The sequence below is a fragment of the Mya arenaria genome, chromosome 7 (assembly GCF_026914265.1).
Source record: "Mya arenaria isolate MELC-2E11 chromosome 7, ASM2691426v1".
Taxonomy (NCBI): Eukaryota; Metazoa; Mollusca; class Bivalvia; order Myida; family Myidae; genus Mya; species Mya arenaria.
The window spans coordinates 46,829,160-46,951,055 of NC_069128.1; the positions used below are offsets into that span (position 1 = coordinate 46,829,160).

The 121,896-nt window shown below is 34.1% G+C and overlaps 4 protein-coding genes across 4 annotated transcripts; 3 read left to right on the forward strand and 1 right to left on the reverse strand.

Annotated features, from left to right (window-relative positions):
- The first annotated feature begins 4,121 nt into the window (after window positions 1-4,121).
- Window positions 4,122-44,945, forward strand: LOC128241191 (nephrin-like). Its single transcript, XM_052958151.1, has 16 exons — window positions 4,122-4,448; window positions 19,384-19,497; window positions 20,815-21,132; window positions 22,870-23,163; window positions 25,134-25,427; window positions 25,607-25,906; window positions 26,386-26,676; window positions 28,663-28,941; window positions 32,536-32,844; window positions 34,254-34,553; window positions 36,490-36,606; window positions 37,393-37,423; window positions 40,318-40,406; window positions 40,782-40,797; window positions 41,404-41,483; window positions 41,777-44,945. The coding sequence occupies exons 1-16, from the start codon at window positions 4,388-4,390 to the stop codon at window positions 41,830-41,832; spliced, it is 2,949 nt and encodes a 982-aa protein (XP_052814111.1). The 5' UTR covers window positions 4,122-4,387; the 3' UTR covers window positions 41,833-44,945.
- A 9,839-nt stretch (window positions 44,946-54,784) lies between these two features.
- On the forward strand, window positions 54,785-56,779 carry LOC128241193 (heat shock 70 kDa protein 12A-like). The gene has a single exon (XM_052958152.1). The coding sequence runs from the start codon at window positions 54,785-54,787 to the stop codon at window positions 56,777-56,779; it is 1,995 nt and encodes a 664-aa protein (XP_052814112.1).
- Window positions 56,780-63,365: 6,586 nt separating this feature from the next.
- Window positions 63,366-78,616, reverse strand: LOC128240592 (DNA primase small subunit-like). Its single transcript, XM_052957291.1, has 13 exons — window positions 78,466-78,616; window positions 77,141-77,298; window positions 76,485-76,591; window positions 75,733-75,806; window positions 75,045-75,181; window positions 72,142-72,200; window positions 69,198-69,311; window positions 67,607-67,706; window positions 66,918-67,050; window positions 66,368-66,437; window positions 65,517-65,578; window positions 64,807-64,905; window positions 63,366-64,364 (listed from the first exon to the last, which is right to left on the reverse strand). Exons 1-13 carry the CDS (start codon window positions 78,578-78,580, stop codon window positions 64,345-64,347), a joined length of 1,248 nt encoding a protein of 415 aa, XP_052813251.1. The 5' UTR covers window positions 78,581-78,616; the 3' UTR covers window positions 63,366-64,344.
- A 6,666-nt stretch (window positions 78,617-85,282) lies between these two features.
- On the forward strand, window positions 85,283-119,899 carry LOC128240591 (inositol-trisphosphate 3-kinase homolog). The gene is made up of 10 exons (XM_052957290.1): window positions 85,283-85,399; window positions 93,514-94,514; window positions 101,741-101,825; window positions 102,676-102,825; window positions 104,826-104,898; window positions 108,196-108,331; window positions 110,076-110,132; window positions 111,351-111,524; window positions 111,897-112,073; window positions 112,751-119,899. Exons 2-10 carry the CDS (start codon window positions 93,993-93,995, stop codon window positions 112,829-112,831), a joined length of 1,455 nt encoding a protein of 484 aa, XP_052813250.1. The 5' UTR covers window positions 85,283-85,399; window positions 93,514-93,992; the 3' UTR covers window positions 112,832-119,899.
- The last annotated feature ends 1,997 nt before the right edge of the window (window positions 119,900-121,896 follow it).

The window sequence follows — 121,896 nt, forward strand, 5'->3', positions numbered from 1 at the left end:
CGAAGTGTATGCATACAAATACTTCTTTTAAACTTTGTTTGTATTTGCTAACCCCCAATATGATGGAAATACATTTATTGCAATTACAAACACGCAGCAATACCAAAAGTATATTATAAATTTAGAGCGCAAAACGTCACTACAAAATGTGCATATCACGTGCCTTTTATAAATGCCCATAATATAAAATACTGAATGATGCAACTTAGGCCACACCAAAATAATGTTTCGTTCCGCGGATTGACCGCTCCTATTTGTTTGAAAAGGTAAAACAGTAATTAAAAAATAGATAAATAAACAGTATGTATTCGGACCTTTCCCAATGTCCATAAGAGGTTAAGTTTAAGATTGCATTCAAATGGGTTTAAGGACAATTGAATTGAACAATCATTCTCATTTATATTGATTATAAGAAAAAAATGAACTTCTCTCGCTTCGGGTTTAATGAAAACTATCAAAACTGTAATGTTATTTTTTTCGCGCGCTCGCTTCATTGTTTTGGCAAAAATCCGAAGAACAAAGCATAAATTTGGTGTGGCCTTATCAAAGTGTAAAAATATCCAAATAACTTCACTTAATTTTGGCATTGTTTAACCCGAGGACGTTAATTAATGAATCTATCGCAATTACAAGCATGCAAAAATACCGAAAGTATGTTCTAACTTTAGCGCCTATGTATCTTTCCCTACAGTAAAGAGCGACTGTGTAGTCCAGTTAGTGACATTTCCACACATTTCTGTTCAATAAAGTATCGTATGGAGCTCAGTACTTAATCAGACAATATCTTAGACTCAATCATAATTACATATACAATTTTATTTTGTATTGTTCTCTGATTAATTTGTCTTATTATTTAATTCTAAAACAAACTTGGAATCTTACTGGTGAAGTGTATTCACAAAACGAAGAAAACGTCACTACGGAATTTGCATATCACGTGACTTTCTTAAATGCCCGGCCCCAATATCACGAAAATACTTATGTCAAATCTTAAACTCAGTCTCAACTCATTTTATCATATAAAGGCATAATATTCTTCAAAATCTTGCATGTTTTATGGTTTTTGAAAAGGTATTTTTTTATAGAATGTGTTAATAAAAAGATTTTGTCAATATTTCAAAGAAAACTATTTTTAGAGCAAAAACTTCACTTGAGTATTTTATAAAGAATACAGAATTGAAATACATTTTTGGCTGTAGAATAAATTTGCCTTGAAAATCGTGTTAAATCAGCATATTGAATGCGCCTTTCAAACTGTAAAAACATGTATGATTTTATAATAAATGTTGATGCTATGTGGTAAAATGTGCTAAAACTGAGTTAGAGATTTCACTTAAGTGTTTTCGTGATAATAGGGCCCGGTGTGTTTTACGAATTAAAACTATTTGTATATCCAAATGACTTTTTAACCTATTTGTTTAATACTAAGGATGATAACAAATGCATTAACCGCATTTATTACCATGCAACAAAACAAAGTTTATACAAAAATTTTGCGCCAACGTTTTTACTTTGATTATTAAACGCTAAAAATACTAGGACATTAAGTGTTGAAGTGGTATTTATTTATTTATTATGACACTGATGGAAAAGGGAGTGCTAATATCGTCTTTTTCTGATGTCTGGTAGACATTAGTTTGAGCAAATAATGATAGTTTCTGTCTTGCTTTTCATTAACATCATTTACTATGCAAAGGTTGACGAAAACCACAACTACACGGTACATGAATACGAACTAATGTATAGTATACCATTTTGGTCCGAAATCATTTGTTAGTTTTGACATATTAAAGAGTGTTGCACCTATTTGTTCAAAGTGACAACGGTGAAGTGCTATATTGAATGTGGCACCAGTGCACCTATATGTTCAAAGTGGATCCGTAGCAACTCTATGTTTAAAGTGGCACCGGTGCACCTCTTAAGTCAAAGATGCACCGGTGCACCTCTTAAGTCAAAGATGCACCGGTGCACCTCTATGTTATGTGATGTAACGGTGCACCTCTATATTAAAAGTGGCATTGTTGTAACATCATTGTTCATAGTGTTAACGGTGCACCTCTATATTCAAAGGGGTACCTGTGCCCCTTTGTATTCAAAGTATCATCGGTGCATCTCTGTGTTTAAAGTGGTACCGGTGTAACTCTATATTTAAAGTAAAAATGGTGCATCTCTATATTTAACGTGTTACCGTTGCACCTATTTATTATAAGTGGAACCATTTCACCTTTATGTTTAAAGTGACACCGGTGCATCCCTGTATTCAAAGTGCCAACTATGCATCTCTATATTCAGAGCTGCCCACTTGCTTCGCTATATTCAATGTGGCACCAGTGCACATCACTTTTTCTTAGTGAAAACGGGGAACCTCTATATTTAGAGTGGCACCTGTATACACCTCTATCTTCAATGTGGCACCGTCGCACCTCTTTGTTCTTAGTGACACCAATGCCAAGAAGCACCGTTGCACCACTATATTTTAAGTGGCACCGCTGTACCTCTATACCAGTGCACCTCTTTGTTCTCAGTGACACCAGTGCACCTTTATATGCCAAGTCACACCGTAGTACCTCTATATGCCAAGTAGCACCAGTGCACCTCTATATGCCAAGTCGCACCGGTGCAACTCTATGTTACGTGAGGCAACGGTGCATTTCTATACAACAAGTGACACCTCTATGTTCAAACTGGCAACGGAGCACATCAATGTTCAAAGTGGCACCGGAGCACCTCTATGTTCATAGTGGTAACGGTGCACCACTATTTTTGCCCCTATGTATTTAAAGTGAAAACGGTGCATCTCTATGTTTAACGTGGTACCGATGCAACTCTATATTCAAAGTGACACCATTTCGCCTTTATGTTTAAAGTGGCACCGGTTCATCCCTGTATTCAAAGTGTCAACTGTGCATTTCTATATTCAGAGCTGTGCCGTTGCATCGCTATATTGAATGTGGCACCGTCGCACATCACTTTTCTAAGTGAAAACGGGGAACCAGTATATTTAGAGTGGCACCTGTATACACCTCTATATTCAATGTGGCATCGTCGCACCTCTTTGTTCTCAGTGACACCAGTGCACCTCTATATGCCAAGTCGCACCGTTGCACCTCTATATTTTAAGTGGCACCGTTGCACCTTTATATTTTAAGTGGCACCGTTGCACCTCTATATTTTAAATGACACCGTTGCACCTCTTTATGCCAAGTCGCACAGTTACACCTCTATATTTTAAGTGGCACTAATGCACCTTTATATTTTTAACGGCACCGTTGCACCTCTATTTCGGCAATACTATCATCTTTATGCCACCTGGCTCACACACCATCTGTACCGTAGCGCTTACTCGTGTTGTTATGTTTGAGACAATATCAACAATAGCGGGTACCTGGTATGCATTCCAGATGTTGGATTTAGTTATAGTTGTCTGGTTGGCATTCCACTATTTAGAGCTAGTCACGGGTAATTATTTCTCAAAATGCAGTTTCCATAAGGCACAACACAGCAATTTTTTTTTCCAAACGGGTAATAAACATGCCCGTACATAAAATCGTTACTTAGTACTTACTCCGGATAAAAAGTTGATTACTATTATTTTCTGCGTGGCGCGTATTTATAAACAAGACATGATGCTTTATCGAGGCCATGACTTATGATAAAATGTTTAAGTATTGTATTTTTAAAACTCATTTTGAATTTAACAATTATTAGATCATTTCCAACACTGAAAAATATGGAATAAGATTATTTACTTACTGCAAAATCGTTAGGCATATTTTTCATTTTTCAGATGCAATAACACTAAACGGGTTATTTCGCCGTAACTTCAATACTCAATCCCGATAAAAATTCTCCTTTTGTAAACAAACATTTTTATATAAAACATTTCGGGATCACGAAAGGTTACTCCATCCATGTATGGCAAACTATTTTATTTCAATGCTGAAATTTACAATTAATAAACACTTGATCTTGGATTACATTTTAACCATAAACTATCATGTTTGAGGTAAATCGGATTTCGTTACAATTCATCACTTAACTCGATTATTTAAACGCAATATACCCTTTTCACACACATTTTTAAAAATGAAGTCGTGAAAGAAAAGCTCGGTTTTCTTTATTTTAAATTTTATTTTTACATCATTTTCATCAGACATCAGGACACGACATTATACGATCAGATAAATAGTATGTGAAAGTGATTTAAAAGAAAACAGGACGTATAATTATCGCAAACGTAATCAGAGACCGTTTTGTTGATAGCTACCATGCGAACTGCCTTTCTGTATCATGATTTTTTTTGCGTTTTTAAACTTCCTGATTCATCGAAACATTTGAAAGTTAAAACATACAGATGTGTGGTTAATAAAAATATTGTTCAACAGTCATGGTTTTAGTAAACTTCATAGTGAACTTTGTGATAATATTAGTGCATAGGATAACTTCAGGTTAGTAAAATTCAATATATATTAATACATAGTACTATAAGTTTGTCCTTCAAAGTAAACCTCTATAAATAGCTATCCATCGGTGGTGGTATTCCAAATAGGGCTGAATTTCGACCTTTATGAAACATTACGTAAGATCCAAGTTTTCTTTTGATTAAACTTAAGCTATCAGGACTTACTTGAATCGTTCTTAAATAAGGTTTTGATCTTAGATTTTACCTTACCATGTAAGGAAGCAGAGACCCTTCCATTAGAACGAATGTATATTAGATTTGGCAGTTCTTCACAGGTTTTATCAATTTTTATGAAACGAAAACCAGGGCAAGCTTGAATGTAGCTGTGCATACATATGTATCTAATAGGAATGTTTCCAGCACAGTAACGACCACACGTGTCAGCATTTAAATGCTCAGGCCCCAACTTCTCGAAACTTCTTAAGCTAAATAGGCTTAAGTAGGCTATTTTAATTAGCCAAAATACAAACTTACATTGAATTTTGATTAATTAAATAAAATTGTTGTGATTATCATAAAGATAATTTCTATATAAAGTTTGAAAACTATTGAAGAAGTAAAAATTACGCAAAATATTGAACACCAAAAATAGTGAGCTTAACTTAATCCTGTTATAAGGGACTTAAGAAGTTTCGAGAAATTGGAGCCCGCTTTTTTGTTAAATTTGTATTTCAGGGGTGGCATTCAATATTCTAACTTAATTGGATCTAAAAACGGTGTAGCTTATCGGATTACTCGAAATAAATAACGGACCTATACAGTGAATGAAGTCAATGGTGTATGATCATAAGATTGACTTAAGTCGTATACTAAATACCACCCCTGTAACTTTCTGTTTTATCGTTATAATAGTATTTATAGTAAACGTTATATTTGAAAATGTATTGTTCCATTAAGACTGTTGATGTTGTTCAAGTATGTCCAGTGTATCCGCAAAAAGTGTAAATCAATTTCAAAGTGGTTAAAACGTATGCACAAATAGTGCATGGTCCATGAACGCTCTGGGATGGTATAATACGCCAAAGACATATAACAAAACAAATCACAAACAAGAACCACGGACCACGGAACAACAAACTCCACAAACAACTCAGTGCATATATACTTTATAAAAATCTTATACAACTATACCCCCAGCAGAGCTCTTGAAAAGGTGTCTTCTTACGGTTGTAAGAGGACCGTGCACGAAAATTTCGAGTGATCCCACTAGCCGATTCATTGCATTTAGAAAGGCCATGATAATAATCTAATGTTTATCTTTCGTAAAAATGTTTCTATTTATCAATCTGTATTTATATATTTATCAATGCATTTATTTGCTCACTTATTTATGCAATACACTTATCGTCGTATAAGTCAGATAAAGTTTCTCCTTTTTTTCTTTCAAAGTGTACTCTTACAGACGTAAGAAACCGTCCAACAAAAATAATATGAAAACATTTTTTTCTTTTAAAGCTTTGTAACTGTTTTATAGCGCATTTTAGCACAGGATAGACATTCAAGTATTATATGTAGGCTGTCGCATATCATGTCGTAAATGTATCGGTTAAGTATATATAGAAAGGTAATTTAACAAATTTTGAGAAAATTTAATAATTATCAAGGGAAGGAACTCTTTCCCAGCGCCGAATGTTTAATTGTCCGCCCTTCTTTATTTTGGCGCCTTTCTCACTTGTTCTCTAGTTTTAATCCTGTTGGGACGTGTGTTTTCTAGATCGTTCTTACGCAGAATTATTTCCACACGAGTCACTTACTGGTTATTTGGTGAATATCCATTGACATGTTTCGCGATCGAATAAGATGTGAATTTATCTGATGAGTTTCATTATATTGATTTTTAATAAGTTATGTTTAAGAAAATATATCAAATAAACGAATATTTGGCGTTAAGAAAAAGTCTCTTACACGGAGTAAACAAATCAAATACAGTGACTCTATCAAGTTTGCTGACCCTAAAACACTGATTTTTAGTGTCGCTTATTTTTAAACTTTCTTGTGATTTAAAGAGATTTATTAGTGCAATAAAAATGATAGTTCACTGTTTCACTGTTTAAACAGTGAAATACCATTTTGTGATATTGTTTTTCGACAATCTAAGATGGAGTTCAAAATGATCGCGATAAAATTTGAATTCAGTACAATTGTTATGTTTAAATATGGCTTTTTTATTTTTACTAAGATAAGGACGAATAGGATGGATATTATTATATTAATCTCTTAAATTGTACTTCAAATTTACCTACAACATTGACCACTTCAAGGTACATTTCTTTGTCAGAATATAAATAATACCCACTATCTTTTAACCCTTTGCATGCTGGGTAAATTGTCGTCTGCTCAAAAATGTCGTCTGGTTTATTCTAAATTTCTTTCAATTTACTTAAAACTTTGGGCATTTATTGACTGAGTGGCAAACAGCTTGGAACCTGACCAGGCGCCGAGTTACTCGGTGTCTGGTCTGGTTCCAAGCTGTTTGCAAAGCCTTTAAAATCGCCATCAGCAGCCTAAGGGTTAATATCCTTTTCTTCATTTTAAGTTTATATTATGTGTTTGGTCTTCCTTTGAGATTTATATGCTATCAAAACAGACTGCTAAAATTTCAAATACATTTAATCCTAAAAGCCATCTCACTCCTATTTCATCTGATATATTTGAAGTTATCAAATTTAAACACATCTTGATTTTTATTTGTTTAGAATGAAAGAAACGTGAATACGTGCAGTTAAATATTTTTCTGACAGGATGACATTTTTGGGGAGGTCACCGATGTCTTTACGGTTTGCCTTAAATATCTGCAACATAATACGGCTTATTGAATAGGAGTTGTATTAAGTACAGAAATTTAAGTATAACGTGGACTATATTAGCTTCCTCATTATGTATAATACCATATAAACGTGTCTAAAATAAACCTTAGGTGTAAATTTACCCACGCGGCGTTATGTTCATAAATGATTTGTATAACTGTTTCATAATGTGAATTAAATGACATTCACAGCTACGTATTTTAAAAGCAATGTGTAAATCCTTTGAATCTCAAAATGTAAATATGAAAATTATCGACAGCGCTATTACCTATCTATTCGTATTTAAGCCATACCATAAATGAAATAAAATCACATTTTTTTAAATTATATTTCATCTCTTTTCCCATATTTAAAGTCAAGTCAACAATACAATGTCCATACTTCAGCACACCCAGTGCTAACACGCTATATATAAACTATTTTTGTGAGTTTCATCTTTATGCCCATTCAGCCGGAAGTATCACCTTTTAAGTCCATCTTGTTTTTTGTTTTGTTTTTGTTGTTGTTTTATAAACTAATGTATTAATATTGCTTTACTATTTTAGTACCAAACAACCCAATGAAAGTTATGCCAAGGGTCGAAACAGTATTAAAAAAGTCTCAACGTGTTTTGTTAAGTGGGTGCCTCAATATGTATATGAAATACTACAGAAACAAGCTCAGTAGCCAAAAGTTTACAGTGACACTCTTATTCAAAATCAATACAAACACATGTAAAACAAATATCAATTTTGACTTATATACCATTAACAACTTACTAAATAATGCATTTATGGAAAATATTAATTACTGATAACAAGATTGTAACCGTGTATTTAATAGCAGAAATCGCAAAAATATTAAATGATTGGTGAATGCTAAAAGATTAACTCAGGTTTACTGTAGTCTAATACTGTGTTTTATGCACATTTCTTTCAAATTAAACTCGGTATTCTTCATACGCACCATGGTTTTTGACATGTATTCTTACCTTTTTAAACATTAAAACAATATATTTAATTGTGGTAAATTTGGGAGTGCATCTTTAAACACAACTCCCATAGGGGCGCTATTTCAAATTGCCTCTTGTTGGCACAATAGGTCACCAGCAGCCCTCTGTTTTCTAAGTGTGGTTACAATCAAAGCAATTTATTCGAACAAGCCTGGGACGGGCTCTACAAAAGTCAAGCCAGAGCTAAATCAACCTTTGGTGTCAAACATACAGTGAAGGGGTTCTATAAAACTCTTTTAAGTGCCCTGTAGACAATAGTTTTGCTATACCTGAGACCATTTAGTGCAAATAAACCAATGCGGTGACATATAAATCCAAATTCTGCTTCAATAAAGTTAAGCTAGTGTTAAACAAACCATAATGAAAAGGCCATTTACATCTAAATATAATTACAAATGCAGCTACATTTAAAGCTGCACTCTAACAGATATATCATTTTTACAACTTTTTTTATTTCCTGTCTTTGAAAGAGCAAATTATTGCGTAAATGTCTGTAAACCAATAATAAAAGGTTGCTGACATGAAATCAGATCGCAGATTTTCATATTTTCGATCAAAAATTAAAGCTTTATGGCTTAAACCGTTACTAACGGTTTAACAAAAATGCATAAAACATCATTTTTTGAAATTAAAAATAGAAATCTGCGATCTAATTTTTGTCAGCAGTCTTATATAACGTGTTTCCATGGATTTTCGCATAACTTGGCTCGTTCCAAGACAAATCAAAGTGCTGAAAGCACTGATGGACTAGGGCTTCATTTAGGAGAATGTTGACAACCATGTTCTAAGCATTGACAAAATCGGCTCACATCACAAGGGGTCACTGTTTGATGGGCTAGCTTAAATTTTAGACTAAAACTGCTTGCAAGCTGCAAAGGAAATTTGAAAAATCTAGTTAAGTGTGCGTAGAGTGAGGGGTGTGTGTGTGTGGGGGGGGGGGTGTAAAGCGTTAAATCAGATAAAGTTATAGTTCTTTTGAATTTCTCAAAGTCGTTACAAACTTGTACAAATTAATTCACGTGGTTGGCACACATACAGCTTTAATTTGATCAAATCCTTTTATATCAAAGGTCTGTTATTTGCAGTTTCAGAGACGATTTTCAATGATGTAATAATATAATATATAAAAAACCTGTCACCTATTTTTCAGGGCAGCTTTAAACCACAGGGTCATACTTTGAACAATCTTTGTAAAAAACATCTACATTGTACACCTATGTCAGACTGCATACACAATGCTATTATGAAGTAGTTTTTATTTAAAAAGTGAAGAATTATTTTCTCCTTCTTAATTTGTGCTTGGTATTCAATTCATATAACATGTAACCATGATAACTTAGTGCAGTTGATGAATACTAAGCACTGCCTTCTGTCTAATGCTATTCATATTACTGCTGCAGACTTTTGTACATAGCAAAGCAAGTTGAGTAGACTAAGATGAGATGAATATCGTTTTTAAAGTATGAAATATTGAAATGTCTTTTAAATACTTTGACAATCAAATTTTATAACATGGTGTCAGCATTTCATCACACTGCTAGTGAGAATGGAATACCAAACATAATTTTATTCTTTATTATATACCCATCATCAATCCACATGCAATACATATCACAAACTACTTTAACCCATATTCCGCTCCAGTGCAATACGGCCATATACCACTCTTGTGACGTCACGTCATAAAAAGAATGTTGCGCAATATTAAATTGACGTCATTAAAGCAATGAGTGCATCCTTAAAATGAAATTTATTATGCAAAGATGTGGCTTTTAAGTGATCTAATCAGTAATGTATATAATAAAAGGGTTATTAGTACTGCGTTTTGATCCGGATATGGCCGAATGTCATATTTGATTCTGGTAGTTTTTTGTAGATTTTGATTTTACTCGGCTTGTGCCTTATGAAATCCGAATCTGCAAAACAATCTACTTAAGTCGAATACAACCTCCTGGATCAAAACGCAGTACTTATAACCCTATTATGTACAAAACCTGTTACCCCTTGGACAGAGCATCTTTAACCCACAGGGCCATTGTAACTTTGAACAATCAGTAAAAGACAATTACATACAAGATGCTTAAGGAAGTAGTTTGGAAAAATTAAGAATTATTTTCTCCGTCTTAATTTGTATGCATTAGATAACTCAATAAATGCAGCAGTTGGTCATTCTTGTATTGTCCTCTGTCACTGTCATGATAGCTCCCTATCTCAATAGATGCAAAAGGTTGTAGGTTCATGATTCTCCTGGTCCAATATGTCATACAGAAAGAAGATGTTGAATGTAGAATCAAGAAGCTTTCGTTTCAGGCACTCCAAATTGAATAGTACTATAACATTTGAAGTGCCAAGCATTTGTTGGATTCCTAGGCAACAGGTATCAGGTGTTGCAGTACATTTGGCAAATACTTTTCACCCGTCCTTGTAAATCTAAAAAAGCTTTCATTTCGCAAAAGTAGTTCTTATAACTATATTAAGGTTGCTAAATCAGAGTTTGGATAATTCTTAAAACTAGATGTGCCTTTAATTGCAGCAATTTGTACTTCAACTTATAATGTCAATTAAGCTGGTTAAGCAATACTGCAGTTCCTTGGTGTGGGAATTGCTTTATTTACTTGAATAAACAAACAGCTCTTGCGTTGGAAAGTGCAATGTATTAACATGCATTTTTCTTGCCCTGACTCCACCCAAGCCTTAAATCTTAGATCAACATATACTTGGGGCTATGTGTAATATGAATGAGAACTATAAATTATGTTCAATTTAGTGCCACTTATGATATTTCATTCCACATACAAAAACACTAACATGTTCTTTAAAACCAATATCCTATGTTATGATAAAACCATTGCCAAGTTGGTAATTTGAAAAGACATGAAATTATATCTGGTCAGGGTTTGACATAGTCTTTCTAGAATTGAAGAAGCTGGAATTGTTTTGCAGTTACTTTGAAAATCTTCAAAAGCTAAACTAAACAAGACTGGAGCAAAAAACTCACAATACCAAAAGGGTTTTTCAAGACTTACGAGATCATTCTCACATCACCTATACCATTAGTTCTTATCATCAAACTTAAGTCAACATAATAATTAATGTTTTACATAAATATTGCAATGAATAAAACATATTGCAATAAGTGTCAATAATATAGCAATCAAGTATGATCATTATAGGCTTAAACATGAGATTTCAACATTTTCCTAATAATTTTACTTAACAATTTTCTCATTATTTACACAAGCTGAAGAAATGGTCTCTTTTTGAATACTTCACATATTTCATGGCTTTCATCATTCATACTAACATTTTGCTTGTTATTTCAATATTCAATGATTTTGTAAACATTCATAAATGATGGTTAAAATGAACATTCATGCTAATCATGCTTACCATAAGCACCTGACTGACCAATCAGTATCCAATTTTGGCAGGGCTTATTGGTGGTTCATTGAAATCAACCATGACCTCCCACAATCTACACTGATCAACAGTAGTTAATGAACTGTTTCAATTGATCTTATTTTCATTAACTTAGAAAACAACTGCAGTGAATAAAATTTATTCCTCATCACTGAGAGAAAGTTTCGAAAAATAAACGAAGCCGAGTTACATCTAGTATGATATCAAATCCTACAAATGTATTCATCATTTTATATAATCGTTTTTAGTAAATGGTAATTTTTTTAAAGTCTAAGTTTCATTTTTGTGTATATCAAAGAACATTTGTGTGTATAATTTTGATGATATTTTGTGATTCATTAAATTTCATTCTTGTTTCATTTAGTGTTCAATCCCAAGTTTTCTTGTTCACATTTAAGTGCAAGAAAAATCACTTAATTATGATCTGAATAAATTCATTTTAATGTAAGGTCACATAAAGGATATATTGTGCTTTTTAAAAATAACATTTTTTCATCTGTTTAAAATTATGTCAAATGCAGTGCATTGAAATTTTATTATGAGTTTAAAGCTGCACTCTCACACATTGAACGTTTTGACAACTTTTTTATTTTTTGTCTTGGAACGAGCCAATTTTTGCGAAAATCCATGGAAACCAGTTATATAAGACTGCTGAACAAAATTTAGATGGCAGATTTTTATATTAAAGTCAAAAAATTGATGTTTTAAGCATTATTCTTAAACTGTTAGTAACGGTTTAAGCCATATAACATTAATTTTCGAACGGAAATATGACAAACTATAAGCTGATCTGATATCATTGTTTGAAGATGTTAACGCAAAAATTTGCTCTTTCCAAGACAAAAAAAAATTGTAAACACGGTAAATCTGTGAGAGTGCAGCTTTAAGCTATGACAGGAATAATTCAAGGGAATTATTTTTTGTGATTTCTAGCATTAAAATTGTCAATTTTCTACAATTTTCTTTATTTTTTTGCTTTTTCATAATTAACTGAGTACAGCCCCTTTAAACTGTACCTTATAATGTCTGTGACTTATCAAATATTTAATAGTAATGGTCTACAACCAAGATTTGTTTTAATTATCCAGGTTTCAAACTGCATTGTGTATGCGATTGGAAAGGTAATTTTGAAAGCTCACTTAGTATAATTTTTACAAATAGCATTCACCCTGCAAGGTACTCATATTTGGATGATACATAAAGATTTGCACAGTCATTTATGTATACTTGCATTTATTAATACAGGATACCTTTTTCAAATCTTTGATTTAGATCGCAAAGTATAACTTATATGAATAAATATATATTCTTAACTTTATCTGAATACACAAGCTAATGCATCAGTCAATTGTAACCATGCCCCCCCCCCCCGGTCCCGGAATAGCGGGGACTTTTACTTTCGGTCCAGCCAACCCCAGCTAAAATCCCCGCCCTGCGGAGATAATCTGATGGTAAAGTCCCCACCAAATGCCCCCGCACCCAAGGGACATTAGGTTAAGCCCCATCCACACTGTATTTTTCGGGAAGACCCGGCACTGCGGGGCAACCTGAAAGGTAAAAACATGGCCCATTTCGCTGGCTATCCCCGGTATACCCCCGGATGTGGGAGCCGTGGTTACAATTGACTGGTGCATAATGATCCATAGTGATCCAATCTCATGCCAAGATGATTTCTGGTCTGACATCACGAGGTTAGTTATTCTTAAGCATAAAAAATCCTGGACAGCATTTGAGAAAGACTATTGTGAGGTTAAATCTTCATTTAATTAATCAGTTGACTTGTGGCGTTTAGGGAACAAAATTAAAATCAAAATATTCAATAAGTCAACAAGTCAACTGATTAATTAATACAAATTCAATTCTATCTCCACAATATTCGGCACTGCATTGTTAAATAAAACTCAAAAGTTACACTTGTAAATTATTTAACCAAATACCTTTCCCTCAAATATTTCACAAATTTATATTGATCTATCAACAACAATGCATCACCATACTGTATCTCTGACTGATTTTTGATTTTCATTCTTGGCTAGAAAACAAAAAAATGAGCACAAAGCGTCTTCAGAAAAAGAACTTGTAAAGTATGCACCAGTTTGTAACCACGCCCCCCTAAGGGAATAGCAGGTACTTTGACTTTCGGTCCAGCCAATCCCCGGTAAAATCCCTGCCCTGCGAGATCAAACGGGTGGTAAAATTCCATGAATAACGTCCCCGCATCCCGGGGATCTAAGGTAAGAGCAATTCCCTGATATATTTTGAGGGAAGACAAAACCACCGCAATCATCCGGCATTGCGAGGACACTAGCTCTGGCTTCCATAACTTTAATATTGATATGTATGTTTTTGATGTTTACAACACGTCCAAAATGGTAATATATAATGTGTTCGCTGAAGTTCTTTAGCTACGACAGCACCAGAAAGGTAAAAACACAGCCCTTTTCCCCGGTATATCCCCGAGGGGGCCGTGGTAACAATTGACTGGTGCATTATAAGAGAGGAAATCAAAATTGAGCATGCAAGATTGTTTTATCAATGGCCATGGCTTATCACCATATCATTGAACAAAATGTATAAAGTAATTATGTACTTACACTGAGAGTGGCTCCAAGACTTTTCTATGCACATAGGTAAACAATCATCTTATTCACAGATGCTGTGCACATATTCATATATTTGGCTTCATTTAGAATGAAACTTCATAAATAAGTATGCGCATATTTGATATTTTTTATCTCCATTTTGCAATTGAAATCACATGATTTTTTTCAAACGAACTTGTATTGCTTGAAAATTTACGTGTCAGGGACCGACTTCGGAATACCAACATTCTATACAAAGGATAACAATACTTTTTTAAACCAACTTTTCTGGTTGTTTTCTTCTTAGACCGCACGCTTTATTCCCTTTACGTATGAATTCACAAGACATTTCGAATGCGCAACGGGCACCGCGGTTAGCTGATACTGGTTTCATTTCGGATAAAAGAGAAAGAGGGTACCAGTCTATCAATACAGAGCATTGAACGGAAAAATTTCGATGCGTACTTTTCCAATATGTTCATATTCTTATTGCATATAATCTGACCGTATGCAAGAACATTCATGTAGTTAACCCGATTAACTCACTCGCTACGTATGAATTTCTTGTGCTTCATTAAAAGAACATACAGTTAGCTTGAATTGTAAGGAGATCTATTTTTATTGAATGTTTTCATTGTAATCAGTTCTGGTACTACTTTGATTATTCGAATTTGCTAACCGAAATCCAATTAAAATACAGCGTATGAATACATTACGTCAGTGAACCCCCAGATGTGGCTTGAGAATGCAGATAGCGTGTTTATGGCTATGAACTAGGCCCCAAGTGCCCTAGTCCAAAAATGAAAAGGCTTTCAAAACGTTCAATCTGTGAGAGTGCAGCTTTAAATTCATCATTTGTCAAGCAAACACCAAAGCAGTATAACAATCGGCATTCTTAACCACAGCAAGCTTCAACACAAATCATTCTAAACAGTGTGTCTGAACTCAAGTCAGTCCAGTTCTCCCCATTGTTTTATGACTACAATAAAGCACATTTAGAGCAAGTGTATCTCCAATAAAGCCTCTTCAGTGCCAAATCGACCACATTTTGGCAACAATGAAGCCAATTCAGAGCAAAACAAACTATATATTTCTAATATAGCTTTTTCAGTGCCCAAAAGACTATATTTGGCAGCCATATGCCCGAGTTGAAGCCAAACAAACCCATGTGAAGCATTCTCAGTACCACAATAGATCACATCGTGGCAACCATATAGCCATTACAGAGACAAAAACAACACATTTCATATCACACTTAAATTATTCCTACACAGTACCAAACAGACCGTATTTTGGCAACCATCAAGCCCATTTAGAGCCAGAACGAATTAATGAATAGCTCTTATTAAGCCTAATTTGTGCTAAAACAGTTTGGCAATATCATGTTCAATTAAGTTAAAATTTCTGCAATACTGCAACAAAATAAAAGGAGGTGATTTTTCATACAATTCTTTGCGATAAGCATTAACTTATGGAAATAAAGGGGTTTTGACTTAAAATCGATAAATTATTCATTTTTTTAGGGAAATTATGTTTGCCAGGGCAACATATATTTTGTTTTTGAGGATTTTTGTTATGAAATTTGAAATTGGTGACTCACTCAACATCTTATTAATCATAAAACCGCACTAAACAAGGCATTTAATAAGGTCACAGTACGTACTACAACTATATATTAACATGGTTATGGTATTGGCGGCCATATTGGATAATGTCAGAGTTTTGAGTCTTGAGTTTTTTTTCTCAATTATATTCATCTTCTCTGCAAGTGTAACAAGTTTCAAAGTTTAAACCCAATTTGCACACTTTCTACAATGTCATTCGACTAAAAGTAGTGGACACATTAATGCTAAAAAGATGAATATATTTTAATTGAAAACCGATGTGCGATTTTAAGAGCTTATTCTCTGCTTTTCAATAGAAACTCTTTCGGTTCCGTTTTCTCGACTAGCTGTAGTATGCATAACAAGACCTTAAGCTGCAAAATTACCCTGCCCCCCCCCCCCCCATGGGGAATTTTGAACGTTATGATTTTTCTTAAGCTTTAGCAAAACGCCACAAAATGAGATAGGTTTACGCTTTGAGGGAGGGGGCATAAAGGAGTAACGGACCTTTATACTATTTTACCCTAAGTAGCTACTTTAAGGTTTCATCTGTACTATTTCTTCTATGTATGATTATTGTTTATGAGATAAAAGTTCATATATCATCGGTTTTAAGCTTTATGGATGTTTTTCTAATATTTCACACCGCGCAAATTGTTGTAAATTACGTAACTGTAAATACGTAACATATAAAAGTTTATATAGAAATATTTTGTTACACAGAGATGTAATAAAACATAAAGTCATGTAATTTTGCTTGATAAAAGAGGTATGTCATATCTTAAATATGTTTTAGTCGATTTCATCAATACATCCCTAACTTGCTAATGATTGTACAGATAACGCATGTGTAAATTACGTTACTTTTAGCTCTAATTTGAAAATAACGATTGATGCTGGTAAATTATTAATAATCTTTACACAATGAATCAATTTAGTTATATACACATTCTATTCTGGTTATTTCTACCCAGTGATAAACGGTAACCATGAATACGTTCCTTGGTCAAAAGATTTGAATGTTATTGTTAGGTTTCATGTATAAATTGGGTAAGATCAAATAGAGTTGCAATCAATTAAATGTTAAAACACAATAATATAAAAACAGTTGTAGTTGTTCAATAGAAAAGGTAAAAAGGCATATAATTTAATTCATACTCAATACAGCATGATAATTCATTTATATGCAGTTTACAAACATAAACATAAATTGATAAATTAGTGAAAAACTAAATTCTGTAAGATAATCAGATTTAAAATTGTACTCATGGAATGAGCCAGGCAACTATGGAAGAGTGCATTTACAATCCAATTGTGAACAACAAAACTGCCCTTTTCCTATGTCAAGTTTCATAGTCCTTAGAAACTGCTGATAGAATGCCTTTTGAAACCATGTGAGGATGTTGCACATATTTTGTCGGCAATGCAACACATCAAAGCCTTCCATAAATACCTGATACATTTGGAAAGCTCGTTGATTATCCTGATATATTCAAGTAAGTTGAATGCAAGAAGGACTGCGCAAACATTATTTATATCTTGTCCCGTAACAAGAACTCCTACGGACTAGATGGCTTTTATGGGCCACAATGACATACTAGTAACCTAAATATCATGTTTACTTTTCAACCAAACGTTTTGAGACCCTGCTGTTCTAAGAGAAATCTGTAAAAATGTTACAAGTCTTGAAGGTGCCAATGTTAAAATATTTCACAAGAAGGCATTGTTTTCATCCTTACCAATTCCAATGGGTTCACTGTCTAAATTTGGTCACCTTCTCGAATGAATCGACTGTTTTGTCTGCTGAATGATAAACCAACACACACAGGTAAACAGATTGTGATATTACACAGTCTGCAAAAACAGAAATTAGGTTCTCAAGGTTTCTCTCTAGACTCGTATAACAGTATCAACATGTGTTGTAGAACACCCCTTAAAATGCATGATCATCAGGTCAACTACCAATTTTACGTCTTGCAATACTTCCATGAAAATTACCCACTATGACTTTGAGATTCAAAATTAAGTGCTTGTATAAAAGTGCCAAGTAGTATAGAAAACGTGTGGACATGTGTTAATTATTAAAAGTTTGTGTACTAGAGAAGAAGAAAATTACAGGGAAAAGGACGATGAGGAAGTGGAGCTTGATAATATGACAGGCATCGTATTTGAAGTTGAGTCTGATACAAACTAGAGCAGGATGTTTCTATATTACGAGTATATCGGTTATAGTGACACTTGTTTTCAAAATTAATACACAAACATGTATAGCAAACATAGATTTTGAATGAAAATCCATTTACTGTTGTAACTTACGCAATAATGTATTTTTTGGAAGATATTATTTACTGATAACAAGATTGTAACAGTGCATTTAATATCTTAACACGCAGTTTTCAGAGATTGGTGAGTTAACTAAAGATTTACTGTGATTTATTTTCATCTCATGAGATAGAAATACCGTGTTGTCTGCACCTTTCTTTTAAATTACACTCGGTATCCTTCATAATATCAATAGTTTTCGACATGTATTCATCCTTTTTGGTTTATCAAAACATTTGTATTAGTTGTGTTAAATCATATTAGGGAGTAAGAGTACAACTTTAAAAGTATTACGAACATTATCTGAGGTTATTTGACTTCATTGACTTTTCGAAATTTAATTTATGATTGTTTTTCGTCATAAAATATTGCAAGTTTTCATGTAACGTAAATTACAGTATAGTGAGCCATCAAATATCTTTGTTTTCAGCTGAAAAACATATCTAAATTTGTTTGTTAGATAATACATTTTTATAAAATCATGGTCTACAAAATCCTTTACCGCTCATAGTCTTAACCGTTTTATAGTCAATTCTAAGTTTTTCGTTGGAAATAAGCAGCTCTTTCAAAGTCGAATCCTTGGCGTGACTGTTTGGTGACTGTTTGGTGACTTGTTTGGTGACTGTTTGGTGCCTGTTTGGTCAAGTAATTGTGGGCATATTAATTTGTGATACCGTATTTTCACCAAAATCAATCCAGAGTTTTAGTTATAAATCAATACAGGTGATTTATGTTTGTTGTACATGTTTTACGTATTGACTTTGAATAAAAGTGTCACCTTAAAGAATTTCAGCTTTTCAAACGTTCGCTTACATTTAACATCATTCAACCGAAAATTGTCTGACCTTTCCAACCTGGTTTACTAAGCTGTAATGGATGTTTCATAATAAAATTATAGTAACATTAATCATGGTAAATCATTAACTTATGGAAGCACTTATTATAAGAGTCGCCGACATCATTGTCAGGCTGAATGCAATTTACATCGTCTCAGGTTTCCTATATTGTTGAGTAAATGATTAGAAACCATACGATGTTGCCCTATGTTACCAACAGCATAACATGTATAACTTCAAAAACCAATTGCTCTTAGAGATATTTTTTTTTTATTTTACCGATAAAATAAATACCGCTTACAACAAAACCTTTTAATAATGAAAATAATAAAGGAATATTGCTTATTGTGTCTTTTCAGTTGCTGAAGCTCAGGTGGTCATGTTGTCTCCGACCTCTCCCACCGTAACAGAGTACAGTCCTCTAACACTGACATGTGGGACAGCGTTCACTGGCGCCGAGAATGTAACATGGAGTAAGCGGCTAAAAAACAGCTATTTTTTTAACATTGGAATCATCAACATCACATTGGGCGCCTGTTCTCCTTATTCCCCTTCTTTGGAACCTAACTCCACACTATACAACTACACCTGTCCGGCTCAAAACAATCTCACATTAACAATAAGGAACGTTTCTAGAACGGAAAACGGACACGGATGGAAATGCACTGTTGACAGAAACGGAAGGGAAGAAATCAGTCAGGAAGAAACTGTTTCAGTGCACGGTACTCAACTCTAACAGTGTTCTTGTTTAAAGGCCTAGTTTAAGCCCCCCCCCCCACACACCCAAAAGAATAATCGGTGTATAGTAAACAACCTCTGTGTATTGATCTTAATCTTCATGCCTTGATCCCTCTTATCAGATCATCTCCAATCTGAGTATCCTGCTGTGCAGTTTTGGAGGTTTCATTATAATATTGGACCCTTAATGGCCCTAAGCCAATAAACCAATATACAGGATATTGGCCCCTACTGTGACATCAGTGCAATCAGCAGAAGATGCACAGCAGGGAATTGTCATGTCAAACATTCCTTAAACTAGGCCTTTAACTTTATACTACCTGCATGCAGGTGAATTAACCGCTGTTTTTGTTTGTTTGAATATTGTTTTAAACATAACTTATCCATTTCAAAAAATATAACAATAAATATTATTATTGATGTGTTTTCTTCACGATGGATAAGAGCTCGAATAGTCCTGTTTCTGCTCTATCGTGGATTAGATAGAAACATGCAAATATACCAAATATACAGTCATGCAGGATGGACATCAAAGCATACTTGAACGCTAATCCGGTCAATTTCCGACAGGTTTCAATTTTTAATTTCCTCGGACACACGAGAAACTTAATATTTCGAGCATACATAGACTATTAAAATATATTTTAGAATGATTTTAAAAAGCACCAAACTATCACGTAAAACATCATATAAATAGTCTGGTTTATAAGTTCATAGCGAATCAAGCAAATGAAAATAATTGAATAGAATATTCACTGCATAGTGTGCATTTCTTGTGAGACACATTTACTATTACAACTAGCTGTTAAAATGTAATATATAACTTTATGTCTTAGTGGCAAAACCTTCCAACTTTTAAATAAGAATAACATGGCAACATACCATACTTAAGATTGACACAGTCAAAACTCTGTAAAGCTACGCTATACATGTCATATGTTCACTTTAAGCAGTTGATAATTAGGCCAATTGTAGAAAATTTTCATCTTTTACAAGTGAAACGATATTAACAGTGTACCAATATGAAAGACACTCGTTTCATTTTATATCAGTTGGCATTTCCGGCGTGACATTGTCCCCAAGCACCGACCCTATCAACGCGATAGAGAATAACAACACGACATTGCAGTGCAATACATCGGGCGGGTTACCGGCTGCCTCGGTTCGATGGTACATCGTAAGGTCGGGACAGGTGCAAGACGTCACGTCACTCTCCATGAACACGTACCAAGAGGAGGACAATCTCAATGTGACGCGAAGCACACTTACATTCACGCCGTTCAAATCTGACCAGAATGGCTCAGTATACTGCTCAGCAAGCAATGTTGGAGTGGAGTGGAATTCATCAAATCCGTCTATAAATGTATTATGTGAGTATAAACGTCAATGTGTTAACAAATGTAACATGGGCTCATTATAATCTGACCAATTTGGTATATATATTTCTCTGCCAACAACGTCGAAGTGGAGAGGAATTCCACCAAGAATAGTTAAGTGTTACATCATAGCATATGTAAATACTATTGAATGCAACTGTTATTGAAACTCCCGTTTAGTCGAGGAACAGATACTGTCAAAGTAACATAACGAAATAAGGTTCGAAGATTACCATGCGTAAATAGATTTCTAAACGATATTTGCGGTGACCCTACCCTTTTGACGTACTGACACCAAATTGAAAAAGTCATGTACTGGCTTAATACAACCTCACATAGTATTTTCATAGTCCTAGGTCAAACCTTTCTCAAGTTAGTTTGTGAAATAAATATTAAATAAAAACACATTAATAATCTCGACCTGCTGACCACCACAACAATAATAACACTGAGTCTTAAAAGCATAGAAATAAGCTTGCAAGTTATTGTGACTAATGGAGCCACCTCTAAATGACTATTTTGCGGTATTACCGATGTAACCGATGAAACCTTGTAACCAGGATTTTTTCAAAGTAATATACTTGTTCCTTCTTGTAAGAATATCCTTTATTTGCATTTGTATAAAAAGACATGTCCTGAACTATGTTAAACAAAGAAAGTTTGTTTTTGTTAAATAAGTCAATGAGTATAAATAAAAACATAAATGTTACGTCATCACAAAATGTCAACAATATAAGTTCCGTCGATCATTCAAATCAAACTAACGTTTTGATCATAATTCAACGGTTATTTATTTATGGAAGACGGTCTTTGGGTGAGTTCTAAAGCGAACATTTAGGAAATTTACGTCCAACATTTAATTTCAAGAGTTTTGAAAACTCGTTACAAATTAATTTCACTACCGGTACTTCACCAACATATGTCAAACAATTATTTCAATATTATTTCCTGCATTTTCGGTATCAAAGTGTGAAATAATTATACTATAAGTGTTATCAGATACATAACAGGGAAAAAAACAACAATTTTTTATCCCAAAATATGAGCGAATCTCTTTAAAATATTGAGTTGATGGTCTAGTGTTGTTTCCGCATCCGTGTGAAAAAGGTTTAAAAGAAGAAAAAAAACGAGAACAAACGAACTGTTTCCGGACACTTTAGTCAAAGTTTGCGACTGTATATGGTCGAATTGAGGGACAGTATATATAGTATTAACTTTTGAAAATGTAATGACGTTAGCCTATCAGCTTGCATGATATTTATTAAGTACCGTAAATTACGTATTTTGTACACTACTATAATATGAAATGACGATGACGTCATCCAGCCTTACTACATGTAATTTAGCGTCAAACTGTTTTATATCGAGAATTGAATGCAGTCGACGAATGTATCATGTGATGAAAAGCTCGCTTCATCTTTTCCTAAACTCTCTTCTCAATGTTTTGTATTATTATTATTGTTTATGTAAGATCCTTTATAAGCCAGGTATAATTTAAAATTGTGACCAAGGCTTCTTTTTTATTTTTAATAACATTTTTTTTTTATTTTGCTTACAGAACTATTGTCTATGCCTATTTTCTGAAATTCTTAGCAAACTATGGCTAAAACGTTTAGTCCTGTTTAACATTATATAATTTAATATTCACACAGACTTAAGTAGCAGTTAGTTTAATTAGTAATTCCAAACTATCAGTTTTTAACAAATAGGTGTGTATATTGCATTTTTAAGTTCCCCCTGCTGTGCCAACCATAGAGATTGGCGGTAACGAGGTCACAGGAACGGTCAAGGTCATTGAGGAAAACAGCAAGGCATTCAACTGCACCACAGAGAGTAATCCGACCAGTAACTACAGCTGGTCGTTCCCGGGAGGATCTAGTTCTAATAAAATCTTACAAGTAGAGAACTTCTTGACAGGGTCCTTTGACGGCAATTACACGTGCTTTGTTCTGAACCAAATGGAACCATCTTCTGGAAACTCAATGACAAATATGTCCTGGGCAACAATATCAGTCGATGTTTTGTGTAAGTATAAGAATGTAGATTGGTATGTTGAAACGCATTAAAGAAGCACACTGTGCAAAACAATAGTTTGTTCAGGGATTGTACGAAAAAGTTTTTTTGTGAAATCGTCGGCGGTAGATATCAGTGTGTATATACCACGTGATTAATTGCGTCATATATGCTACGTCGGAATGCAACATTTTGCTTAAAATGAAGACTTAAAACAAAGATAACCCTTCTTTTACTACACCATTTTAAATGAAACAAAGGACAGTCTATGCCGCTTAAGGAGCCCCGCCTTTGTTTTATTGCCGGAGTTTGATAAGGTGATTAGTTTTATCAAACACTTCGACAAACCTGTTTCCAAAATAATGTTTTGACAGTGCTCCGCCAGACGGCCGAATTGGGAAAAGGTTTGTCGAAGTGCGAAGTGTTTTAAGAAAGTTAACTCTCAATCAAACTGTGGTAAAAGACCGAAGGCGGGGTTTCGTAAGCGGCGTACACTGCGCTATGTTTCATTTAAAACGGTCAAGAAATGGTGAAGCTAACTTTGTTTAAAGTCTTCATTCGAAGCAAAATATAACCTTCCTATGTTGCATTTATGACGCAATTTACCACGCGGTATACACACACTGATTATTACAAACAAATATAAGTAAGGTGTTGATTTTTCTTGCAGAGGAACTTCTTTAGCTAAAGAGATAAAAACATAATATTCCAAGATGGTCTCTATATCTCATTGTTGGTAGAACATCTCTGTACCATGAGGCCACTCAGGAGCATCTTTATAATACAACTGTGTATACGGCATTAAATTTCTCTATAGAAAAATGAACTTTAAGATAATATTACTATTTTAATAGAGAAATACGGCCCCAGGGCCATGAGATCATTTCTCTTCGTGTATCTTTTCTCTTTAAATCTGGTCCTTTTCTATAAAAGGGGATGGTGGTGTCATTTTATTATATGATATGAGGTCATATGTTATTATGTGCTTTTCGTTTTTATCAATGCATGAAAGAAAATAAAAAACAGCTACTGAATATGAAATACTCCCCTCCTCCGGATAAAAATTTCGAAATAATGGTCTAATTGTTGCTGATATATAGCGTCAGGGCTACGTTTAGGCATGTGTATATCTAGGTAAAGGCTAGATAACTTATCTTTACTTAAAATAATATGATAAATGTATTTAACTAAGGTCTCACCATTACAATTATTGATAATCATGCAACCTATACTGGTACGTTGCAGTTGATGCTTGTGTACATGTTGTAGGAACACAGACAAAAACGCTTGCTATATTGTTATAGGATTGTTTATTAATGATTGTTTATGGATCGAAAAGTAGGGTTTGAGGTCGAATGCTTTTGTGTCAATTTTCAGAATATGTTTTACCGATGCAGGTCGAACTCCTTTGTTTGAAATTAGACCGTATGTTCATCTCAACGTGCATCCAATTTAAGATTTTTATGAAAGCAAACTACAGAAACAGGCTCAGTAGAAAACGTTTAAACACAAGCCCCATTTAATGGCACAGGGTAAATGCCAAAGACTTTGAAAAAAAAAATCACAAACATTGAACAACAGCACAAAACCCCACAAACAAGACAATGCATATATACTATAAAAACTAGATGTGTTTATCAAGGTACCGCCTTGGAACGTTAGTAACATGTAAATTTTCTTGGGGGGATTAAAACAGCTTGTGTTCACAACCTCACTCTTATCCCTACAATTCTGATAAAAGTAAAAACATAAATGATAAATCTTATCAAAGTATGCATTAACTTGTGGAAACAAACACTCCGTTTAATTGCACAGAGTAAACACCAAAGACATAGAACACAAAAACAATTAACCACGAACCAGAAACATGGAACAATAGCAGAAAACTCCACAAACAACTCAGTACATATCAAGTTTCATGCACTTTGATCTGATGTCCTTTTTCATATTATAACTTGGAAAGGGACCGTTTGTTTTTGCAGATCCACCTCGTCTACCATCATTCAAATACGGAAATACCACAGGCCCAATCATTACTGATAACACTATAGCAATTGTCCTTGGAGACGGAGCGTCAGTGACATGTGAGGCCGACGCCAACCCGACCCCCAATACTTACACTTGGACAGAGCCACAGACAAACAGCCAGCTACTATCCCTCAACAGCTTCAAAGTTAACACCACAGTTCAGTGCACGGCGAACAACATTATGACGGAAACAAACAGGAGTCCTATTAAAGGAAGCAATAGTTCCTTTTTGCAAATAAATGTTTGGCGTACGTATGAATTGTTGAATTTTGAGGAAATATCGTACTTTTAAGAACAGTTTATGGATAAACATATGTTGTGGTAAAACAGTTTTAAAACTGGAAGGTCCCGTAACATACCATTCTATTCAAACCTAGAAACGACTAATGCAAAATACGTATTATATAATTAACTGTTTTGTCTTCAGGCCCTCCGATTGGTGTAACATTTCAATACCATTATAGTGTTACTGGATCAATGAAAATAGCAGTCAAACTGAAGATACTAGCCGGCCAGGCCTTCTGGTTGTCTTGCACGGCGGATAGTTCTCCTCCATCTACGTACACATGGTCAGTCCACCCTTCCCCAAGAGAGGGAATCTGGAATGTAACAGGAGGTCTAAATGCAAGTCAGTCCGTGTCTTGTTTTGCTGAAAACTACATGCCGACGACGTACAACGGCCCGGTGCGCGGGAACACGTCATCTGATCTTTACATCAACGTATTGTGTAATGTGAAATGCTTTTTAATAGTATTATACCACAGCATGCACTTATTTCAGTGCATGATGCTATGGAGCTTATCAACTGACCTTTGGCCTAATTCAGTATTACTCAATGATATCAAAGGCTTGTCATACTAAAATAACCAAGTCATTCATCTAAGTTCCCAAATGTTTAAAAGTTTAATTTCGTTTTTTACATTCTTATTAAACTTGTAACCCCACAATAGTTGTAGAAAGCACTTATGTCTGTTGTTTTAACATTTTATAAGATTAACATTAGTATAAACAAACTATTGGTATGTGCAATCTCTGATAGATTGAAAACAATAACATTTTTATCAAAAAATACTAAATCTGACAATCGTACGATACCTTCCAACTCGTCCCTTTTCCTGGTTTATTTAGTTATCGAATGTATGATTTTTAAATTTTGCCTCTGTATACCTTGTAATATATATACATACAGGCTCTTGAATATTTCAGATGGCCCGAAAGCGAGGTATTTGCAGAACGTTACTAAAGTCCGCGGGGAAAAACTTGTTTACCAGTGCTTGTACACACCGGGAAACCCTTCAAATGTTGACTTTGAGTGGACGAAATCCGGAACAGATGCATCCTGGGTCACACAGTATACACAGTACTTGATCATTCCGTCCGTGAAGCCAACTGACGAGGCCAGGTACACGTGCAACGTGTCCAGCATTCTCCTGCCAACGTTGGAATCAGCGAAGAACACGCAGTATGATACTGCAACATTTTATCTGGATGTTCTTTGTGAGTATATTTTGTTAGCATCATGCGCATCATATCATAACGACAATGACATAATTGTTTGTTTTTATTCAGAACCAGTGCATAAACATTTACTCGAGATACTGTGATAGTGAAATCATGATTTTGAAGAGAGAAAAACATGTTTTGGAAGGCCAGTATGTCTTTTTCTTCCAAAAACGTAGTTTCATTTAAAAATTGAATCACTAACTACACCAGTGTATACCATTGTCGCCTATATACGGCAGTGTTAAGTTCCAGTTATATGTTGTCCCTATGGAAGGTGATACAATAAGCTTCATTAGATTCCGAGTGAACCTAGTAGATCACTACCCAAAAAGCACGTTCATGTTCTGATAAAATAAATATTATAGAGGTTCTGTTTAGCTTAGATAGTTTATGTTGCCATTTGCCAAAACTGAACATAATTACTCTAAACATTTTAACACCTATCCTTATATTTACACTAATTGTGCAAGTGATTGATTCCTGATTTATGTATTCCTTCTTTGTCATTCAAATTGTTTTTATAATAGCGCTTGCATAAGATAACTCGAGAACTTAATTAAAATGAAAGTAATAATTATTTCATTTTTGGTGTTGCATTATTTGTGGTTGATTACTAAAGATTACACACTGCTTATTAATTGCCCTATACATTCAAAATGACAACAAATCGGATTGCAAACAATGACATTTCTAGCGTTTATATGGCAACCATACATTTCCTTCAAATTCAGTTCAAAGCCCTCTTTGAGGTTTTGCCCCGTTTGTTTTTCAAAAGATACATGTTGCATCACGCAGGAAGACAGCAAATTCTAGTACCAATAAAATACATTTACTCATGTGCATCACTCACACATACCCAAGATATAAATTTGAAGTAGCGTTCTCAATCTTGATATAGAGAGGGCATCCTGGATCACATTCTGTTAATTTGGATTTAGTTATAACGTACCTATAAGTAAACCCGTCCCTGCATCTTTCTTTCAAAAGCACTTTAGGTTAGTCCTTTAAACTTATAATATACTTAAAGGATTTTGCAACCGTTATTTACATGAATTAACCGCGGCCAAAATGTTTCAAATATTTATCAAAAAACAACCGTTTATGGAGCGGGAAACATAGTTTAGCAACTAAACAAGGTTGCGTACAGCCTAACAGTACGCTAAAGTTACACATGAAATTGAAAATGTGTAAAAACAATTTGATTTTCTTTCAGCTTCCATTTGGTTTTTTCTATAAAAGTTAACAAAAACATTCCGCATGGTCAGCACGTTTTGTTGGCATGTTAAATTTCAGCACAATGTTTGATTATAAGAGCAAAAAGTGAGTTTTAATCCAAAAAGTCTGATTCTCATTGCAGTTTTTAGAATGTAGACTTTAATTGTCTGCCAAAATATATTACAGCTTATAAATGAGGGATAAATTTGTAAAAAGCTGAAAAATAAGAGAATTTTAGGCAAAATTATGTTTTCTACCTGTTATTTGTGCACAAAATAACACAGAAAATAAAATATTCTACACACTCTTATCCAGCCGCTTTGCACATTGATTCTATGCTTTTATATCTATCGAAGTTGTATACGAGACGAGAACTTAAGAAGAAGGATATTTAGATTTTCTAAACTATGGCTTTGGTTGATGGAACTAGGAATTAAATTGTTTTTTAACATTTTGATTTTGTAGTTTCTGGTTTTGTCTTTTTTTACTTATACAAGTTATTGATCGAGGTTCTGACACTTATTGTATTATCTTAAAGTCACATGCTGCAATATTGACAAACCAAATTTTCAAAAATGTATTAAATTCAAATTCTTTCATTTTGAACACATGTATATTTATCACATGTCATCATATCGTCAACTAAACTGCATTAAACTCAAATAAAAAAGAATAATGTAATTATTATGTCCACTTAATTTTGAAACATATAGCATGTAGTCTAACCAGTCAACATATTATTTGTCAACTGTTATTTCGTTTCAGATGGGCCGGAAAATTTGGTGTTAAAACTCAATAACGTTTCCCATATAGTCGTAGAAATTGACGAACATTCATTAAACCACATGCAATGTTTGCTAGATAGTGATCCCAGCTCGAATATGAACCTTACAAAAGACGGTAAAGCAATAATTGCAAAATCTGGAGTACATCAACTCGTACATGGACTACGGGCTGAATGTTCAGACGCTGGAGTGTATACATGTTCAGGATACAACCAGTATGGAGAGGCGAAAAACGCGTCGGTGCGCTTATTTGTAAAATGTAAGTCGTTATGTTAATATCATGTATGTAAGCAGTTTAAACACATCCATTTTTTATTAATTGTTCTGCGCGTCGTGTAAACAATATGTTGTTAATAAGGCTAATAAGGCAGAGTTACATGTCCGATCAATATGCGCTTGTCTTGCACAGCAATATGAATTTACGTATGCTAGTTTAAGCTGATTAGCATATTGATAACGAAGTTTATAGTTATTCATAAGTCCATTTGGTAAGGTTAAACATATACGTCTAAATATTTGAACATGGTTTAAATGGTTTATGTTTAAACATTTGGCTACTGAGCTTTTTTTCTGTAGTTAATCACATAAGTAATGGTATCAAACGATTGAACCAAACCTAATATGTAAATCTTTATCTGAAACAGGTACGTAACACTGTGTTATACCTAACTGGTATCAACCTGGGACCGTATTCAATAAGCTTCTTAGTGAATATTTTCAACTTAGTGAGAATTTCATAATATCTGACATCAGTTATTTTAAATACCCACTTTTTCCATCAGATTTATTCATATGCATACATTGTTTAGACCATTTTCTTGTTTTGGTGTCCAAACATTGTTCGTTTTCTTGGAATTCAAATTAGAAAAAAGGCAATTTTCACTTAGTTGAAAAGTGTTACTTAGATGGCTATTGAATACGGCCCCAGAGCAACAATTGATCCACTGCTGGCCCCAATCTTTCGAACATTCTTAAGTTAAACTCACTTAAGTATCTTATTTCATTTAGCAAAAGTACTTACTTAAATATGATTTTATAAAACAAAAAGTAGTTTTTTGTTCTTTATTCATCTCAAATATCATATCCATTAATGGCCCCCAAACTCTTAAAAAGGGAAATACAGACGAAACTCGTTGTGTCGATATCTCAGGGACCGGCCAAAATACTTCGAGTATCGCGAAAATACTTGCAAAGAGTAAAACAAAATCGGTCTTTACATCCAGTTCGAGCCAACAAGGAATTCGACCCAAGCGATATAGAGCCAACGGGTTTCGACTGTATTACTAAATTTATACCAGATCAAAAATAGTGTGCTGATCTTGATCCTGTTATAACAGACTTAAGATGTTTAAAAAAAAATTGGGGCAAAGTATCAGACGTGTTCAAAAAGAGACAAAACATCATTGGATATAATCATCATATCAAATTGCTCACATGATTTGAAATTGCACGTATGTTTTACTTATATATAACGTTGGAACAATTAAATCATATCTGAACTACCAATTAAAAACGTTCTTAAAAAGGTTAATACGGGCTTAAAAGTGAGCGAAGCTCGCTTAAGTCTAAATTAAGCTGCATGTATGTGTGCATAAAGAAGGACTTCTTTCTTTCAAAGTACCCCTACTTGGAAAATACATAAATGTGATGGGAACAGAAATTTACGTGTGTGTTTTTTTCCAAATAATTTTAAGCGCGTGATTTCCCGACACCAACATTTCACCAGAGCGTGACCAAACTGCATTCGGTTATTTTTGTCATCGTCAAATCGGCCGTCTCCGTAAAATGAATTACATGCATAACTGACGCTACGTGATGCTAAATAGCGCCCAATAGTTCCAACATATGTCAAAGTATGCTTTAAAACGAAATATGTAAACAACAAATAGTAAACTTATCGGTCATAATTTGCCAATGATGTATTTATCGCTTTTAAGTTAACCGAATTGATTTCGAACAATGCTGAACTTATCAGAACTGGTCACGTAACGGTATGATGAGTTTAGTAATCAGTTCTCATTAACAGATGAGTTGTAGCGCTTATTTATTTTTTTGCAACATTCTTCAACGGATTGCGAAATTGTGACTAGAAAGATGGATTAGATAGGTGAGGGTCAACACACTGGCAGGTTTAGATATTGTGACTAAGAATATGAACGGGGATGATGCTGGAGGGTTGTCCCCTCTCGCCAACCACTTGGCGGGGAGGTGTGCAAACGCCTGTTAAACAACAGCATGGCTGAGTAAGAGATTATAATGAAAAGGATGGACAGGCCAGGTTGTCCCCAGAGATTTTGACAAAACAGGATGGATTGAAGAGACCTCTCACCGACCGTTAGATATTGTGACTTAACATATGAATGTGGATACAGGAGGGATCCCCATCTCAAACCATCCCCATGGCTAGAAGTAATAAATCATGGAAGCTAGACTGGCAACTTGCGTAATCATGGAAGCTAGACTGGTACCTTGCGTAATCATGGAAGCTAGACTAGTACCATGCGTAATCATAGAAGCTAGACTGGTACCATGCGTTATCATGGAAGCTATACTGAGATCACCGATATTCAATTGCAAAATCGATTATCGCTATTTGGCGATGTATGTTCTTAAATAGAATTATATTATAAAACAAAAGCATAGATTATTTGGTATTCAGCTAAAACCAAACTAATTGATAAAATAAATGTAAACAAAACACATCATATTTTATGCATTTATTGTTATGCACACTTGTTATTTTATACCACTAAGTTTAAACAGTTTTTATGATTTTTTTTTTACATTTAGGCCGCATAATCGAAAATTGATTAAAATGGTTTGACCATATTTTTCGATGATCGAATATAATTTCGAATCATTTTTCAATCGCTAATGTATTGCACTATAAGTAATCCAGGCAATTAGACTTATCTGCTCATAGGTTTTTCATCAATACAGCAATTATAAGATCGATAATTTATATATGAAGTCAATTTTATTCATGTATTATACTTGAACACTCATGTTGACAATTAGTAAGGTTAAATCTATAAACACAGAGGCTACTTTGTGAAAACAGTATGTGTGTCCAAAAGGGGTTCAGTCTACTAAGGGTGTCAACCCAGTAGTTCTGGTTATTTGAAGAAAATTTGAAAATCAACATTTCAAGAATATATAAATTACTTTTTTGCTTATTAAACTATATTTAGTACACATTAATTTTCAATAACTTGCAGTTTCGGAGAGAATTATGTACACATGTATACATGTTTCATTCTGTTATCTTTAAAGCAAGAATAATTATTTTATACATGATGTGCGCTTGTATGATGTTTTGTATTGTGATAGTTGTTACATAAATTGTATTAGAAATTGTTATGAGCTTAAACCATTAAAACATTCAATTTCATTCCGCATTTCTTTCTCCTTGCAATTCGCTTATTATGTATTCATATGAAAATAAGCAAAATAAATACATGATAGATTTCTTACCCTTGATTATTATCAACTTGATAGAGAAATTATTATAACATTTTCAATTGTTATGCTGTTCTGTCATAATATGTGTTAAGATATTGTCACAGTCATGGAATCCTCTTACAAAATCGATATTTAAACAATCACCATACGTACATTATGAAAAGTAATTCCTGTTACACTTATTATAGTAATTTTTATTATCCTTGTTTATATGAAATTAGCAGTTGCTGTAATTCATCACCTTACAATACAAAGTTTCCGAGATAACACAAAAGGCAGTTTCTCATTTAATATAATGGAGTACTTGTTGGTCAATATGATGTTTTGGAATGGGGAGGTTTCTTTTGTAATATCTGGCATGGGTACAATCAAATATACGTTGGTATTTCAGGTTCGGCAAGGCGACCACCTGGAGCGGATGTTCAGCTTAATTTTACCGCACGCCAGCATGTGAATGCAACTCTAGCCTACACAATAGTCGCCTTCCCTGTGCCACAGTTTGTCTGGAAGCGGTGTACGACTCGCATGTCTTGTGAACCTTTGCCGGATGATATGAACAAATTTATAATTGACACAGAAGGTCTATCAAGTTACTTAACGGTGCTGGACGTTCAGATCGAGGACTACAGAATGTACCAATTGTCTGTGTCGAACGGAGTTGGTGATCCACTAGTCGAATGGTTACACCTTAATCCAACTGGTATATTACTTTCATTTTATTAAAACATACGACTTCACTTGATCACAGTATTAAGTCTTACCTATTATTTAGGTTCACCTTTTATTATTTGTTTTATTATTAAGTTTCCTCAAGTTAATGCATACTTTGTATACGATTTATCTATGATATTTTCACTTCATTTTGGATTGATGGGACAAGAGTAAGGTTTTGGGCGCAGAATGGTTTAAACCCCCAGTAAATTTACATTTATGCACTGTGCTGTTTGTGGAGGGATGTGCTGTTGTTCCATGTTTCTTGATTGTATTTTTTTGTGTTCGATGTCTACCCAGTGCCCTTAAACGGGGTTTATGTTTAAACTTTTGGCTACTGGGCTTGTTTCTGTAGTTTTTTCATATACATATCACAATGTAAAGATATCCTTTTTCGTCCGTTTTCGATCTTAGAACATTTACCCTAGTTTCTGATTTGCTCTTTATTGCAACGCTTTTAATACGGATATTCGTACAATTTATTACGTCTTGAACATCAAGATTATTTATTTTTAAACTTTTCGCACTTGCTTTTCGATAAACTAGGGAGTTTTATCAGTGAAATAACAACTGTAAACTTAAGAGTGAAAATATAAACTTTCAGAAATAATTTAAACTCAAGGGTAGTTCCTTTCCCATGATCAAAACTAAACTCATCTTCTTTGAAGTAGTAAATGTTGCAAAAAATAATAATTTAATATCATGAAAATGTAGCATATATTTAAATAAATATAATTTGGGAAATAAATAACCGTTTGTTTGAAAAATGAATTATCCTGTCTTTCAAACGTTTGTTTGAGCTTGATCCTAAATGTTCGAACGTTTGTTGTCCTTCAAAACAAGTATCAAACTAAAACAAGTGCTTGAAGATAAATTTGATGTTATATCATATATAAAATATATTTGTAAACTGTACGAACATTCTGGAATAACAACAAGACAACCATTTATAATTGTTTTATCCCGCCCGCCTAAAATCTGTCCACAACAAAGCATGGTCTTCACTCTTTACCTGAGAAACGACCCATCTACAATCAAAATATTTTTTTTTATACAGATCTTTGACAGTGAGTGGTGACCGAATACCCATGTATGCTTTAAATCCAATGTTTATTCATATTTATTTTATTTACACGTTCGAACTTTCAGGATTTTAATTCAGTGTTAGTTTGGTCATGTGTTCATGCCGTGTTCAATTAATAATATTTAAAATATGTGTGCATTTACTGTTATCATTTTGAACATAGATGCATAAATAAAATCTCATTGAAGCATGCTCATATTTTTTGCAATAAAAGACGAGTAAATAAAAAACCTATATTAGAACTACTTCTTCACGGGCTGGAAATTTAATTAATCATTTAATTAGTTTTTAGCTTCCGTTAATTCTAATTGCAGGAAAACCTGATTTGCCAACGGACTTCCGCGCCATTGAAGACACTATAGGGGAGAGAACTGCTACTTTGACTTGGGTACCAGGATTTGACAATGGATCTCCTCAGAAATTTCATATTTCCTACAGAAAACTGGTTGATGTATATGCTTATTTTACACGAATCGTAAAACATGACAACACACAAGTGATGTTTTACACAGTAGAGAATTTAGTTCCTGGAACAGAGTACTATGTTTCTATCTATGCGACGAACAAGGAGGGCACTACTGCATCGATGAACGATACGTTTCAAACTCTTACAGGTATTTCTACAGAGAATATAATTGTATTGCTAGGCAATATTTATGTAACAAGCTGCAGAAACAAGCTCAGTAGTAAAACGTTTAAACATAAACCCGGTTTAATTGCACATGGGTAAACTCCAAAGACATAGAACATAAAATCACAAACAAGAACATAGGACAGCACAAAACTCCACAAACAACACAGTGCATCATACTTTATATAAAAATCTAGGTATGTTTATCAATAATTGTTAAGTACCGCCTTGGAACGGTCAGTAATATGTAAATTTACTGCAACAGTGTCGATATTTGCGAAAATGTTAGTATGTATGCAAGAGTTCAAAAATCTTTGTACCACTTTGTAACATGCATTTTGTATAAACGACTTATCAGCTAGTATTTATATGGCAAATCCTTAACGCTCAAATTGATATGTCTCTATTTTGGGTCCTTCATTTTGATTGGGATTCCGGGTTAAAGCATATCATATCTATGAATGATCATAAGAAAACAAGATAAATTACCCTTGGATGTCATTAAATGTATATGTCCTTGTATTAAAAGTGTTTATTACTTTCTTTTAAAATTCACATATGCAAAACTGTTTTCTGTTTCATTAGAAGTTTATTTACAGAATTCTATGAAATAGGTAAAACCTGTTGTTTTTTTGGATTTAATGCTTTGTGCAAAACGATTTCGTCGTTTCATGGTAAAATATAATATAAACTTTTATTCAATGTTTTTCAAAACACCCCCTGTTTTTTCAACAACCCGTTTAGTCCTTAAGGGATTAGAACTCCCATTTTGAACGTCTATTATTTAAGAATATGTATGTATCGTACTTTAAGTGAAGTAAGCATTGTTGCTTCAGCTGGCTACATTCATAAATCGATGTACCTTAATCGTGTCGTTAATACCAATTTCTGTTTGTCTTGCTTTATATTTAATTGTCGTCAAATGAAGATGGCTATGATAAATCAAGAAAAAAAGCTATATATAAAATATATTGGAATAACTGTCTGGATAGTTATAAAACGGTGTTAGCGACAGTGAACTCCTGATTTCACAGGCCGTTTGGGGGCGGCAACCTCAAAATGGATTGAAAACTATATGTTGTTGTTATCTATTTGTCATCAACCTATTGTTGTCTACTGAGGGTGGTTGGCCTGTTTGTCATTGACTTATATCTTTGTGCCTCAGTAAAATGTCGTTTTTAAATGTTGTATTTCTGTTGTTTCCATCGTTTTTCGAAACATAAACTAAATTAAGTAACTTGGAGAAACCAAGTTGTCATCGACCACAACGAATGCCTTGTTTAAGTCAAAAACAAACAGAAAATAAATAAAACCCACAAGAAGCCATACAACAACAAAAACTACTACTCATGCAAGAATGCGATTTATAAATGTCAGGGCTACCACCTTTGATCGAAAAAGCAGGTAACTAATTAAATGGCCAATTTCACACTCCTTTAAACGGTTATCAAAAACAGCAAATCCCATAATATTATTTAGAACTAGGATCGACTGGATAATAGTCAAATTATTTTCAAAGAAATCAACTGTAACGGAATAAATTCCGTCAGAATACCAGAGCTAACTACGATAGGTACGACACTTTCTTAAAATGACAGCTATCAGGCATAACTCGCCTTAGTATATTTAAGGTTTAGAAACAAGTACTCAGTTTATACAATTTCATAGGAGGATAAACAATATAAATTAACAAACAAGAAAAGGTATGTATTCGGATGAATATTTTCGAGCTGTCATGGCTGAACGTTAAACCTAAATGATATCCAGATATCTTACGATGTCTGCTGGTATTGGCTGAAGGTTAAATATGCACATTTTGAATCATCAATAGAGAAGGCGAAAATGAAAAGCAGTTACTGATCTGTATACTAATGAAAATCTCTACATTTCAATATAATATATTTTGTTTTTAATTTCAGCCGAACCTGGTACAAATAGTGGCCTTGCTGTTGGAGGTGCGATTGGCGGAACTGTCGGAGCGATTGTGATCATTGTTGTCTTCGTTCTCATTCTCAGACGGAAATACTCACTTAACTGTAACTATACTTGATATATAATGTAAATTCGATGTTAATATATGCTTTATTTTGCTTCAGAAAAAAAACATAAATATTACAAATAACGTTATAATACATTATATACAGATCAACATTTTTGGCCAAGTAATGACTTAATGACATCAAGTATATTAATAAAGCGATGAATAGTAAACGCAGTCGTTTTGAAATTTCATAGTTTCCAATTCATCTTTGCATCGGCTTGTTTATTTGTACCGGTGTGTATTGTTTACGGCGAAAAAGATGTCGCGTTATTTAGATTAAAAATATGTCGTGTGAATACCCAGTTTACATGTACCACTGACACTCGGTAGTTGTCGACTGCTCTTCGTTGCCCTTTAAATCTGTTATGCATGACATGTTAAAAACAATACTACTTTCGGGACAACTTTTTATTCGAATTTCTATTGGTATTATTTGTATTTAAACTACAAAATTGTGTTTTAGTTCTTGGCAAAGGCATTGACGAAAAGGGTTAAGAACAAAGATGTTATTTACAGATAATAACTGAAATTCATGTATAAATAAAAAGCCCTGTGCAAATTTAAAATGAGTTAGGAGGGCCAAAGATTCAGATGTTTCAAAATTTCAGTGTTTACATATTTTGCAGGTGCTTAATAATGCAAGATTAAAAATACATGTGCTGGTAAATAAAAGAGTAGAGCAATGTTTTTTTCGAATGGAAATTTAACCCACAATACAGTTAATATTTCAGCTGTTTCAATGTTTTATTTTATTGCTTTGAACCCAAAATCGTTGTTTTAGGTGCTGCTGCTGCTGCTGATAGAAAACCGGAGTAAGTGTTCTCCATTCCGTTATTTTGTTGATGGGAAACGTATCATTGTTTATTAGTATGTGTTGAAATTAAGTTATTTTGCCTAGATGACTATCGTTGGTACTACTTATATATCTATTTCATAGTTGTATTTCTTACAATTTAAGTAACATTTGATTGTGAAATATGAAACCTTGGATGGTATTCAATATGCAGCTCAGTTTGGGAGTAGTCAAATATCTAAGCACTATTTAAAGGAACAAGTTAAGGGCCAGAGCGACACTTGAATGTTCTTGAGTTTTCATGGGGTTTAAACCAGTTTCGCATAACCTAACACATGTCCGAACATTAACCAACAGAGTGTTCACAGTACTTTTTACGTGCACAGACGAATAAAAGAGGGAACTTTGGTAAGCAGCAAGTGCGTTGGTTAATCCGAATGCCATGCAAAAACATTCATAGAATTCGTTGTTTCATACAGCAGTAAATGCATTTTTTTGTGTATTTATTCCGTCAATTTCAAGTTGATGGGACTTTGATTTCATGTCAATAAAAAAGCTAAATAATCGAAAACATAAAAAAAACCTGTTAATAGGCACACGGCAAGGGCACAAACGACAATAAACTAGAGACTCAAGCGTATAAACACCACATACACAAATACAGCAATACAGATATTTTCTGGTTCTCCTAACAGGGATGGTGGTCGACGCCTATGCATTTGCCGAAATGGAATGTCACTTGCTAAATGTAATGTTTGTTTGATATTAATGCAAAAACCAATGTAATTGTCATCTACTGAAAACACTTCTTCCGCAACAGTTATTTTGGCTGGGATGTTGACAAAATATTTATCGTCTGGTGGAGTTAGGAGAAGAGACGTGTAGAAGATTTAGGTAGGTCATCGCCTGCATTAATTTCTTCAATATAAAACATCATCAAATAACCAGGGTTGGCTACACATCATGGGAACTTGCTTTTTGTAACCGTTTTTGCAGTTCTCGCAAAGCACCTGTGTTTATATGGCTGGACGGCTCTTTTGGCATTTTTCAAATAAATCAAAGTTTGCATCAGTGTATTGCCAGCAATTGTCCTTTCAGTTTCTTGAAAAAGTACCTGGAACTTTATTGCCCTTTCCTTTAAAACCATGGTTTCAACCTCGTTCTTCATTTCGTTATTTTTATCTCTCTCTTTCAGACCTATCAATTTGTCATGAAGCTTCTGTAGCAGATACTTGTTTCATTGAATTCAAATGAGTCTTTTGTCTTCTTTACAGTGTTAATATCCTGTTTTCAGCCTTTCTGCTGTTCTGGAGTGGCATTTTTTTCATGTATATTTCAAATATCTTTTTATCTTTCTTAAACGTATAAGTTCTTTGGTGAATAATCAGAAGATTCGTTAACTTTTTCAAACCAGAGTGAAGCGCTGTTTTCAGTGATATTTTTCCAGATCGCCTTATTAAATGTCAGTTGAAAGCTTTATGAAATTATTCCCCAAGTCTAGTAGCAAATGTCTGCACTGACTCATTGTGATTATTAACGATCTTATTAACGATTATATTGTTTCCAAAGTTTAGTTTCTTAAAACACTTCGACAAACCGTTTCAAAATACGGCGGTCTGAGGGGCTCTGTCAAAACATTATTTTGGAAACAGGTTTGTCGAAGTGTTTTATGAAAGTATTCACCTTATCAATCTTCGGTTATAGAACGCAGGCGGAGCTATTTAAGCGGCAAAGACTGCCCTTTGTTTCATTTAAAATGGTGAAGTAAAAGAAAACTTACTTACAAAATGTTGCCTTCCGACATAGCATATTATGACGTCAATCAGTTTCTAGATTGTAAACTATTGTTATGTGCAAGCGACTCATTGTATACTGTAGTCCTTGCACCATATGTCAGTTCTAACGTAGAGCTATAGTTTATTACTGCGACATAAAATGTATAGATTTTGGTCACTTTGACCTTTAGTCAAACATTGAATGTTCAAACTATAAAACCGTTACCAAATACCATGGCCAAACATAAGAACTGACAAATCTAAATTGAAAAAGGAAAACCAAGCGCAATTAGGAAAGCTTTTTTTATTACATCACTGATGGTGTAATAACATCTATTGATGCATGGGAAGTAATCTAAACATACCATTTCAGTTTTACATTTAATAAAATGCAGAAGGCTCGTCAATAACCTTGACCTATACACAAATAACTATGACTCTACTAGCTCACTCTGCACTATTTATTCGCATGACTAAGGCAGGCCCCAATGATTCACTACACATGTCATTTATGAGAAGCACACAATTCGATTAGCTGCATCGTTATTCGATCCAATTAAGACCAGGTACCGTATTCAATAACCGACTTAGATTAAGCTTAAATTGAAAATAAGAAACTAAGTATTTTGATTGGCCTGTATACCTAGCTTGCTGAAAGAATTCACTGAGTTATGTCTAAGGATAATGATGAGATCAATATTGTATACTGGCCCTGTTCTGAATATTACTTCCATGAGTATACAATCACAATGCGCCATTTTGTTACATATACTACGCTGTGAAATATGCACAACATGTTTTGGTGTTTAAATTATTTTATTTAAAAAGCTCATTGTTCAATGTTTAGTAGTATTTCAAGTGTTTATTAAACATATGTTATGCGTTGAAAGAAGAAATGTTGCGTGAAGTGTACATTTTGTTTTGCTGTTGACACTTCCATTTATAAGTAATAGTATAACAACTCGAACGTTATGTTAACGTTTACTACGTTCATGATAGTAGGAGGTAAACATTGTTTAAATAAAATACGACTTAAAAATCAGAAAAATTATGCGACTGGTGTCCATGTCTCCATCTACAAAGCATAGTTTCCATGCATTAAAGTGTGAGTGGGCATATTTCCCTTTTCGTTTTATAGATCCGGTACAGACAACCTCACATATGCCGCTCCAGAGGCGTACGAGGACGTGTCTTTGCCAACGAATGCATCGACTTACGATGCTCTTAGTTAGTAATACTTTTTTTTCTTATTTAGTATTTTTCAATCTTTGATGATTAAACAAAGAGATATGTTTGATTCTGTCAAACAGCCACTGTTGAAATAACCACAATGGTTAAGATTAATGTAATATCAAATTTCTTATTTAACTCGATAAGTCTTGGTTTTTATTAGTTTAAGAAAAGATGTTTAATAAATTCCGTATTAAATGACAAATAATGGTATATCAAATTTACAAATATATATACAAAACATTATAATAAGCTTCAACATGGAATTTTGAAATTGCACTTTTTAAAGTAAATTTGATTTTCAATTATATTTATACTCTGATTTACATTTATCAGACGATTTTAATTGCTTATAATCGTTTAACCTTTCAGAAACTGGAAACAATGGGTAAGATAAAAACATGATAATAATATATTGAAACTGTAGGACGAAATAAAGTCACGATATGAACTGAATTTATAATAGATTTTATTAGTCTATCATCGAATGTTTTTCACATTTTTTAAACATCTGAAATATAAAAGATAATGTATATTCGGCATGAAGAAAAAGACATTTTAATAGGATTGTAGATTTCACTTATTCAAGCATTACGGTATTTCCCATTCGATACATATGAGTCAAATACTATAAATTACCACACAGTCATGTGAAAGCCTTTTCTCAATAACACACCAATCAAGTTATAAACGTAAAAAGGTACATGTTATATTTTCTTGGCACATGTGTTTATTGATGTCTACAACAAACTGAATCAAACAGAATTGTGTGCCGAATTGATGGATTTGAATTACACAAGTGTATATATTTCGCCTAATTAAGTTAATAAGGATATAATATCGTCTTTGATAATCGATTTATTTTTAATGTTACGTACTTCTTGAAAATATTTCTTGTAAATTGTACTAACCAGTCTCCAGAAATTCCCTTACCGTTACCATATAACAATAACCAGTTCATTGTGGGTAAAACCAAGTTTACGTTATCTTTTAGGCCTGACGAATCGCACATTTACACGGCGTTGGATAAGAAGAGTTCAAAGTCACAAAGGCACTACGAAAATGTCAAGAAAAGTATATAAATGCTGTATACATTATTTAAAAGAATGGTTTATTCCTGAAGATTGGAGTGATCTGTTGATGTGTTCATAATTGTATAACGATCAACAAAGTCAAAACAATTATTAAAAGATTTCTTAATAATTAATGAAAATGGCGCATGAAATCAAATCACACAAAACTGTATGAAAGCTCAATTTTAAATCATTATAGTAATTATTGATTTGATCCATCACACCATATCTTAGTTTCAATATGTATGTAATCAATTCGACTGTTTTTTCTGAATCCCTTCCATATGTTTGCAGAAGATCCAGTTTACAACAATATTGTCCGGGGGAAACTGATGCAAACCCACTGTTAAGCAGATAACTGCAACTTTAAACATGACAACCAGCCGCCGTGTGATGATGGGAAGACTTTCAATTTTATAATGTCATTTATTTGCCAGTGAAAACATTATACGTTTATAACAATTCAAATTATGTAAATCTCAATTCACTACAGCTTTTGATCAACTCATATATCGATACAAAAAGGGACAATATGATGGGAATTTCTGCATTCATATAATCAGTATATCCAACCTTCATATATTTAAAGTTGGGTATAATGATTGTATCCACATTCATAACAGGTGATTTCATGAATTTAGGAGAAATCCTGAGAATACCTAGATTGGGATCTGGTATATCAATACGAGAAATATCAAGGATAGTTGTATTGTTAAAAATTAAATTGTTTCTATACAACCTACTAATTTCTGCGTATTCTAGTGCATAAATATGGTGTACAGACAGTGTGACATTGAATTTCTACAGGATGCAGGGTAAAACGATTATAATAATCCTTTTACGTCTAGCAAAGGCTGTTATACCTTTTGAAACTCTTGAAGTCGGAGGTATATGTTGAAAAAGAAACCAAATGGAATGAATATTTTTGGTCTATATACACAAAAAGTTGAAATCGCTATGATTAAACTACGTAATATGTTTCCAAATAGTACAAGTGTTCGTCAAAACAATTTTCACAAAGTGTGAGGAAATTATATAAATATCATATGATTTTTTTTTATTCCTAACAAAATTAAGTACATACAAAAGTTTTAAACTGTTTTTAATTCATTTATTCAAACATTTTTACTTGCTGACAGTTCCTGTCATCTGATGTTTGTGTACACATTGAATAGTGACGTCACTGCTGTATGTGTATAAGGGAGGCAATAACGTCATGATTTAGCCAAAATATTGAAGCAGTTATTTGGCCTTATATGACATTCAAAATATCACTGCGGTCACGTGTCAAAAAAGGTTGAAAATGTTTCTTTTCTTTTTCGGGTAATGGGAATGCACATTTTGTATATAATGATACGCAGTATATATTTTAGTTTAGTTTATATTAGTATATGTATCATTAAGATAATTACATACAATAGCTAAATGTGCGAAAAGTAAGCACCGTATCACAATATCACCGCAGTGCTAGCACCGTATCAACATCAAACAGTACAATAAGAGTATTGTTCTCGAGGTATCATGTAAGATTTGTTCTCGCAGAAACAAGCAAGGGGACCATAGGGACTTAAGTCACTGTGTAGCCGAGACCTGGCCCTAGGTGATGGCACATATGAATACCCTAGGATTTTAGGCTATACGGGATAGCAATGCCAATTTGCCTTATTTTCTGACACTATTATGGTGCGTATGCCTTAAAAACGAGCAAGGGGTGGTATTGCGATGCGGTACTACGGTGCTAGCTTCGCGCACAACAATCGCTTATTGAAAATTATAATAAAGTCAATAAAGAAATAAGTACTGACGGAGGAGGGCATTATGTCACATTTCTCTTTCTAAAATGATCAACAACATACTTCGGGAATTAACATAATTTTATGAATTTAATATTGTTATAAACAGGTTTTATATGCTTTTGAAATCAATTGGATATCGATGTAAAAGTATTTTAATATCGAAATAAATACATTCAAGTACATGAAACCACTGCCATTTAAGTTCACATTTTCTTTCATTTAGCTTTATTTTATAGACTGGGACTTTAAAACTATAGGATCTTTTATTTCTATGCTAAAGCAGTTAAAACATAAAAGTATTTAAGTTATAATATGACTTTGGAGATATGTCTCAAATGTCCAGTTGAACTCAACACAATACAATTTGTTTATTCAGGTCATTGTATTTCTGGTAATAGTTTAGCATACAATCAATATAATTTTATTTTATATACCATAAATGCTTATTTTTGATTAAAAATACCATAATTCTTGATATAAATACTTTGTATTTATATTTTCATATATGCTCATGTTTTTATTATCATTCAAAGCTTAAGTCACTCTTAACTCATAACTGAAAACATTAAACATTATGTTTATAAATGTTAGTATTAAAACACCTGAAATTTTTATCCCCAAACGGGTGGAATATAGTTCGTCTGTCCGTCCATGCATCCTTCACCCACGGTTTCCGACCAATATTTGAAGATATTTGCTGCACGAGTGGGTACTTAACTTTTTATTTACCTGAATAATACTATCTGCACTTTCATACGGCTTAGTAACTCGATTCAAGTGAATATATTTATCTCACCTGTTTATATAAGATCCTTTGTATCATTACTAACTAATACTTTAACCGGTCACTGTTACATAAATTTACGTCATTTAAACTCAAACATTAACTTCAAAATTATGATTTATTGAAGCATTTTCAAATTAACTTACATAATTGAAATTTTATCATTGCGGCTTTTTAAACAAAAATGATTGTTATACAACGAAACAAATTGTTTATTTTTTTCAAAACAAATAATATATTTACAAGAATGGGTTTACTGTTAATATGATTTATTACATATTATTTCACGAAGTTATATTAATGTACTTTGTTTTTGTAGTCACTTTAAACTACTTTAATTACTGTGTCTTCCTAAACTTATATAATTATTTAATTAATTGATAACAAAATTATTTCATTTGTTAAATATTTGCCATGTTTAAATAAGACTGGAATCCAGTTTAAAAACGTGTGTTTCTCTAAAATGTGATCACATAGTCTAAAATGTCAAAAATTAATATTCAGCCATCAAAGCAATAGTATTTGCCTCTTGTTCATATACATGCTTTAGAGCATCACTCAATCGCAATACAAAGTTGTCTGTACATGGATTTTGTTTCTTAAAATATTGTCATGTAATACTATGAAATGTCATTGATATGCTTAGACATTCTTATTTTTCCTTTTTACATTATATACGTGACTACGCCTCCAACATTCAATTAGATTTTTCGTCTGTTTATTAGTACTTCAGCCTTTTGGCGTTCTGATGTTTTGTCAAATGACCTAATACATCTAGATTTATGAACATAGACAACTTTCTTCATATGTGGTACAATATCAGATATGCTATGTCCGCCATACTTACTTTCACATGATTATTAATAAACATGATCATTATGTTCTTTGATCTCTCCCCCTTCTTTGACCTTGTTTGTGACATTGTCTCGACGATTGTACTAGCATATCTCATTTTTATAATTTCAATTACATGAATTGGCAAACAAATATAAACGTCGGCCAAAATGTAAAATATAGGTACAACAGCCGTTTCCATCTTACTCTGTATCTTTTGTTCCTACTGGGCTTAGCGAGCGACGTAGGTGATGTTTACTCTTCAGATTTCAATCTGAATAGTTTAGTTGATAGTTCGGGGCGTAAAAGCAACTCCTTATCACAACAGTTAGCCATTTAACAATGCATCTCATATCCAACACACTTAACAGAAAAACAGTGCACAATTATCGATCTCTTATTTGTTGCTAACTCAGACACCTTGGACCATAGTGGAGTTGGAGAGCCATTTCTATATCAAAACATTCGTATTCATTGCCCAATGTTTGGATTTTTTAGATACCATAAATCGGTAAAGAAGGTCACTTGTCGTAGAATATAGAAATCTGACAATGGAAACTATACACAACTTTGCCAAAAGATTTTTGACACTGATTGGTCAATTGTTGATATTTCCGACAGCTGTATTCCAAACAAGTTAATAACTATTAATCTTCCTTGGATGAATAATGACATTAAAGTAAAAATTCGAGAACGCAAAAGAGCTTATCGAAAGGTCAAACGCACTTACTATCCGATACATGGGACTAAGTTTCGCGAATTGCGCAACGAAGTTGTCGCTCTGATTCGGTGTTCAAAATTGAAATACTTTGATTCACTTGCTTCGAAAGGTAACACCAGAAGTAGCTAAATCGTAAGGCATTCCTCCACAACTTAACCCACTAGAGGGCTAGTGCGTTGTAAACGACCAAGGCAAGGCCGAAATCCTTAATGGTTTCCTTGTCCTTTAGACCTACGTTGACGATTCAAAACAAGACATACCAGAAATTGATTTAACTAATGATGATGCTAAACTTGATTCCATTGCTATCGTACCTTCCAATATCAAAGATTTCACAAGTAATCTCTTTGTGGTAAAGCATCTTGGCCCGATGGCATTGATAATGGTATTCTACTTCAGTCGGTCAAGCATCAATAAGGTCACTTAGAAACGCATCCAATATTTCTTGCCTTTGTACACACAAGTCACTTTATATGAATAAATTCGTTCATTCCTCAATTTAGCATGGAATTGTCTCTCAGCTGAAGCACAAAACATTGACACTGTTTCTGATTTTAAAGTTTACCTAAAGTAGGATAATTAAAAGTCAAATAGTATGTTTTATTATGAAAAACGTCGATAACAGGTCATTCATACTCGCTTACGGAATTGATGCAGTTCTTTGAACCATAACCCCTTTGTTAAAGATATTGTTCCCCCACCCTTATGTTCGTGTGGAATTCATGAGACGTATCATTATATTCTTATCTGTCCTCTTTATACTGACCAAAGCAGACTTATGCTCAACTCTATGGAAACTCTGACTGACGTAACGCTTCGCAATTTACTATACGGTGATACTGCCATTACAGAACAAAATAAGACATTGTTCGATGCAGCTCGCCTCCTTAGTCAAATGACAAAAAGATTTGATAGCCAGTGCCAGTCATATCCAATTGTTTATAACTGCACCCAGAATTGTCTCCTTTCTGTAAACATGTGATAATCAGCACTAACAATCAGGTCTCAACGAAGAATTGCATTTAATTCAACCACCCTACCATATTTCTTCTCTTTCATCCTTTTTAACTTTTTTATTTTGTTCTCAAGCAAAATCAAGGACTTTTGTATTCGATTAGTGAAAATAAACTAAGATTACTTTTGCATTGTTAAGTACACAAAGTTGTTCAACTTTTAGCTATTACCTTGTCCGTGTACGTCGTCTGTAAATACATAATCTTCACATATTTAATAATATTTAATAAAGCCAAATCATGTTTTACAATTAACTTAAATGCAACTACTTAACCATTAAATTCAACAATATAAATCTCATTGTGTCATCTACATTGTCAGCTGTACAAATGTCAGTCACTAACTGTGTACTTTTGCTAAGTTTAGGAGCAGAACTTTTAAAGATATATTTATCTTTCGTTCTAATCATTATCTTTAGATTGAACATGTGTTTTCTGTTTGTTTTTATGTTATGAGTGTGTACGCTGATGAATAAAATATGCTTAAACCAATATTTGAAAATTGCTTAGGACCAGGGTTTTTAAACTTTGTAGGCAGGTTGGTCAAGACTAGCCATACTGCTTGTTGATTTTGAGGTCAGTTGGTCAAAGGTCAATTTACTGGTGACCTTAAGAATACAGCTGTAAATTGGTTTCCGATCAATATATGAAGAACGCTTTGGCACCACTGGGACCTTAATCTATCTAAGTAGTTTGGTCGTGACCATGATATGAACTCTATTGATTTTGAGGTCAGTCGGTCAAAGGTCAAGGTCGTGGTGACCTTTAGTTGACAATCAGATTACATTCAATTATCAGCTGAAAATCGGTTTCCAATCAATATCTGAAAAACGCTATGGACCAGGGACCTCAAACTTGGCCGGTTGGTCAAGGCCATCAGCTGAATCCTAGTGCTTTTGATGTCAGTGGGTAAAGTTCAAGGTCGTTGTTACCATTAGCTGAATATCTGAATAAAGCTAAGGCCTAATATCCCTGAACTTGGAAGAGGTCCCTCAAACCACCACCCTCATGTTTTTGTCGTAAGTTGGTCAAAGGTCAAGGTCGTGACCTTTTGTTGAAAATCCAATTCCGTTCAATGACTGAAAACAAATTAAGCGTCTTTGGTGATTTTCATCAAAATCAATCGTGTTCCTTATTGTAATAGTAATGTAGTAGAGGTGTTCTGATCAAGACGTTCTCGTTTTGTGAGCTTTGAAAAAAGTAGGGAATAACTCTCAATGTTCGAAATATAGTTCGAAGTGATATATATTTTTCTCCTACAGGTTCGGGTTTGATATTTTTGATAATATGGATAAAAGTGCATGTGAGATAATACCTGTACAAAATAGTGGACTCAACAATAGCCTGGATACATATTGAGCGATTGTCACGAAGTAGTGGACAGCTGTGAAGTGCACGTGCACAATATAGATAGTTGTACCAGTCACAAGGTACCAAAAGCTAAGTCTAGCCACGGATATAAACGAAGTATCGGTACGTACCTGAGCCGTACCTCAACGTAGTAATCCGTATCAATCAATACCAACTTTGGTCAAAACAAGTTGAAGACTTATCGAGAACTCTCAAGTCCCTCCAACGTTTGAACATGCACAACAGTGATCCGTGGCCATTTCGGAATGACCTTGTTCCATCTTGGTTGAAACTCGTAGTAAATCGAATTAAAATGTAGTTATCTTTACTTACCTATGCGTATCCAACGTAATTATCCGAGTCGGCATGTTAGTACTTAAACATAGTTCAACATAGTTCACTGCAGCCCCTTTTATTCGCTAATATTATATTATTAGTAGTAGTTGTAGTAGTATTATAGTTTTATAAAATGCTTTATGAATTTTAATATGTCATATGAATTGCTTTATCAAACCTTGTAAAACGTTTCATATTACCCCCTTAATAAAAAAAAAAAAAAAATAGGTAAATTGCCTGTATGTATACAATGCGTTTGATCAAGATTCTAGTTTTTGCTCGGCAATTTCAAGAATAAGGAGGCTATACTACTCGTCCAGCATCAGCGTCGGCGTCTGCGTCGGCGTCAGGTTAAAGTTTTAGTTCAAGTGGACATTTTTCACTCATAACTCCAATACCCTTTATTCAATTTCCTTAATAGTTCACATAAATGTAAGGACTATCACAAAATGAAATTACATAACACCATATTATCCTTGAAACAAATTATGGTCCCTGATTTACTCAGGAACAAAGGTTAAAATTTAAGGGCACATTATGTCAAGCTTTAGAGCAAGCTGGGATTATTTTCTCATAATTTCTATACCATACATTCCATTGACTAAATACTTCAGTTAATCATTGATGACTATCTTAAAATTAGTTCAAATGACACCATTTTGTATTTAATACAATTTATTGCCCCTAATTGACTTAGGAACTTAGGTTAAAGTGTTAGGGCACATTAAGGTCAGTTTACGTTTTACGGCAAATTTGTTTTTTTACTAATTACTTTTATACTGTTCAGTCAATTGACTTAATACTTACCACAGTTGTTCACGGACATAACACGATTAGGTTACATAACTCCATATTGGCCTAAAAACAAATTATGGCCATTGATTGACTTTTAAATTTTGGTTGAAGTTTTCGGGCAACTTTGGGTTTAAACTCAGATCTCAAATACTGTTTATTCAATGGCGTTCATACGTAACACAGAAGCCATCGCACAGTTACTAGTAGGTTACATAACTTCATATTAACCCTCAGTACAAGTTATGGCCATTGACTGCCTTTTTGACTTATGTTTAGCTCGACTTATCGAAGACTAAGGAGGCTTTACTTCTCGCCCCAGCGTCGGCGTCAGCGTCTGGTTAAATTTTCGGGCAGATTTTCACTTATAACAGGAACTTCCTTAATTCAATTCACTTAATACTTCAGAAAGTTGTTCAGGACCATCACACAATGGAGTTATATAACTCCATAGTATCCTTAATACAAATTATGGCCCCTGATTGGTTAAGGAACTTAGGTTAAAGATTAAGGGCAGATTTAAGTTTTATGGCAAGTTGGGTTTTTTATTGATAACTTCTGTACCCTTCAATCAATTGACTAAATACTTCGCATAGTTGTTGAGGACAATCTTGCAATTAGGTAATATAACTCCAGTTTAACCCTTAATACAAGTTATGGCTCTTGATTGACTTTTGTTTACTCTCTTTTTACTTTTATTTGGTTCTTTCGACAGGCACATTTTCATATGTTTTTTTTTCCAAAGGGAAAACAATTTATTAGAATGACATTGTTGTTCGGACAAGCCGGTGGGAGGGTCGCGTCAAACTCACCTATGGTATCGAAAAATTTACGTAAGGTTTGACATATAGGATCATACGTAGTATATAGAGTTTATTGATACCTGATATGGGATTGCGTTTGGAGCCCCTAGGATCAAGGTGAAAGTCACTGTAATTATAAATAGAAAAATGGTTGATATTGGAATAACTTAAGTTAAAGTTGACAAATTGCGACCAAACATAGTATATATGAAGAGTTAATGGAGACTTTTCATGGGAGTGTGTTTGAGGCGCGAGAGTCATGGTCAAGGTCAATGTCACTGTTGCTAAAAATTGAAAAATGGTTAGTACTGAATGACTTAAGTAAGGGTTGACATATTGTGATCAAATTTGATATATATATTGGAAGAGTTTATGGAGACCTTTCATTGGGTTGCGTTTCGGCTTCTAGGGTCAAAGTCACTGTTACTAAAAGTAGATAACCTTTTGGTACTAAAATAACTTAAATTACGTTTGACATATTGAGGAAGAATTTATGTAGGATTTCTATGTGATTGTTTTGGGGCCCCTAGAGTCAAGGTCCATGTCAGTATTATCAAAAAATAGAAAAAGCATCTGTTAATCATTGAACACCTGGTTTTGTCACATCGTGGCGTTTCTTGTTTTGTTTTTTATTAAACTTTTTATCGCATTAGGCAGGCACATATAACATCATTATTGTATTCATCTCTAAGACAAAGCGGCGTAATCGAGCGCGCTGTCCTACGACAGCTCATGTTTTAGTGGTTATGACGTACGTAGTTTTTCGGGCGGGACGGCGGCGTCGAGCTCACCTGTAGCATAAAATAATTTTAGTTAGGTTTGACACCTAGTGACCAAACTTGGTATATAGGAAGGAACTATGGAGATTATTCATTTGACTGTTTATTGAATTAATGTACTAGGGTCAAAATCACTGTTACAAAAAATAAGAAAATCGAAATTATTATCTTCAGTAAATGTTTCTATTTTGCGATCAAACTTGGTACATAGGGAAAATTTATTGATTACTTTCATGGGATTGCGTTTGGAGCCCTTAGGGTCAAGGTCAATGTTACTAAAACAGGTTTTGTACTGAATAAGTTTAGCTAGTGTCGACATATTGTGATAAAACTTGGTATGTAGGAAGACTTTATGGAAGACTTCCATGGGATAACATTTTAGGGGCCTATGGTCATGGTAAAGGTCACTGTTACTTAAAATAGAACAAACAGTTGAAACTGAATCTCTGCCTCATGACCAATTGCCAAGACACTCGTATTTAAAATTACGTCTTTGTTTATATCACTTAACACTTTCCATAAAATACAACTAAGCCGCGGATATTAAAATATATTGAAATGATACCACAATAACGAAATTTGCTGGCCCTTTCCCACTTTTAGAAAATCCACAACAATGGAGGTTTTTGAAACATTATATCCTCTGAGTGCCGCTTTTTTAGAAACAAGCTAAACAAAGGTGTCTTGAAATGAAATGCAATGAATCTTAATGGTTGTACAAGCTTTTCCGGTAACTGAAGAGAATCATTTCGAACTTTTAAACTAAAGTTTTAGTTGTAAGTCAAATTGTTTTAAAGTTATTATGCGGACACAGTTTTCACACTACTATTTACCTATGACCGATCTCAAAAGCAAAAGCAGTCACTCTACCTTTCAAAAATGCTTCATGGTCCTACGTCAAATCATTCTCAACTTGCACAGTTTTTCGAGACATTGTGTGAACACATTGAAAGGTATCTAAAAGAACAATGAGGGACGCTATAGATGTATGCATTAATTTAAATGATGACAGATGACATATGTAGTTACAAACAAGTTTTAAACTAGTTCATCTTTCATCAAACTGTTCTTAAGATGTTGCTCGGAAAAAGGTTTTATGAATGTTAATAAGATTGTTGACCGTGATCTTAACTTTTGACCTACTGACAAAAAAAATCAATAAGCATTCTACCAGAAAAGGAATGTACTTTAGTCAAGCCATTATCGTGTTATTGTGCGGACAGAGTTGATTTCATAACGAGCAGGCTGTTAACATGACCTTTTACTAACTATAATGAAAACAAATACGAGAATCTAGTGGTCAAGGGCACATCTACTGTATCCAAACGATATGGGGAGAACGTTTTCATAAGAATGTCGATCGTGACCTTGACATACTGACTCTAAAGATCATAAGTAATCATTTACTGGTCAATGATTATCATACTTGTTAAGTTTGGGTAATATGTTAGCCCATTCAAATTGTTATTAAATATGATTTTTTCAGTACATGTATATATATTTGCTTCTTTAAATTTAAGACTTCACGAGGCTAAAACCTAAACCTGCGTTATAGCACAAAAGCCTCTAGCTACGGCCTTGAATTATTTTCTTGTACATTTTTACTTTGAATGAAAATGAAATATAATACATTTTAATTTTTTGGCAAAAAGTTCCTGTTAAGTGTTCTTCTTGAATAGGCCAATACAGATAATGCTGGTGGTGAATTGTTTGAAGTAAAGGTTAATTTATTCTTTGTTTCAAAAACCACATATCGGATAAAATCAAAATATATGAGTCTTTGTATAATATAATGGGTAGCATGCAAAGAAATATTACAGTTTATCATAACTAATGTAAACGACGATATTGCATTGCATGGGACTTATATTGAAACAAATTGTTGGAGATAAGAGAGGGGAGCTTCAAACTAATTTAACCTTTTTCAAATACCTTTAATGATATGAATTGGAAATTGGGCACAATAAATGTTGGCAGATAATAGCATGGGTATTTTGTATCGATCGTAAATAATGTTCATTAAAATAAGCCAAAGGCTCGCTACATAACATATTTCCTTGACCAGTTGAATTAAATTGTGTATTAAATGATGACGAGTGTCAGATTATTTTTTTGCTTTCATGTTTTTCCAAGTAAAATATAGCAAATACGACAGATTTTTTTAACTGCTGTAGTAGCCGAATACTACAGAGCAATGCCATTTCTCGTGCAACACGGATTGCAGAAATGAAGTGCCATGCAAAACTTAACATCAAAGATAAATCCAATCGTTTTGATTCTGTTTAAAAGTAGAAAGCATATTTAGGTGAAATCCAATAAACATTACAACATTAACTCTATCTGTTTGGACGAAATTTGCATTATTTGACATTGTGATCTTATATCTTGTTATATGACGCCATAGTTTGTGATGTGTTTGTAAATTCATTTCTGGTTTCAATACAGTGAATATCTAGTGTCGTTTAAAATGTTTTTCACGCAATCAAGACAAAATGCCAAGCTTTCATCTAAGTTTTGATGCAAATTGTACTAATTTTTTTCAAATAATTCTTCAACATTGATACAAAGTGAGAAAAATGTAAGACTTAGTAGAATATTGCAAATAAAACTATTACTTTTGTCAATTAATTTGTTTACATGTGGAATGATATATCTTCTGACCACTTCAAAAAGAGAAATATTGTATTACACATGTGTAATACAGAAACATACGTGATGCATATATTTAACTGGAGACAAGGTACAGCATGTGATAACGTCGACTATGTTTTGTAAGTTTTTAATCACTAAACAATAAGATATCACGTGTATTCCAGAAAAAAAGAACGAAAAAAGTTATATTAGTCTGTAAGTTGAAACCAACTTAAAAAATCAAAGGGTTCTTCTAAAGCATTAAATAATTCGTTTGAGATTGAACAATTTCATAAGCTAGTGTCGAAAAGGAGTTATAAAAACAATCTTGATCTTATCTGACCTTGACGAGTGTACATTCATCCATTTATTAAGTACCTTAAATGTTATGCGTAGAGTTTCGTTACCAGAATGGCTTTGGTAATTCGTAAATCAATCGTAAACAATGTACAAACCCTATCAGATATCCGAAATATTATTTTTATATTACGTTTTTGTTATCGTATTTGGATACCCTTTAGGCAGGTTAACACATTAAAGATATAGGCAGTGAATGCAACGAAGATGAATATCAAATGCATGCAATTATGCGGACTAAGTTGAAAAATAAACCATGCAAGCAGCACAATCAGAGGTTGCATAAATAAGGCAATGATAAACATTCAACAGCGCTGGACGATGGGCAAAATTACACAGACAATAGTGAAAGTTTCATAGTGTTGAAAGAGGAAATAAATAACCGTAGAAGATATTTCTGTGAGTACATTACTTTATTAATTTTAAAACTGCAATATTCGCTCGCTTTGATCCGCAAATTTGACACGTATAGCTTAACTGAACTTCAAATTGAAGGAAAACAACACAATCCGTCAACAAATAAGGCAGATATTGGTGTTTTAAGTTTATGTTATAATCATGAATATTGATAAGGCGGGCGTGGCTTTCCGTTTTGTTACACTTACCGTTTCAGAGCGCTCACACTAACATTAATGTTCATGACATAGATACGTGTATTTGCAAATGATGAACATAATTATCGGCTTCAAAACATGAGTTATGTTTAGCGAAAATACCACGAACTCATTATTTTTCAGGATTCATTTTCTTTCTACAGTATGAAGGTATGGAATAGCATCCCACATGACATATGAAATAAAAATATATTAAAAGAAATATAAATATAAACTCATAATTTAAATACTGCACCGCAGTAGTTCCGTTACAAATATTTATGACAGTAGTAGTCGGAATATTTTTAGTAGTAGTACAAAGGTCATTCTTGAATTGACTTAATATAATTATAGTTCGTATTAGATTCCAGTTATCATACAATGTACGACTTATTAATTATTAGAATACTTGCTGTAAACCGACGAACTTTATTTGATAAATGATACATAACGAAAATATCATAACAAACGTTACAGAGAACAACTTGTTTTTTTACAGCACTGTATGATAAAATGGGAGCATCCAACTCGGTGAAACATAAGAAAGAACGATGGAGGCAAGATTCCTCATTGTCAATAGAAAAAAATACCGGAACCGAAGGAGTAAAACAATCAGATGAATTGGCTGTAGTTGTGGCAATAGATTTTGGAACATCCTACACCGGATACGCCTTTTCGTTAAAGGGGTCACGTGACGTCATCAACCTACAGACACATGGCGGAAAACTTCCAGCGGACCGGGTTCCCTCGGCTATGCTGCTCAACCCTGACGAGACATTTAACTCATTTGGCTATGATGCCATGGATAAATACAGTTGCCTGTCTCGGGAGGCGAGACGAGTGTACTTTTACTTTGAGCACTTCAAGCTTTTGCTTTACAGGACAATACATGGCAAACCCCGGGATAACGAGTACACACTTCATCTACGGGCGATGAATGAGTTGGGGCTGAGAGATGGGACGAAGCTGGACGAGCTTTCTTATGACCAAATGCCAAAAGACCTACGGAAGTATTGGGACTCAATGGATAAACGTACACACCAGTCTAACTTATTCAATTTTGTGGACCGTTATGGAAAACAAATCAACGCGCAGAAAGTATTTTCTTTAGCAATCAAGTACTTTAGAGACCTCGCTTTAGACACAGTAAAGATGACAACACAAGGTTGTAAGGAAGAGTACATCCAATGGATGATCAGCATTCCCGCTATCTGGTCAGACTCCGCCAGACAATTTATGCGTCAGGCAGCAGTAGACGCCGGCATACGTTCTGAAAACCTGCGGCTCGTCCTCGAACCCGAGGCGGCCTCTTTATACTGTGAAGAACATGCAGCCGTTGCGTCTGGAAACACATTAGGGCTGTTCACGCCAGGTCAGAAGTATATTCTAGCTGACCTTGGAGGCGGTACGGCAGATATCTGTATACACGAGATCGTGGGCGATGGAAGACTACGGGAATTGTACCGGGCAACAGGCGGTCACCTTGGAGGAAATACGGTGAATGAAGAGTTTGAAAAGTTTATGTCGGGCATCGTTGGTGATGACGTTTGGAATGACTTTAAAAAATTGTTCATAGGGAGTTATTTTGATATGATGACACATTTTGAATCTAAAAAGCATGAGTTTCGTACACAAACAAAACAAGTACAATTGACATTAGAACATTCACTAATTGAACTGTGTGAGAAGCGTTCCAATACAACATTTCATTCAATAGTTTCCAATTGTAAACATCGCGACGGTATTGAATATAACAGCACTCTCGGTAAACTGTTGATCAACAGATTGGTGATGGAAGGCTTTTTTGAATTTTCCTTAGATGGAATCACCCACACATTCCGCACTATCTTACAATCATGTGAAACAGACAACTTAGTAACTGTGTTACTTGTTGGAGGATACGCAGAGTCACAATTTGTACGGGAGAAAATCAAGACAGCTTTTCCGAACCTTAGTGTCATGCTTCCTTCTGACTCGCGACTGGCCGTGTTGAAAGGCGCCGTGATGATGGGATACAAGCCGAGAGACATCGTGGAACGGAGGGCCAGATACACTTACGGTTTTGGCTGTAATGACGTATTTAAACCAGGCGGACATCCACTAAAATTGAAATACATCAGTGAGGATGGTAAAGAAAAATGTGTTGGAGTGTTTAATAGGATGATAAAGATGAACCAGGTGGTTGTGTGCGGCGATACTTTCCATTGGATAGGATTCAGCACAGCCGTTCACCAGAACCAGAGACTTGCAAATAAGTGCATCGCACTATGGCGGTCTAGCAACCCGGGTCCACTATACTGCCTGGACAAGGAGGGCAGCGATCTCCTGCGGATAGAGGACCAGGAGTGTGAGAAGGTGGGCGATATCGTCATGAAACCCCCGCGCGAAGGATGGCAGCAATACTCGGATTGTGATGCACAGCTTATCGTAGGGGAAACGGAACTGATTGTGAAATACATCAATAAAAACACAGGACAAGTGTATGAAACAAATATGAACTTTTTCTAAATGGCACACAATTGACAGTTTGCATGAAAAATCAAAACAGTTATAGAAAAAAGGTAAAAAGTAAACTCCATTACAAAAACACAATAGAGAGAAATTTATTATGACGTATGTGTTTTTTTCGTAAATCCAAAGTTAAAACTCCATAACAACTCTGCTAGAACTGCCCATGTGCTTTAATGGTTGAAAGGAGATCTAGAAATGTTGTTGTAAGTGAACTGTTTGCAATTGTCGCGCAAGAATTTGAGGATTTTCAAAAAAGTTTGTAAAGCGTTAAACTGTTGAAAACCTAGATGTCCATTTTAAATTGATTGTTTAAGGAGAAGTTGTAATTTGTGTTATTGTGCTTTAAATAAGTGTTAGATTTAGGGAAGAGTGTTTGATTTCATATATAATTATGGTTGCTGCTGTTTTATCAAAGTGTGATAAGACAGATGCCAATGTAAGCAAACATTGTAGAGGTGGCGATGGCTTTTGAATTTCTGAAGTCTAAAGTGAAACATATTGATTAGAGATTTCGAAATAAGTGAAAGATATTCCGGTGGTTGTATTTTGATATTAATTGATGTGCAAGATGTTTATCTTGTTTTACCGAGAGTTAATACAAGCATGTGAAATGGGATTTGAGAAGCTCTTATATAAAGGCTAATGCAGAAGGCATCATAATTAAATTGAGAAATTCAATTGGTTTAAGATCCCAGTAGACTCGTGCTCAAGTGAAATGGTGTTTTAGGCCACTACTTTTATATAAATTGGTTTACAAAACCGGCGGGTCTAATTTTCCGAAAAGTACAAAAAAAATAAAAAATGAATTTGACTTTTTTTTCAAAATTATTTTCCCGACCGTATTGATTTTGGTGCGAAACGAAAGAAAAACGAACATATAAGATTACGAATGCAGTATATCTCGACTGGTTTGTTGTTTTGTAGCCGTATTCGCCAATTTATAGTGATAGCATGTGAGCCAGTCAACTGTTATGGCAGCGCCGTTGGCAATGGCGGAATTGACGATAGCAGTCATTATTTGTATGAAATAACTAATTAAAATATGCAGGAGTTGTTAAATAAAAAGAGCAAAATACATTGGCAAATTTAACAGCCGACACAAACAATAACTGTCACGTGATTGTTGTTTTTCCCCGCCAATTTAGGTCATGAAAATATTGTTGTTTATAGAAGAAAAATAAAAGTGTCAGCGGCTGCCATCGAATAAGTAGACACAAATATCTGTAAATTATATGTGAGAAAAACATTTTATGGCTAAATATCAAATAACAGTGCATTTAGTGTGAGTGGGGAAATCGAAAGTAAAATTTCTAAGTTGACACCGGTGACCTAGTTTCACAAGTTCGGTCGGTTGGGTTTATGGATTTTAAATCACAAAATGGTTTGGAAATACTTGTCATTGAGTCAATGTAAAGTTTGTGTTTATTCTAGATTAATACATGTTTATTCATGTTTGGGTTAATATTAGAGTAAAAACAAAGAAAGAGTTGAACACATGTGTCAATGACATTTACTAATGCCAGAAGTTGTGTGCAAAACATTTAGATAAAACAACACGGAAAACTATTTTGAATAAGTCCATTTAAATTTGCAATGAACATGATATTTCACTATAAATGAGATTTGTGGTTGTAACCAAGGAATACTCTTTAAAATGAAAAATAAACAATCATGAAGTATATATGGCCTGTGAACGCATGATACACAAAATGGCTGAGTTAGGAGAAGATGAAAATATCCGATACATAATTATGGATTTCTCTGTTACTATCATTGGTACATAAAGTTAAGTCACATGCCAGATTTATTATATTGCTATGTGTTTTTTATGTGATGTGGTAATTTGCTGCAAGATTTGAATTTGAAATGGATTTGGTGAACATCCCATGGTAAATATCCCGGTCCGAAAATATCCGGACTTAGCATGGATTGGGTAACACACAACTAGGACCCCGCATTGTAAAGGTTATTAAAACTCAAATCTAGGTCTAGTTTGGTTTTTAGTTTTTCAGGAATCGTTTTCATAATATTAAAGCTCAAATGTCTTCAACAAATGTTACTTTCTTATTTACAAAATTGGAAATTATTTCACTTTATTGACATTTTCCAATATTGAAATAACTGAAACAATGTTTAGAAAATGTAATGTATTGTCTTAATACAGTGCAATTTTTGTGTATTTTAATGCATAAAATTCGCCTTCTCTTTTTTTCAATTTAATATTGGTCAGTTTTTAAGTGTTCTGCATTCACTTTTGCTTTAGCATACCCTTAAAGCTAAACAAATGTCTTGCTGAGTAATATTCAATGTATCTTTGATAAAAAGTGTAGTTTATACATGTAAACATGTTTTATAGTCAATTTTATTGATGTTTTATATGCACAGAATGTAAGATTTAAACTGTGTGTTTTATTAGAACTTTGAAACTATAAGTGTATTAAAACATGCAGTTTAAAAATTTAAAATGTCAAGTAAATGCTATATTTTTTCAATGTTTTTATATTGTTCTCTGATTTTCACCTTTTACGAGTATGTTTTGTGACTTTTTTCCTTTTTTTTGTTTTTCGACCACCCGGTGGACATTTTTTCCAAAAATTCTTGTAAACCAAAAAATAAAAAAGAAGTGGCCTTACTGACCGTTTTAAGGCGGAAATCCAATCATTTATCGGTGAAGCTAGTTTGATGCGTGTGTGGTCTGTGTGTTGCGTTTGTAATTGGGTATGTGGTGTTTACACGTTAAAACTTTGTGTCTTTAGTTCATAGTCGTTGGGATCCTTTTCATGTGCCTCTTACCGGAGCTTTGGATAATATCATATAATGTCAGACATTTTTTCACACAAAGCTTACTTAAAACTTTTAAAGATAGTGACAATTCCAATCGTTTTATTGCTGACTTTTTAAATTTCATATGTAAACTCAATCATTACGTCCGGAAACAAAAAAAAACAACACACGACACGATCAATAACTATTATCTTCCAAACAAGTTCAGAAGACATCAATCATGAACGTTTAAAAAAGTTGATGGGTGTGTTTAATTTTAAAAAAGGGCATTTGGTATGTTTAAATTCTAAAGTTATTTTTGTTTACTGATAATTAAGGATTAATCGCATTTCTTTTCTCGCATGTGTGCTGTATGAAGGCTGTAGGGCTCGCGATCAAATTATATGAAGCGCGTTCGTTCAGCATTAACGCAAAAAAAAAAGCGATCAATACTTACATTTACATATTTTGGATGATAATTCATTACAATTAAAAATCAGCAGTATCTCCTGCAAGTGAGAGTTTGTTCTAATAGAAATGTAACCGACAACAAACGTTTGTATTAAAGAATAGCTGATTTTAGCACTCTCGTATATCATTGGTAAAGTGACGTCGGCTAATCCACTCGGAGCGCAATATTGAAATACAATGGCGCCATTACTCCTTGCATGTTATATACTTTTAAAGTTCGATACAATATATCAATACAAAGAACTAGGCCAATATACAAATATCTCTATAAACCTCCTGAAAGCATATAACAAAAGAAGTTTATTTATACCTACTCAATTTGATTCATTGTCGATCATGAACAAGATATTCCATTTAAATTACTAGTCAGCACGAATAATTAATTATTGTATAATGTAGAAGGTTACGTTTAAGTGTTTATTTCCACAAGATTAATTGAAAGAGGCAGGACAAACGAACATTACTATGAGTTTAAAAAAATGATACTGTCAGGTTTAAAAATAGAGCATGTACTTGTTGAATATTCTTGTTCGATATTACGGCTTAATTTTGGTCTTATACGTTTGTTTAACGTGTATTTTGTTTTACTAATAGTTACAATTGATTGCCAGTGAAGTGTTTGATTGCATATATAATTAAGATCCCCAAGAGCAAATCCATGAAGTTAAACTGCTAAACTGAAATTAGACAACAGCTACCTCCAGCCGGCCAATCATAGGCCTGCAAAATCTCACACACAACTGTTTTTCTGTCGGATATGTCAACTTGTAAATCTCGTGCAAATCGTGCAACTACTTATGTTACAAGGACGTTCTTAATACTACAGAAATGTTTGTTTCCTGTGCTTTCTTTACATTTTTCTCATACAAATGTATGGTATCGGACTGAGAAACAAGCAATACACTTTCTGTTGTCTAAGTCGGATAGATCACGAGTAGCCGTTTGATATAGAATTATCAACTCGCTACGCTCGCTGAAAAATTCCATATCAAACGGCTGCTCGTGATCTATCCTATACTTACTACCCGATCGAATGCCGCATAGTTAAATGTAAACATTTCTGACATTGTTAACCGTTCATATACACCCGAGATTGTTTTGATGGAAAATTGTCGAGGTGATCCGAATGCGTTGTATCGATGATTGTTTAAATTATTATTATTATTAATATACTTTAAAGAAACCAAATTTATCAATAATCGGAATCAAAATTACGTCATACATATATTTCGCCCTCGAAGTTTTAAAATTGTTTAAATGATGTTTTGTGACGTAATCTGATGTGTAAGATGTCTGTTTTGTTTAATATCGGTTAGGAAAGGATTTGAGCAGCGTTTAGATAAAGGTTGATGATTCGAGTCTTTAATTTGAATATATACTTTTTGAATGTACATGTACTTTGTTGGTAGATATTTGCCAGATACCAAACCAAGTTCTTACTTTTAATAAGTATTTAAATGACCCCAAGTTTCTATTGCAGGTTACAGATTATGGCATGTTAGTTTACTTTAAATGGTCTTTAACTGCATTTTGACTTCATCTATGATTTTGTATTTGGGACCGGCAATGGTGCTCGAGTACCGCACCTGTAGGATTTCTTGTGTTGATAAAGGTATATAATTGTATTGTTATTGTTTGTCTCTTTTTTTTAAATGTTCTATATGTTTATTTCAGAAAATCGTAGAAGTATCATTTAGGCTGATTCCATTTTCAAGAATTTGTCACCGATCGATGGAGCAGATCTGAATTAGTTCGAGGCTGTGAATGCAAATTGAAGGATTAGTTTTTTATTTATGTGGGTCCGAATAATGTGGCTGGAGGTGAGAGCGCATGTGCAGTGGGTTTGTCGATTTGATAGAGGAAAATAGGTCTCAAATAATCCGAACATTCGTACAATTGCATCGTCTGTGCTCCCTCGATCGGTAGATGATGCTTAGTCCAAGACCAATATTTGTGGCTTAAAGGTCATGGCAAAATAGTAAAGGTTTATATTCGTCAGGTCTTTGTCATAGACCATTTTCTTACAAGTAAACTGTTAAGACAAACAAGTATGCTCGGTTGAATGGAAAGTTTCATTTGAACTTTGAGGAAAATATTTCTACGAGTTATTTCATACTACAGTGGCATAGTGTCATTCACAAAAGATTAAGAAGAAGCAAGCCATGGGCTTTTCATGTGAATTCATCATTTGATTGTTTCTTTGATAATATATGTTGGTGTATAGTAACGGTTGTGGATTTTATTTATAACTGTGTATTTGTTATTGTGGCACGACAATTTAGCAATAAATATGCCTATCAATTGGTGTGTCGTTTATTTCTTGTTCTTTTATTATCCATTTCTAAGTGCGAGTTTTATAGGAACCACGGGCGTCGTTACGTTCGTCCGTCCCGGTTTTTTTCCGGTCCGTATCTTTCTTATTCACGGTCGAATTTTAAAAAGATGTGGCAGATGTGCCCAACATAACGTGTCGAGCGCAAGACATGTCTCCACATACAATATCACAGAAATCTCCTGATCGAAGTATGTTTTGCCATATAAGCTTTACTGCTAATAGTTCGTGTTCGGTACATATAATTTATTGATGTTTCGACAGAAGTGTCTTCTTCACTGATATTGTTATTTTATGGTCACTTCTGTCGAACAATTTAAAACCCCGATCGTGTATGAGGTCGTCTCTCGTGTCGTTCTTAAGACAAGTGTCCCTACCTTCGCGTTCAAGTTCACAGAAACATTCCGAACCAAGTATGTATTGCCATTTAAGACTTACAGAGAACAGTATGTGTCCAGTCCCTATCTTTGTCATGCAAGGTACGATCTTACAATCATTTGTCACTCCGACACTTGCGGAGGTATTAATTTGTCGCGTTCGTGTCAAATAGGAGAACTGGGGATAATTTTCAATTTATTTTTCTATAAAATAGCTACTTAAGTTTATTCAGCGTATAATAACTATTTTATAACCTCCGGTTGGAATTAATTTTTTACCTGTATTCTGATGAATTGTTCCACCTTGCGGCACTTTATTAGAAAGAAATTCTGCGCTTATTTTCATTCCATCTTTTGTTTGTCGTGCTTGACAGTTGTCTTTTGCAACACAAATAACATTATAAGCGAGAGAAAGTGGCCTTGCTACTCATGTGTTTAGCGTCATCATTCTGGCGTATTAAGCTGTATTCATATATATCTTAAAAAATAATTTAACTTTTAAGCACGATTTTTCTGACATTTTGTGCTTTTTTCGGACAGACTCAAGAGGTGTTAAAACATTACAGAAATCACAACGAGGCATTCTTGAGACCATTCTCTTCTTTTTACGTTGCCCTAGTACAAAAAAGAATCATACATGTGCGTTTGATATTTATTGCATACATTATAAATAGGTATAACAGAAAAACAAGTATATCAATATGCAATGTTTTGAAACCTTCAATCATACTACCATTTACCATTAAGATTAAATAATGGAAAGCCAGACGAAGAATGCCAATAGCTCATTGCTACTGCTTATTGCAAGTTGGACAAGCCAACAGCTATTTTCTACTTGTTTTCTTTCCAAAGTAATTTTCATAGGATACTTTATACCATGGAGTGTTAGTATTAAATTTTACTACAGGGGTTATAAAGATTGTTTAAAGCTGCACTCTCACAGATTGATCGTTTTGACAACTTCTTTATTCTTTGTCATGGAACGACCCAATTTATTCAAAAAGAACAAATGCACGTAAACTAGTCATTTAAGGCTGCTGACAAAAAAAAAATCGCAGATTTTTATATTGAAGTTCAAAAAATGATGTTTTATGCATTTTTCTTAAATCTTAAAGTAACGGTTTAAGCCATAAAACATTATTTTTAGAACGGAAAAATGAAAATCTCGGATCTGATTTTTTGTTAGCAGTCTTTTATCACTGGTTTGCAGATATTTATGCCAAAAATTGCGCATTCCCGAACAAAAAATAAAAAAGTAAAAATGGTTAATCTGTGAGAGTGCAGCTTTAACATTTTCAAACCTATCGTACATTTTGTTTTATATAAATTAGATGACATGGCTCAACCAGCTTAACCTGCATGAGTACATTTGAGCGCATGTTCTTGTAGTAAATATGATGGATTCAAATGACCAATGACAACTTACACAGTTAAATATTTTGAAATACTATTTCTGATTAAAAGGATAGAGACTATCTATAATCTTCTGCAATCTTTGGCTTGTCCAAACCAGCTTCCCAGAATATCTCGATCTATCATTAATTTCACAGACAAGAGTAACAAGATTCAAAAATATGGACTATTCCAGACATCGCATAGATCCTTTTTTGAATTTTCCATCAGAACTCCATCTTTATATCTGAAAAATAAATAAAAATCAATAACTGTTATATAAAAAATATGACAGATAAAAAATTGGGCCGATAATAGATCAATATGTCTTATAAAACTAGTTATCAAACTTAAGATTTTCTTGGAATTGTCCAAATATCATGATTTAGTTGATATCAATTTGGGAATATTACCTTTAAGGGCTATTCCAGTAAAACATATTATCCAAAGGGGGAAAGGTAATTATTTAGATAGTATATAGGTGGGTGTCTTTTAGAAAGGACCCCACAAGGGGAAATTTGCTACTTGTAGGGGGGTGGCATAATTTAAAAGTGTCTTCCCCTCGGGGGGGTTATATGTTTTTAAAAATAAAATAGCCCTAAGCCAAATATATAACCAATATTTTTTTAAAATGGCCATTCTTCATTTGGCTTGGTGGCTTGTTTAATTTTTTTAAAACTGCAACTCACCACTCTGTTCAATCATTTTCCCCTGCCAGGACTTCTCTAGGCCAGACAGGAATCTGTTGAACACATGGATACATGGCTTCAGCGAGGTCATGTTGTAGTCTGTGAAAAAAATATTTGAATGTGAGCGTTATTTCATTCATTTAAAAGATTTTTTTATTTGAAAGGAAGTCTATGGCTTCTTGAAGCATTAACCAACAGTTAAATAGAGGACAATTGTTTGTATCAGGGTAATATCCAAAAATATTTAACAGGAATAAAAATGAAAATTATGCGTACCAAAAGCTATATTAAATGAGTGACTTAGCAACTAGTAAAATATTGTTTTTCTATTGGTGTTCATAAAGTGAAATGAATTGCAATTCTTTTTATATAACAACAAGTTAATTGTATTTTATCAGAAAACCCCACCAAATGTGCGATCGTCCCTGACGTTTGATTAGGATGTGAGAGCAGGCTAATATATCAGAACAGTGAACAATATCAAATTAATAAATTTCAATAAACCACCGGCAACGTAACGATATAACAATGCAAGTTACTTTTAAATGGAATTATTAGCAGCATAGTTTTTCTCGAACAGGTATTTTTCTGTGCATCCTAAATTTGATACTTTATCGATCATGAACAAGAGCTTATATTGAATTAACCAGTTTGTATTATTGAATTAACCAATTTGTATGAATAACAACACAGTTATAAGAGTACAATACCTCTGACTTTCTTTTCATCATCACCAACTGTCCCTGCCTTGTTAAGCTCTTCAACAATTGTACTGAAATGTAAATGCCGACTTGGACAAGCATTTAAACATCATACATGTTTTTGAAGGACAATAGTTCTAACTTAAGGTATGTTCCTGCTGTGAAGGGAGCACCAAAGTATATAACTCGAAGTCTTACAATGGCCAAAGTTATATTTTAGCAAACAGATGTAATGAAACGTTTGGAAACCAAATCATTACCATTGGAGCTACCTCACTGGAACATACCTTGAGTTGGAGGATCAAGTCATCACATTTGAAGCCTTATTTTCTTATAGTGGGAACATCAAATCATTAAAGTGACTCGCTAATGTTTTTGAAGCAAAAATTAGGTTTCCTGGTAATGCATCTGAAAACACTTATTTTATCATAATTTTACTCTATTATATCGAAATTGCAGAAAAAAATACAGTTAAAGCATAAAAAAGTATATATTTTGGTATAAGTGGCATTCCAACCAATGCCAGTAAAGTATAAACAAATTAAAAATCAGCGGGCTAGTCCACATGGAGTTACCTCCCTTGAACATACCTTATAGTTGGTACAGCAAATCATTGCATTCGGAGTTACCTCCCTTGAACATACCTTATAGTTGGGACAGCAAATCATTGCATTTGGAGTTACCTCCCTTGAACATACCTTATAGTTGGAACAGCAAATCATTGCATTTGGAGTTACCTCCCTTGAACATACCTTATAGCTGGAACAGCAATTCATTGCATTTGGAGTTATCTCCCTTGAACATACCTTATAGTTGGAACAGTAATTCATTGCATTTGGAGTTACCTCCCTTGAACATACCTTATAGTTGGAACAGCAAAGGGGTCAAAACTGTCAATGTTTTCAGGATCTATTGGCACACAAACACGACCTGAAAACAAAAACAATGTTTTATTAATGTCTTGATGCAATGGGGGTGGGATATAAAACATTTCATTAAAGGTCGAGAATTTAAAAGGTTAACAAGGTTAGATAATGAAACAACTTTGATGATCTTTTTCAATATGGGAACAATTTGAAGATGGTTTTTTGGAAGAGAATTTTAAAATTTCTAGCTGTTTTTGTGTTAAACATTTGATTTTTTATCATTGTTCTTTTTATCTCCATAAACCTAGTTTCCCTTTGTGCTTGAGTCATGATGTCATGTTTTATCTTAAAATCCCTCAACAATAAAAATTCATTTACTGCATTGATCATTTGTATCATGCTCTACCAGTAACATATAATTTTGATTTTATGATATGAATTTATGATTCTTCGATTTTTGTGCAATATAAAACATGCCTTTTTTAATTAACATTTTCGCTTGAAAATCACCAAACAAATTTAACTAAGTATAAGTTTTCCTCACCAGTTTTAGGATGTATACAAAAGGGACTCTTCAGGAGATGGTTAACTCCCTTGCTGACGTTGACGTCCAGACGAGGATAACAGTATTGTAACATGACCTCATCTTCAAGATTTGGGGAACGCTTGGCGTCAGACTAGAAAATAAGATTTTCTTAAAGAAATACATTAGCAACTTAAAATAAAAGTATAAACATGCAACATGACCTAGTCTTAGAGATTTGGGGAATGCTTGCTGTCCCCTTAGAATATAAAAGGCTCCATTTTTCTTGACTTCTCAAAAAGGTTTACGGCTACATGTATCTACCCGGGAAACAGGCTAAACAATTTTTCATATCAGATTTCTAGGCTTATTCAGAAAAGCTTTGTAGTGAACATTTGCAACTTAGTGCAAATTTTCGAATTTTAAACAACAACTTCACATTTTAATTTTTATGACGTCATTTTAACATTGTGTATTGATAGTCTCGTTATGATCAAGTGTGGAAAACAGAAATTAATGTATTTTGCAAATTTTATTGTGTGTGTATTTATGATGGGTATTATATATTTTAACACCTTATTTTATTATTTTTAACTGAACATCAAAGGTCGATAAAAATCAATAATCATGTTTGATCAAAATCAATTATCAGCGATGTTGGAAGCCCTGCAATGATTATTCAATCTTTCACTATCACAAATATAACCCACCTTCTGTCGCCTGTCCTCACATATCTTCACAAACAAGAGCCACCGTTTGTTGCTTGTGTCCATCTTTCCTTCAAACTCCTTCTCAAGAATTGCACGATACTGTCCACAAGGTCAAGGATTGTATTTTTAAGAGTTATTTGATGGGACGGTTATTGAGTTGTTGTTGTTGGGGGCGGGGTTGGCTGCTGTAAGCTGATTGTTAAAATCAACGATTTGGATCAACTTTATTAATCAGGGTTAGAATGCAGATGGTCTTGCTGTGTGGTATAGGCTTTAGTTAACGTTAAGCTTCCAGATGGCAAAATGCAGTTAATGAAATTGCATTGCGACACTTAAAACTGTAAACATGAGTCATCTTCACTAAGCAACAGTATAGCACAAAAAGGGTAGGGGCTTTTAAAGACAGTCAGTCTAGTAACCAGAAACATAAATGATCTTTCAGGCCTCATGAATTTGACAAATAATAGTAATTTTGTTTAAAGAACGTAATACTGGATTCCAACTGCCAAATAAGTAATGCTTGTATGCCTTTATAATCAAATTATAGGCTGAAGCAAGCTACCAAACAAGGAAACCCTTCCACAACATTAGAGCAAAAAAAACTGAAGTAATTTTAATAGGTTTCAACTGTCGAATATGTAAATTTTGTATGTACTTATAATAGTCATTAGTATTAATTATATTAAGTCTGAAGGGTGAATATGCTGGTCTCCATGAGGGAAGAAGGGTGAATATATGCTGGTCTCCATGAGGGCAGAAGGGTGAATATTATTATGCTGGTCTCCATGAGGGAAGAAGGGTGAATATAATTAAGTGATCTCCATGAGGGCAGAAAGGTGAATATAATTATGCTGGTCTCCATGAGGGAAGAAGGGTGAATATAATTATGCTGGTCTCCATGAGGGCAGAAAGGTGAATATAATTATGCTGGTCTCCATGAGGGAAGAAGGGTGAATATAATAATGCTGGTCTCCATGAGGGCAGAAAGGTGAATATAATTATGCTGGTCTCCATGAGAGCAGAAAGGTGAATATAATTATGCTAGTCTCCATGAGGGCAGAAAGGTGAATATAATTATGCTGGTCTCCATGAGGGCAGAAAGGTGAATATAATAATGCTGGTCTCCATGAGGGCAGAAAGGTGAATATAATTATGCTGGTCTCCATGAGGGCAGAAAGGTGAATATAATTATGCTGGTCTCCATGAGAGCAGAAAGGTGAATATAATTATGCTAGTCTCCATGAGGGCAGAAAGGTGAATATAATTATGCTGGTCTCCATGAGAGCAGAAAGGTGAATATAATTATGCTGGTCTCCATGAGGGCAGAAGGTGAAAACCATTATGCTGGTCTTCATCAGGGCAGAAGGGTAAATATAATTATGCTGGTCTCCATGAGGGCAGAAGGGTGATTATAATATGGTGAATATAATTATACTGGTCCACATGAGGGCAGAAGGGTGAATATATGCTGGGCTCCATAAAATATAACATTCTGCCCGACCTATCTAAATTGTTGCCATACACTTAAGTAGATGGTTTAAAGGTGGGCTTACATGATATCATTAATACAAATTGGATTCATGAAAGGATATTTTCATCTGGGACAAGCTGAAGAACTTTCATGTACTGGTCTTCATCTCCCATGAAATCCTGCAACTTGACTGCGTAGTCCTTGAAACGTTCACGCACAATGTCTACAGAACACCTGCAACACATAAAAATAATGTGAACTAAGATCTTTTAATACCGCCCTAAGGCATTTAGTGGGTAAGCATTTATTTATAGTCATTTCTTAACTGCAAAATTAAAAAAAGATAAACCTGAGACAGGTTAGTAGCAAGACTTCTGTTGAAGGAAGTTTGGAAGTAAATTACCCCCGAAAAATAGGCTAAATCTTTTTGAGTTATTGGAAATAGAGAACCTCCATTATTTAGAAAGGTGAAGGCTTACAAATACAAGAGGGCCATGATGGCCCTGTATCGCTCACCTGTAGCTTTGCTAAATAAAGTGAACATTCTAGTTGCATTGAGATTAGGCTAAAATTGTGACCTCTAATGTGTTCACAAGGTATTTCTACTAATTGACCTACTGACCTAGTTTTTGACCCCAGATGACCCAATATCGAACTTGACCTAGATTTCATAGAGATGATCAGTCTGACCAAGTTTCATAAAGATTACGTCAAAATTGTGACCTCTGTTGTGTTCACAAGGTTTTTCTAATAATTGACCTAGTGACCTAGTTATTGACTGCGGATGACCCAATATCGAACTTGACCTAGATTTTATAGAGATGATTATTCTGACCAACTTGCATTGAGATTAGGCTAAAATTGTGACCTCTATTGTGTTCACAAGGTTTTTGTACTAATTGACCTAGTGACCTAGTTGTTGACCGCGGATGACCCAATATCGAACTTGACCTACATTTTATAGAGATGATCATTCTGACCAAGTTGCATTGAGATTAGGCTAAAATTGTGACCTCTATTGTGTTCACAAGGTTTTTCTACTAATTGACCTAGTGACCTAGTTTTTGACCTGGGTTGACCCAATATGGAACTTGACCTAGCTTATGTTAAGATGATCATTCTGACCAAGTTTCATTAAGATAAGGCTAAAATTGTGACCTCTATTTTGTTCACAAGGTTTTTCTAATAATTGACCTAGTGACCTAGATATTGACTGCGTATGACCCAATATCGAACTTGACCCAGATTTTATAGAGATGATCATTCTGACCAAGTTGCATTAAGATTAGCCTAAAATTGTGACCTCTATTGTGTTCACAAGGTTTTTGTACTAATTGACCTAGTGATCTAGTTGTTGACCGCGGATGACCCAATATCGACCTGACCTAGATTTTATAGAGATGATCATTCTGACCAAGTTGCATTGAGATTAGGCTAAAATTGTGACCTCTATTGTGTTCACAAGGTTTTTGTACTAATTGACCTAGTGACCTAGTTATTGACCGTGAATGACCCAATATCAAACTTGACCTACATTTTACAGCGATGATCATTCTGACCAATTTGCATTGAGATTAGGCTAAAATTGTGACCTCTATTGTGTTCACAAGGTTTTTCTACTAATTGACCTAGTGACCTAGTTATTGACCGCGGATGACCCAATATCGAACTTGACCTAGATTTTATAGAGATGATCATTCTGACCAAGTTGCATTGAGATTAGGCTAAAATTGTGACCTCTAATGTGTTCACAAGGTATTTCTACTAATTGACCTACTGACCTAGTTTTTGACCCCAGATGACCCAATATCGAACTTGACCTAGATTTCATAGAGATGATCAGTCTGACCAAGTTTCATAAAGATTACGTCAAAATTGTGACCTCTGTTGTGTTCACAAGGTTTTTCTAATAATTGACCTAGTGACCTAGTTATTGACTGCGGATGACCCAATATCGAACTTGACCTAGATTTTATAGAGATGATTATTCTGACCAAGTTGCATTGAGATTAGGCTAAAATTGTGACCTCTATTGTGTTCACAAGGTTTTTGTACTAATTGACCTAGTGACCTAGTTGTTGACCGCGGATGACCCAATATCGAACTTGACCTACATTTTATAGAGATGATCATTCTGACCAAGTTGCATTGAGATTAGGCTAAAATTGTGACCTCTATTGTGTTCACAAGGTTTTTCTACTAATTGACCTAGTGACCTAATTATTGACCGCGGATGACCCAATATCGAACTTGACCTAGATTTTATAGAGATGACCATTCTGACCAAGTTGCATTGAGATTAGGCTAAAATTGTGACCTCTATTGTGTTCACAAGGTTTTTCTACTAATTGACCTAGTGACCTAGTTTTTGACCCCAGATGATCCAATATCGAACTTGACCTAGATTTTATAGAGATGATCAGTCTGACCAAGTTTCATAAAGATTAGGTCAAAATTGTGACCTCTATTGTGTTCACAAGCAATTGTGAACGGACGGACGGACGGACGACGGACGAAGAGTGATCACAAAAGCTCACCTTGTCACTACGTGACAGGTGAGCTAAAAAGGGCAGGGTGTTTCAGAAAAGGGACAGGGTGCATAGGATTAAAAGGGCACATTGCATTGTGCTGTGAAGAATATTTTTAACTTGACAATTTTGTTCACAAATGTGTTAATCAAAGTACATTTAGGTTTTAACTACCAGATATGTTTGATTTGTATGTATTAACAATCATGAAAAAAAGATTCTTAACCAAAAAACAATTACTCAAATTAGGTCATAAGAAATATTTGATTATCTAAGCATTTGATTCTAAAAGGTAGAAGCATGTGAACCCTTCACATGCTTTAGGGCAGAGGGGTGCTGCCAAAATGAAAAGAGTCAGCACCCGCTTTAACTCAGTAGCTAAAACTCTACAATACACACCACCCCCCTCTGAAATCATGAAGTTTTTCGAATATTTGGAAAAAAATTCAATCCTAAAAATAGGTGGCAAGGATTGAATATTTCCAAATAAAGAAATTCTAGGTGGTCAAGGCCGTTTACCACCTGTCAGTTCTTACTTTATGGATGGATGTGGATTCTCTTCCAACCCAACCTTCTTGGTTTGGTTTTCACCTCCCTAGAAACAAGTTGAATATATTCAAGAGTAAGATAAACTAATCCTAGCCAAATCAAAAAGTATAAGAATTTTTACTGGTTGTCGAAAAGAACAATTGATATTAGTATGTGATAAAACTGAGTTTGCATTTCAACAAGCATACCACAAGCAGATTTCAATGCTCATCGGTTGCTGGCATTTTCTTTCAGTTTAAAAGGGTGCATAATTCAATAATTATTAAACTAGGAGTCATAGGCCTTGCTACATATGTGCATATTGTCACAGGACATCACGTTTCCTTTGAATACCCTGAGCAATAACTTTAGAAACAAGAACCTTCGTAATACATCGCGCTCGACTAAGCCGCTTTGACTTAGAAGTGAATACAATAACGATGTAATATTACCAAGTTTGGTCTCTTTATGCCAAACGTAACTAAAATTATTCGATACATAAGGTGACTTTGATGCTGCCCTCCCACCAGCCCGCCCGAACAATGACACAAGTCATTCAAATAACTTGATTTCCCATATGAAAATGTGGTTAAGAATATATAAATATGCCTTTCAAAAGAAATAAAAAATAATAATAATAATTCAAGGGCCATAATTTGTACTTAGGGTTAAAATGGAGTTATGTTTCTTGTTGTAAGATGGTCGTAAATAATTTTGAATTTTATCAAGTGCATTGAATGAATGGTATAGAAGTTTTTTTATTAAAATCCCAACTTGCCCTTAACTTTTACTTGCCTTAAACTTTAACCTAAGTCAATCAGGGGTCATAACTTGTATTAAGGATATGGAGTTATGTAACCTCATTGGGAAACGGTCCTGAACAATTGTGTGAAGTATTAAGTAAATTGAATGAAGGGTATAGAAGTACAGTGGAAACTCACTAAACCGGACAAGGTCCGGACTGTGCAAAATTTTCGGTTTAGTGAGGATTCCGGTTTAGTGAGGATTTGATGTACGGAGTAAGTTTACTCAAAATATTAACTGAGTTAACCTTTAAAGGGAAGTTGAAAACTGGAATAAAATAAAAACACATAAAGATAACATTATTTTACATCAACAATGGTTCAAGTATCTTGAAATAATGCATAGAATATACATGTATATTCATTAATATATCAATGTGCATGTGTTTGTAACATTACAGATACAGTTTATATCGTTGTTCATGTACATGTATCTTTACGCTTCTAGTGTGACACATAATGTTTAGTCAAGGTAATTCTTCTACATTACTTAAAGAAAGTGTCCAGTGTCGTCTGTTTCTGAGCACTACATTTTGCTTTCACAATCTTAGTTTGCGTCATGGCATAATGTCCTGCACCTTATCGAGGTAGTCACTATCAACACATGTAGCAAAGTTCTTTGTATGTTTGTTTAATGCTTGTTAAGTATGTTTGATAGTTTAATTAACGCATCGCTCTAATTTGATTCAATCATAGAAGTCTTTAGATAAAACAACCCTCCAAAACGATCACTTAATAACCGTTTCTAGTTCTTTATTTTCTGCAACAAACAAATTAATGTTTCAATCAATTTTCTTTTCACAAGTTTGATTATCGTTTGATTATCAAGTTAACACACAATCACAGGTGCAATATTTAACGACGCACCGGCTGTCAAAACAAAGTGACAAAGTGACACGCGATTCGCGAATTCCTAATACACAAAATCATTTTGACATGTTTGAACAAATATACGTCCGGTTTTGCGAGGTAAAATTACGTTGACAACTAACAAATTTTCTCGATTTTTTGTCCGGTATCCGGAATTCCGAGGTTCCGGTTTTGTAGGGATTATTTTACATTGAAAATAGAACGGGAAAATCGGGACTCTGAAAAAAGTCCGGTATCCTGAGGATTCCGGTTTTGTGGAGATCCGGTTTAGTGAGTTTCCACTGTAATTAATAAATATCCCAACCTGCCCTAAAACTAGTTCCATAGTCAATCAGGGGCCATAATTTGTATAAAAGATAATATGGAGTTATCTAACCTCATTATGTAATGGCTCTGAACAACTGTGTGAAGTATTAAGTCAATTGAATGAATGGTATTGGAGTTTTAAGTGAAAATCCCAACTTGCCCTTAAACTTTAACCTGCCCTAAAACTTTAACCGAAGTCAATCAGGGGCCATAACTTGTATTAAGGATAATATGGGGTTACGTAACCTCATTGTGTGATGGCCCTGAACAACTGTGTGAAGTATTAAGTGAATTGAATAAAGGGTATAGAAGTTATTTATAAATATCCCAACCTGCCCTAAAACTTTAACCCAAGTTCCATAGTCAATCATGGGCCATAATCTGTGTATATAATAATACGGAGTTATCTAACCTCATCATGTGATGGCCCTGAACAACTTTGTGAAGTATTAAGTCAATTGAAAGAAGGGTATTGCACTTATAAGTGAAAATCCCAACTTGCCCTTAAACTTTAACCGGACGCCAACGCCTGGGCGGGTAGAGCCCACCTATTCTTCGAATAGTCGAGCTAAAAACACACTTGGTCTTCAAAAAAACAATTTGCCAGTGAATATAGAGGTCGGGCAAGAAAATTTTTCAATCATACTTGACTGCCTCTGTGAGGAAGATTCGCCACATTCAAATATAAATTGCATTCATTTTTCCATAGAAAATGTAGCAAAAAAAATCCAACTAAAACACCAGATATAAACTGGAAATTTGACATCAGTATCAGCAAGTAAATTTTTTATCGATTGCACACCTGCTGGGTAAGTGACCCTTTTTCTTTTCATGCCGAGTAAAAGCATTATTTGTATCACATTGGACATGTCAGAAACACAAGAGATAAACAGGAAATATGCAAGTACAAACTAAAATCTATTCCATGTTACCTTGACAACACTGAGGTACTCTGCGATGGCTGTACGTCCCGTCTGTGAGAGTTTGCGAGCTGTCTCATCACAAACCCAGCAATGGACGCCACGGCGACCAGAATACACCCACAACAGGTGCTCAAAACCAAAATCATCTGCAGAGATCATAAGATAATAATGTGTGCGGCAAAAATGAGTATGTACATATATGAATAAATGGTTCAGTATGTGCTCTAAAAAAATATACATACAGCTTTCTTCACAAAAATAATAAATTTGGTTACAAGGTTAACACTTGCCTTTGCTTGATAACTTGACTTTCACAAGCGCTCTTCTTTACAATGACAATATCACAAATAATGAAGTACTTTATGGGTGATTGCATCTAACAACTAATATGACTGTTGCCCTATACTTTCAGCCAATAAAATGCAATAGAGTTTTCCTTGTATTGACACCTATATATCTGTGTTGCAAGTTATTTCAAATCTCAGCAATGACCAGCTCAAAGGCGAAGGACACCGCTCATCTAAGTTGTTAGTTTGAAGTTTCATTTGAATATCTTAAGTTTATGGGTTACAAGGAGGTTATTTCACAACAACAACACCAAAGCTATCACAATAATTCTAATTGCAAACTGCCTGTGCCAACAACAATAAAACTATGGAACGATAAAAATAAAATCTTTGACACATTGTGTTTATACCTCTTAGTGCCCTGTCGATAATTTTGACGGCAATCTGCATCAGCGGCCAGCACCGATCACAGATGTCAGCACCTCTGAAAAAGTATGTTAACCACTTAACTATATTTCAGCTAGGTAGTAATTTATACAAATATATTTATGCCTGACTGTGAAGAGATCAAATGCCCTGATGGGGTTCTAACCAATGTTTTCTCAGGTGAAAGGCATACACTTAAAGGTAAACTAGTCCAGACATTTAAAGGTAGACCACTCCAAGACATTTTAAGCTAGATAAGTGACAAATAGGCAACATGCAGATCAATTTCGTTCTGAATAACCAGAACTTCTGTATTGTCGTGCATTTTTTACTCAGTGATTTTTCTGGGTATTATTTTCACTGCCTGTGCCTTGCAAATTTGGAAGAAAAGTCTACTTTTAGAAAAATACAAAATCAGACTGAAATACCTAATATAATGGTAAATATACATGTATTCACTTCTTTAAATGCATACACTATGCTGTGAAAGAGTTAGTCTTTTCAATATTTTTATTTTTTCAAGAAATTCATTCCTTTTTTATTCATTAACATAATCTGCATTTATGAAATTTGGAAAAAAATCAAAACATTATGGCAAGGGGAAAGAGCCTATAGAACGCAGTAAATTGCACCAAAAAAATCACTGTTACTTAATGGAAATTTATTAAACAACAAGCCATAATTCAGTGTCTTGATTAGCAAACTTAAATTATACAGAAAGAACAAAGTCACATACGAGCAGCATGACCGGACATCGTCGTAATCAGTCATATCAATATCAAACACCAGCTCCTTTTCTTGGGCCTGAAATGCTGCAGCTTTCACGGTCTTGTGCTCACGGGGCTGAAAAATATATAATATATGAATGTTGCAATAGAGTTTTAGCTTTAAAGTTTTAGAAAGGAACACCCTTAAATCTTTGCTTCATGAATAGTAATCTTTTTTGCTTGATTGTAGACAGAGCAAACTAATATATGATTCATTCTGGAGTCTTTTTCCTTGGCAGAAAACCAGAACTGTGTCCTTTTTGAGAGGCCATGATAAAGCACCTCTGGTTGGGCTTGAACCCACAACATATTGGGAGATAGGCGGACACCTATACCACTTAGACCACCTTGGTCTTTATAGAATAAGCTTAAGTATTTTCCATGGTAAATTTTTTTTCTCCCACATCATTTAAACAAAATAAAGTTAAAATGTATTTCTCACTGGAACTCTTTTGAGCGTATTAAATGAAAATAATTTGTGTATAGATGTAATAATTTTTGGTTGTCATAGATATAGTCAAATCATTTTTTTAAAAGTTCTGAGGAGAGTGCAGCATCATTTCTAAAAAGCAGCGTTAAAACTTTTTTAGGTGCCATTTGAAGTGAGAAATGATTTAGTACCTACCCTGTGGGAAAAAACAGCTCCGATGTCAATCTTGTATGGACATCGTTTTTGTATTTCTTTTTCTAGCTCATCTTGAGTTGAGAACGACTGATACCGGATGTAAATGTCGTCCTTTAGAGTGAAGGAGAACTCTCGTCGACTGAGGTAGCCTTTTGGCACTGAAATGTTACTTATTGCATATATTAACGGCATTTATTGAACATTAATTCTATTTACAAGATTTTTAATATGTCCACAAACAGTTTGTTTCCACCCCTTCCTACATACCCATGTGTGGAAAGTAAGCATCTCCATGAATTGAGTGCATCTATTGGGGGCTCAGCGTCCAATTAGCCGTTGTGGGCATAAAGTTTCAGATACTTACAAATTTTAAAATGTTACTACTCATGTGGCTGCTTTTCACAACTATCTTCTATAATTCCATTCTTTAATGTTTCACTTTTACAGGAATGTTGCTGTTGAAATTTAAGCAAAAGAGCAAAATATCACGAGAACAATGTCAGTGTGCTTTTTATCTAATCAACAACGTAAAATACTTTTCGGATTTTAGAACATTCTTCTTTCTAATAAGATGCAGGAACAACTGCTGAAGCATCAGCATATTCTGTAATAGCCTCAATAATGCCCGTTTGGCAAACTTTTTTAACATTTGGATATGCATTTTGTTCTCTAAACGCCTCAAGTCGACTGATTCATACCAATGTAAAATATATTTTTCAAATGTAACTCAACAACATTTATCAGAGCAGTGTTAAATAAAAACACAAAAGCTACAAATTATAAAATATTTTGAGCCAATACCTTTCTCTTATTTCATGAAACAAACTTTTCAAGATCAATAGATCTGCCAACAAAGCATTGCCATTTTGGTGCCCGTTCTCTTTCTGCTCAATATACCTACCGCAGGGATCTGTCATTCTCGGCTAGGAAAATAACAAGTGGGATATGGACGCGCAGAGTTGCCAAAACAAAAATTGTCAAAGACTCTGAAGTGGCTGTTTATATAGACTATTTCCGTAATATGTACACGTGAATCTGAGGCATATGGTGGTGGTTTAAAACATGGATTAACGGCCGGGACATGTGCCGATTCATTTAAGGAGATGGCCAGTTTCAAGCCGGGCTAACGCAACTTGTTTAGCTTGCTGGTTTTATAAGCCGTTGGCAGACTGGATTATTGAGTACAGTACCTCTTGATATTATTACGGTAAAATTACAATAATAACACAAAAAGTCCTCACAGTGCGAGTGACACATTAAAATTTAAATTTGATCCCAAGAACTGTCATTACAGCAGTTGTGAATAAATTAATGATTAAACTCACCTCCGCCGTAATTTAGCCATTTAAAATATGGACCGTAAGGAAATAATTTCTTGTAATAAATTGGCAAAAGGTCAGGCAAACACGTCGGGTCGTATGCGTTTGTTTTTTCTGGCATTGTGTTGTTTACGTTTGATTTCCGAAACTGAAAGTAGATATTTGGCGCCAAAATAAAATTATTTACGACATTTATTTTTAGTGTTCAGTAAAGCATTTTATTGATCTATGTATGTTTAAGATATAAAACGTACGAAAACACTATTCAAACACAGTTTTAAGGCCTATTTGTGCATGACCATACTTTTTGATTGTCGTAAATCGAAGGGACGTAAAACGGTTTGTTTACATCAACATTACTCATTACTAGAGAAATATCCTAATCCGAAGGACCTTTAGAGACAAATCGTCATTGGAACCCTGCTAGTATGAAGTTTATGTGTTTATCAGTGAAAAGCCAAAAAAAATATACGAAAATAGGAGCGGATAAATGTTATAAATCCATCGTGGAAATTTTGTCCGAATTTTGTGTCCGAACATATTGCAAGATTTTGGTTTTGTTGCTGTTTTATAAGTGGTACTTGTCCAAATAATTGTACGTTGACGCATTTTTTTTAGATTTTTGATATGGCAAATCCTTCACGTACAAATTGTTAAGTATCAAAAGTAAGTAGTTGATCCGATCAGGATTCCGGGTTAGTCTAAAATAGTAGACGTGTTATACGGGATTCTTCCAATCCCTAGCGTCTAAACGGGAATGTGCAAAAAACGGGGGTGTTTTAAAAATATTGAAATTGTTTTAAGTGAAGTATTTTATGGTTGAAATTGATCATAAAGAGTTATATTCATATTTTACCATGTAAGTGAAATGTTATTTTGCACTAAACAAGCATTTAATGCATTAAAACTAGTTGTTTACCTTTCGAATAAAACGAAACATGACTGACACAGAAAACAATTATGCGAAGGGGAACAACTCGATACAATCGTAATAACTCGGCCTCCTCCGACAAAGCTTCGAGATAGACCTCGTTATACAATCGTAACAACTCGGCCATGGCCGAAATGTTCCGAGCGATTTAAAACTGTGCCCTGAAGCCTTGCAGGTGCCCTTCATGTATATATCGTTCTGTTTTGACAGAATGAAATGAAAAAAAGCCGTCAAACTCATAATTATAAGTTGGATATTTATTTTGTGTGTACGGAACTAATATAAAATAACATTATCTGGTAATATTTCTTGTTTTTATGATATTTTATAGACTCTATATGCTTTAACCCGGAATCCTGATCGGAACAACTACCCACTTTTGATACTAAACAATTTGTACGTGAAGGATTTCGGGTTAAAGCATATAGCGTCTATAAAATATCATAAAAACAAGAAATATTACCAGATAATGTTATTTTATATTAGTTCCGTACACAATTTTTTTTATCCAACTTATAATTATGAGTTTGACTGCTTTTCTTCATTTGAGCCGCGTCGCGCGATTTTGGGCCTTCGGACATAATTGCTATTACAATGTTTTAAGGTATTTGAATGAAATTATATTTCAGGAAGATGTTCTGAAAATTTCATGATGATATCACTTAAATTGCGTAAGATACATGCTTACAAGTAAGACCATGTATTGCACATTTTGAATACTAAATTTGACGTCATTCAAATGACGTCGTTACGAAAGCACATAATTCAAATGACGTGCAAAATTAACGTATCAATATCACATTTAGCTTATAATTTAAATTCTTTTCTTATCATAGAATCTTCAATGACCATAAATTAAGATAAAAATAATGAATCAGTCTTGTATTTTTAATACATTTGGCAGTTTTAAACACAGACTATTAATGCAGACAAAATATGTCGGGACGAAATCCATGGTTGCTATGGAAATTTGTGTAAACCAATGGTCATAAATCGTCGAAAAAATGATGCACCAATGACAATCCTTTAAAAGAAAGAAGTCTGGAAGAAATTGATTCACATAGAAAAATAATTATTTTTGGCATTTTTTAATAATGATTATTTCATTTGTAATATTAATGTCCGAAGGCCCAAAATCGCGCGATGCGGCTCATTTCATTCTGTCAAAACATAAAGATATATACATGAAGGGCACCTGCAAGGCTTCAGGGCACCGTTTTAAATCGCTCGGAACATTTCGGCCATTGACGAAATATAATATATTAATATAACTCTTTATGATCAATTTCAACTTTAAAATACTTCACTTAAAACAATTTCAATATTTTTAAAACAACCCCGTTTTTTGCACATTCCCGTTTAGACGTTAGGGATTGGAAGAATCCCGTATAACACGTCTATTATTTTAGACTAAAGTGGTACTTGCCAATATGTGCTTTAACTACCAGTTACTTTGCATCTGACATATTTAACTGACATTATTACAATGACAGGGCTAATGTAGTATTTTTTGTAAACAATTTTATTCAAATGATTTTGTTGTTTTTGTTGTTTTGTCGAATTTTTGGCTTGTTGTCGCCTATGTTCTCTTTGTACTTCGACAAATTTATTCGCCATTATCATCACATAGTACTGCTTCACATTGTGCTTTTACTCTTGCTACTTATAATGATATAACCGTCACTTAATTTGGAAAGTTGTTGGAGTCTGTGTTCTTTTTGTTTTGTCTTGATTTTTAATTATTTATACTATCATTACATCCTCTTCGTTTCCATCAAATAGTCTGCCAAAGATGCAACTAAAGCTTCTTTTGCGTCCACAGGAATGTTTTCTATTTCTCCTGCAAGAATGGCTATTGCTATTGCCCCACAGTTTATTCCAAAGCGATGTAGGTGTTCTTCAGTTCTTTTTTCTAGAGCTTTTCTTGACACTACAAATTTTTTACAATGAAAAATGTAGTGGTCCACTGTTTCTGGAACCATACAGAAGTCACAGTTTTGGTCATTACCATCTGTTATTTTAGCCCAATGGTTTTTTAGATGGCTGTGTCCACTTAGTAGCTGGTTGATTAAACTAAACATATTTTTATTTCTAACTCCTATGCAGCTCCTCCTTCCTGGTATTGTAAAGATGTCCTGGAGTCTTTCATTATGCCCCCCTTCGAAGAAGAGGGGTATATTGCTTTGCACAGGCATGTCGGTCGGTCGGTCCATCGGTAGACCAAAGCTTGTCCGAGTGATAACTCAACAAATCCTGGACGTAAGGTCATCAAACTTGACATGAAGGTTGGGTCTGACCAGTAGATGACCCCTATTGATTTTAGGGCTCATTGGGTCAAAGGTCAAGGTCACAGTGACCTTTAATGGTAAAATAATTTTAGGGCTTGTCCGAGTGATAACTAAACAATGCCTAGACCTACATGTATGGTCATCAAACTTGATATGGAAGTTGGGCCTGACCAGAAGATGACCCCTATTGTTTTTGGGGGTCATCAGGCCAAAGGTCAAGGTCACAGTGACCTTGAATGGTAAAAGGTTGTCCGAGTGATAACTCGACAATGCCTGCACCCATGGCCCTCAAACTTGACTTGGAGGTTGGGCCTGACCAGTAGCTGACCCCTATTGTTTTGGGGGCTCATCGGGTCAAAGGTCAAAGTCACAGTGACCTTGAATGGTCAAAGGTTGTCCATGTGATAACTCAACAATGCCTGCACCCATGGCCCTCATAATGGACTTGGAGGTCTGGCCTGACCAATAGATGACCCCTATTGTATTTGGGGGTCATCGAGCCAAAGTTCAAGGTCACAGTTACCTTGAATGGTAAAAGGTTGTCCATGTGATAACTCAACAATGCCTGCACCCATGGCCCACAAACTTGACTTGAAGGTTGGGCTTGACCAGTAGCTGACCCCTTTTGTTTTTGGGGCTCATCTGGTCAAAGGTCAAGGTCACAGTGACCTTGAATGGTAAAAGGTTGTCCGAGTGATAACTCGACAATGCCTTCACCCATGGCCCTCATAATTGACTTGAAGGTTGGGTCTGACCAATAGATGACCCCTATTGTATTTGTGGATTATTGGCCAAAGGTCAAGGTCACTGTGACCTTTAATGGTAAAAGGTTGTCCATGAGATAACTCGACAATGCCTGCACACATGGCCCTCAAACTTGACTTGGAGGTTGGGCCTGACCAGTAGCTGACCCCTATTGTTTTTTTGGCACATCGGGTCAAAGGTCAAAGTCACAGTGACCTTGAATGGTAATAGGTTGTTTGAGTGATAACTCAACAATGCCTTCACCTATGGCCCTCAAACTTGACTTGGAGGTTGGGTCTGACCAGTAGATGACCCCTTTTGATTTTGAGGGTCATCAGGCCAAAGGTCAAGGTCACAGTGACCCTGAATGGTAAAAAGTTGTCCATATGATTACTCAACAATGCCTGCACCTATGGCCCACAAACTTGACTTGGAGGTTGGGCCTGACCAGTAGATGACCCCTATTGTTTTGGGGGGTCATCGGGTCAAAGGTCAAGGTCACAGTGACCTTGAATGTTTAGAGGTTGTCCTAGTAATAACTCAACAATGCCTGCACCCATGGCCATCAAACTTGACTCTGAGGTTGGGCCTGACCAATAGATTGATTTTAGGGGTCAAAGTCACAGTGACCTTGAAAGCAAACTTGACAATTCCTGGACCTATTGTCATCAAACTTGACATGTAGGTTGGGCCTGACCAGTAGATGACCCCTCTTGACTTTGGGGGTCATCGGGCCAAGGTCAAGGTCACAGTAACCTTTATCACAAAAAGTTAACAAATCTTCTCCCAGTGATATCTCAACAATGCCTGAACCAATGATCATCAAACTTGACATGGAAGTTGGGCCTGACCAGGATATGACACTTACTGATTTTAGGAGTCATTGTGTCTAAGGTCAAGTTCACAGTGACCTTGAATGCGAAAATGTTTCAAGTGATAATTCGACAATGTCTGCACCCATGCCCCTCAAACTTGACTTGGTGTTGTGTCTGACCTTTAGATGACCCCTTATGATTTTAGGGGTCATCGGGTCAAAGGTCAAGGTTACAGTGACCTAGTACAAAAAAAGCTTGTCTGTGTGATAACTTGTCAATGCCTGCACCCATGGCCCTCAAACTTGACATTTAGATTTTTGATGACCAGCTGATGATTCCTATGGATTTTGAGGTCATAGAGTCAAAGGTCATGGTCATAACACACTCTATCCTCAAACTTTGAATGGTCATAATCTTAAAACTGCCTCAACGGCATCCAATGTCAGTGACAAATCAGCTGTCATTTCAGTCCATGCATATTTCATTCAATGGTCCATATAATCCTGACAACATGGCGCTCAGGGGGCGCATAATGTTTGACAAACATCTCTTGTTTTTTTATGAGTTCGCATACTGACTTGCCCATTTGTGCTGTGAAGTTTCTTTCATTTGCCTAATTACATCTCTCGAGTCCCTTTTCTCTTGCAAAGCAATATCATCTGTATTTTGGGCATCTCTGGCAGCTTCTTTGGCCAGGTGGTCGGCTAATTTGTTACCAGCAACATTATTATGGCTAGCTACCCAGTGTATAGTTATTTTATTTTCTCTTTCTTCTAAAGTTGCAACTGCAGTTTTAATTTGAGTATTGTTTCTATTTTTGCCTTTGGAATTTCTTTTGAAAATGCTGACCTTATATCGCTGCTTGACAGTCTGTGAAGATATGAATGTCTTTTTTTTCAATGTTGGTTAGTTCACTAGCAAAAGTAAGGGCCGTCTCTATTCCAACTATCTCCCCGGCATAGTTATTACTCAACTTTGAGACAGGTTGTTTGATCTGTATTGATGCTGAGTTGTAGCCATCCATATAAATGACTGCCCCTGCCCCTGTAGCATTTCAGCTCAAGGGTAACTGGTTGATGGTACATTTCCGAACACCGCATAAATCCCAAACACCAGCTGCTAAAACATGTGTTTGTTTACCGTGATTGATTATTAGATGATCTAGATTAATACAGAGGCTTGCCTTGGTCACACTTGTGAAGTTTCATCTTGTTTTGTTAAGTATTTTTCTAAAAATATGCCATTCAATGTTTATACCTTAAAGATCAAAATGTAGCACATTAGGGGGAATGATGTCAGAGGCGCACGCGCATCTTTAGGTTTTGCAGTTATGTTTACCTTCATTGAAGGTATTTATAAATAAAATAACGCTTTACATTTGAGTTGCATGTTTTGAAAAACATCAGAAACAATAAACAACTTTGCAGCTAAGTGTTTATTTAATATAGCATACTTATTAATTATAATTGTATGACCATGTATAGTCGCTTTGCAAGTGTTCGGTATTTGTGCCCTCCATAGCATAAATTTAAGGGTGATTTACTGCCCATAAAATGAATGATTTTCGACATAAAATTGATGAGATCGTGAATATGTACATTGACAGATGTTGTCACATTAACCAAAGATGTTTTTTCATTCGCAATTTTAACTTACTACAACGACAACTCTCCAAGATAATTGTGAAAAACCTCAAAAAGTGTTCGGATTTGTACCGTCAACCAGTATGGATGTCTGCTGCACCTTGTTCTTTTTTGTAGAACTCTTCACCTAAACGGACATTGTCTTTGATGCTTAAGATGATTAAATATTTGTTCTGTTTTGATTAAAACTAATACAATGTTTATAAATACCTAAAACAAAGTATTATTCGGTGTTGGAAACCCAATATATAACTGTGGTGTTAGCTTCCTTTTGAGGAAACTAATTTTGTCTCAATATTTTTGCTGGATATTTAACAGTTAATGATTATTTTAAGTAAGTGGATAATCTTAATTGTGTTTTTTTCAGATACTGTTGTAGAGATCTCCTACTGACAAGGATTTCAGGTTAACTACCTGATAAAAAATCTGGCTGTTCGGGGTGTGAAGTATGGGGTAATAGACATGACTGATCCAAGATTGATCCAGTTCCCACCCAACTTGTCAGCTGAGTACCGTAATGTAAGTCCATTTGCACATTTAACTGATTTTGTAAACTTTGTTTGAATATAAAGTATTTTTTAAAAATATAATATAATTTATAGTTAGGTTATAGTATACCTGAGTATGTTGTGCTTAGGGTGATCTTTTCCCGTCGCTGGTCTCAGGCGTCCATCGACATCCCCTCCTTTAACCACCCTACTAATTTAGATTTAACTTCATGGATGTTCCTTGGATTATGACCTTTTAAAGTTGTTCAAGGAAATGAAATGCCATGGCATCATAGGATGACCTTGACTGTGACAATAAATTCATTAATTATCTTAAGAAACAATGGTTTAAAACTTTCACTCAGGTGAGCAATTTGGGGCCATCATGGCCTTTAAGTTTGAGTTAAATGCTAAGTGGCCACAGAGTCCTATTTCATAAAGCACCAAAATATTACTTATATATTGCTTATCTGTACACAAAAGCATCTAGCAGCAGGCGAGGGTGAATATAAGTGTGTTCAATCATTCAGTGATAAAATTATTGCATTAAGCTTAGTTTGCTGTCAATATGGAGCCAGTTTCTCGTAAGCTTTGTTGAAAAACAATGAGAAGAGTTTGTTTTTTTGGTCACCATTTTTAGCTTGTCTGTTAATGGAGAAAACTTACAGTCATTGTTGTCAGTGTGGTTATCTAAGTGACTTTATTCCTGGCAACACCTAGGAAATAATTGAAATAGTCACTCGAAACTTTGTCTGTTGACTTGCATGTAGTTACAATTAGCAATGTTTTGCAAGGTCTATTATTCCAAGGCTGTTGCTTTAATATTTGTTGAGTGTCATGATGCCCTAGGCCTAAAAAACAACATTTGGTTTGGGTTACCTGACCCTACCTACGGAATAGGCACCGACCCTACCGTTTTTATAGTCAGTTTGAAAAAACAAATGAAAAACTAAAAAAAAAAAAAAACACCTTAAATGCTTATACAGAAGATCGCTTTATCACCATTCTCCAATGATGAAAATGATATTCTTATATAAAGCCTAATAAAAAATAAAAAAAATAATAAAAAAAGCCTACCTACCCTACCTTTTTTTTTGAAAAGGATGTAACCCTAACCAAACAATTATTTTTTTAGGCCCTATTGACTGAAAGTTGATTTGGCTGTTTCTAGCATATGAAATACCATCTTCGACACCACAGTAACTTAATTCCTCTTTTCTTCATTAAGACCGTGGGACAATTGATTGACAAAATCTCATTTAATGAATATGCAGGAGACAGGGGAGACAACTCTTTTTCCTATGAATTCAAATGTTACAATTAAATGTTCTTCAGAAATTTTGTTGTATCAGAAGCCTCTCATTATGGCTAAGTAGTCCAGACTGCTGGCTTAAATTATTGTGAAAAAGTGGACCTGGTTTTATTCCGGATTTTGCCAAAATATGTTTTCCATGGGGACGGATCCAGTACATGTACCTTGCAGAACCAATGAAATTGCCTCATTTATTATTCATGATTACTGTACAAGATTTTCTTTAGCAAAGCGCCCACAGTATACAACAAAGCATCATAGCGTAGTGTATAAGTGGTGTCAGTCAATGATGAAGTACCCAAAGAAATAAAGTATTCTGTAATGTAGATGGTGAGCCATAAACACAATTTCTATAAGGAGCATTTCTCATTGGAAAAAAATGTGACATTTTGACTAAAATTGGAAATTCAGACTTGCCTAGAAATTAACAAGTCGAAATGCTGGACAAAAAAAGCCTAAAAATAAAAGTTTGTTAAGGATAGACAAAAATAGTCTGGAGGTCTAATTCTCTTATGAAATAGATTTGAAAAAAACAACATCAACAGAATAATGTTAATTTTATTTGCACATTTGGGAAAAAAATCAAAATACCCAGGCTCCAATTTCTCGAAACTTCTTAAGTCCCTTATAACAGGATTAAGCTAAACTCACTATTTTTGTTGTTCTATAATATGCGTTATATTTATTTCTTTAAGAGTTTTTATAAATTGTATAAGAAAAATCTGTATGCTTATTAGAAGAAACCATTTTTCATTTATCAAAATTCATTATTAGTATGTATTTTGGCTAATTGAAATAAGCGATTTAAGCCTGTTAAGCTTAAGAAGTTTCGAGAAATTGGAGCCAGTATATTTTAGCATTCGAAATCATGTGCAAAAGTTTAACCCCAAATTGGTCAGAGTAAAAAGCATTGAAAATTTTATACTAAAAAAACATTTTCATTCAATTGAGAAAAAAATTGGTATAAAAACAGTGGTTATAAAGGGAGACAAAAAAATGGAAACAAAAACTGCCTTTTTACTGGCCTTTAAGATAATAATTATTCTGTCATAATGTTGCCATATTTCACATTTAATAAGAACATTGGCAATTGCATTTTACTAGGCTTTGCACTACTTACTACATAGGGAAATATTGATTATCGTGACATGCTAACTGACATTTACAGCCATTTTATTTCAACTGATACATGATTTGGTGATAATTTTGTCAGCTGAGATAATGATATTAACTATCATGTTGTCTTATAATTACTTTTGCAATGCATTTGTAGTTTGATGAGGTTAACTATGTTAATTAATATGTATGAAAAAAATGAAGGCTTCTTTATTATTACTAATTTTCTACTAGTCTTCCTCCTTTAATAATTTTGTATCATTAACCAAAGGATTGATTTGCTAGGTTTAAAGCCAGATTTTATAAAGGACAGGGTGCTGCAGAAAAGGAACCAGATGCTAAGGGGGATAATTGTACATTTGAAGCGTGCTGTGAAGAATTTGAAAACACAAATTTGACAGAATATGTTAGGAACTGTGTTTAATTGAAGTAATTATTTGGTTTCAACTGCCAACTATGTAAAGTGTGTATGCAATGATTTTTTTTGGAATTATTTTTGTGCCTTGCAAATTGGGAAAAAAAGTTGACTTTGGGAAAAATAAAAAAATCAGGCCAGAATAGCTTACATAATGAAAAATATACATGTTTTAACTTTTTTATGCATACATTATGCTGTGAAAGAGAAAGTCTTATCAAGATTTTGTTTATATTTCAAGGAATTAATTGCTTTTTTATTCATTAACATAATCTGCATTTATCAAATTGGGGAAAAAATATAAAATGGGGAAAAATGGACAGTTTTTCGCAAGGGGAAACAGCCTTTAGAAGGCAGTAAATTGAACCAAAAGAAATCACTGGTATGTATTTATAATCTTTAAATTATACATTTAATCAAAACAAGATTTGACAGTCTTAAGCATTTTGAATTCTATGAAGGCTGAGGGCAGGTGGGTGCCCATGCCGGTCTTCATAATGGCTGAAGGGTGCCCATGCTCGTTACCATGAGGACAGAAGGGTGTCCATGCTGGTTTCCATGAGGGTAGAAGGGTGCCAATGCTGGTCTCCATGAGGGCGGAAGGGTGTCCATGCTTGTTTCCATGAGGGCAGAAGGGTGTCCGTGCTGGTCTCCATGAGGGCAGAAGGGTGCCAATGCTGGTCTCCATGTGGGCAGAAGGGTGCCAATGCTGGTCTCCATGAGGGCAGAAGGGTGTCCATGCTGGTCTCCATGAGGGCAGAAGGGTGCCAATGCTGGTCACCATGAGGGCAGAAGGGTGTCCATGCTGGTCACCATGAGGGCAGAAGGGTGCCCATGCTGGTCTCCATGTGGGCAGAAGGGTGCCAATGCTGGTCTCCATGAGGGCAGAAGGGTGCCAATGCTGGTCTCCATGAGGGCAGAAGGGTGTCCATGCTGGTTACCATGAGGGCAGAAGGGTGCCCATGCTGGTCTCCATGTGGGCAGAAGGGTGCCAATGCTGGTCTCCATGAGGGCAGAAGGGTGCCCATGCTGGTCTCAATGAGGGCAAAAGGGTGTCCATGCTGGTCTCCATGAGGTCAGAAGGGTGCCAATGCTGGTCTCCATGAGGGCAGAAGGGTGTCCATGCTGGTTACCATGAGGGCAGAAGGGTGCCCATGCTGGTCTCCATGTGGGCAGAAGGGTGCCAATGCTGGTCTCCATGAGGGCAGAAGAGTGTCCATGCTGGACTCCATGGAGGCTGAAGGGTGCCCATGCTGGTCTCCATAAAGGCAGAAGGGTGCCCATGGTTACAGGTCTCCATGAGAGCAGAAGGGCGCCCATGCTGGTCTCAATACGGGTGGGAGGGTGTCCATGCTTGTCCCCATGAGAGTAGAATTTAGGGTGCTACCAAAAAAGGACAGGGTGCAACACCCTTCAACTGTTGAGCTTATCTAAAGCCAAGATAAGCTAATCTGCATAATAAATGTTATCAGGTGCATACAGGTGCATTTTTAGGTGTAACTTTTTCATTGATAGCAGTTTTTTACTTGTCTGTTTATCACAGATATCGAGTCGGGATAATGTGATAGCCTTGAATGGTATATTCGAGGGTGGTCAGGTAAATAAGTGCATTATCTTTATCCTTGCCAGGTGGCGATTTATAACTCAAAAACCCTTCAAGATGTTAAAATGAAATTTGGTACACATGTTTCCAGAGATAAAAAATCCATGTTAGTAGCAAGGCCCATAACTCTGGCTTTAAATGTGCAGTGCTCTAGCTTTAAAGGCCTAAATACCTGAGGGAGAGCACCCTGCTGCCCTTTTCTGGCACCATTCTTTTAACTATGCCCCGCTGTGCCCTTTTATTGTTTGACAGAGCCGCCTTTGATGATCATGATCTATATTTTTATATTTTGTATATGTTCTGTCAAGTAATAAATATTTACATGGTTTGGACTCTTAAGTAAAGATAACAGCTAAGGTATTCATAACAAACTATTAGTATTGAAAGTAGTTACAACACATAAACATTAAGTAGTGAACATTGACCCTTGCAAGTTCCCAATTTAAAGGCTCATTCAATGCGCATCAAAAGTGCCCTTCCTTCCTTAGGACTCTGTCCTTTTCAAAATCTTGCTGCAGTTCTGAATGTGTTTATAAAAGATAATGTTCTTAAAAGATATTCTGTGCACAGAATGTGCAATATTTAAACGTTGAAATTGGTGTCTTTTTTGTTGCTGTGAATTGTGTCATTTAATGTCTTAAAAGTAAAAAAAGTTTCTTTGACTGTCAGTTTGTAAATTGGACTCCTTCAATTTGTCAATATAACGACACCTTTTTCAACTTTCAGGACTAAACAATGTCAATCTCAGCAACAAAAAGGGTACCAATTTAAAGGTTTCATAAATGCACATTCTGTGCACATCGATCATATAAGTTAAGAAAATATAATGTATATTTCTGAAAAGTACATTTATTTTCTCCTGGAAATTGATCGCACCTGCTCCACTATATTTGTGACTCACTAGGGCACGATTCTTTATTGTGTTCGAAGAGTTCACAATATAATGGGCAGCAGTTACATATGTGTGCTTTAGAAAGTCATCATGCTTTTCATCAGATACATGATTAAGTAATAATACTTTTGTTATTCTTCTTCAGCTCACGATTTTGTTGACAGTATAGGAATCAATTGCTTCAGCTTAAATTCAATAGTTACTATGGTTTCCGAGAGATCATATTCCTCCGTTCCAGGGAGTAATACATACATAGTGTCAGCAACAGTTAATCAAGTATGGCATTTTGTTTCGAAAACGACATCCTTAAAAGTGATTAGTGGAATACAATTGTGATATATACATTGTACAGGAGATATCATGTTCTTGTATTTTCTGAGATCCTGTCAGATTTGTAATGTACACGAGATCATAATAACTTGATCGAGGCTGTGAGTTTAAATTGTATTCTTATTCCTGATTTTTAAGATGAAACTTAGATATAGAGCTATGGTATTTACTTGAATAATTATTGGATTCTGTATTAAGAAAATTATGACAATGCATACAAAGTGTTTAAAAAGGAACGAAATTATAAACAATGCATACTGACGTATTAAAAGGAAGTAGCTATTAATATTTATAAATAAGGAAAATAATTATGTGATTACAAGGTTTAACACTCGACTGATTGGATTACTAAAATTTAGATCTAGGATGGTTACATTTATGAAACATCTTATGGCAAGCATTTTCCTTATTTAAGTATTTCATACAGGTCATAAATGATATATAATTCCTTCATAATTTCTGAAAGGCTTCCTTTTTCATTGATTTTAGTTTTTATAGTACTCTATGTATGTTAAAAATCCTATATCTATGTTAAAAATCCTATACATTATTCATAATTTGGCATTAAAAAATAAATAAAAATGATTTATTAGTTAGGAAATGACTTAAGAAATTAAGATGTTTTATGTATCATATGTAGGCCCAGCTTGGTCAACTCCTAAATATTTAGGCTAATAAGTCTGTCAGATTCCCAGTTCATTGAAAGGTTACTATATTTAATGTAAGAAAGTATCAATTATTGACTTTGGATATCAGGGATGTGATTTGTCCGCGGATTTGCGGAATTCTGCGGATCTAATGTTCCCAGAGACCCTGAATTTTTTTTTATTTAATTGCTTTCAGTTGTTTAAGTTAATATTCCAGTTTGATTCAAATTTAAAGTCAGGAGAGCCCTCAAAAGAGCTTCTAAAAAGCCATTTTTTCTTCTACAGCAGTGCGCTAAATTTGACCCAAAGAGCACCCAATAAACACATAGCATGATAGGTGAAAATGTTTCAGCCCTCCAGCTGCCAGTCAATCACATCCCTGAATAAACATGTCAGACTAAAGTATTCTTGTCAGTTTCTCGCAAATTTATTCAGACTTAAAACGTTAAATACTTTAAAGTATTTAACGTTTTAAGTGAAATAGTTAGTTTTATTTGAGAAAAAATAGCTTTTTAAATTAAGTTAAATTTAAGCTGAAAGTCTTGATTTTGACGCAGACTCCTTACGTCTATAAGCTATGGTAGTCTGGCAGATTCAACCTACGCAAAAACTTTTAGTTTTTAACACAGGTGCACGATTGTTATTTTTGTTGATTGGTCCGTGATGTAACTGATCTCCCTTATAAAGAGGGTAATTAACACATTTTTAGCATTTATTTAAGGTAAGCCATAAGAATCCATCATTAGGATAGAAAGTTGTCTTAAGTCCAGTTTTGATATAAACATCAAGATTAGTTCTATGTTTTATTTATATTTATTGACCATTATACTATTTTCTTTTAAAGGGAGGTAATAAAATCCAATTTTTCTATGATTTAATAACGTGACACCACTCACAATTTTATTAACAATGCCTATTTAAAAAAAAATATCTTCATCAAAATTTTAAAAATATTCAAACTTAACAATTTGTACTTTAAAAAAAAACTTGACCTGATTGACCAATTTTTTTTGTATTAATAATGTATGGCTTAATTTACATTCCAAATTAGACCTTAACCAAAATGCTTGAGGTTTAGGTTACCATTATGTTACCTGCAAAATAGCAGCTGACCTAACCCTTTATATTTTAAGTCTGTTGATAAAAAATAAAATAAAAAATAAAATTAAAAATTAAAGTGTGTGTTTGAGTATGTAACACCTTATAATACTATAATATTATTCTGTTGGAAAAAATAAAATAAAAAATAAAGTGTGTGTTTTATGCACCAGTCAATTGTAACCACGGCCCTCCCAAGTCCAGGGGTATATATACCGGGGATAGCCGGGGAAATGGGCCATGTTTTTACTTTCCAGCTGGCCTGGGTGAATGCAGTGGTTTTGTCTTCGCACCAAAAACGGCAGGGAATGGGCTTTGCCTAGGGTCCCTGGGTTTTGCGGGCATTTGGCGGGGATTTTACCAGCAAATTGTACCAACAGGGTGGGAGTGTTAATCCAGGCATGGCTGGACCGAAACCTGGGGGGGGGGGCGTGGCTACAATTGACTGGTGCATTAATATAAAGATTAAAACCTTCAAGGAAAGTTTAACAGTATGTTACGATAAAACCATTACCAAATAATGATAATAATGTTCTTACTTATAAATAAAGATTAATAAAAATAGCCTACGTAACCCTACCTCTTTTTAAAAGGATGTAACCATAACCATACATTTTTGGGGGGGCCTTAGGAATTTTACCATTTAAAATTGTCACAGGAAATTGATACAAGGTCAGTGTATTGTTTCTATTTATAATATAACATTTTATAGCACTAGAGTTTTATTTTCAGCTTTGGTGCATGTTTCGTTAACAACTTTAACAACCTATGCAGTGTTGTTGATGAAAAAGGCCGGAGTTTTAATGGCTGAATCAAATTTCATGTCAACTGAATATAGAATGATACATAAAAAGGTCTGCCGCTTCTCTTGAAATAGAAAACCTGACAAGACACTTGGTTTAACGTGACGTAATACCATATCACGTTCAGGTTACAAATTATAAAATCTGAATGCATTCCTCAAATGACAATTGAAGGGCTATCATCAGATCTGTTTGTTGCAGATTTAAGAGAGCAGAGGATGAAAACATATGTGACATGGATTATTATAATAAATCATTTTTTGATACTCAAAAGGACTATAAATCTTTCAACAATTTTAACTTAAGTTTTAAACGTTGAAGTTAAATGCAACTTCATTATTTGTGTGAAGCATATCTTGATCAACAGGTTATAATTTTTTTTGTGAAAAAAATAAATATAGAAGAATCATGGGTTGTGTTCGAAGCCAGCATTCAACTGAAGATGACGGGGAGTATATTGAGACTCTAACTTTGCGAAGACAGATCAGTAAACGGAATACTGGTGGACCGACTCAAAACTTGAAAATCTCCATCTCTGTCATAGCAGATCCTATGTCCAGTGATGATGAAACTGCTCCATCTGTTATGTGTAATGTACATAGTGTGCATAAACATAGTTTTAATACTGTTTCGCATATGGAAGGGAGGAAGTACACAAAGTTTCCGCACATGGTCGGGTACAAGATGTGTCGTGCGTGTAACAAGGCACGGGAAGATGTTTTAAACACTGTTGCCCCAGATGGTGATGAAAAGGAGATTTGTAGAAAGTGTTCGGTGAAAAAACGCAAAAACAGTGAAAAAAAGAAGAATTTGAAGAACTTAAACAAGGAAAGTTTAAACATCGCTTCAGTCAGTCAATCATTGGCCACCAAAACAGTGGAAGTTTCGAATAAAATCGACATTACACACTTTGCAAGCCTTCTTGCTCTGGTAAGATACCTATAAATGTAACCCCCAAAGATATAATTGTTGCCTCTGCTCTGAGTGACACCAATTCTGCTGCTGTTGCTCTGGTGAACAAACCTATATGTGTTTCTTATGCTCACACCAATTCTGCGATTGTTGCGCTGGTAAACATACCTATATGTATATCCCCAAGATGTGATTGTTTCTCATGCTCACACCAATTCTGCTGCTGTTGCTCTGGTGAACAAACCTATATGTACATCCCCAAGATGTGATTGTTTCTTATGCTCACACCAATTCTGCTGCTGTTGCTTTGGTAAACAAACCTATATGTGTTTCTTATGCTCACACCAATTCTGCGATTGTTGCGCTGGTAAACATACCTATATGTATATCCCCAAGATGTGATTGTTTCTTATGCTCACACCAATTCTGCTGCTGTTGCTTTGGTAAACAAACCTATATGTACATCCCCAAGATGTTATTCTTTCTTAATAAGCTCACACCAATTCTGCCATTGTTGTGCTCAGGTAAATGAGCTTTTATGACTGAAACCCCTCAAGATATTATTGTCAACCAAGCTGAGTCTGAGTGACACCTTCTCTGCCATTGTTGCTTTGTTGGTAAATGAACCCAAAAGTGTAACCCCCAAGATTGTTACCCATCTTCTCTTCTGCTGAAACTCTAGAATCAAGCCTTTTCCAAAATGTGTTGCTTTGACCCAGCTATGTGTTCTGGAAGCTTTTCTATAAACCCTTTGAACCAAATGTCGATATATTGTGGCTCAAGAGTCTCAAAGTCTCAATGCTCATTCTGGTACCTGCTACTCTTTGATGTTGACTTCTTATAATTGATGCCATATAATATTGCTTTAAGTTGAGTTTAATTTTGTTATATTGCTAAAAGTTGACTCCATATAATATTGCTTAAAGTTGACTCCATAAAATATTGCTTAAAGTTGAGTTCATAATCTGGTGAACCAGATTGCTTATAGTTGATTTTCAATTCTTTATTTATAAATTTTATACTTGATATTTTTTGCTTCTTAAATTTGTTTTAACTGACTTCTCATATTGCATAATATGTTGTCTATCATTGAGACTTCATGTTGTCGTTGATAAAATTTACAGGAAAGTTAACCACCATGTGAAGCTTAGAATCAGAGTTATGGCCCTTGACTTAGTCAAACATAGCCTATAGAACCTTGGATAGAGCTGCCTCTAGTAAGAGATGAGTTATGGCCCTTGACTTAGTTAAAAGTAGCCTATAGAACCTTGGATAGAGCTGCCTGTAGTGAGAGAAGAGTTATGGCCCATGACTTAGCCTGTAGAACCTTTGATAGAGCAGCCTCTAGTTGGAGAAGAGTTATGGCCCATGACTTAGCCTATTGAACCTTTGATAGAGCAGCCTCTAGTTGGAGAAGAGTTATGGCCCTTGACTTAGTTTAAAGTGGCATATAGAACCTTGGATAGAGCTGCCTCTATTTAGAGAAGAGTTATGGCCCTTGACTTAGTTAAAAGTAGCCTATAGAACCTTGGATAGACCTGCATCTAGTTAGAGAAAAGTTATGGCCCTTGACTTAGTTAAAAGTAGCCTATAGAACCTTGGATAGAGCTGCCTGTAGTGAGAGAAGAGTTATGGCCCATGACTTAGCCTGTAGAACCTTTGATAGAGCAGCCTCTAGTTGGAGAAGAGTTCTGGCCCTTGACTTAGTTGAAAGTAGCCTATAGAACCTTGGATAGAGCTGCCTATATTTACATTTGAAAAGTTATGTTTTATAGCTAAAAGTGTTACTTTTTTAAACGCTCAAATTAATAAAAATGAAATTTTCGGCAGTTTTTTTCAACAATTCAGATCTGCTATATTGCGAGTTACCTTATATTACTGAATTGAAGGCATTGATACAAAAACTAGCTGATTCCCAGTCAAAAACTAAAAAAAATGTCAAAACTCAATCCAATTTGATATGCATAAACTATTTTTTTCTAAATCATAAAATATGAGCTTATAATGTCATGCTATGACAGCTGTTTACAAATGAATTAAGTAAACACACAAAACATTGTGAATATTATCAGCTTTAAGTACACTTAACTGTGAATACCAGTATGTGGAGTACTTCTCATTTATTTACTGTACTTAGTGAGATGCGTAATAGTGTAGAAATGTGACATGATTATTTATGTTTGACTTAGATATGTACTTCTACAAATTAATTCATGATGTAATACAGCTGATAAAACCATGATTAGGTGTATAAAACCACAGTTTGTTATTGTTTTATTGCAGTAGATAATTGACTACGTTGTAATACCGTAATAGTTTAGTAATATGTTAATGCAGGTGCATTAATTATAGGAGTTTCAATTTTTGTTATATTCACCCAAACTTTGTGGTTACAATTAATAATGTACTGAGTTGATCTTCCTTTTTATATGTGGATTGTATTTACATCATTCAAACAGGAAGGATAGGTTAAGCGTTAGTATTTGTGCATCTTACGGTAGTGTCGAATTGGATAGTGCATGGTTACAAGTTATAAACTAAACGGGATGTTTAAAGACTCTTTGAAGCATGGATTAAATGTCATGACTATATTTTATGCAAAAGCATTAAAGATGGAAATTTATATATGAAACACTGTTCGGGGGTAATATTTTTGGATATAATGAATTTGATATATCGCTTAAGTTATGTTAAATCTTCAGAATAAGTCAACTTATAAATATTCTGTTACAAAAAAAATTCATATGAAGATAGTGGATGGATGTGACATCTTAAAAAGAAGATTTATAATACTACTTTTTAAACATCTAAAGAGTTAAGAAATGTCACGTATGGTAAATACTGCACGTTGAGTTAAAAAAGTTTACAGCTGCTTATAAGTATTGCGGAAGATAATTTAGATAAAAAAGAAACATAATAAATAGATAAATGTTAAAACAAATAGGGCACATATTTATTACACAGAGAAATTGTGGAATGCTGCTCTATAATAGCTGTAAGCCAACTGTCACATTCCGCAATCTGTTGAACGATTTAGTGGAATAAATCATTCATTTCGGATAACCATGCCAACAGACTTTTATAGTTGGCAAGTCTGATGGATTAAAATAATTTGTGTTAATTGTTTAGTGCCATTATTAAAGGTAATAACTTTGATTGATTGATTGTGTTAACCATTTAGTCATTAGAGCCATCATTAAGGTATCGATCGTGATTTATTATCAGTGACAAATATCATAATGGATTATTCAATTATGCAATATGAACTTCAGAGGAGTCAGTTGATGTATTAATCTGTTATTAAGAATTATGGGTGTGAATAGAGAGCCGAAAATGTGGAATTGCTTCAAAGGCCTTCAAAAGTTTCGGAAAAAGAAGGTACAGTTTGTTCAGAATTATTTATGAGATGTGAGGTACAACTCACATTGAATTAGTCTTCAGACATAATTGGCATATAACCGAAAAATATCAATTTAAAAAAATATTCTAAGCCAATAACTCTGCTACCAAATTCGAAATTATTTATTGTTTGTGGTATATTATCTATTCCACATTATATATATATAAGTGGATTTTTTTTAATGTTCATACAAAGTCCACCTTACTAAAGTACATGTTAATCAAAATAATGATCGACAACAATAGGGACATCCTAATTATTTGACAATAATTATATAATTATACTGTTTAGAATATAATGGGGCACATAATTATGATGCTTGGCATTCAAGACATATCGATTCACGATGCTGATGTCCATCAAAACATCAGTTAGTATTTTGTACTTTACAAGCCTAAATAATGTATAATGGCAGGATTGCATGTTCTTTAGCCGTACTATTAGTAGCCATTAAGTTGTCTTCTTCAAGTTTTTGGAAGGAAGTAGATCAATAACCTGATTTTATAAATCAGTAATTTAAAGTGTCAGTCTTAATTAAAATCAATACATATATATATATACATGTATAACAAACATAAACTTTGAGTCATAAAACTACTTTAACTATTTAAAATAATGCATTTATGGAAAATATCAATTACTGCATGATAACAAGATTGTAACTGTGTATTTAATATTATATAAGCTGAAAACAAATATTAAGAACTGGTGGGTCTTAAAAGATTTACAGTGATTATAATGCACCAGTCAATTGTAACAAGTGATGGCCCCCCCAGGTCCGGGGAATAGCGGGGACTTTGACTTTCGGTCCAGCCAACCCTGGGTAAAATCCCCGCCCTGAGGGACGAACTGATAGTAAAACCCCAGCCAAATGCCCCCGCACCCCAGAGACTCAATATAAGGCCCAATCTCCGATAAATTTGGCGCTAAGACAAAACCACCGCGGTCACCCGGCCCTGCGGGGCCACCCGGAAAGGAAAAGGTTACAATTGACTGGTGCATAACTATTGTGTCATAAGGTGATTTCTGCATCTTTCTTCCTTAATAAGAACCATTGGTTTCAATGTTATTTATCTTTTTCGGTAAATTAAAAACAACTCCATTAATTGCGGTACATTTTATTAGGGAGTAAGAGTGCATCTTTAATCTTATAGTGCAATTGTGTAGGCAGCTCTTATGTGTTAAGTCTCATTCTGTTGTTTTACAATGTAACAGAGTATTGCCACCGAACAATAATCGTATGAATCATTCATACGTACTGTACGTCACAAATACGACTGAAGCCATATTTCAGATAAGGGTATATTCGGTTTGATAATGTACGTGATCAAATCCATGTTCATTCAATGTAATCACAAATTTGTTAAAATCTTTAGAAAAGATTTAAAAAATGGAATTAAGGTAAAATTTGCAGCTTTTTATGCTGAGTCCCATCTAATAACAGTATCAAATATATGTTTTTGACCTAGTAAATGATTGATGAATATCATTTTAACTTAACATATCTAAGGCTTAAGGTAAGACTTTTGATATATTTTCAAAATATGTAAAATAGTTGTGACTTAGATAGAAATACTTGTTTTGAAATGTTGATATTTAAGCACGACGTTGTTGCATGTGTTTTTTTGCTCGAGTATGTTATGTTTTTGAAATTCTCAAGTAAAAAAATAATCAAATCTTTTTTAAGCTGCACTCTCACAGATTTACTGTTTTAACAACTTTTTTTATTTATTGTCTGGGAATGAGCAATTTTTGTGCAAATATCTGCAAACCAGTGATAAAAGACTGCTGACAAAATATTACATCGCAGATTTCTGTTTGAAAACTAATGTTTTATGGCTTAAAGCGTTACTTAAACATTTTAAGAAAAATGCATAACGAAACATCAATTTTTGAACTTAAATAGAAAAATCTGTGACTAATTTTTTTGTCAGCTGTCTTATATCAATGGTTTACATATATTTTCAAATAAATTTGCTCGTTCAAAGACACAAAATAAAAAAACTTGTCAAAATGTTCAATCCGTGAGAGTGCAGCTTTAATAATTAAGCTTAATTATTTTTAAGCTATAATTAAAATCGATACTAAGATATCGTGAAAACCCTAGAGGGCTTGAAAATAATGATGTATATTATTAATATTGTTTATATCATTAGAAGGAAGTGTTTACAGTAGAAGGCAATTATGGTGCATCATCAAAACATGACCTTACAAGAAATAATAGCAGGTTTAATAAGCTTCCTGTTGTTTTAAAAGAATAGACTTATTTTATTGTAAGAATATTGTTAGGACTGAAAAAAAAACCATCAGGTCACCCGACCCTACCTACGAAAAAGGCGCCAACACTGTCGTTTTTATAGTCAGTTGGTAAAAACAAATGAAAATCTAAAAAATAAATATTTTTAAGTTTGTTTTAAAACGTAGTTTAAAAAGCTTTTATACTACAGAAAATTACTTAAACACATTTTCCAATGATGTAAATAACTTTCTTATTTTATATAAAGCCTTAATTTTATATTATTTTATTTTTTTTAAACTACCAGTATACCCTACCTGTTTTTGACAGGTTGTACGTAACCCCAACCAAAACCTTTTTTTTCTTTTTGGCCTTATATTGATGTTGTAAATGGCAGTTTCATCGATGTTTCTATTTTTCGTGTGAATTTTCTTCTCTGCTTGCTTTTATGTTTCAGCAATAAATTCTTAAAATAACTTATTCACAGATGATCGGCAAAAAAGCATGATTTTTTTCCATTGTATTCAAATAATTATCACGATTTTCATTCTGATATATGTATATAGTGGTGTGATTTATTTCCTTTTAAACCAAACAATTTCAATACTTAAATTAAAACAGATCGTTAAATTAATTACCATGGTGAAACTGTGATTTTTGTAATGATCGTTGAATTTAAACTTATGATCGTGTGAAAGTGACAGTCTTATTCAAAATCAATAAATACACATGTATAACAAATATAGATTTTGAGTGATAAACCTTTAACTACTTAGTTACTAAATAATGAATTTATGGAAACTATTAATTACTGATAACAAGATTGTAACCGTGTATTAATAAGAGCTGAAATGCAAAAATATTAAATGATAAGTGGCTTACTGTGATCTACTATCAGCTCATAAGGTAGAAACACTGTGTTTTCTGCACCTTTCTTGAAATTAAACTTGGTATCCATCATAAGAACCATTGTTTTTGACATTTATTCATCCTTTTTGGTTACATTAAAACAATTGTTTTAATTGTGGTTAATCTTATGTGGGAGTAAGAGTGCATCTTTCAGATGAAACAAACAATTTTACCAAGTCTGTTCACACGACTTTTAAGACTCAGGTTTTTGTTTTTTAAACTATCAATTTTAAAAGAAGGAAGTGAATAATTGTATAAAACAGTATTTATAAATATCTTTCAAGTACATGTGGTTGACATTGTAAAGTCCTCATTAATATAACAATGAAACCTATTGAAATATTGTCATGATTATGATCCATTTTCAAATATAGCATACACAAAGTCATCATCAATTGTTTTTCAAGCACACTTAACTCATTCAACTTTTGATGATATACATGTATATCATACAGATATCGCGAAAGACTTCCAACCAGCTAAAAAACAAATTTTCCAATTTTTTTTGTTTAATATTTATGTGTGAAAGAAATTTTCCAATTTTTGTACCAGTCATATTGGACTAGCCTTAAGTTTGCTGGTGGGCAGACAGGTTTTGCGAATCTGCCATATAATTATGAATGTCCAACTACTAATAGATGCCCTTGTGCATGTTATTTTTACAATATTTATGATAAATCTTGTGTGTTTGATTTACAGACCGCTCTTGACCTGACTGCCCCAGCCAGCGAGGCGATATTGAAGAATCGGAAAAACACATGGATACAGCTGGCCGGTCACCCTGGTACTGTTAGATTTTATAAAGTATTTTCATGGTGAATTGTTTATAGCTCTATGTGTAGTCTTTGTATCTTCATCATCAATGTGAGGCGATAATGAAGAAATGAAACACTTGAATACAGCTGGCCGGTCTCCCAGGTAAGGTTAGATTTTATAAAGTATTTTCATGGTAAATTGTCCATAGCTCTATGTTGAGCCTTTGTATCTTCATCATTAATGTGGGGCGATAATGAAGAAACAAAACACTACTTAATAACAGCTGGCCGGTCACCCAGGTAATGTTAGATTTTATAAAGTATTTCATGGGAAAATGTTCATAGCTCTATGTGGGGCGATAATGAGAAAATGAAACACTGCGATAAGATGGTGGGTCAACCCAGTGCAGCAACTTGCCTAGTAATTCATGGTAAATTGTCGAAAGCTTTACATGGACTGTTAGTGTCTTCATCATTAATACTGTTATCATTCTAAATCTTTCAATTTGGCCAAAACTTAATACAAACATTGGCAATGACAAAAAATATTGCGGCTAGTATTGTTTTTGTGTAATATGCCCTATTATTTATTCTTTTTATAAATTTGGTCACAGATAACTTCATTTAAGGTCGTAGCCCCGTTCTGCTTTGGGTTTTAAGGGTTTAAGATAGCAGTTATGAAGATTCTGAACCATTTTCCAGCATTCTAAATGCAAATGTTATAATTAAAACCTTTTACTTATATGTATTACACAAGCCCGTTAAGCCTTCAAATCTTAATCCCTGATTTCGAAACTTAAGCATTTACCATTTTGGGTAAACTAGAATTGATTTGTACACCTGGGGCCATATTCACTAATGTTTTGTATTTTTCCGCAGGAGGATTTGCGCCAGCTGGACCCAACACAATATGGAAGAAACGTTACACAAAGGACAACAACGAGGCAGAGGCGTACGAGGCGTTAATGGAGGACCCTGCCCACGACGTTGTTCCCATCTTCTACAGGGAAGTTGAATACAACTCAGAATGTATCCTTTTGATTTCAATGGCTCTCAAATTTGAAGCCAGAAGAACACTTATTAATTCTTAAAAGCCTGTTTTACTTCTGGGTCAGCGCTAATTCATATCATTGGAAAATGGTTTCAAACCTACAGCTGCCAGGTGAATCACATCCCTGAAGGTGTTTACACTAATATATAAGGCTGAGTTATAAAAAGCCATTAATTTTGTGAAATGGGGGAAGCAAATCTTGATGAAGAAATGCCTTCTTTATACCATGGAAACTACAGTTAAGTGGTCCTGAATAGAAAAAATAATATCTATGACATATGATCTAGCCTACCTGATTTTATGGATGACGCCACCATCCTGAACAAGTGGCTCAAAATGTCGCGGATGGAATGCATTTCATCGGGAAAAAATGCATTTTTGGAGTTAAGAGTTGAGGCTATAGCCTTGTTATTGTCACAGAATCAGAGAGTAGACACAAAAAAGACCCCCGGCGTGTCTATAAGGGCATGCACGTTTAATAGAACATATACGGTACCTGATCATATTCACTGTGCAGGCTTGATTTGTATATTTAAGTTTTATACTAGGTATAAAAATATATGTTATTTTTTTTATTTGCATACAAACTTTGGTTTTATTCATTTAATAAGCCTTTTATTTGATTTTCCATTCCAATAAGGAAGTTAATGAATATGTGACTGTTTGAAGATGAAGTTCTGCATAAATATAAATCTGTCCTTCTAGTTCTAGGCTTATCTGATGACATAAAAAATCCACTTATTTTCAGAGCAATGACATCATTCAAAGTCAGTGATGTCCTCTAAGCCTATAGATCTTTCTTTGATACCTTGATTGTTTTTTTCTTGGGGATAAAAATGAAGATAATTTCCAGAACTGTCACATTATATAAACTGACAGATTTATGTTGGAAACATTTTTGAAATTGTGTTATTTTGTTGACTTTCATGAACAAACACCAAACAACAATTTGGTAACTCCAAGCCTAAAATCATGCTTTTTAAATATCATTACCAGCACTTTCCGGCAAAATAGAAGTTTAACATTTTCTGTCACTTTTTTTGTGGTTATTAACATATAGCTCTGATTTGAACTTTTGATGATGTTTTAAAGCTGCACTCTCACAGATATATCATTTTTACAACTTTTTTATTTTTTGTTTGCATAAATATCTGCTAACCAGTAATATAATCAAGTTTGCTGACAAAAGATCAGATCATACATTTTCATATTTCCGTTCTAAAATTAATGATAAATGGCTTAAACTGTTACTTACGGTTTAGGAAAAATGCATAAAACATCAATTTTTAAACTTTAAAATATAAAAATCTGCAATTCTATTTTTTGTCAGCAGTCTTATATATCTGGTTTCCATGGATTTTCGCAAAAATTGGCTCGTTCCAAGACAAAAAATAAAACAAGTTGTCAAAATGTTCAATCTGTGAGAGGCAGCAGCTTTAACATTGAAACAAGCATTTTATTCACATTTCACATGAAATAAATGTTTTTGATGTCTGACCTGCTGAATGTGAATAAGTCTCTTTAAGCTTAGTCAAAATATCTGTCACTATCTGAGATGTTGACTTTTATGATGCAAAATATCTGTCACAAAACTGATAATTATATTTCTGGAAATATGATCTTTTTTAGTATTTATTTTTTCATTAAGTGTCAAACCAATCTTAATGATAAATCTTCTTGAGGTCCATGTTTATCATTATTATTTTTTTCTTATAAAAACTAATGAGATCTATCTAAAATAAGCTTGTGTCTTTCAAAAAGTGCATAATTATTGTCATATTTTTTCTAATAGAAATTAATGAGAACTTATTATAAGCTTGTGTGTTTTTTAAGGGCAAAAAGTTAACAGATCCTTCATGATGAATCCATGGGTGTTTTTGATAGCAAGAATCTAACCTATTCTTTAATGTTCACCATAAATCACATCCCTAAAAACTAAGCTGTATGTTTCTTGTAATTTCCTTAACCGCAGTTTCAGATTTTATTGAGATAGAGGATTTATTGCAGCATTTTACCGACCCCAACATAATGGACATAAAAATGGGGACTAGGTATGGTCTATTGGTCTTGTCCTTAGCATGTATGTTAACCCTTAGGCTGCTGATGGCGATTTTAAAGGCTTTGCAAACAGCTTGGAACCAGACCAGGCACCGAGTAACTCGGCGCCTGGTCAGGTTCCAAGCTGTTTGCCACTCAGTCAATATATCCCCAAAGTTTTAAGTAAATTGAAAGAAATTTAGAATAAAGCAGACGACATTTTTGAGCAGACGACAATTTACCCAGCATGCAAACGGGTTAATTAATGCTGTCTAAGTATTAGAAGCACGCAGTAAGGATGTCCGTACGTATATCATATATCAATATCCCCCCCTTGTGGAGAACAGAGCATTTTGTTACCCTAATTCAACACTGTCAGACTAAGCTTTAGCCGAGATCGACTGTTGCCGAGGGTCGACAAGATGCACAGTGTTCTCCTAAAGGAGGGCAATAAGTATTTTACTACTGGATATACTGAACAAAACTTACTTTATGATTTTCTTAAAAATCATTGTTGCAAACCTCACCATTGTCGTCTGATACGTAAATATAAACAAAGCACCTATATGGCACAGAGGACAAAGTAAACCTAGTATCACATAGTACGATGATGTCAGAGGGTGACAGTGCGTTGCTGCCAATAGTGCGATAGGGCGTTACAGTGCACTACAGGGTAACACTGCGCTAGCGGGTAACAGTGCGATAGGGTGTTACAGTGCACTACAGGGTAACACTGCGCTAGCGGGTATCAGTGCGATAGGGCGTTACAGTGCACTACAGGGTAACACTGTGCTAGCGGGTAACAGTGTGATAGGGCGTTACAGTGCACTACAGGGTAACACTGCGCTAGCGGGTAACAGTGCGATAGGGCGTTACATTGCACTACAGGGTAACACTGCGCTAGCGGGTAACAGTGCGATAGGGTGTTACAGTGCACTACAGGGTAACACTGCGCTAGCGGGTAACATTGCAATAGGGCGTTACAGTGCACTACAGGGTAACACTGCGCTAGCTGGTAACAGTGCGATAGGGCGTTACAGTGCACTACAGGGTAACACTGCGCTTAAGCGGGTAACATTGCGAGACAACAGTGAAAATTGTTGCCCACTGAAGTTTTGCTACATACTGTATAATTAATAAAAAGAGTGAGGTATAATAATTTAGACTGAGGATTTGTTGCAGCATTGTACAGATCCCAACATAATGGACACTAAAATAGGCACTTATAGGTATGGTACACTCTGCCCTTTAGCTTTGGTGTTTATATGATTCACCAAACTGGGATCCCACTGGGAAAATTCTTCCAAAATGTATTGAAGATACTATGCAGTTATTTTCCAAGATTGTGATTAATTGCAGTCTAAAAACGATATAATATAATTATTCAATTATTTCTTTCTTCTGATTTTACATCAGTTTATTTTATTAAAAAACAACATAATTTTATGTTAAAAACACGAACTTGTATTAACTTTTGTCTGAAATAATTTCACAAAGTCGACTAAAGCAGTCATTGAAATTAAATTTTTGAATAAACAAGCCCGAATTTTGAAACAGGTGCTTGGCATAAAAAAATTCAACAAGCCAGGTGCTTGGCATAAAAAAATTCAACAAGCCCTGCTGATATAAAACTTAAAGAATTCAAGCAAGCCCAGAAAACAATTGACCAGTGCAGGGCTAACGCAGGCTTGAGTTAATTTCGACCACTGCTAAAGTTAAGAAATGACTTGAGAAGTTCTATTCAAATACTGCTCCTCTTGAAGCCTCAGTGATTTGTAATACAGAAATTTTGTGCAATCTAAGCAATATATTTTTTTGTAATATCTGGATTATGCAAACTCTGTATTGTTGTTATTTGTTATAACTGTGTTTATAATTGTCTAGTTTTTGGTCACACGGAAATTGTTCACCATATTGCTGATTCAGGAATATTAATTATAAATAACACACACAAAAAGTATGTAAACGTAATAAGTGGTTATTACTTGTTGGCAACTTAATTTGCTATGTTTTTGTGTCGGTGAAAGTTGTTGGACTGAAATGATCGTCAATAAATAAACTGTAAATGGCACGCAAATGACAAAACAGTAATTCTTGTCAGAGAAAAATGTATGACATTAAACAAAATGTCAGAACCCCCATATTTGTGAGCTTGACAGATTGTTTCAGAAATGCCATTCTCTGCCCACACAAAGTTAACTTGTGTATTTTGTCGTAAAGCATTTAATGTACAATAATATATTAAAGCTGCATTCTCAGATTGAGCGTTTTGACATTTTTATTTTTTTTGTCTTGGAGTGTCATGATCCAATTCTTGCAAAATTAAATGGAAACCAGTGATATAACACTGCTTACAAAAAATCAGATCTCAGGTCTTTATAATTATGTTCAAAACATGATGTTTAATGCATTTCTCTTAAAGTGTTAGTAATGCTTTTAGCCATAAACCATTAATTTTTTTATTGTAAATATGAAAAACTGCGATTAGATCTTTTGTCAGCAGTCTTATATCACTGGTTCTTAGACATTTACGCAAAAATTGGCTCTAAGTCTAAAAAAAAAAAGGTGTTAAAACGGTCCATCTGTGAGAGTGCAGCTTTAAATCATTCAATGTACAATAATATATTAAGCTGTGCATATGGCGATAATGTTATGGTTTTTTTGCTTGGTGACTCCAACCATATTTTGTAGTAATGTTTTTTAATGGGTATTCCTTACTTATTAATTACTGATAATTTTTAATATGTAAAATAAAAGACTGAAAATTCATAACAGATTAAGCTATGGCGGTTTGTATTTTTGTTCTTATGATTATAATAATTGAAATCCAACTTGAATTGACCAAATTTTCAATCTTTCAAGGTAAAATTAGTGTTTGTGGAGTTTTGTGCTGTAAATTTTCCATGTTTCTTGTTTGTGATTTTTTTTTTGTGTGTTCTATGTCTTTGACGTTTACCCAGTGCCATTAAACTGGATTTATGTTTAAACTTTTTGCTTCTGAGCTTGTTTCTGTAGTTTTTCATATAAGTATTCACAATTATTTATACTAGTTTATTATTGGCATATTTTTTCTCAGGTAATGTTAATCAATAAGATTCAGCTTTCATTGTTATAAAATGATCTCCTGAAAAGGTGCTTGAACTTCATGAAACTAATATTTGTAGTGCTAAGCTTGCTTATTCTGAGAAGGCATTGATTTTGCATTTCACAGTAGTTCATTTGAATTGTACTTTGGGGAGAAAAGAAATACAAAGAAACCGGAGATGTACAGTTTTATTACCATTTCTCTGAAGTAGTGATTTCTTCTTCAGAACATTCCTGGAAGCAGAGGTTATGAATTCTACGCAGCGAAAAGATCTCTATGATAAAATGGTGGCTCTGGATCCAGACGCACCGACTGCAGAGGAAAAACGTCTGCAGAGCATTACAAAACTGAGATATATGCAGGTATGCTATCACAAAACTGAGATGTATGCATGTAATGCTATCACATTTAAAGCTGGGATATATGCAGGTATGATATCACAAACCTGAGATAAATGTAGCAGATAGGCTATCACAAAACTGAGATGAATGCATGTAATCCTATCACATTTATAGCTTGGATTTATGCAGGTATGATATCACAAACCTGAGATAAATGTAGCAGGTATGCTATCACAAAACTGAGATATATGCGGGTAATGCTATCACAAAAGGGAGAAATATGTAGCAGGTAAGCTTTAACAAAACCGAAATATATGCAGGTAATGCTATCACAAAAGGGAGAAATATGTAGCAGGTATGCTATCACAACACTGAGATATATGCAGGTAATGCTATCTCAAAAGGGAGAAATATGTAGCAGGTATGCTACCACAAAACTGAGATATATGCTGGTATTGCTATCACAAAATTGAGATATATGTATCTGGTATGCTATAAAAAAAACTGAGATATATGCAGGTATTGCTATCACAAAACTAAGAAATATGTAGCAGGTATGCTATCACAAAACTGAGAAATATGCAGGTAATGCTATCACAAAAAGGAGAAATATATAGCAGGTATGCTATCAAAAAACTGAGATATATGCAGGTAATGCTAACACAAAACTGAGATATATGAAGCAGGTATGCTATCACAAAACTGAGATATATGCAGGTAATGCTATCACAAAAGGGAGAAATATGTACCAGGTATGCTATCACAAAACTGAGATATATGCTGCAATGCAGGTAATGCTAACACAAAACTGATATATATGTAGCAGGTATGCTGTCACAAAACTGAGATATATGCAGGTAATCCTATCACAAAATTGAGATATATGTAGCAGGTATGCTATCACAAAACTGAGATATATGAAGGTATGCTAGCACAGGAACTGAGATACTGGGTGGTATAACATTACGAAACTGAGATATGTACAGGTAAGATACCACAAAACTAAGTGCATACACATAATATTATATCACATACCTCTGAAGTAATCATTAACACCCTCACAAAATGAAATACATGCACTTGTGATATCACTAAACTGGGATACAATAACAGTACATATATGTTCAATATTACAAAATTAAAATACAACCAGGTGCTATATCACACAATTGAGATATTATCAAGTTTTGATAACCCAAAAGATAATCATTTGTATTAAATAATATTATTATGATAAACATTAATTAAAAATTGCAAAGCAAGCCATTTCTAAGATAACCTGAATACATTTGCTGTCTATTTAGGTTAAAGGTCTTATGTTGCAAAATATTTTCTCGTTGCCAATGCCGTCTGTGTACAACAAGCATCTTTATGCTTTGTAGAATTGTGACTTATGGGACCATCTAATAAATAAATGTACAACAAAATATGTGAACCATGAATTTTGGTTAGATATTACGGTACATGTATTATCAGAAATTGAACTTTCCACTTGCAAATTCTAATAATTTTAGTCTGATAAGTCTGATGTCTTTAATAAAAAATTATATCATTACAGCTCACAATTGTCGAAATCAGAACAAGCCCGCAAGCCCAGTGTACTGGTAAATTTGTGGATGGCAAGAACTAGTATAAAGTGAAATTTCAATGAGTGTGCTTATAATAGGGACTGTACGGTACTGTGTGTTTTGTAAATGTAATAGTATGAGATAATTACACCATTTTTTTATTAGCCCAGGGAGATAATTATACCGTATTTTTTCAGTTCAGGGAACAGGAAAGCTCAACGGCAGATTATGGCTTCAGAATAGAGGCTGTTCGTGTAAGTTGATCTCAGTTTTATTACAGATATTAAGCATTCATTTGTGATATCCTTCTTAATTCCATAATAAAAAACCTGCGATATATTCGCTTCTTATCTAGTTCACTCCTAATCTCCATTATTAGCCCGCCTGTTTTTTATGGAAAATAAGTTTGGGTATTTCTTTGGCATTGAGATTGTTTGCTTCGGCATAGTTGTAGCTGGGTATTTCTTTAGCATTGAGATTGTTGGCTTCGGCATAGTTGTAGCTGGGTATTTCTTTAGCATTGAGATTGTTGGCTTCGGCATAGTTGTAGCTGGGTATTTCTTTAGCATTGAGATTGTTTGCTTCGGCATAGTTGTAGCTGGGTATTTCTTTAGCATTGAGATTGTTTGCTTTCGGCATAGTTGTAGCTGGGTATTTCTTAAGCATTGAGATTGTTTGCTTCGGCATAGTTGTAGCTGGGTATTTCATTAGCATTGAGATTGTTGGCTTCAGCATAGTTGTAGCTCAAAAACTTAATACCTTGGCCATAACTGAAAAAAACCTGTGATTACGTTCATATGAAACTTGGCACACATGTTGCCATAGACAGTTTGCACATGTATATAAGCAAAGCCTATAAATCATCAAGAGTTATCCAGTTGTATCTCTCAATCAACAGAAAACTCAAAACCCTTGGTCATTACTATAAAACCTGTAATGACGTTCAAATGAAACTTGGCTCACATGTTGTCATAGTCAGTTGGCACATCTGTAGCAAGGCCCACAATTTTTTCATCAAGAGTTATCCTGTAGTATTCCTTTATCAACAGAAAATTTAAAACCTTGGTCATAACTCAAAAACCTTTAATAACATTGTAATGAAACTTGGTAAACATGTTGCCATTGACAGATGGCACGTGTATAAGCAAGGCCCATAATTCATCAAGAGTTATCCTGAAGTATCCCTTTAACAACAGAACATTAAAACCTTGGTACTAACTCAACAAACCTTTAATAACATTGTAATGAAACTTGGTATACATGACTAAAAAAGATATTTGGAACATGTCTATAAGCAAAGTCCATAAATCATTCATCAAAAATTATTCTGTTGTATCCCTTAATAAAAAAATCCCAGACAAGTTTGACATGCATTCTGTGTCTTTGTTGTGTTTTTATCTAACATGCTTTGTACTTTGCTTGCCATATTTCAGTAATGTGGTATTTTCATGTTTAACTTGCCCATATTATAGATATCAGGGGAGCCTCCCACTACGAACCTAAAGCGTGTTAAAACTAAGGAGCAAATCCATGACGTGCTGTCGAGGTTCGTACACAATAGTCAGCATATTCAGGGTCTTCTGCTTGAGAGATTGAGAGATATTCGGGACAAACTCCAGGAATCTTCATTCTTCATGTCACATGAGGTAGGAATATTGAGAAAGTGCCAAATTGCCACAAAATGGTAGGAATATAAAGCGGCAGACAAATAACCATAAAACTGTAGAAACATAAAGCAGGTGACAACTCACCATAAAAATTGTAGGATTTGAAGCAGCTGATGGGTTTAAATAAAAAATTGTAGGAAACACGGCACCTGCCAAATCACGATAAAAATAAAGCATTTGCTGATTGACTAACAAAAAAACAAAAATTGAACGCAGGACATTAATTTTATATGCCAAGATAAAACCTTCCCTGATTTGCTAGATAAATGACAATTTAATCTGCATTACAAGCCATAGTGAATCCATAATTGGTACCATTAACAAACTAAATTGTTCTACTTCATTTCCCAGTTAATTGGCAGCTCTGTACTGGTAATGTATGACCAGAGTGGGAAATGTGGCATCTGGGTAATAGACTTCTCCAAGACCAACCCTGTACCGGACGCTGAGCCAATCACACATCGCCTTTCTTGGTCGCTAGGCAACCATGAAGATGGATTCCTCTTTGGGATCGATAATCTCATACAGGTTCCAATGTTTTGTTAATTTATTTTTAACAAGGTCTAATGCCCAGGTATAGCAGTGTTAGATAATTCAGTACCTTTCAAAAATGAATGTCAGAATTTGTTGGAGGGTATTTTTTTAGACCAACCATTTCTTTTTAAAGGAACTCGTTCATGTTTTATAGGATCAGACATCGTAACATATATTTTTTTATGAACAATATTTATGTGACAACGATAAAATATCATTCAATGTTCAAATTATAGTTTTATCGTTAATAATTATTTAAATATGTGATGGAAAGTAATTTAATAGTAACACTTTTGAAATATGAATTTCTTTAGGCTTAGATTTACAAAGTTTTAATATTGAGCACCTGCCAATTATGTTTTGTGTTGGATCATAAAAGAAAGTAAAATAACTCAATTTCAACAAAATTATTAAAAAGAAATGTTGCCACCATTATATCTGTGATCGAGTTCTTTTAATATGTCATAATTATATCTGTTCTTAAAGAAAATCTTGAAGGGTTTCATTAAAAGTATGTCTACTTATTACAGTTTAAAGATTTTGTCATGAAAGCAAGCATTACTTAACAAAATGAAGTATTACATTCTTAACTTAAGATGGTAAGTATCTTATGTCAACTTATCAACATAAAATCTGATATTGTTATGAACTTGAAATTTCTTTTTTTTCAGTTTTTCTCTGATATAGAAGTAAAAGAAGAAATCACTGCAAATGTTTGTCAAAGTCAAGCAAGAGAAGAAGGGGTTTCATAGTATCTGAGCTATAAATAGATGTTCTGTTCTAAAAATAGTACCTTGTCCATAAATAGAAACACTAAAAATAGATCAAATGTGATGCCTCAATATGTGGGTGCATTTCAAGTTCTACCTGAGGTAATAATTGGCTAATTAATTTCAATTGTTGTGCGGATTTTCAATTAGGGATTGTTTGACATGATATCATTTACATGTATTTGCCAAATATTAAGGCCAATTTACTGACATATGTTAAGGTATGTTTAGTTTTCTGAAAATTGTTCAGTTTTTAACAATTCAAAAATTTGTATTATTAAATGCACCTTGACTTTGGTTGTATTAGATCCTCTTTCCTGATCGTCAGCGAATTCATGACAACATCTTACTAGAAAATTAACATTATTTTAACAATGTGATGCAAATGTTCTTGGAACTTGTAATGCAAAATGTTCATAGGACCTGTAAGGAAATGTTCATGGAATTTGTAATGCAAATGTTCATGGACTTGTAATGCAAATGTTCATGGAACTTCTAATGCAAATGTTCATGGAATTGTAATGCAAATGTTCATGGACTTGTCATTTAAATATTCATGGAATTTGTAATGCAAATGTTCATGGACCTGTAATGTTAATGGAACTTGTAATGCAAATGTTCATGGACTTGTAATGCAATTGTTCATGGGAGTTGTAATGCAAATGTTGGTATGCATATGTTTATGGAAATCATAATGCGACGGTTCATGGTACATGTAATGCAAATGTTGGTATGCAAATGTTTATGGATATTGAATGCAATGGTTCATGGTACTTGTAATGCAAATGTTGGTATGCAAATGTTCATGGAACTCGTAATGCGATTGTTCATAAGACAAGCAATGCAAATATCTAGGCAATTTTAATGCAAATATTTATGAGACATGCTGCAGAAATCATTGATTGCCTTATAAGGTAATTAAAAGCTAAATGACATGTTGGTGCTACTGACATTCCATTAATTATACCAACAGTAACAGGTGGTAGAATTAGGAATGCATCCACTGTATTTGATAGCTAATTAAAGGCAGCCATCTTAATTTTAAAAAGTATAAAAAAGATATATATGGGAGCAAATGTAGAAATTACCACAAAAGTATTAAAATCAAATTCTAAATCATCCTAATGCCACCCATTCAACCAGGAAAGGGCTAAGAAAAAGGGCTCGTGCCAAGTTGATTTTGTTTTTAGTAGTGCATTCAGTTTTTCCATTGTAAAAATAGATCTAGGCATTTCACCCGCAGTTAATCTGGTCAAAATGTTTTATTTTTATTGTTTTATTTTCTTTTAACTTAAGCACTGATTATGTTATCAAATGGACTGTTCAAGTTTATGATAACTTTGCATGTAATAGGGTTAAACCATTTGCGCTCGGCTGCCTTTAAGTGTTGATGCCCATTTTGTATTTATATAATTAGATGTTGAATATTTCTTTTTCGATATTTGCTCATATTCTAGGGCATACATTGACATTGTTGACATCATCTGTTTAATCTATTATATCGTTCTGTGTAAATGCTATGGATAGTTGTGAATTGGATTTGTTTATGGCCTATTGGTTTACTTGACAACTAATTTTGTGTGGTCAACATTTTGAGATGGATTCTGTTTATTTGCATCATTTGTATGTTACTTTGCCTGACAATATTGAATTCCATTCTGTTGTTGTAAAGAATTATTGCAAGATAGTTTGTGTGGCTATTACCAAGTGATATTAAAGGGACTAGACACCAGATGGTCCAAAATCAGCAAATACAGTATTTCCTCAAAACAAGCCTAAAATTTTCAATGCGAGCTAGAAGTAGGCCGAGTACATTGCTTTGCTCGTACATAGTAAAATAAAAGAATGCAACAATCATGCTGCTGTCTCATCTGTTTCCTTGTTTAAAATAGCGCAAAATGGTTTCCCAATTTAAATCATATCTGTCTATGAGTACAGATAATTATCCAACTTTTTTATTTAACTTACTGGGATTTACATGATAGACAACCCTAGTAAATTTATAATTGGAAAAAATGCACAAAAACTGTGAATGATGCGTCATAAGCATACATGCCATATCCTCTGGTGGGCGGAAAAATCCCCCGCCGGGGGATCCATATCCCCTGGAATAATAAAAAAAAAAAAAAAAAAAATTGCTTAAGGTTGACAGTGTGAAGCATCAATAATATTATGAGTGTGAAATTCCATGAAGGACCATGATGACTAAGTCCAAAAATAATTGTAATTTGAGTGAATTTCTGTATTTATTCTTATATTATAAATGCAGATATTGCGCAAGTTTTCGCCGCGTAAAAATCCCCTGGTGTAATATCAAAATCCCCTGGAATTCAGACCAAAATCCCCTGGGAAGCCTCTCAAAAAAATATGGCATGTATGCATAAGCAATGTGATACATTAGTAAGTAAGATTCAATGCATTGTACACAGATGTCAAATTAATGTTAGTTTTTGACAATTTTCTTTTTTTCTTGCAATTGTATCATCTGGTGTGTAGCCCCTTTAACCCCGCAAATTGTAATTCACTACAGAAATTGCTTCCAAATCCATGTTTTAAATTTGCAGTATTAATGAAATTTATCGTGGCATTTAAATAGACTTGGCTAAAAAAACGTAAAATATATGCTTTGATTATTATGCAAATGTCACATTGTTTAGCAGTTAGGCATGATTTACTATATCTATCAGAATGTGATCATACACAGAAATGAGGAATTTTAAGCCTCAATCTGAGACCCAGACTTAGAAATTTACAATTTTAATAGCTAATTTTTTTTATTTAGTATGATTGTTATTTATTATTAAAAAAAAGGTTTACAGTTTTGAGTCTGAAGTCTCAGAATGTTATTGAAATATTCAATATAATTCTTATCCAATTATCCTCACTGAATCCATTCGCGCCATTGGCCAGTTATTTTTACAGTCCAATCAAAATACTTTAATTCAAATCTTAAAATTAAGAAAAAATCTAAGTTGGTTTAATTGAATACAGCCGCAGATTTTTTTATCAAGAAAATAGAAGGTTTATCAACAGCTTTGTTTGTTAACTATTAAGCTTAACAACAAATTTTGAGCAGTATTTATGAAGTGAAAAACAATGAGATTACTATAATTTATATCTTTATGTTTATTCTCCTTGTTTTACACCATCCATGATATTTCAAGAATGTTTGTAATTGCTAATCTCATTTTCATGATATTTTTAAGTGTGATTATATTTTGTGTTGCGTAAACCGTTTTTAAGTGTAGTTTTTGTCATTTAATCTTTTTTGTTGTTGTTTAAACATTTTATTGTGGTTTTAACTATTTTATTGTCGTTTAAACACTTATTTTCTGTATCGTTCAAATTTAATTCAAGGTTTATATTTTTAATTGCAAAGTGATAAATATAAATTCCTTTTTATGTTTTTTATTGCCTTCTATGACATAAAGGGCCAATTGTTAAGAGCTTTGTTAAAGTTAACGACGTTGTTAACAGCATCGTTAAAATGGCCCATAGTTACACATTTATCTTGTTTTAACAAATTAATTATTACCCTATTATAACTGAACTGATGGAAATTTTTAAGTTAACTGTTTTTAGATTTTCCACTACATTAATTCATATACTTGTATTGGCTTATTAAAACATAAACTACATAAATATATTTTATTTTCAACCATTGTATTGTATGTCTTATCAAAACACTTAGATTCAGTATTTGTAAATCTGAAAATTTACTTAAAATGTTAAAGTTCTTACTGCACAAAGGAAACAATACAAGTTCATAATTTCATAAGTTACATGTATAGGTGAAAACTATTCTCCAATGGATCTTACTTACACTAAGGTCATCTTTCATTAACATTGGGCTGATTGTTCAACTTTGTTAACAGCATTTTTGTTAACTTCTAAAGGTTAAACAATTTTGTCATGTGCTGATATATTAAAATAAACAGGCAAAACTAAATCAGTTGTCTCAATATTTGTGAAAGGAGTTTTTAGTGTATTAAAGATTTGAAGTTAGCAATGATCAAGTTAACAACCTTAACTTTAACAATTTTCAGCCCATTGTTTTAAACACTTGACATCCTGGTTGTGTATAGTATTAACTTGTTATTGGCTCAGGTTCTTGTTAGCTTGCAAAAGTGTTGAATATGATTTAATTTATATTGTTGGGGAAATTACTTGTGTATTAACAAGAGATTTTAAAACATTGGAGTTCTATTTTAAGGGACTCATTCATATATTTTATATTTATATTTTATGAACAAAGACCATACAGCCACTGATAAACAGAATTCAGTAAATCCAATCAAGAATTGTTCATTTTTCAATAGTGTTACTTACGCTTTTCAGCCAAATAGTGCTTCTTCTGTTACATTATTCTTTTTTTTAACAAAAGAGCTAATTTGAACATTTTTTGATGTTTTATCATTGTTACAAGAATTTTGTTCCCATTTTACAAGAAATAAAACAAAATCAAAGTCTGTCACCCTATGGAACTTGAACGAGTCTCTTTAAGACGAAACTAGAATTCTGACTACATATTCCTTTATCTTTAACATGATAATGTGACATCGCCTGCAAAAAAATTTAATGTGGATGTATACAAATTACCATTAAAACCAGATTTGAAAAAGCAGAGGGTTTACAAATAAAATCAAACTTTTAACAATAAGTAAACTTGAGCAATAGATTGTAAATGTTCAAGAAAGATCAAAATAGCACTGATTGTCATCTAACGGGGCACAGTATTTTGCGAAAATAAGCACGTTACTTTAAATGCTTCGGAACTCGTTTTTGCTGACAATGTCATTTTATTCATATATGTATGTGTATTTGTTGAATAAACAATCTCAGTTAAGGTTTTAAATATGTAGACATTCCATTAGCGATAGCAACATTGACAAAGAAACAAGTAAACTATGCTATGAACAGCATTATACTAAGATAAAAACACATTCATATTCGTCAAGTTTGATTTTACTCTTATTTTCCAATTTAAAATGACCTGTGGACAATTGTTTAAAACTGGATTATTAATTGGTTTGGTTAACGTTAGCCAAAATGTTTATCGATTGGTCAATATTTGTCAAAAAAAACTCATATTAACCAATCAAATCATTTAAATGTGCAAACCAACCTAAAGATAACCTGTGGACAACTTCATGTGTTATACAGTTGGTTACAGTAGGTTTTATTTGGTGGTGTTGAGATAAATACAAAAAAAACTATAAAAAAATTCTCTCCTTACCTAATCCTAGGCTCTTTCAAATTATGCATGACTGTTTTTCAACCTAAAAGGAAGTGTGCCCTGCATATTCTTAGTATGATCGATGTACCAGGAGCTCAGCATGAAAAGGATAGTAATTTCAATAAATAGTGGGGCAGCTGTGATGTTATGCATACCTTGTGCCACTAAGTAGGGTTTATTTTTGGATTTTTGACTTCTGGGCTTGTAGTATAGAAACATCCCATGTACATCAGATTTCGTCATCCTACTTTGAAAATGTGAAAAGCATCATTCGGCAAGTTATGAACTGTTACCTAAGTTATGCTGCATCTTTGACAATATCAAATATTGTCGTGGCGCCAACTTTTGACTTCAAATTTCAGAATTGAAATTATCTGGGGTTTTTTACTTATTTATTTAAATATTAACCGGCATAAATCTTGTATACAAAAAGTCTGTATAAAAATAAAATATATTTTTTGCTGTGATCTAATTTTCATGCTATTTTGCTCTAACGACTAATGTGTGGTGCTAAATCTACCTTTATTAATATTTCTAGACTAGATGTTGGTTTTACAAGGTATTTTGTAGTTTAGTCACATGCTGTATGCATCTTTTTATCTTCTACTCAGGGTAAATTTGGTAAAAATGGATAGTAGTTGTGCATAATTCCATATAAACCTTAACAGTTCCATTAATTGACAGACAAATGGCCAATTTTCTGCATATTTGTTTAAGTTAACAACATTGTTAACATTATCGTTGTTAACTTTCAAGTCTTGCGCTCCGTATTATTTATAACAAGCTCTGATACAGCTGTTTCAATTTGAGGGATAAAAGCAAAAAGGTTCTATCTTATTCTTTATTTAATGTCCTATAGAACTTTTGGCATTCACCCATCGAAGAATTGTTATTGTTTTATCAAAATATTTGAGCACATCATCAACTATTTCACTTTTGTAAGTTAACAACGATGTTGTTAATCACATAGAGTTGTTGTTAATTTTAACAAAGTTATGGACAATTGGCCCAAAGTATTATTGTTTTTTGTTTGAAGTTACTGTTAAGTCTGAATATACTACAGGAATAAAATAACTGTACATGCAAAACCTTACCCCACATATTCTTAAATTATAACACAAGACATAGCAACTTTTGATGATTATTCAGAAGTCTGAAAAATGTCACATGTCATTGGGGAAATTGAAGATGCCCCTCTGTAGCAGAGTGTTGTTGATTTGTTGCATAACTGTGGTCAACTATATGTAGCTACTCAACCACTACATCTCATTTTAGTCAGGTTTCTCATCAAGCACATTTCTTTTTCCCGCTAATCGTTACTCTTAAGAAATAGTTAAAAAATTTAAGTGTGCACTTACAAAATTAAATGGGTTGATACCCAACTGAGTTGTATAACCATTTTATATGTGTAAGTACATTCTAACATTCTTAGAGTTTTTTTAATGGTTACATCATATTGTGTGAACTACCATAAGGCCAGCCACTATTTTATATCTATCGCTACACCTGATTAAATTACAAAAAATGGCTGATTTATTGAAATAAATTAATTTGAAAACTTAAGAAATACTGCCTTCTCATTGAAAGAAAATAATGTTGACCACTAAATGTATTTTGTCTGATTTATGTAAGTTCATATTTACAAATTTTGCATTACTTTTACCAAGTATAAAAATTGTATATGTTTGTAAAAAATATGCTGTCAGAACTGTGTTTTTTTCATGCAGGGTTTTAAATTCCAGTTCATCGATTCTAAATGGACATGCTTTTGTTGTTCTAGTGCACTTTTCTTGAATAATAAAAAGTAGATATTGTACATTTGTTAGTTGTCATGCAGCCAATTGTATACATGGGATAAGTCTTAACCAGCAACAATTGTATACACTTGGACAGTTTTAACCAGCAGCAGTGAATTGAATACACGTTGATAAATCTTAACCAGCAGCAGTCAATTGTATACATGTGGATAAGTCTTAACCAGCAGCAGCCAATTGTATACATGTGGATAAGTCTTAACCAGCAGCAGTCAATTGTATACACGTTGATAAGTCTTAACCAGCAGCAGCCAATTGTATACACGTTGATAAGTCTTAACCAGCAGCAGCCAATTGTATACACGTGGATAAGTCTTAACTAGCAGCAGCCAATTGTATACACGTTGATAAGTCTTAACTAGCAGCAGCCAATTGCATACACGTTGATAAGTCTTAACTAGTAGCAGCCAATTGTATACACGTTGATAAGTCTTAACTAGCAGCAGCCAATTGTATACACGTTGATAAGTGTTAACTAGCAGCAGCCAATTGTATACACGGGGATAAATATTAATCAGCATCAGTCAATTGTATGTAGCCCAGTTGAAATTCTGATAGTTTAAGGGAGACAATTCATGCAGATTGATTTCACTATTTTATACCAGTTATTGGTTATTGTTTCCCTTAGACCATGATATGGTTTAGTGATTTCTTTGAAATTGGTCAGGTACTGTACTGTAATTATCATTGTTGCAAAGATTTTCCCCCCATTGTTGAAAACGTTTGAGAAGTTCTGGAAGCTTTTAATTTGATCTGGTCGAAATAAAGGAAAACTATTACAGTATGGTCAGTATTGGTTGTATTTGATATTTTAACTATTCTATTTGTGTTTGCAATGTGTTGGATATGTAATCATGCATTTGGTAGATTTGTCAGGCTGAATTATGTATTTTCGTGGTATTAGACTTTTGAGGATTGGTTTCAATATAGCATAATCTGCTAATTGTTCTTTACATTTAATATTGCATTCATGGTTTTGGGTTTTCAGTTATAACCAGCATGAACTGCATTCACCTGAGAGATGTGTGATTGAGAGTGAGGAGTTCAGTCACTCAGACTTGGTAGGTGATTGATGTGAACTGTTTTGTACATGTTTGTTTATTGTATATATATATGTACATTGTATGTCATTGTATGTGTTATGCCATTTTAACGCCACTAGACAATTACTTGACGTATGTGTAATATCATATTTAAGTAACGCATACATTCTTTGTTTACAACATTATGTTTATATTACAAGAACAGCTTTATATGTATTGTAATAAGTATTGTTACTCTTTTCTATTTTCAGAACGTGCTCTTTTTTATATTATATGGATTACGTTTATTGGAATCTACATGTTTATGATAACTGAAACGGTGCAATAAAGATAATAAAACGAACCCGTGCCTTTCTAACATTCCCATAAGAACTATTTGATTTAATAGCTTGGAAAGTTTAGACTGGTAATATGTATATACATGGATAAGTCTTAACCAGCAGCAGCCAATTGTTTTACACATGGATAACTCTTAACTGTATACTCTTTGATTAGTCTACCAGCAACAGCCAATTGAATACACCTTGATGAGTTTTAACTAGCAGCAGTCAACTATATACACGTAGATAAGTCTACCAGCATCAGCTTATTGTATACACGGGAATAAGTCGACCAGCAGTAGCATATTGTATACACGGGGATACGTCTTAACCAGCATTACACAATTGCATACACATGGGGAAGTCTAAACCAGCAGCAGCCAATTGTATAAACGTGTAGCTTCACATCCATCACATCCTTCACATAACCAATCATCAAGTGAATTACAATACTACAGACATAGCGATATATGAAACGTATCATTCAGTAGTATGAATAACTACAATGTGAAACTATACTGTAGTATATGAAGACTTATGTATTTTAGTATTAGGTTTTGTGTGTGATTAAATATTTTTCAAACAAGTCTTCAAATGAATACGCGTTATAAAGAGAAGATAATTCGTATGTCCC

Coding starts and splice junctions, on each gene's coding strand:
- LOC128241191 (XM_052958151.1), top strand. CDS start 4,388: ATGGTTTTAGTAAACTTCATAGTGAACTTTGTGATAATATTAGTGCAT. Junction 19,498..20,814: donor CGCCGAGAATGTAACATGGA/GTAAGCGGCTAA, acceptor ATTTTATATCAG/TTGGCATTTCCGGCGTGACA. Junction 34,554..36,489: donor TACGTTTCAAACTCTTACAG/GTATTTCTACAG, acceptor TTTTAATTTCAG/CCGAACCTGGTACAAATAGT.
- LOC128241193 (XM_052958152.1), top strand. CDS start 54,785: ATGGGAGCATCCAACTCGGTGAAACATAAGAAAGAACGATGGAGGCAA.
- LOC128240592 (XM_052957291.1), bottom strand. CDS start 78,580: ATGCCAGAAAAAACAAACGCATACGACCCGACGTGTTTGCCTGACCTT. Junction 75,182..75,732: donor TATCGACAGGGCACTAAGAG/GTATAAACACAA, acceptor TGATCTCTGCAG/ATGATTTTGGTTTTGAGCAC. Junction 72,201..75,044: donor AGTACCTCAGTGTTGTCAAG/GTAACATGGAAT, acceptor ACTTGTTTCTAG/GGAGGTGAAAACCAAACCAA.
- LOC128240591 (XM_052957290.1), top strand. CDS start 93,993: ATGGGTTGTGTTCGAAGCCAGCATTCAACTGAAGATGACGGGGAGTAT. Junction 94,515..101,740: donor TTGCAAGCCTTCTTGCTCTG/GTAAGATACCTA, acceptor TTTGATTTACAG/ACCGCTCTTGACCTGACTGC. Junction 112,074..112,750: donor GGATCGATAATCTCATACAG/GTTCCAATGTTT, acceptor CTTTTTTTTCAG/TTTTTCTCTGATATAGAAGT.